The sequence below is a fragment of the Ranitomeya variabilis genome, chromosome 1 (genome assembly GCF_051348905.1).
Source record: "Ranitomeya variabilis isolate aRanVar5 chromosome 1, aRanVar5.hap1, whole genome shotgun sequence".
NCBI classification, from domain to species: domain Eukaryota; kingdom Metazoa; phylum Chordata; class Amphibia; order Anura; family Dendrobatidae; genus Ranitomeya; species Ranitomeya variabilis.
In genome coordinates, this window is record NC_135232.1 from 441,394,919 (window position 1) to 441,539,097 (window position 144,179).

Sequence of the window (144,179 nt, forward strand, 5' to 3'; positions counted from 1 at the left end):
GGAAACATGGGTAAAGCCTGTTCACTTCCCGAAGGAATATAGTATTGGCCATCAGTGGTCATTACTGGGTAACAAGGATTTGGTGATGTGGTGTGTAGCCTTAATCTGAGATGTTCACCACCAGGAGCAGCACATTCGCCATCCATAACATGGCTGCCGTCAGAATTACATTTGCCATCCACAACATGGCCGCCGTTAGCATTAACACCTTTGCCATCAACAAAATGGCCGCCGTCAGGATTATATTTACCACCACAAAATGGCCGCCGTCAGAATTATATTTACCACCAACAATATGGCCGCCGTCAGAATTATATTTACCACCAACAAAATGGCCGCCGTCAGAATTATATTTACCACCAACAAAATGGCCACCATTACATTTAGCACATGGCTCTGGGCCATCATTTTGGCTGCTATTACATTTAACACATTCGCCATCAACAAAATGGCCACCATTACATTTAGCACATGGCTCTGGGCCACCATTTTGGCTGCTATTACATTTAACACATTCGCCATCAACAAAATGGCCGCCATTACATTTAGCACATGGCTCTGGGCCACCATTATACGGTGGTGGCCGCTCACAGGATATATTTTTGTAATACACATAAGTCAAAACTTTACCTCTTTTTTTCCTTTCCTCCTCTACCCAATTTTCTCTATACAGACTTTCAGAGACTCTTTCTCCTGCCCTAGCAATAGACAACAATCCATTATCTTCTAGGATACCTTTTCTTTTTTTTTTTTTTACTAAGACAATCTTCCACTCCAGGGGCTGTAACCATCCCCCCTTCTGGCATTCCACACAATTTCCACTAATGTGCATGAGTCTAACTTGCCATCTGAATTTGGCTTAGTGCCCATACGGCAGAACTGCATTAATTTATTAATTTCTCCATCTTTCTATAGATATACAGTATATCTATCTATCAAGATAACAAACACCAAACAAACAATAAGACGTGGGAGATGACTCAAACCTGAGATTCTAAAGGGAACTGAGTCTGCAGTACTCAGTTCCTATTGCTTCTTGTCACGTGGTCCCTGTCTGACTTCCGTGCTCCGTACTTTACAAACCAATTATTCCCTACTTTGTCAAATTGCTCCCTAACTTACCGGTCCCCGTGCAGAGTCACTCACTCGATGTCACGGGGCAAAAACTATAAGTTTAATTATTTGGCTCAAACTCAGTCAATCACTCCAAGTTTTTAATGAGCCGCTACACAATTTAATATGCCCGAACTGAGTCAATCACTCCAAGCTTTACCGGGCCCCCCTAGGCCGAGTCAATCACTCCAGGTCCTAGTCTCTCTTGTACAGAACTGAAAATCTTATCACAGGCGACAACCGTATACCACAGACAAAAATTATTATTTTTTTTTTTTTTCTACTTGCTTGCTTTCCTTCTCTAAAAACAAACTTGTTTTTCCCGTCCTACCACATGCTTTTCCTTCTGTAAACACTTGCTTCTTCTTTCCTAGAAACCTGCTATTCCTGTTCCAAACACAATGCTTTTCCTAAGTACCAGTCATCTCCTTCTGTAAAAACCTGTTTTTCCTGTTTTATCACTTCTCCCTCTGTAGAAAAAAAAACCTTGCTTCTCTTAACTACTAGTCATCTCCCCTCTTCACAACATGTAACAGGCAGCAGGCAATCTGCACAGGATACCCCGAAGGACACAGGTAAAGACTACAGATTATAAAAATCAGCAGACTTACCGTGTTCTGTTAAGGAGGTGATCAGTCTCCAGGTTCGGGGTACTCAATGCATCCAGCCGTTCCACTCGCCGGTCCTCAGGGTTCAGGGCTCTCCTCTGCTGGCCCCAGGTTGGGCAGCCAAATATTAGGGTTGAACAATTAATATAATGTTCAATTCTCTAGTTGCCTATTCCTGGCCTAATAGATATTGATCATGTGCACTAAAGAAATACACCAGACACAGTCAGCTGTAACTCTCCTTGATCAATGTGTGGCTCAGCTCCAAGAAGGGATTTTATTAGTGAAAACACAATGTTATATATCTCCTGTAAGGGGGCTCGGTTAGCTCTAAAATGGGAGTGATCGGATGTATTTCATTGGTTAGTGGGTTGGGCATGAGCAAGTCCATGGGTGGATCCATGAGGTCATCAGGGTGGGCGTCATCTTGGATACCAGAGCACACAGCATGGTGATACAGGAAATGGCAGCCATCTTTAGTGTCTTCATTGTTCATCTTGGATACCAGAGCACACGGCTCTGCTACAGGAGATGGCAGCCATCTTCAGTGTCTCACTTTGTCTGAGGAAAACTTATGTAAGGTTAAACAATACATGTTATAGGTTGCTTCTCTCAATTACCTTATGTGTTGAGGTTAAACAAGTATTTGATCTTATGGCTCTCCTCAACACACTTATGAGATACACGTCTCCCTACCCGGAGCTTCCTAGAAAAAAAAATGCTAAAAATTAAATTTTCATCAAAACAAGATGGAATGCCAACTCAATTAGGCATCAAATTAGAGTGGCCTATTGAAAGCCAAGTCATATAAAATTACAGGCAATCTTTAAGGACAATGTCTATTCATTTTTTGTCAAAAGGCTTGTCCGTACACTGCTAAAACGGATTGGACTGTGTCATTATTTGTAGGTGCATTCCCCTGTCAACACCCAGTCATTAATTTATTGAAAAAAGTTATAAAAGGAGTAACAGAAGAAAAACACAATGAAGAATTGTAATCGCATATGCTTCAGGATTGTTAGATCGTGAATGTAGGTGGATAATGACAAGAATAGTAATAGGTTCTTTTCACTTACAGTCTTAAGTCTTACACCATAAAAACCCAAAATGTTATACAATGCAAAATGTTACAAAAAGTAATATTTTGGATTAGCTACACAAGAGGAGTAAAATAAAGAGTGATGCTACAATAACCTGTAAATGCAAATGCTTTATTCAAAGATGCTCAGCAGAAGATTAATGGGCTTGTAAAATCTACTCTGATTGGTAGTCATCATGTTTATTCTTTAATTTTGAAGAGATACTGAACTTTTAATACAAACCATTTGACATAAACCAGTTGCAATTTAAAAAAAGAATAAAAATAAAGTATTTTTTTTCTTTCAAAGATTCTCTTATATCTGAGCTAGTGCTGTGGGAAAAGTTTTTGAACAACCTGATCAACTTTAGGCACTAAGGACCTATTGTACCTCAAAATTATGTCATCTTTGATCCAGTCACTCTCTAGAATCGCCTTGTTTTGTTTTTTCTTACAGTGAAATAGAATAGCGAGACGTCTTGAAACGTTTGTAGAATTACCTCTAGTCTTTGCAACGGAGTGGATTAATGTCTGAATTACATTTCGTGGATTAATAATCATTTTCCGTGGCTTGATGGACAGGTTGTCACTAGGTTCTCTATAAGAATGTTGAAGAATATTATCTCCAGGGATATTATTCCAAAGGTTGAATTCAGATGCTTGAACAGTTGATGGAAAAGCATGATTTTCAAAACGAAAGACACTTGTATATGGATACTGCTTTTGGAGATTCCTCATTAAAGTTGACCAGTCCCAATATTTTACTGGAATGATAATCTCATCAATGTCATTTAGAAGAACATATTCACTTTTAAACATATTTCTGTACATGCAGTCATTTAAAGATGCAATTTGTCCATAGTAGCCAATTTCACTGTCGAGTCCTTTAACATATTTCCATGTTGTGGAGGTCTTCAGATATTTGTCTATTGGCCAGGGTACTACCTCTAAGACACCTTCTTGAGTGTAATATCTCAAAACCTTGTCCACATTGTCACCACAGCTCGTGTTATAGATGGTGATTCTAGAAGCTCCAAGTAATTTATACATTTCAATAGTTTGGATCACTTGCAAAACATTATCAAACTTTCCATAAAAGGCAGAGATGCAAACCGTAAAATTGGCAGAAAATGACCCTATTGGATCTTTTGAGATTTCAAACATTGGAATTTGGCTTATGTCTTTTGTGCGGTTTGAATAAACAGAGATGTAGTTATAATCACAATCAGGTGGAATTTTGCAAAGTAGATTTACTGTCTCAAAAGGGAATCCAAAGCCGTCCCGAACAATATCAATTTCTGCCATAACATGTACATAACTAAATTGCTTACAATAAAACACACAGAAGATGTGCTTCACTGTGTAATGGACTATAGCAAGTATTCTTATTAAATTGGAGTCCCTGGGATCATAGTATGGAGCGATGATGAAGGTTTTGTTATCCTGTAATGGTATTAAGGGTCCGATGGCAATGTTGGGAACATAACGCATTTTAGAATCTTTGGGTTGTAGAAGGTAGAAGAGCAAGATGAAAATGAGCACCAATAAATTGCATGCAATGAACTTCTGTTTTAATGAGCAGGACATCTTTTCATCATGAGCAGACTGTAAGAAAACAAATGCAAATACATGAAAAATGCAAAAAGAAAAGAAAAAAGGTATATTGAAATGGACAAGAGCAACAAAAAAAGAAAAACGAAGATCAAGCAAAAGGATATTTCTATTAGCCTCTTTCTGTTCCTTAAGGTTGTTCCCTTTTAGATATTGTTCAGTCCCAGCTGGAATTTTGTTAAAAAGTAAACCACGGCATTCTCACGTTCCTGGGGTCACCGTCAAGTCTCTGCCACTGCTCCTGATGTCTGCAGCTCTGACTTCATATCAACAGCACAGCAAACAATTGCTGAGTTCAAAAACTGTTCCAATGTAAACAGAACGCCCCAGTCATAGATCACGGTTTGGTGCTGTGCTCCTGACGTGATGTCATCGCAATATCCAATGCCAGACGTCAAGATCAGTGGTGGAGACTTGACATTGGACCAGATAAGGTGATTACAAGGCCAATCTACCTGTGAGGTTTCCAACTATCTCTACCCTTCTCAGGCTAGATCAAGCTTTATCAGTTTTCTGAGATGCTAAGTCAAGACTAACAATGACCAAAGGCAAGGCCTGTTTTAAGAACACTGACGTACATGATCCCCTTGAGTTACTAATAAATATATTATATTGCTCTTCTTTCAACCAAAACCAGAGTAAAAACATGGTTCTCTTACCCTATCCTCCACAAAAGGTTAAAAAACTTGCGATTCACTATATTTCAGACAGCATGCTGAAAGAGCTATAGATACAGAGAATTCCATGCCCTCGCTTCGCAGCATGCATACTACCCATTTCCAAGTGGCCATCCGTATTGAAAAGCATGCTGTGAATTGCACCTACCCGGAGAATAAAGTTGTCTAATATCTTATACTATTGTTTACCAAACGATGGCCAAAATAAATAATAGCTCTATCACATCATATACAATATATTACCTTAAGCAAGAAGGTGAATCACAGAGCAAAGTACAATTGAATATAATCACTTTTATTAATAAATAGTACAAAACAAAGGTAGCCATTAAAATACATTAAAAGAAAGATAACAGGGATGGTGACACCTAAGTGCCATGCCCCGCAGGAATATAATACAAATATAAGGGGGTATAAACAGGATAAACCCTCTGGAAAATAAACCCAATACAGGGAGGGATAGTAGGACAAAATTAGTACACTTAAGGGCTAAATGGTGGCTCACATAAGTATGCAAGTGCAGAGACAATATAAATAAATAGTCACAGTATGTTAAATCAGTCAATATAGTAAGATATGTGAAGCCATCAAAAGTATTACCATATTACAAGCGGACAAAGTTATCACTAATGAAAAAAGTCCCTAGATCCATAATAAACATATCAGAGGGTACTGCTTAATAATAGAGATAAAACCAACCTAAGTGCCGAACACGGAAGAAGCCCCGACGCGCGTTTCGCTATCAGTGCTTCCTCGGGGGGCGTGGTGTAAAGAGAGTATTGCAGGTATTTATAGGGCATTCATGAATGGAAGCCGAAATAGCGCGGTCTAATGCGGCGCTTCCTGCTTCATGGCGGCAGACCGGAAACCATGGCCCCGGCGTCTGACGTCGCAGGTCACCGCCCACCGCCGATGCATCAGCAAAAGTGGGCGGGGAGACCGCGACGCCTCGAAGAACACGTTCGTGATATTGAAAATGCTGTTGAATTTCAGGCTGACGAAATTCTCAAACCAATAGCACAACATTTTAAATCGGTACATGATTGTAACAGCCGATTACTTAAGATCTGTCGTATTGACTGCATTGTACCTGATAAATGTGGGGGTGACATCAAGAAAAGACTAGCCCAGCTGGAGGCACGTTGGATATTTAAAATTGATTGCGTTCGCCCTAAAGGCCTGAATGAAATTCTCAGCTTTGCTCCATTTTTATAAAGTTTGTGTTGTGTTTGTTTGTATATTTTTATGTATTTTAACTCTCACCTTTTTATCTTCTGTTTATGCAGGTCTGTTTTGTATTTTGCACTGGTGGTCTCTGCGCGGCGTTTTTTGTTGTTCTATTTTGCAACACAAAGAGAAGAGAAGAAGGAACAGAAGTAATTAATGCTTTACACTTTATTCAAATTGTCTCTTCAGAGAGGAAGAGGACTAGAACTCTATTGCCACCTATTGGAAGTAGCAATTCTAACAGTCAATGTCGACCCTTTAACAAGCCTTGTCACATGACTTAGGATAATAGCCAAACCAGAATCTCAATTTGCAGACACTGTTTCAGGGTACTGCCCCTCCTCAGTGCAAAGTGAAGATCTGGTTTGGCTGATTGAGAGGTGTCTGACCGGGATCCAAGAAGTATCGTTTCTCCTTGTGGAGAGTGACACTGTGTTTTGGTACTCACCTCGAAATGCTTATCATGTCACTCTCCGCAAGGAGAAACGATACTTCTTGGATCCCGGTCAGACGCCTCTCAATCAGCCAAACCAGATCTCCATTTTGCACTGACGAGGGGCAGTACCCCGAAACACAGTGTCTGCAAATTGAGATTCTGGTTTGGCTATTATCCTAAGTCATGTGACAAGGCTCGTTAAAGGGTCGACATTGACTGTTAGGATTGCTACTTCAATAGGTGGCACTAGAGTTCTAGTCTTCTTCCTCTCTGAAGAGACAATTTGCATATTTCCCAGAGGAGCATTGCGGCTTTAAGTCTCCTCACCTCGACATGCTTATCATGTCAGTCTCCGCAAGGAGAAACGATATTTCTTACACTTTATTGTCACTTGATATGTACATGTGTGGTGTTTTTGTCTTTATTATTACCAGCAGACTTTTTGCTACTTTTTATGTTTTTTAACTTGATTGCGGGATTTTGGAGTTATTCTCCACATATATTATAGTATTAATTCATATCTCATTCACATGTATAATTACTCTGTTTGTGTTTCCCACAAATAGATTAATGTTCCATGTTATGTGTTCTTCGCATATTTTATTATGTGTATAGTTACTTTTTATTGGATCAGCCTGTTGGTGATTAATTGTTTCTCTGACACATGGCTTTTGTATTTTCCCTTTATATACTCCTCTCCCTTGAGAATAATCTATTTATGTATATATGTATGGTCCTTTTATGCTTGCACATGTACCAACACGTGAACTGGGCTATTGATTAGTGCTGTTATGATTATTATTTATTTTTCTTACATCTTATTTGGTAGCGGCGTGTGCTTCCTGCTGCTGGCGCCGATCTGTTTCCATGGACAAGCGTCTCAGAGGCGTCGCGGCCCCCCGCCCACTTTTGCTGATGTGTCGGCGGTGGGCGGTGACCTGCGACATCAGACGCCGGGTTCCATGGTTTCCGGTCCGCCGCCATGCTGCAGGAAGCGCCGCATTAGACCGCGCTATTGGGGCTTCCATTCACGAATGCCCTATAAATACCTGAAATACCCTCTTTACACCACGCCCCCCGAGGAAGCATTGATAGACAAAACGCACGTCGGGGCTTCTTCCGTGTCCGGCACTTAGGTTGGTTTTATCTCTATTATTATGCAGTACCCTCTGATATGTTTATTGTGGATCTTGGGACTTTTTTCATTAGTGATAACTTTGTCCGCCTGTAGTATGGTTATACTTTTGATGGCTTCACATATCTTACTATATTGACTGATTTAACATACTGTGACTATTTATTTATATTGTCTCTGCACTTGCATACTTATGTGAGCCACCATTTAGCCCTTAAGTGTACTAATTTTGCCCTACTATCCATCCCTGTATTGTGTGTATTTGCCAGAGGGTTTATCCTGTTTATACCCCCTTACATTTGTATTATATTCCTGCCAGGCATGGCACTTAGGTGTCACCATCACTGTTATCTTTCTATTTATGTATTTTAATGGCAACCTTTGTTTTGTACTATTTATTAATAAAACTGATTATATTCAATTGTACTTTGCTCTGTGATTCACCTTCTTGCTTAGGGCAATATAATATCTTATACTGCATGAGAAACTTGATAAAAGGGAAAAAAAAAATTCTTGACCTATTATTGATTTGTTCATTCTGCCTCCCAAAGATCGCAGTAAGGCTCAGCGCACATTTATCCTGTGCGCTACGCTGAGCGCTTGCATTGGGGTTTCCATGTAAATCTCTGATATACGTGATTCAGACAGAACCCCCAACGGAAGATTCCCTATAAGGAGGCAGACGCGATCACTTTGGACGTTGTCTGGCCTATGATCTGGTGGTGTCCGTGTTTTTAGGAGAGCATAAAAACCCGGTCGTCCATAGTTTTGTGCACTTCTGAAAAGAAGGACTCTGCTCAGTGGTCTGACGGAGTCCAGAGTAACTCTGCTGCCTTATTATAGTGACTGGACCAGTTGGGTATGTCATCTGAATTCCGTCATTCAGAGATTTACATGGAAACCCCGATGTTAGTGTTCAGCATAGAGAACAGGCTAAATTTGATCCCCAAACTTTATTTGAAATAGTCCCGACAAAAGCTTCATCTCAATCCACAAAAAAGCAAGTCCCCACTCAGGTCCATCATCTGTTAATAGAAATATAGGGGGCTTCCATGTTACTGGTAGCAAAAAAAAAAGGGTTCTGGAAAAGCACTGCCCAATGATATAAAATGCTGTGACATACCTGTGGTGTGAATTTGAAAACTGCACCCCTAGATGAATTTAGTGAGAGGTGTAGTTTTTAAAAGGATGTTGTTTATTGGGAGGTGGAGGATTCTCTGCTGTTCTGGCACCTCAAAGTCTTTGCCAATGTGACATGGTACCCTCAAACCATTCCAGCAAAATCTGAACTCCAATATGGCGCTTCATCCCTTCTGAGCTTTGTACTGTGCCTCAAAAGTAGTTTTCAACCACAAACAGTGGGGAAAAAAGTATTTAGTCAGCCACCAATTATGCAAGTTCTCCCACTTAAAAAGATGAGAGAGGCCGGTAACTGGCATCATAGGTAGACCACAACTATGAGAGTCAAAATGAGAAAACAAATCCAGAAAATCACCTTGTCTGATTTGGCAAAATTTATTTAGCAAATTATGGTGGAAAATAAGTATTTGATCATTAACAAAATTTAATCTTAATATTTTGTTATATATCCTTTGTTGGCAATGACAGCGGTCAAATGTTTTCTGTAAGTCTTCACAAGGTTGGCACTCACTGTTGGTGGTATGTTGGCCCATTCCTCCATGCACATCGCCTCTAGAGCAGTGATGTTTTGGGCCTGTCGCTGGGCAACACGGACTTTCAACTCCCTCCACAGGTTTTTTATGCAATTGAGATCTGGAGAAGGCTAGGCCACTCCAGGACCTTCATATGCTTCTTGCGAAACCACTTCTTCGTTGCCCTAGTGGTGTGCTTGGGATCAAAGACCCATCCATTTCATCTTCAATGCCTTTGCTGACGGAAGGAGGTTTGCACTCAAAATCTCACGATACATGCACCATTCATCTTTCATATACATGGATCAGTCGCCCTGTCCCTTTGCAGAGAAACAGCCGCAAAGCATGATGTTGCCACCCCCATGCTTCTCAGTAGGTATGGTGTTCTTTGGATGCAACTCAGCATTCTGTCTCCTCCAAACATGACGAGCTTTGTTTTTATCAAACAGTTCTACTTTGGTTTCATCAGACCATATGACATTCTCCCAATATTCTTCTGGATAATCCAAATGCTCTTTAGCAAACTTCAGATGGGCCCAGACATGTGCTGGCTTAAGCATGGGGACACGCCTGGCACTGCAGGATCTGAATCCCTGGCGGTGCAGTGTGTTACTGATGGTAGCCTTTGTTACGGTGGTCCCAGCTCTATGCAGTTCATTCACTAGGTCCCCCATGTGTTTCTAGGATTTTTGCTCACTGTTATTGTGATCATTTTGACCCCACGAGGTGAGATCTTGTGTGGAGCTCCAGATAGAGGGAGATTATCAGTGGTCTTGCATGTCTTCCATTTTCCTTATTATTGCCCCCACAGTTGATTTCATCATACCAAGCTGCTTGACTGTTGCAGATTCAGTCTTCAAAGCCTGATGCAGGGCTATAAATTTGTTTCTGGTGTCCTTCCACAGCTCTTTGGTCTTCATCATAGTGGAGTTTGGAGTGTGACTGAGGTTGTGAACAGGTGTCTTTTATACTGATAACAAGTTCAAAAAGGTGTCATTACTACAGGTAATGAGTGGAGGACAGAGGAGCCTCTTAATGAAGAAGTTACAGGTCTGTGAGAGCCAGAAATCTTGCATATTTTTAGGTGACCAAATACTTATTTTCCACCATATTTTGCAAAATAAATCTTGACAAATCAGACAAGGTGATTTTCTGCATTTGTTATCTCATTTTGACTCTCATAGTTGTGGTCTACTTATGATGTCAATTACAGGCCTTTTTAAGTGGGAGAACTTGCACAATTGGTGGCTGACTAAGTGGGGAAAACAGTATTGTCAGTGTACTCAAGACTAATTGCACAACAAATTTTGAGTCTATTTTCTTTTGCTATCCTTGTTGAAATGAAAGCAAATTGCTGCTAAAACAACATTTTGTAGGAAAAATTATTTTTGCCATTTAAAGTTCAACGCTGTAAAATTCTATGAAGCAAATGCGACATGACACCCATTCCAAAATGTTACTCCTTCCTTTCCGAGCCTTGTTGTGTGCCCAAACAGTTTTCCCCCACATATGGAGTATTGGCTGGCTCAGGACAAATTGCACAAATTTTGGGGTCCATTTTGTCCTGTTACACTGGTTAAAATGCTTGTCCATCACTAAGACAACCCCTTTTTAAACTAAATGTTCGGCCCAGATAAAAAAAAAAAATCAAGCCTATACTCACCTCCCCTGCTGACGTTGGCACTTGCAATCTGCAGTGCAGTTGATCCATCTCAAATTGTGATTATAACTTTCCCTGTATGAGATTGAAACAATGGGTGACTAAATGTTTCTCAGTCATTGGACATGCAGGTCTTGTATCCATTCAGAGTTTCCTCATACATGTAAGGAGGTGGCGGGGAACCTCAGTTGCCTCCTCTCTCCTTCACATTGGACCCATGCGGCACCTTAATTGTTCCACCAAGTTTTATGTGTAATGTTTCATGTATATTGTTTTATGTGTAATGTGTAATGCACTGTGAATGTTATGTGACTACATGTGTATAAAGCTAGTTCAGGGACAGAAGGAGTTAAAAAGGAGGCCTGTCCACCAGGCTTACAGGAGAAAGATTTCCTGGTCTTAGAGCAGAGCTCGGGCAGGACGTGCTCCACTGCCAGGAGCAGAGAGTACCCCAGTCAAGGGGGACACTACCTATCATGGACTGTCGGGCAGGGTGGACGGGTCCTGGTGTTGAGGACCAACCCCAAAAAGACTTTTATGGTTCCTGGCCTGGATGGGAACAGTGGAGACCATGCAGTCTCACAAAGCTGCAGGGACAGAGGAGGAAGCATTGCATTGTTATAGTAAAGTTTTCCCATTGGAACAGAACTGTGGCCTGTGGTGTTTTCCTGCGAGCTGATCCCTAGCGGCTGTAGTACACGTATGATGGAGGTAACTGGCCATACCACAGGACTAGGACCTCATTTGTCTGTTTGTGTGCAAGGGGCCGGGGTGCTCACTGACTGTGTCTTAGTAAACTCGGCCATGACTGCCACCCCATGCCACCTTGTTATACTTAGCATAGTCGGAAGGATCGAGTCCAGAAGCCCTGCAGTTACAGAACTAGTGGAGAAGAGTTCTGAGACTTGTGGACTGTTGACAGCCGTGAAAGAGTTAAAGATGGTGGCTGATAGTGACTTTAAGATGTCGCCGACCGCTGACAAGGAAACAGCAGTCAGTGGTGCAAAAATGGAGAGTGGCACCACCATTCGTGGAATGACCAGACCGCCACACTAGCCTCTACCCCCTCATCTCCTCCATCCTCACCATCGTGGCTGACTCTCAATGCCTCTTCTGGCGCATGTCTGGAGGAGCCCAGGGGTGCACTCTCTTGAGGAGGCTCGGTGGATTCGGGGAGTCATTCAGGAGAAGAAGCTGTGAGAGCGCCGCATAGTGAAGGAGCCTCAGCACCCCGGCGGGGAGCTATGACTGAACAGGTGACCAGCGGCATTGCCCGGCACTTTGACTCCATGAGGGGTTATGGATTTATCCTGGAGACCAGCACTGGAGAAAAAGTTTACTTGAATGCTGGATCCATTGCTAATAGGGGCCCCCTTCAACTGTGGGACTGCATCACTTTTGTGAAGGACCAAGGACCTCGAGGGCCATATGTGGTGGCTATGAAAATGGCATCCAGTTTGGAGGAAGGATGACCATGGGAGGTCTAGAGTTGTGAGTGGCCATCTGCAACGGTCACAGTTTCTGAAGCTAGACAGAAGGAAGCGGCGCCTGGACAGAGTGTGGTGGCCTCAGGTGCATTACCAGAGCCGGAAGCTTTGGGAGCCATGGTGCCGCTGCTGGAGGGGGCACAGAGTAGGAGAAGCAGTGGAGACTCCTCCTCCAGCGGATCCTCAGCCCATGCATACATTGTTGTGCAAGGTTCAAATGCAGCCCACTATTCTAACCAACGGCCATGTATTGACTAATGCGGCCCCTTTAAGAAAGTTGTGCCGGTTGCACTTTAGAAAGAATGTGAGTGAAGAGACTGTTCCGCGTCTCTCGAGGGCAAAGAGCCCAATATGGCACCTGAACTAGGTGTCAGTGGTGACCATCACGGTCACAGTTGAAAGACTTTGTTTTCCCCCTCCTCCAAGTTTCTTTGCGCACGGTTGCGCATCCCCTGCTGGATTACGGGGCTAGAAACCTACGAGGGTTTGTTGCTATGAACTGTGTGTGTAGCTGCTATAAGGACTGAACTATTATAACCTTGAACTTTACCCATTTTTAACCCTGAACTATCCCCCGTTAAAAGCAGCTCACCAAAGTGTTAATGGGCCAGTAATCTAGAAAAAGGAGGGAGCAGGAGGAGATGAATATGAGGACCCGAGAGGCGAGCCGGGTAAGGACTGTGTGGCCATCGGGCCAGTATGTTTAAATGGGTCCCAGGAGCCAAGAGACCGGGGTCAGTTGGACCCACCTTAAGGAGAAATGGAACTCTTGTTTCTAAAGGTTTTACCTCCTCCGAGGTCATGTTGGACTCATCAGCAGCATCAGACAGAGATTGCATGTGTTTAATAAACTGTGTTAAGTTTACAGGAGCCATTATGGTCAGGGATGACCATATTTTAGGAGAGAGGAGTGTGAGGAGGTGGCGGAGAACCTCAGTTGCCTCCTCTCTCTCTCCTTCACACTGGGCCCATGCGGCACTTCAATGGTTCCCTCAAGTTTTATGTGTAATGTTTCTGCTGCACCCCAGGTGGCAGGTTGCTGCAGTGATGTTGCTTTTCCTTCGGGGAAGGTAATGTCATGTTCAGAGGCAATGGAGTTCTCTTCACCAGGTAAGGCACACACATGCAACACATTCTGAATACAGGCCAGAAGGGGGAGCTCAAGACCCGGATTCAGGGGAGCTTCCCTATGCTTTATGTATCCGGACCTGGAGGAGGAGCTAGCCAGTCTGGGAGAGACAGTGGACAGAGACAGTTAGTCTCCAGGAGGGAGAGAGAGAAGAAGGAAGTCTGGAACTGAGTGCAGACAGAGAGGCCTGGCAGCCACGAGGGAGCTGCAGCCTCTGGAAGGACAGATAACCTAGAATGGTTGTTGTATGTGGAGTAGCCAGAAGGGAAGGAGCACAGGAGAGGAACAGAGCTCAGAGGGGAACTGTGGCAGGGTACCCTCAGAGCTGAAGCACAGTAGCTGGGAACCAGGAGCCCGAGGCTTTTGTGGGACTCTAGTACACAGAGCAGAACCGGAGGGCACGTGTTATGTTGGACTGGTGGTTAGGAACACTAGAAATGACCAGATGAGCAAACTAGCGATACAGGACGAGCTCTGGGAAGTGGAAGCTCTGCTGACCGCAACCCCTATTCCTATCACAACAACTAGAAATAGCCGTGGAGCGTTCCTGACTCTGCCTAGACGCCTCTTCACAGCCTAAGAGCTAACTACCCCTAAAGATAGAAAATACAGCCTACCTTGCCTCAGAGAAATTCCCCAAAGAAATAGGCAGCCCCACATATATTGACTGTGAGTTAAGATGGAAGTTACAAACACAGGAATGAAATAGGTTTCAGCATAGGAGGCCAGACTTGACTAAACAGACTGAGGATATAAAAGGTATCTTTGCGGTCAGCATAAAAAAACTAACAAAAAACCACGCAGAGTGTGCAAAAGAAACCACCGCACCGACTCACGGCGCGGTGGTGCCACTCTGCATCCCAGAGCTTCCAGCTAACAAGATAAATTCATTATAGCAAGCTGGACAAAAACACAGTGGTAACAAATAAGCTAGCAAGGACTTAGCTTTTGCTGAAATAGACAGGTCATCTGAAAGATCCAAGTGAACTGAACCAGTACTAGGACATTGACAGCTGGCATCAAGTAATGATCTGAGTGGAGTTAAATAGAGCAGCCAGCCAAGACCTGAACGAGATCAGCTGGAGAAGGAATCTCAGAACCAGCAGCTCCACTCACAGCCACCAGAGGGAGTCCATGAACAGAACTCGCCGAAGTACCATTCATAACCACAGGAGGGAGCTCGAGAACAGAATTCACAACAGTACCCCCCCCCCTTGAGGAGGGGTCACCGAACCCTCACCAGAGCCCCCAGGCTGCTGCGGGCGAGCCAAATGAAAGGCACGAACAAGATCGGCAGCATGAACATCAGAGGCAACCACCCAGGAATTATCCTCCTGACCATAACCTTTCCACTTGACCAGATACTGAAGTTTCCGTCTCGAAATATGAGAATCCAAAATCTTCTCCACCACATACTCCAACTCCCCCTCAATCAACACCGGGGCAGGAGGATCAACGGAGGGAACCATAGGAGCCACATATCTCCGCAACAACGACCTATGGAACACATTATGGATGGCGAAAGAAGCTGGAAGGTCCAAACGAAATGACACAGGATTAATAATTTCAGAAATCTTATAAGGACAAATGAAACGAGGCTTAAACTTAGGAGACGAAACCTTCATAGGAACAAAACAAGACGACAACCAAACCAAATCTCCAACACGAAGTCGGGGACCAACACAGCGACGGCGGTTAGCGAAACATTGAGCCTTCTCCTGGGACAATGTCAAATTGTCCACTACGTGAGTCCAAATTTGCTGCAACCTGTCCACCACAGAATCCACACCAGGACAGTCCGAAGGCTCAACCTGCCCTGAAGAAAAACGAGGGTGGAAACCAGAATTACAGAAAAAAGGCGAAACCAAAGTAGCCAAGCTGGCCCGATTATTAAGGGCGAACTCAGCCAAAGGCAAGAAGGACACCCAATCATCCTGATCAGCAGAAACAAAGCATCTCAGATATGTTTCCAAAGTCTGATTGGTTCGTTCGGTTTGGCCATTTGTCTGAGGATGGAAAGCTGAAGAAAAAGACAAATCAATGCCCATCTTGGCACAAAAGGACCGCCAAAATCTTGAAACAAAATGGGAACCTCTGTCCGACACGATGTTCTCCGGAATGCCATGTAAACGAACCACATGCTGGAAAAACAATGGAACCAAATCAGAGGAGGAAGGCAATTTAGGTAAAGGTACCAAATGGACCATCTTAGAGAAGCGATCACAAACCACCCAGATAACTAACATCCTCTGAGAGGGAGATCTGAAATAAAATCCATGGAAATATGCGTCCAGGGCCTTTTCGGGACCGGCAAGGGCAAAAGCAACCCACTGGCACGAGAACAGCAGGGCTTAGCCCGAGCACACGTCCCACAGGACTGCACAAAAGAACGCACATCTCGTGACAAGGAAGGCCACCAAAAGGATCTAGCCACCAAATCTCTGGTACCAAAGATTCCAGGATGACCAGCCAACACCGAACAATGAACCTCAGAGATAACTCTACTAGTCCATCTATCAGGGACAAACAGCTTCTCCGCTGGGCAACGGTCAGGTCTATCAGCCTGAAACTCCTGCAGCACCCACCGCAAATCAGGGGAGATGGCAGACAAAATTAGACCCCTCTTTGAGAATACCAGCCGGCTCAGGAACTCCCGGAGAATCAGACACAAAACTCCTAGAAAGGGCATCAGCCTTCACATTCTTAGAACCCGGAAGGTACGAAACCACAAAATTGAAGCGGGAGAAAAACAGCGACCATCGAGCCTGTCTAGGATTCAAATGCTTGGCAGACTCGAGATAAGTCAGATTCTTGTGATCCGTCAAGACCACCACGCGATGTTTGGCTCCTTCAAGCCAATGTCGCCACTCCTCAAACGCCCACTTCATAGCCAACAACTCTCGATTACCCACATCATAATTGCGCTCAGCAGGCGAAAACTTTCTAGAAAAGAAAGCACATGGTTTCATTACAGAGCCATCAGAACCTCTTTGAGACAAAACAGCCCCTGCTCCAATCTCAGAAGCATCCACCTCGACCTGAAACGGGAGTGAAACATCTGGCTGACAACACAGGGGCAGAAGAAAAACGATGCTTCAGCTCCTGAAAAGCCTCAACGGCCGCAGAGGACCAATTGACCACATCAGCACCTTTCTTGGTTAAATCAGTCAATGGTTTAACAACACTAGAAAAATTAGCGATGAAGCGACGGTAAAAATTAGCAAAGCCCAGAAATTTCTGAAGGCTCTTCACAGAAGTAGGCTGAGTCCAATCATAAATTGCCTGAACTTTAACAGGGTCCATCTCGATAGTAGAAGGGGAAAAAATGAAGCCCAAAAATGAAACCTTCTGAACTCCAAAGAGACATTTAGACCCTTTCACAAACAAGGAATGAGCACGAAGGACCTGGAACACCATTCTGACCTGCTTCACATGAGACTCCCAATCATCCGAAAAGACCAAAATATCATCCAAATATACAATCATGAATCTATCCAGGTACTTTCGGAAGATGTCATGCATAAAGGACTGAAACACAGATGGAGCATTAGAAAGCCCGAATGGCAATACCAAGTACTCAAAATGGCCCTCGGGCGTATTAAATGCTGTTTTCCATTCGTCGCCCCGTTTAATACGCACAAGATTATACGCCCCTCGAAGATCTATCTTGGTGAACCAGCTAGCTCCCTTAATCCGAGCAAACAAATCAGACAGTAGCGGCAATGGGTACTGAAATTTGACGGTGATTTTATTAAGAAGGCGGTAATCTATACAAGGTCTCAGAGAACCATCCTTCTTGGCCACAAAAAAGAACCCTGCTCCCAACGGTGACGACGATGGGCGAATATGCCCTTTCTCCAAGGACTCCTTTATATAACTCCGCATTGCAGCGTGTTCCGGCACAGATAAATTGAACAGTCGGCCCTTCGGAAACTTACTACCAGGAATCAAATTAATAGCACAATCGCAATCCCTATGAGGAGGTAGGGCACTGGATTTGGGCTCATCAAATACATCCCGGTAATCTGACAAGAACTCAGGGACTTCAGAAGGATGGGAGGACGAAATAGACAACAATGGGACATCCCCATGTACCCCTTGACAACCCCAACTGGATACAGACATTGATTTCCAATCCAATACAGGATTATGGACCTGTAGCCATGGCAAACCCAAAAAGACCACATCATGCAGATTATGCAACACCAAAAAGCGAATATCCTCCTCATGTGCAGGAGCCATGCACATGGTCAATTGAGTCCAGTACTGAGGCTTATTCTTGGCCAAAGGTGTAGCATCAATTCCTCTCAATGGAATAGGATACTGCAAGGGCTCCAAGAAAAAACCACAGCGCCTGGCAAACTCCAAGTCCATCAAATTCAGGGCAGCGCCTGAATCCACAAATGCCATAACAGAATAGGATGACAAAGAGCAAATCAGAGTAACGGACAAAAGAAATTTTGGCTGTACAGTACCAATGGTGGCAGACCTAGCGAACCGTTTAGTGCGCTTAGGACAATCAGAGATAGCATGAGTAGAGTCACCACAGTAAAAACACAGCCCATTCTGACGTCTGTATTCTTGCCGTTCAGCTCTGGTCAAGGTCCTATCACATTGCATAGGCTCAGGCTTCTGCTCAGGAAACACCGCCAAATGGTGCACATTTTTGCGCTCAGGTAAGCGTCGATCGATCTGAATGGCCAAGGACATAGACTCATTCAGACCAGCAGGCGTGGGGAATCCCACCATAACATCCTTAAGGGCTTCAGAAAGACCCTTTCTGAAAATTGCGGCCAGGGCACACTCATTCCACTGAGTAAGCACAGACCACTTTCTGAACTTCTGACAATATACCTCCGCTTCATCCTGACCCTGACACAAAGCCAGCAAAATTTTCTCTGCCTGATCCACTGAATCTGGTTCATCATAAAGCAATCCAAGCGCCAGAAAAAACGCATCTACATTACGCAATGCAGGATCTTCTGGCGCAAGGGAAAATGCCCAGTCTTGAGGGTCGCCACGTAGCAGAGAAATAATGATTTTTACTTGCTGAATGGGGTCACCAGAGGAGCGGGGTTTCAAAGCAAAAAACAGTCTACAATTATTTTTGAAATTCAGGAACTTAGATCTATCCCCAGAAAACAAATCAGGAATTGGAATTCTGGGTTCTAACATCGGGTTCTGAACTACATAATCTTGAATGCTTTGTACCCTTGCAGTGAGTTGATCCACACAAGAGGACAGACCTTGAATGTCCATATCTACACCTGTGTCCTGAACCACCCAGAGGTTAAGGGGAAAAGAAATACAAAATACACTGCAGAGAAAAAAAAATGGTCTCAGAACTTCTCTTATCCCTCTATTGAGATGCATTAACACTTTGTGGGCCAGCTGTACTGTTATGTTGGACTGGTGGTTAGGAACACTAGAAATGACCAGATGAGCAATCTAGCGATACAGGACGAGCTCTGGGAAGTGGGAGCTCTGCTGACCGCAACCCCTAATCCTATCACAACAACTAGAAATAGCCGTGGAGCGTTCCTGACTCTGCCTAGATGCCTCTTCACAGCCTAAGAGCTAACTACCCCTAAAGATAGAAAATACAGCCTACCTTGCCTCAGAGAAATTCCCCAAAGAAATAGGCAGCCCCCACATATATTGACTGTGAGTTAAGATGGAAGTTACAAACACAGGAATGAAATAGGTTTCAGCATAGGAGGCCAGACTTGACTAAACAGACTGAGGATATAAAAGGTATCTTTGCGGTCAGCATAAAAAACTAACAAAAAACCACGCAGAGTGTGCAAAAGAAACCACCGCACCGACTCACGGCGCGGTGGTGCCACTCTGCATCCCAGAGCTTCCAGCTAACAAGATAAATTCATTATAGCAAGCTGGACAAAAACACAGTGGTAACAAATAAGCTAGCAAGGACTTAGCTTTTGCTGAAATAGACAGGTCATCTGAAAGATCCAAGTGAACTGAACCAGTACTAGGACATTGACAGCTGGCATCAAGTAACGATCTGAGTGGAGTTAAATAGAGCAGCCAGCCAAGACCTGAACGAGATCAGCTGGAGAAGGAATCTCAGAACCAGCAGCTCCACTCACAGCCACCAGAGGGAGTCCATGAACAGAACTCGCCGAAGTACCATTCATAACCACAGGAGGGAGCTCGAGAACAGAATTCACAACAGGCACGACACTGCACGTTACCTGCCCGCACCATGCCTGAGACGCAGCAGCACCTGAGGAGCCCGGGGCATGTTAGAGTCCCTGTAAAAAGGCTCAAGCTGCACGTCGTGCAGGTACCTGTCGCAGGACAGGGGGAAAACTGGAGGACTCTGTAGGAAGCTTCAGGCAGCAGGGACCTCACCTTTAATGGCGCTAGTTGGAAAGGCTCATGGACCTCTACTGGAGAGGGGAACCCTCTATTTCCTCTGAGCCGGCCGGCCCACCATCACCATCTTCTGTGCCTGGTACCCTGGACTGTGGCCAGCAACCTACAGTAAATCAAGTAAAGACTTACAACTTGTCTCCTCCATTTATTCATCGGCACATATCACCACCTTGCCACACGCCATAGGACCCCTGGGGACCCCGCTTCACCTGTGGGAAGTGTAACACCAGTGCTGCCGCAACATCCCCCAGGGGACCCCTTTAACCCCTTCCCGACCTTTGACGCCACGTAGGCGTCATGAAAGTCTGTGCCAATCCGACCTGTGATGCCTATGTGGCGTCATGGAATGATCGCGTCCCTGCAGATTGGGTGAAAGGGTTAACTCCAATTTCACCCGATCTGCAGGGACAGAGGGAGTGGTACTTCAGCCCTGTGGGGGTGGCTTCACCCCCCCACCCCCCGTGGCTGCGATCGCTCTGATTGGCTGTTGAAAGTAAAACAGCCAATCAGAGCGATTTGTAATATTTCACCTATGAAAATGGTGAAATATTACAATCCAGCCATGACCGATGCTGCAATATCATCAGCCATGGCTGGAAAACCTAATCTGCCCCCCCCACCACCGATCGCCTCCCCAGTCCTCCTTTCTCCCCCGTACTGTGGTCCGCTCCCCTCCATCCTCCTGCCCGCTCCCCCGTCCTCCTGTCTGCTCCTCCCGTGCTTCGATCCCCCCCCGTGCTCCGATCTCCCCCCCTCATACTTACCGAGCCTCGTGGTGTCCGTCTGTCTTTTCATGGGCGCTGCCATCTTCCAAAATGGCGGGCGCATGCGCAGTGCGCCCGCCGAATCTGCTGGCTGGCAGATTCGTTCCAGGTACATTTTGATCACTGTGATAAAACCTATCACAGTGATCAAAATAAAAAAAATAGTAAATGGACCCCCCCTTTATCACCCCCATAGGTAGGGACAATAATAAAAATAAAGAAAAAATTTGGGGGGTTAGGGTTTATGCACACATGGTGAGGATTTGGCTGTGGATCCGCAGCGGATTGGCCGCTGCTGATTAGTAGCAGTTTTCCATCAGGTTTACAGTACCATGTAAACCTACTGAAAACCAAATCCGCTGTGCCCATGGTGCGGAAAATACCGCGCGGAAACGCTGTGTTGTATTTTCCGCAGCATGTCAATTCTTTGTGCAGATTCCGTTTTACACCTGCTCCTCAATAGGAATCCGCAGGTGAAATCCACACAAAAAACACTGGAAATCCGCTGTAAATGCGTAGGTAAAACGCAGTGCCTTTTACCTGCGGACTTTTCAAAAATGGTGCGGAAAAATCTCACACGAATCCGCAATGTGGGCACATAGCCTTAGGGTTAGGGATGGAATTAGAGTTAGGGTTGGAATTAGGGCTAGGGTTGGAAATAGGGTTAAGATTAGGCTTGTGGTTAGGGTTAAGAGTGTGTTGGGGTTAGGGTTGTGGTTAGGGTTGGGATTAGGGTTAGGGTTGAGATTAGGGTTAGGGGTGTGTTGGGTTAGGGTGTGTTGGGTTAGGGGTGTGTTGGGTTAGGGTTATATCTAGAGTTGGGATTAGGGTTTGGGGTGTGTTGGGGTTAGTGTTGAAGTTAGAATTGAGGGGGTTCCAGTGTTTAGGCACATCAGGGGTCTCCAAACGCAACATGGCGCCACCATTGATTCCAGCCAATCTTGCGTTCAAAAAGTCAAATGGTGCTCCCTCCCTTCCGAGCCCCGACTTGCGCCCAAACAGTGGTTTACCCCCACATATGGGGTACCAGCATACTCAGGACAAACTGGGCAACAATTATTGGGGTTCAATTTGTCCTGTTACCCTTGCGAAAATAAAAAATTGCTTGCTAAAACATAATTTTAGAGGAATGAAAAATTATTTTTTATTTTCACGGCTCTGCGTTATAAACTTCTGTGAAGCACTTGGGGGTTCAAAGTGCTCACCACACATCTAGATAAGTTCCTTTGGGGGGGTCTAGTTTCCAAAATTGGGTCACTTGTGGGGGGTTTCTACTGTTTAGGTCCATCAGGGGCTCTGCAAATGCAACGTGACACCCGCAGACCATTCCATCAAAATCTGCATTTCAAAACGTCACTGCTTCCATTCTGAGCCCCGACGTGTGCCCAAACAGTGGTTTATCCCCACATATGGGGTATCAGCGTACTCAGGAGAAACTGGACAACAACTTTTGAGGTCCAACTTCTCCTGTTAACCTTGGGAAAATAAAAAATTGTGGGCTAAAAAATCATTTTTTGAGAAAAGAAAAATTATTTTTTATTTTCATGGCTCTGCGTTATAAACTTCTGTGAAGGACTTGGGGGTTCAAAGTGCTCACCACACATCTAGATTAGTTCCTTGGGGCGTCTAGTTTACAAAATGGGGTCACTTGTGGGGGAGCTCCAATGTTTAGGCACACAGGGGCTCTCCAAACGCGACATGGTGTCCGCTAATGATTGGAGCTAATTTTCCATTCAAAAAGGTAAATGGCGTGCCTTCCCTTCCGAGCCCTGTCGTGCACCCAAACAGTGGTTTACCCCCACATATGAGGTATCAGCATACTCAGGACAAACTGGACAACAGAGTTCATGGTCCAGTTTTTCCTTTACCCTTGGGAAAATAAAAAAATTGTTGCTAAAAGATCATTTTTGTGACTAAAAAGTTAAATGTTCATTTTTTCCTTCCATGTTGCTTCTGCTGCTGTGAAACACCTGAAGGGTTAATAAACTTCTTGAATGTGGTTTTGAGCACCTTGAGGGGTGCAGTTTTTAGAATGGTGTCACTTTTGGGTATTTTCAGCCATATAGAACCCTCAAACTGACTTCAAATGTGAGGTGGTCCCTAAAAAAAATGGTTTTGTAAATTTTGTTGTAAAAATGAGAAATCACTGGTCAAATTTTAACCCTTATAACTTCCTAGCAAAAAAAAATTTTGTTTCCAAAATTGTGCTGATGTAAAGTAGACATGTAGGAAATTTTATTTATTAACTATTTTGTGTCACATAACTTTCTGGTTTAACAGAATAAAAATTCAAAATGTGAAAATTGCAAAATTTTGTAAATTTTCGCCAAATTTCCGTTTTTTTCACAAATAAACGCAGAAATTATCGACCTAAATTTACCACTAACATGAAGCACAATATGTCTCGAAAAAACAATCTCAGAACCGCTAGGATCCGTTGAAGCGTTCCTGAGTTATTACCTCATAAAGGGACACTGGTCAGAATTGCAAAAAACGGCCAGGTTATTAAGGTCAAAATAGGCTGGGTCATGAAGGGGTTAATGCAGCGTCGGTCCTGCTACTGACCGAACTCCACAGGTGGCGTCACGACAGACTTTGAACATTTTCCCCTTTAACGTTGAGGCCCAGGGCCACTGACTGGGTCGCAGCCACCGTGACATCCCCCTTGCGACCGGACCCAGTACCGAGTACCCCACTGCCCTGGGGGCGACTCATTTCATGTATAATGTTTTATGGGTAATGTGTAATGTACAGTGAATGTTATGTGACTAAATTTTTATAAAGTTAGTTCAGGGACAGAAGGAGGTAAAAAGGGGTATGTCCACCATTCTTACAGGAGGATTTCCTCTTCTTAGAGCAGAGCTCAGGCAGACTTGCCCGAGGCAGGACGTGCTCCACTGCCAGGAGCACAGTGTACCCTGTTCGAGGGGGACACTGGTGTGGACGGGTCCTGGTGTTGAGGACCGACCCTAGAAGGACTTTTATAGTTCCTGGCCTGGATAGAAATTGTGGAGAACATGCCATCTCACAAAGCTGCAGGGACAGAGCAGGAAGCATTGCATTGGTATAGTAAAGTTTTCCCGCTGGAACAGAACTATGGACTGTGGTGTTTTACTGCGAGCTCATCCCTAGTGGCTGGAGTACACATATGATGGAGGTACCTGACCGTACCACAGAACTAGGACCTCAATTGTCTGTTTGTGTGCAAGGGGCCGGGGTGCTCACTGACTGTCTAAGTAATCCCGGCCATGACTACCACCCCGTGCCAACTTGTTACATCTGCTTCATATATCCTCTCTCATTTGGCCTGCTGTTATAGTAGTATTTAATCAGTTCTAGGTTCTCTTGCCTTGTTCATGTATGGTTTGCTACAGTAGCCCATTTATCATCAGGTTGTCCTGGTTCCTCGGCATCTGATGTGGACATTATTAATCTGGCAGACGTCCAAGCCAACATGACTCTCTTTGTTCGTGACACTCTCATGTTTATTGAGGTAGGCACTATACACTGTGTTCCAAATTATTATGCACAAAGAGTTTAGGAGTGATAAGGTTAGAATTTTTTTGTTTGTCATTTAAACTCATTGATGGTGATGTAGCGCCCCCACTGTCGCAGGGCCGAGGGGTACCCGGTACCGGGCCTCTGAGTCTCTGCAATATACCTCGCTTCTTTTCCTTTCTTAGGGCACCGCCGCTATCTAGTGCAGGCGCGGTCCCGTAACGTTCTCTCTGTTCGCTAGGCCTCTGTCGGGATCCCACCCCTGACAGGGACCCCCCTGAGTCTCTCCCCGCAACACCCTCTGCCACAGGATGTTGCCTGTTCGATTCCCAGTCAGCTTCTCACAATTAACTGTCTAACTACACATAACTTTACATGTAAGCATTATCACTATTTCTCTTAAGGCATCATTATACTTTAAGTGCTCTGGATAAACTTTCCCTTTAAGAGGGGACCAAGTCTCTATGAGGTAGTGCAACTTTCTCAAGCTGCAAGTCAGTGTGCAGCAAGGACTCCGGTACTGCTTCCAGGAACAGTTTCTTCGCAAAGAGTCCTTTCTTTTGTAAAACCAGTAGAGGGCACCTTTAAGAAGGTGCAACCTATTTACAGTGAGTTTGTAATCATGCAGTGTTCATGATCCAGCAGTTCTTTTCAACAGTGATGAACGAGGAACAAAACCAAAAAGGCAATAATAGGGATCCCGGGTAAACGAAGGGATCCCTTTAAGAGTTAACCCGACCTGGGTGTCCCTCGATGAAATTGTAGCGCCCCCACACCGCCGCAGGGCCGAGGGGTACCCGGTACCGGGCCTACGAGTCTCTGCTTCTGGGGGTAGTCACGGCGGCTAGGCCCCGGTCCGTGACCCTGCCGTGGGGCGCACAGTGAATAATAGGTGTGGATGTTGGTGGTGCAGTTGTGAAGTGCCGGTCGCAATAAATAACGAGGACACCAGGTTGCAGTCTCTTTACCTCTTTACTGAAGGTGTTGGAGACCTCAGTCCAGAGCGCTGTTAACTGGGTTGTCAGAGACCGGCCGGTCCAAAGGCACATCAGGAGTTCTCTTTACAGGTGGGAATCAGTGTCTACCTTCTAGCGCTGAGTGTTGTAGTTCTTCCCTGCTGAGCTCCCGGGATAGTCCTCACAACTGTTTCTGTCTGTCTCTGATGTTCGTTTTCTCCGTCCTCCAGATGATATGGTAGGACGCACCCGTATGACGGGGTAGGCCTGGAGTTCTTCCGGGACCCTAGAGTCGCCCCTCTCCCACAGCTGCCTCCGTTGTCTGCTTAGGTGTTCAGTGAGACAGCCAACCTATAATTGGCTGTCCGGCCGTGGTTTGCAGTGTACTTAAAGTCTCTTACTTGCTCGGCGTTCCGGCCACCGACTGTTTGCGCCTCAGAAGGATGTTGCCTCGGTCTAACAGCACGACTCCTTCTGGTATTAATTCCTCTTTGCTGTATTCCCGTTGTTCACTGGTTTGTTCTGCTCTGAGGAGTCTGCCAGGATCCCATCCCTGACAGGTCCTCTCACTAGCTCTTCCCAGCTACTTCTCCCTGTCTTCCTGTCCAACCCCCAGTTTTACCAGAGTTGTGAGGAGTGGCCTACTAAATAGGACCACCCCCCCTGGTGGCCGGAGTGTGAAGTGTGGTGTGAGTGTACCTGGTCAGAGAAACTCCTTAGTGCAATCAGACGTACCATAGCTCCCCATAGTGGCGGAGCCACAGTACTGCAACAACCAGGACTCTGGGGTGCTGCACTCCCCCCCGGTTAAATCCAGTACTCCGGGACTGGGAAAACAAGAACAATAATACATGTTAACAGGAAACACACAAATTTTTTAAATAGCATAACAATTGAACATAACTATGCTTCCCTTTACGGGAGGTGAGGATTCTTGAACGTTGCAAAAGTTAGGTCATGCACAGTTTATGACTCTCAGTTCAGTGGTTGAAACAGCGGGGACCCCGGGTAAACAAAGGGGTCCCCCTTATGAAAGTTTTTTGAGCAATTCACCGTCCATTACTCTAGTGTCCATTTAAAAACCTGTAACAAAAGATATGCATACAAACATTTTCAATTAAATAGCAGCCCTTATCAATACCTCCAAGTTTTGTAGCGGAGGGGAGTTTGATTTTGAGTGCTGCGTGTGGACCTTCGCAGCGCAGGGGTTGCTATTGGCCTAACAGGGCCCGCTATGCTTGCTACCGCTGGTGTAGTGCACTGTCTTCTAACTACACTTCTAGTGAGTCTGGGTAGCACTGGCAGGTTGGGGCTCTCAGAGCTGCGGTTATCAACAGTGGGTACAGCAGATTCACTGATAGCAGAGGGAGGATTTGCCGGCTCAATGGTTGGCATGGCTTCATCAGGTAAGGCTTGTTGAGGTAGCGGGGCCAGATGATCTGGTACCACCATTGGTTCTGGTGGGTCCGGCTGTTGAAACATTAGAACAGGCACCGCGATGGCTTGGTTTATCTGAGTCCAGGATTGGGGAAAGTCACCAAGGACGGTATGGAACATCTTCTCCTTTTCCACCGGCGGGGAGATTTCTGGGGCCGTGCCCCTCTCTTTCAACTTATCGGGGCAGACCTTAAGGTGATCCCTGGATACCGCTGTCGAGGTCTCCCCTCTGTCCTTGCTGATGAGACAGACCTTTGTGTTGTCGAAGTCGGATGGCAGGATGGTATACGGTTCCGCTTCCCATTGGTCATCGAGCTTGTGTAATCTCCTCTTTCGTTTAAGTACTTGCTCACCAGGTGACAGGGGGATCGCAGGAGCATGTTGGTTGTAGTCCCTTTCTTGCTTCTGCCTAGCCTGGGCGAGACTTCTCTCTACACACTCCTGTACTTCGCGGTACCTTCGCTGCCTTTCTGCATCCCAATCTGCATCCGGCGAGGTATCTTCGGGTACTAGGACCCCCATGTCCAGATCAACGGGTAACCGACTAGATCTTCCTCGCATCAGGTACGCTGGAGTACAGTTGGTGGAACTTACTGGGATGTGATTGTACATATCCACCAAGTCAGGCAACTTTGTCGGCCACAGGTTCCGTTCCTCCACGGGTAAGGTCTTCAATAAATCAATTACCACTTGGTTCATCTTCTCGCACATCCCGTTGGTTTGAGGATGGTACGGTGTGGTCCTGATCTTCTTACACCCGTACAGTTGGCAGAATTCTTGGAACACTTCCGCTTCGAATGCAGGTCCCTGATCAGTCAGTACCTTCTCTGGGTAGCCATGGGGCCTACAAAAGTGTTGCTGGAAGGCCCTGGCGGCAGTCCTGGCCGTTAGATCCTTGACAGGCACAACCACCAAAAACCTGGAGTAGTGGTCCACGATGGTAAGGGCGTAGATATAGCCCGACCGGCTAGGTGTCAGCTTCACATGATCCAGCGCGACCAGTTCGAGCGGCCTTTTGGTGATGATAGGCCGCAGGGGAGCCCGCTGACTGTCACGGTCCTTCCTGCGCAGACTACATGGACCACACTCCCGACACCACTTCTCAATGGTTCTCTTCATGCCAATCCAATAGAACCTCCCTCGGAGCAGCTTCCCTAGCTTCCTCCATCCGAAGTGTCCGGCTCCATCATGGTAGGCTCCCAGAACCATGGGCGCATCTCGCCTGGGCACCACTATCTGCCACACCAATTCATGAGTACGTGGGTCAATGCTCCTCCTGCACAGCTTGCCATCATGGATAAACAGCTTGCTTCTCCCCTTCCACAGCTGTTGGGTTTCTTGTGGGTCGTCTGGGCCAGGGTGCAACCCAGCCTGCGTCAAGAGCTCCTTCACCTGACGGACCGCGGGGTCACTATCCTGGGTTTCTGCCCATCCGTGGTGGGGCAGGGGATTCAGCGTGGCATCCGGTTGGTTCTTGTGCCTGTTCTTCACATGGTGAGAGTTCTGAGTGGCTTTGGGGCGATGGAAGGCAGGCAGCTCCACCTCTTCAAGTGCCTCCGGGTATTCTCCCACTTCTGGTAAATTGGGCATTCGGGACAGAGCATCGGCATTGGCATTCTGGTGTCCTGCCCGATATTTGATGGTGAAATCATAGTTGGACAGCCGGGCCATCCACCGCTGTTCCAAAGCCCCGAGTTTGGCAGTACCCAGATGCGTTAGCGGATTGTTGTCCGTGAAGACGGTGAATTTCGCGGAGGCCAGGTAGTGCTTAAACCTCTCTGTCACTGCCCAGACAAGGGCAAGGAATTCCAGTTTGAAGGAACTGTAGTTGTCAGGGTTCCTTTCCGTGGGACGGAGTTTCCTGCTGGCGTAAGCGATCACTCTTTCCCTGCCTTTCTGGACTTGAGACAGCACGGCTCCTAGTCCCACATTACTGGCATCTGTGTACAGCACAAATGGTTGGTCGTATTCGGGGTAAGCCAGTACCTCTTCTCCCGTCAGTGCCGACTTCAAACAGGTGAAGGATTCCTCCAGCTCTTCGTTCCAATCAAAGGGGGTGTTCCTCCCCTTGGTCTTCTTTGGTTTGCCCACCAACAGGTTTTGCAAGGGTGCGGCCTTCTTGGTGAAGTCCTTAATGAACCTCCGGTAATAGCCTACCAGCCCGAGGAACTGCCGGACTTCGTGGAGGTCACTGGGCTTTGGCCAGTCCTTAATCACTGTGACCTTGTCGGGGTCTGGGGCCACTCCTTCAGCGCTCACCACATGGCCCAGGTACTGCACTTTAGGTTTCAGCAGATGACACTTGGACGGTTTCACCTTTAAGCCAAAGTTGGATAGGGCTTCAAACACCTCGGCCAGGTGCTTCAGGTGGTCTTCGTAGGTCTTAGAGAAGACAATGACATCATCCAAATATAGCAGCACGGTTTCAAAGTTCAGGTGTCCCAGGCAGCTCTCCATCATCCTCTGGAACGTTCCGGGAGCATTGCACAATCCGAAGGGCATGTAGTTGAACTCACAGAGACCCATTGGCGTTGTGAAGGCCGTCTTCTCTTTGTCCACCTCCGCTACAGGAACCTGCCAGTACCCACTGGTGAGATCTAAGGTAGAGAGTAGTTAGCAGATTTTAAGGCAGCCAGAGACTCCTCTATCCTAGGCAGTGGGTATGCGTCCTTATGTGTAATGCGATTCAACTGCCTGTAATCAACACACATCCTCATTGTACCATCTTTCTTTTTAACAAGGACTAACGGAGCTGCCCAGGGGCTACAGCTGTCTCTCACCACCCCAGCCTCCTTCATTTCCCGCAACATGTCCTTGGCACACTGGTAATGAGCTGGGGGTACAGGGCGATATCTCTCTTTTATGGGTCGGTGATCTCCCGTGGGGATGTGATGTTTGATCCCTTTCACCTGCCCAAAATCTGAGGGGTGTTTGCTGAATATCTGCTCGTACTCGTGTACCACCCTGTAGGCCCCCTGTTTTTGATGGGATGGGGTAGAGTCAGTGCCCACATGCAATTCCCGACACCAGTCCTTCGAGGGCTCTGCAGAACCTTTGTTCTCCGCCAAGTTTGACGGGACCAAGGGTTCAGGTGTCTGTATCACATTATTATTGACAGTGAACAATTTGGCGAGCGTGGTATACTTGGTGAGGTGAACCTCTTCCTCCCCACAATTGAGGACACGTACGGGCACTCTCCCCTGACGGACGTCGACCACCCCCCGGGCTGTCAGAACAGTAGGCCTATTGTCTGAATATACGGGTTCTACCAAGGCCTGGTAGTCCTTACCCCTGAGGCCTATGGCTGCTCGACACCATATTAACATTTCACTCTTGGGGGGTATCGCGATGGGGTTTGAATCACTCACAGTGACACGACCAATCTCACCACCAGTCAGCTCTACCTGCTGTCTCTGCATCAGAGCTCTGATTTCCTTCTGCAGGGCATGTTGCTTACTGTGGCCAGCGGTTTCTGCCACCTGTTGCAACAAAACAATCACTTCTGCAAGACAATTTTCTATAACATTAGTACCAAGAGTCATCATGGGATTACATTCTCAGCGATCAATATCAACAATCACAATCCCTTGGGCTTTCAATTCCACCCGCCCCACTTTGATGGTGACCTCCTTATACCCCACTTGTGGCAACGGCTGACCATTACTGGCGATTATGGTGAAATCATCGTCAGGGCCACGAGTAATATCAGCGTCCTCCCAATACCGTTTGTAGAGCACGTAAGGTATAGTCGTCACCTGAGAACCGGTGTCCAGCAAAGCATTCAAGGGGATTCCATCAACCACTACAGGGAGAACTGGTCGTCCTCCAATATACTTGGTTCTCCAATGCTGCGGGCCTGACCGTCCTACTCCTGGGGGTTGTCCCTTTGCCCCAGGGGTTGCTCGTTTAAAGGACAGTACCTTGCAAGATGGCCCACCTGGTGACAGCGGCGGCAGATGGGTCGTCCATCCTGGTGGAAGCGATCGTCGGGCCGGCTCCTGATCGGCGGAGTCCTCCTCTGTCGCTTCCAAGGGACATCCTCCGGGCTAGAAGCCAACTGGATCTTCTCTTTGGGGGCCTCCTGTAGGGACTGCACCGCCCGGGCCAGGGCAGCAACGCTCTTGGTTAGCTCTTGCATCTGGAGACGGAGTCCTGCAGGGGAGTCGTCCTCGAAGCTCTGGGCGTCGGCCTCCGCGGCAACTGGGGTATCCGATGCCACCTCCTGGTGGTATGTCAGAGCGGGGCACCTGGGTGGTACTGCGCGGCTGGGCTGTCGCTCCTGCAATGCCTGGATAGCTTTATCTTTAAACTGCGCAAAAGTCAAGTCTGGATTTTGCATGGCCAGGAAGTGCAATTGGCCCCGCTGGTGACTGCACAGGAGCCCCTCAATGAACCGCTCCTTCAGGATTTTATCCTCATCCTGCACGCTGCCGGGGTCACTCTGCTTAATGGCCCGCATCGCTTCCTGGAGATTAAGGGCATAATCCCGTAAGCTATCCTGTGGCCTTTGTTTGCATCCATAAAAAGTCAGTTTAATTTCCGTAGCAGTGCGAGTATCAAAGGTGGCTTTAAGCTTGGCAAAAATCTGTTGTGCAGTTTCTTTATCCTCAGCGGGCCAGGATTTCAATTCTCTCAGAGCCGCCCCAAAGAGTTGGCCGGTTATCATATGGACCTTCTGAGGCTCGGTTAGGGGATAGAACTCGAGCAGGCTGCAGAGCCCCTCTTTAAAGTCAGTGAACGTATGCGACTCCCCAGAGTATCGCGGAAGCCAAGCCGCTCCGGGCAGGTACGGCATAGAGAAGGGCATTATGGCTTTTGTGTTAGCGGCAGCGTCCGGCTGGTTGGGAGGAACAGCGGGTTCTGCGGCTACCGGTGGTGGTATTAGGGCCGCGGCTCCGTCCGCTGCGGGGACCGGAGCTGCCCCTGCGTCCGCGGCTGCGACCGCCACCTCCTCTCCTCCCGACTCAGACATGGCTGTCCCTTCCTCCCACGAACCTGCTGGAGGTCGGAGTTCCTCTTCCGGGATTGGCGCCTTACCGCGCTTTCCGTTCCGCGCTTCTTTTGGCTGATTCCGCCCACGTAGCTAAGGCTCCTCCCTCCGTGCGCGGCAATGGCGAATTTTGGCGGTAAATGGCAACACACAGTCTTTTCAATAAAGTACAATTCAAGCGCAATAAATCACAGTTCCAAGGCACACATGACCTGATTCTTCAGGCTTAAGTAGATCCTGTTCGTGACGCCAAGTTGTAGCGCCCCCACACCGCCGCAGGGCCGAGGGGTACCTGGTACCGGGCCTACGAGTCTCTGCTTCTGGGGGTTGTCACGGCGGCTAGGCCCCGGTCCGTGACCCTGCCGTGGGGCGCACAGTGAATAATAGGTGTGGATGTTGGTGGTGCAGTTGTGAAGTGCCGGTCGCAATAAATAACGAGGACACCAGGTTGCAGTCTCTTTACCTCTTTACTGAAGGTGTTGGAGACCTCAGTCCAGAGCGCTGTTAACTGGGTTGTCAGAGACCGGCCGGTCCAAAGGCACATCAGGAGTTCTCTTTACAGGTGGGAATCAGTGTCTACCTTCTAGCGCTGAGTGTTGTAGTTCTTCCCTGCTGAGCTCCCGGGATAGTCCTCACAACTGTTTCTGTCTGTCTCTGATGTTCGTTTTCTCCGTCCTCCAGATGATATGGTAGGACGCACCCGTATGACGGGGTAGGCCTGGAGTTCTTCCGGGACCCTAGAGTCGCCCCTCTCCCACAGCTGCCTCCGTTGTCTGCTTAGGTGTTCAGTGAGACAGCCAACCTATAATTGGCTGTCCGGCCGTGGTTTGCAGTGTACTTAAAGTCTCTTACTTGCTCGGCGTTCCGGCCACCGACTGTTTGCGCCTCAGAAGGATGTTGCCTCGGTCTAACAGCACGACTCCTTCTGGTATTAATTCCTCTTTGCTGTATTCCCGTTGTTCACTGGTTTGTTCTGCTCTGAGGAGTCTGCCAGGATCCCATCCCTGACAGGTCCTCTCACTAGCTCTTCCCAGCTACTTCTCCCTGTCTTCCTGTCCAACCCCCAGTTTTACCAGAGTTGTGAGGAGTGGCCTACTAAATAGGACCACCCCCCCTGGTGGCCGGAGTGTGAAGTGTGGTGTGAGTGTACCTGGTCAGAGAAACTCCTTAGTGCAATCAGACGTACCATAGCTCCCCATAGTGGCGGAGCCACAGTACTGCAACAACCAGGACTCTGGGGTGCTGCACTATGCGCTTCCACATCCCGCCGGTTGACGAATACTTCTAAGGCGAGACCGGGCTCTTTAATAAAGCCCCAACCCCCTTGCAGGCGGAAATCGCTGATGACCCCACAGCGCTGCGGGCCCCAGTCCTCCTCAGCAGCTTGCCTAACCCGGGCTTTAGCCTGAAGGTCCTTCTCCCGCTCCGCCTGACGCCGGAGCTCTTTCTTGCGGGCCCACTCCTCTTCCTGCTGGTGCAGCTGCTGGCGATATTCCCTCTGGCGGATGACCTCGATACTCTCCCCCTTCTCCTGGACGTCCCCTAGGAACCCAATCAGATCGGTGGTGGCCGCACGGGTCCACTTGAAGGTCACCCATTCTCCCTGAAAATTTACGGGCTGCTTAGTGGGTCGCAGGGGGTTGTCGGCCGTCTGCAGGGTTTCCCAGGGCCTCTCGCATTCAATGCGACTACACACCCGTCCGGGTGGTCGCGGTGGAGGTGAGTCCACATCTACCAGCAAGGACTCTTTGGTCGCCGTGGCAGGGTCGGCGCTGATACCTGCTTCCGGAGCATCTCCGGCGCTGGCCTCCTCTGCTGCCGGTTGCGGCACCAGCGCCTGGTGATGACGCGGTCCCTCACCAGCGATGGCCGCTCGCTGGCACAGACTCCGGAACTGTCAGCACAGCTCTTCCACCTCCGCTCCGAGGATTTCCTGGTCTGCGCAGCCTGGTAGGAGCTGCCTCGGCTCCCATTGGCGGGGACTGGTACGGGTCTTCTCCCCCTCTCCTGGGTCGCTTCCGCTCGCCATGCTGCCAACCAGATTCTGCCTCGTGGCATCCAGTGGTTCTTGCTCCTCCCCGTCCGGAGGGCGGCTTCTCTCTCCTTCACCATCCCACACTAGGAGGCGGACCTTTCTCGTTGATGGACATATCTCCCGGACATAGTAGTATCTGTGAGGGGCTGGTTCCACCTTCGCGCCACTCTTCCAGGCTACACCCACGATGACATGCCCCACTCTTCCTGCACGCCACATGGTACCACAATGGCGGCGGTTTGGGCGGTAATACAGTCTTTGCAATAAGTCACAGTCCAAGTACAATAAATCACAGTCTCAAGGCCCACATGACCTGTTTCTTCAGGCTTAAGTAGATCCTGTTCGTGACGCCAAGTTGTAGCGCCCCCACTGCCGCAGGGCCGAGGGGTACCCGGTACCGGGCCTCTGAGTCTCTGTTCTGGGGTTGTCACGGTGGCTAGACCCGGTCCGTGACCCTGCTGAGGGGCGTACAATGAAGGTGGAGGTATGGTGATGATGTTATGATGTGGTGCAGGCAGCAGTAAATAACGAGGACACCAGGTTGCAGTCTCTTTACCTCTTTACTGAAGGCTTCAGGATCCTCAGTCCGGAATACGGTTAACCAGGCTGCGCAAGTCCGGCCGGTACGATGGCACCTCCAGAGTTCCCTTTGCAGGTGGAAATCTGTGCCTACCTTCTAGCGCTTGTGTGTTGTGGTCCTCCCCTGCTGTGCTTACGGGATAGTCCCCACAACTGTTGTGTCTGTTTCTGAAGTTCCCTCACAACTCGATTATGATGTTCTTCTTCGTCCCCCAGATGATATGGCTAGGACGCACCCGTATGACGGGTAGGCTCGGAGTTCTTCCGGGACCCTAGAGTCGCCCCTCTCCAAATGTTGCCCCCTATGTCTTCTTAGGTGATTAGGGTGAGACAGCCCGCCTATAACTGACTGTCCTACCGTAGGTTTGAAGTTAGGCCTGGAGCTCTATACTTCCTCGGCGTTCCGGCCACCGGCTACGCGCCTCAGTAGGATGTTGCCTCGTCTTACAGCACGACTCCTACTGGTGTTTCTCCTTGTTGCGTTGATCTCGTTTCTCACTCAGCACAATAAACCTTGCTTCTTGTCCTTTCTTGGGGTACCGCCGCGATCAGGTGCAGGTGCGGTCCCGTAACGTTCTCTCTCAGTTCGCTAGGTCTCTGCCAGGATCCCACTCCTGACAAGGACCCCCCTGAGTCTCTCCCCGCAACACCCTCTGCCACAGGATGTTGCCTGTTCGATTCCCAGTCAGCTTCTCTCTAACTTCCTCTCTAACCCCGTTTTACCAGATTGTGAGGAGTGGCCTAATACATAGCACCCTTAGCTCCCCCTGGAGGCCAGACTGTGAAGTGTATTGGTGTCTGTGATACCTGGTCAGGTGAACTCCTTCAGTGCCATCAGACGTACCATAGCCCCCCTTAGCGGCGGAGTATCAGTACTGCAACGACCAGGACTCTGGGGCGCTGCAGATGGACACCCCATGAAAACACGGCTAAGGCGCCAACAAGGAGGAGGTGGAGTAATATTTTGGGCTGGAATCAGGGGGAGAGAGATTGTCGGCCCCTTTATGATCCCTGAAGGGGTAAATATGAACTCCCTAATCTATGTGGAGTTTCTAAAACAACACTTCCTGCCATGGTTCAAGAGGAAGAACCGTGCTTTCCGCAGCAAGATCATTTTCATGCATGATAATGCACCGTCTCATGCTGCAAAAAACACATCTGCATCTCTGGCTGCTATGGGCATAAAAGAGGACAAACTTATGGTGTGGCCACCATCTTCCCCTGACCTAAACCCCATTGAGAACCTCTGGAGCATCATCAAAAGGAGTGTCTATGATGGCGGGAGGCAGTTCACATCTAAGCAACAGCTCTGGGAGGGTATTCTGTCCACATGCAAAACAATTGAAGCAGAAACCATCCAAAAACTGACAAATTCAATGGACGAGAGAGTTCAGAAGCTTCTTTCGAACAAGGGGTCCTATGTGCAAATGTAACATCACCTAGAATAAAGTTTTCACTTGAAAACTGTTTGATTTCATTTTGTAATAAGCTGATAATGCTTATAACTTCACAATTGACCATTTTTTTGTTCAAAATAAAAAAAAAAGTTGAAAACTCTGCTGTGCATAATAATTTGGAACATGCATTTTGAGTGTTTATTTTTTTTTTAAATATACTGTTTTCATAGGCAGTTTGCTCCAAAACATTGCAATTATACTAGAATAGTAGATGACTGGAAAATAACAATGACTGCAATTCAGATAGGTAATTTAGAGAAAATATGAGGAAATATTATTTGCATAATAATGTGGAACAAAGTGTAGTGTTAGTAGTCTTGCCCAAGGGACATTACTGGCATATTATTTCCAACAGGGCACAGCCAGGATTTGAACACTCAGTCTCCCACGTTGGTGGTTGCGCACGTTAACCACTACGCTATAACAGCCTTTGTATATAATTTACTCAATTTATTTTTCCACATGGCAGAGCCATGATTTGAACCCCAGGCTCCCATGTCGTAGGCTGTGCACTTAACCATTGCACAGGTATATTATATTAAATATATACACTCACTGGCCACTTTATTAGGTACACCTGTCCAACTTCTTGTTAACACTTAATTTCTAATCAGCCAATCACATGGCGGCAACTCAGTGCATTTAGGCATGTAGACATGGTCAAGACAATCTCCTGCAGTTCAAACCGAGCATCAGTATGGGGAAGAAAGGTGATTTGAGTGCCTTTGAACGTGGCATGGTTGTTGGTGCCAGAAGGGCTGGTCTGAGTATTTCAGAAACTGCTGATCTACTGGGATTTTCACGCACAACCATCTCTAGGGTTTACAGAGAATGGTCCGAAAAAGAAAAAAAATCCAGTGAGCGGCAGTTCTGTGGGCGGAAATGCCTTGTTGATGCCAGAGGTCAGAGGAGAATGGGCAGACTGGTTCGAGCTGATAGAAAGGCAACAGTGACTCAAATCGACACCCGTTACAACCAAGGTAGGCCTAAGAGCATCTCTGAATGCACAGTGCGTCGAACTTTGAGGCAGATGGGCTACAGCAGCAGAAGACCACACCGGGTACCACTCCTTTCAGCTAAGAACAGGAAACTGAGGCTACAATTTGTACAAGCTCATCGAAATTGGACAGTAGAAGATTGGAAAAACGTTGCTTGGTCTGATGAGTCTCGATTTCTGCTGCGACATTCGGATGGTAGGGTCAGAATTTGGCGTAAACAACATGAAAGCATGGATCCATCCTGCCTTGTATGGAGCATCTTTGGGATGTGCAGCCGACAAATCTGCGGCAACTGTGTGATGCCATCATGTCAATATGGACCAAAATCTCTGAGGAATGCTTCCAGCACCTTGTTGAATCTATGCCACGAAGAATTGAGGCAGTTCTGAAGGCAAAAGGGGGTCCAACCCGTTACTAGCATGGTGTACCTAATAAAGTGGCCGGTGAGTGTACATAAAAAAACCTTCCTTCTCACCCCCAATGGGGTGGTCTTTGCTGTCTTTTCTCATTCTCGGGTCCTCTACCAGAGACCTGGGAGTTTGAGGGTTCTGCACAGGATCTTAGTTGTTCCCAGCATTGCGCTTTTCTGGACGGAGCTCAGATGTTGCTCCTGGGATCTGTTGTAGCCATTCTTCCAGCTTAGGGGGTCAGTGCTCCAAGTGCTCCTATCACAACTGGAATCGCTGTTGCCTTCACCTTCCACATCTTCTCCAGTTCTCCTTTGACGCCCTGATATTTCTCATTTGGTCTGATATATACTGTATATATAGATGAACTCATATGAACTCTGCAGCGTGAGAAAATATTCAGAAACTTTCCTACACTACAGAGTTCCTGCCACCAGGGAGTGCAGCTTCGGTGACGGCACCGCTAGTCACCGAAGCTCCGTTCCCTGGATTTCATTCATTTCCCAGTCTTTTACAGCCAGGAGCAGCAGCATTAGTGGTTGTAAATGTATTTAACCCCTTGAGATGGATTTACAGCGTGGGACTTGACTGTACGGTGGACAGGTATGGGATATTGTTGCTTTTTTATTTTGGAATTTTTTACAGGAGAACGAGGGTCTCAGTTGGATTGAGCATACAATAAAGATAATGAAACATAATGTGTGTTTATTTATTTCATTAAAATACTTTATTCTTAATGTGCGTGCGTGTGCGTGTGCGTGTGTGTGTGTGTTTTTTTTTAACCCTTTCAGACTAGTGGCTTAATAATGGATAGGTGTCTTATTGACACCTCTCCATTATAGACCAGGCTAAATGTCCCCTTACAATAGCAAGGTGACATTAACCCCTTATTACCCCATATGCCAATGCCACAGGGCAGTGGGAAGAGAGAGGCTAAGTGCCGGAATAGGCGCCTTACAGATGTGCCTTTTCTGGGGAGACTGGGGCAGATGTTTTTAGCTGGGTGGGGCAATAACCATGGTCCCTCTCTAGACTATTAATATCTGCCCTCAGTCACTGGCTTTCCCTCTCTGGTGGGGAAAGTTGCGCGGGAGCCCACAACAGTTTTTTCCATGAATTAACCCTTTAATTTAACACCTAGAGCTCCCAAATTTTGCACACACACATTAAAGGGACTCTGTCACCTGAATTTGGAGGGAACAATTTTCAGTCATATGGGCGGGGTTTTCGGGTGTTTGATTCACCCTTTCCTTACCCGCTGGCTGCAATATTGGATTGAAGTTCATTCTCTGTCCTCCGTAGTACATGCCTGCACAAGGCAATCTTGCCTTACGCATTCATGTACTATGGAGGACAGAGAATGAACTTCAATCCAATATTGCAGCCAGCATGCAGCCAGAGGGTAAGGAAAGGGTGAATCAAACACCCGAAAATCCCGGCCATATGACTGAAAATTGTTCCCTCCAAATTCAGGTGACAGAGCCCCTTTAACATTATTAGGGAGGGATATATAAAAATATAATGGATATGCCATGGTTTATTGTATGCAAACCATGTCTCATACCCTGTTGGGTTTGGTAAGGAGTTAGCAAAAGCCGACAATTGAATTACCGGCTTTTCTGCTACCTAGTTTTGTATGAAATATACTGTAAATATATCTAATATATAATTGCCTAGAATACTACTTCCTGCAATTTGTGCCAACTTCCGTGGCTTTGTCCGGAGCTAATGTCCGGAGCTAATGTCCGGAGCTAATGTCCGGAGATAATGTCCGGAGCTAATGTCCGGAGCTAATGTCCGGAGATAAGTGACGTCACCAGTGTCCTACACCCAGGCAGAGCACAGGGGCCCCAGGCAGCATATGGGGCCCCAGGCAGAGCACAGTGGCCCCAGGCAGAGCACAGGGGCCCCAGGCAGCATATGGGGCCCCAGGCAGAGCACAGTGGTCCCAGGCAGAGCACAGGGGCCCCAGGCAGCCTATGGGGCCCCAGGCAGAGCACAGTGGCCCCAGGCAGAGCACAGGGGCCCCAGGCAGCATATGGGGCCCCAGGCAGAGCACAGGAGCCCCAGGCAGCATATGGGGCCCCAGGCAGAGCACAGTGGCCCCAGGCAGAGCACAGGGGCCCCAGGCAGAACATGGGGCCCCAGGCAGAGCACAGGGGCCCCAGGCAGAGCACAGGGGCCCCAGGCAGCATATGGGGCCCCAGGCAGAGCACAGGGGCCCCAGGCAGAGCACAGGGGCCCCAGGCAGCATATGGGGCCCCAGGCAGAGCACAGGGGCCCCAGGCAGCATATGGGGCCCCAGGCAGAGCACAGTGGCCCCAGGCAGAGCACAGGGGCCCCAGGAAGAACATGGGGCCCCAGGCAGAGCACAGGGGCCCCAGGCAGAGCACAGGGGCCCCAGGCAGCATATGGGGCCCCAGGCAGAGCACAGGGGCCCCAGGCAGCATATGGGGCCCCAGGCAGAGCACAGTGGCCCCAGGCATCATATGGGGCCCCAGGCAGAGCACAGTGGCCCCAGGCAGAGCACAGGGGCCCCAGGCAGCATATGGGGCCCCAGGCAGAGCACAGTGGTCCCAGGCAGAGCACAGGGGCCCCAGGCAGCTTATGGGGCCCCAGGCAGAGCACAGTGGCCCCAGGCAGAACATGGGGCCCCAGGCAGAGCACAGTGGCCCCAGGCAGAGCACAGGGGCCCCAGGCAGAACATGGGGCCCCAGGCAGAGCACAGGGGCCCCAGGCAGAGCACAGGGGCCCGAGGCAGCATATGGGGCCCCAGGCAGAGCACAGGGGCCCCAGGCAGCATATGGGGCCCCAGGCAGAGCACAGTGGCCCCAGGCAGAGCACAGGGGCCCCAGGCAGCATATGGGGCCCCAGGCAGAGCACAGTGGTCCCAGGCAGAGCACAGGGGCCCCAGGCAGCCTATGGGGCCCCAGGCAGAGCACAGTGGCCCCAGGCAGAACATGGGGCCCCAGGCAGAGCACAGGGGCCCCAGGCAGAGCACAGGGGCCCCAGGCAGCATATGGGGCCCCAGGCAGAGCACAGTGGTCCCAGGTAGAGCACAGGGGCCCCAGGCAGCCTATGGGGCCCCAGGCAGAGCACAGGGGCCCCAGGCAGCATATGGGGCCCCAGGCAGAGCACAGGGGCCCCAGGCAGCATATGGGGCCCCAGGCAGAGCACAGTGGCCCCAGGCAGAGCACACACCAAATCGGAGGCCGAGGGGCCCCGCCAACCAAATCGGAGGCCGAGGGGCCCCGCCAACCAAATCGGAGGCCGAGGAGCCCCGCCCACCAAATCGAAGGCCGAGCGGCCCCGCCCACCAAATCGAAGGCCGAGCGGCCCCGCCCACCAAAGCGGAGGCCGAGGGTCCCCGCACACCAAATCGGAGGCAGAGGGACCCCGCCCACCAAATCGGAGGCCGAGGGGCCCCGCCCACCAAAGCGGAGGCCGAGGGTCCCCGACCACCAAATCGGAGGCCGAGGGTCCCTGCCCACCAAATCGGAGGCCGAGGGTCCCCGCCCACCAAATCGGAGGCCAAGGGTCCCCGCCCACCAAATCGGAGGCCGAGAGTCCCCGCCCACCAAATCGGAGGCCGAGGGGCCCCGCCAACCAAATCGGAGGCCGAGGGGCTTCGCCAACCAAATCGGAGGCCGAGGAGCCCCGCCCACCAAATCGAAGGCTGAGCGGCCCCGCCCACCAAAGCGGAGGCCGAGAGGCCTGGCCCCGCCCACCAAAGCGGAGGCCGAGGGGCCCCGCCCACCACATCGGAGGCCGAGGGTCCCCGCCCACCAAATCGGAGGCCGAGGGTCCCCGCCCACCAAATCGGAGGCCGAGGGTCCCCGCCCACCAAATCGGAGGCTGAGGGGCCCCACCAACCAAATCGGAGGCCGAGGGGCCCCGCCCACCAAATCGGAGGCCGAGGGGCCCCGCCCACCAAATCGGAGGCCGAGGGGCCCCGCCAACCAAATCGGAGGCCGAGGGGCCCCGCCCACCAAATCGGAGGCCGAGGGTCCCCGCCCACCAAATCAGAGGCCGAGAGTCCCCGCCCACCAAATCGGAGGATAAGGGGCCCCGCCAACCAAATCGGAGGCCGAGGGGCCCCGCCAACCAAATCGGAGGCCGAGGAGCCCCGCCCAACAAATCGAAGGCCGAGCGGCCCCACCCACCAAAGCGGAGGCCGAGGGGCCCGGCCCCGCCCAACAAAGCGGAGGCCGAGGGGCCCCGACCACCACATCGGAGGCCGAGGGGCCCCGCCCACCAAATCGGAGGCCGAGGGGCCCCGCCCACCAAATCGGAGGCCGAGGGTCCCCACCCACCAAATCGGAGGCCGAGGGGTCCCCGCCCACCAAATCGGAGGCCGAGGGTCCCCACCCACCAAATCGGAGGCCGAGGGTCCCCGCCCACCAAATCGGAGGCCGAGGGTCCCCGCCCACCAAATCGGAGGCCGAGGGTCCCCGCCCACCAAATCGGAGGCCGAGGGGCCCCACCAACCAAATCGGAGGCCGAGGGGCCCCACCCACCAAATCGGAGGCCGAGGGTCCCTGCCCATTAAATCGGAGGCCGAGGTGCCCCGCCAACCAAATCGGAGGCCGAGGGTCCCAGCCAACCAAATCGGAGGCCGAGGGTCCCCGCCCACCAAATCGGAGGCCGAGGGTCCCCGCCCCGCCCACCAAAGCGGAGGCCGAGGGGCCCCGACCACCACATCGGAGGCCGAGGGGCCCCGCCCACCAAATTGGAGGCCGAGGGGCCCCGCCCACCAATTCGGAGGCCGAGGGTCCCCGCCCACCAAATCGGAGGCCGAGGGGCCCCGCCCACCAAATCGGAGGCCGGGGGTCCCCACCCACCAAATCGGAGGCCGAGGGGCCCCGCCCACCACATCGGAGACCGATGGGCCCCGCCCACCAAATCGGAGGCCGAGGGTCCCCGCCCACCAAATCAGAGGCCGAGGGTCCCCACCCACCAAATCGGAGGCCGAGGGTCCCCGCCCACCAAATCGGAGGCCGAGGGTCCACACCAACCAAATTGGAGGCCGAGGGGCCCCGCCCACCAAATCGAAGGCCGAGGGGCCCCGCCCACCAAAGCGGAGGCCGAGGGTCCCCGCACACCAAATCGGAGGCAGAGGGACCCCGCCCACCAAATCGGAGTCCGAGGGGCCCCGCCCACCAAAGCGGAGGCCGAGGGTCCCCGACCACCAAATCGGATGCCGAGGGGCCCCGCCCACCAAAGTGGAGGCCGAGGGTCCCCGACCACCAAATCGGAGGCCCAAGGTCCCTGCCCACCAAATCGGAGGCCGAGGGTCCCCGCCCACCAAATCGGAGGCCGAGGGTCCCCGCCCACCAAATCGGAGGCCGAGAGTCCCCGCCCACCAAATCGGAGGCCGAGGGGCCCCGCCAACCAAATCGGAGGCCGAGGGGCCCCGCCAACCAAATCGAAGGCCGAGGAGCCCCGCCCACCAAATCGAAGGCCGAGCGGCCCCGCCCACCAAAGCGGAGGCCGAGGGGCCCGGCCCCGCCCACCAAAGCAGAGGCCGAGGGGCCCCGCCCACCACATCGGAGGCCGAGGGGCCCCGCCCACCAAATCGGAAGCCGAGGGTCCCCACCCACCAAATCGGAGGCCGAGGGTCCCCGCCCACCAAATCGGAGGCCGAGGGTCCCCGTCACCAAATTGGAGGCCGAGGGTCCCCGCCCACCAAATCAGAGGCCGAGGGTCCCCGCCCACCAAATCGGAGGCCGAAGGGCCCCACCAACCAAATGGGAGGCCGAGGGTCCCCACCCACCAAATCGGAGGCCGAGGGTCCCCGCCCACCAAATCGGAGGATAAGGGGCCCCGCCCACCAAATCGGAGGCCGAGGGGCCCCACCAACCAAATCGGAGGCCAAGGAGCCCCGCCCACCAAATCGAAGGCCGAGCGGCCCCGCCCATTAAAGCGGAGGCAGAGGAACCCCGCCCACCAAATCGGAGGCCGTGGGGCCCCGCCAACCAAAGCGGAGGCCGAGGGTCCCCGCCCACCAAATCGGAGGCAGAGGGACCCCGCCCACCAAATCGGAGGCCGAGGGGCCCCGCCCACCAAAGCGGAGGCCGAGGGTCCCCGCCCACCAAATCGAAGGCCGAGCGGCCCCGCCCATTAAAGCGGAGGCAGAGGAACCCCGCCCACCAAATCGGAGGCCGTGGGGCCCCGCCAACCAAAGCGGAGGCCGAGGGTCCCCGCCCACCAAATCGGAGGCAGAGGGACCCCGCCCACCAAATCGGAGGCCGAGGGGCCCCGCCCACCAAAGCGGAGGCCGAGGGTCCCCGCCCACCAAATCGGAGGTCGAGGGTCCCCGCCCACCAAATCGGAGGCCGAGGGTCCCCACCCACCAAATCGGAGGACGAGGGGCCCCACCAACCAAATCGGAGGCCGAGGAGCCCCGCCCCCCAAAAGTAAGTGCGCCCCCGGGTGCAAAAGTAAGTGCGCCCCCGGGTGCAAAAGTAAGTGCGCCCCCGGGTGCAAAAGTAAGTGCGCCCCCGGGTGCAAAAGTAAGTGCGCCCCCGGGTGCAAAAGTAAGTGCGCCCCCGGGTGCAAAAGTAAGTGCGCCCCCGGGTGTAAAAGTAAGTGCGCCTCCGGGTGCAAAAGTAAGTGCGCCCCTGGGTGCAAAAGTAAGCGCGCCCCCGGCCCCGGGTGCAAAAGTAAGCGCGCCCCCCAGTCCCGTGTGTGAAAAGTGGTGCTGTAAAGCTGGTAGCGCTGTTCAAGCACCATGTATTTCCTTCAGGAAATGCCCATCTAATATATAATTGCCTAGAACACTACTTCCTGCAATTTGTGCCAACTTCCGTGGCTTTGTCCGGAGGTAATGTCCAGAGATAATGTCCGGAGCTAATGTCCGGAGATAATGTCCGGAGCTAATGTCCGGAGCTAATGTCCGGAGATAAGTGACGTCACCAGTGTCCTACACCCAGGCAGAGCACAGGGGCCCCAGGCAGCATATGGGGCCCCAGGCAGAGCACAGTGGCCCCAGGCAGAGCACAGGGGCCCGAGGCAGCATATGGGGCCCCAGGCAGAGCACAGGGGCCCCAGGCAGCATATGGGGCCCCAGGCAGAGCACAGTGGCCCCAGGCAGAGCACAGGGGCCCCAGGCAGCATATGGGGCCCCAGGCAGAGCACAGTGGTCCCAGGCAGAGCACAGGGGCCCCAGGCAGCCTATGGGGCCCCAGGCAGAGCACAGTGGCCCAAGGCAGAGCACAGGGGCCCCAGGCAGCATATGGGCCCCAGGCAGAGCACAGGGGCCCCAGGCAGCATATGGGGCCCCAGGCAGAGCACAGTGGCCCCAGGCAGAGCACAGGGGCCCCAGGCAGAACATGGGGCCCCAGGCAGAGGACAGGGGCCCCAGGCAGAGCACAGGGGCCCCAGGCAGCATATGGGGCCCCAGGCAGAGCACAGGGGCCCCAGGCAGCATATGGGGCCCCAGGCAGAGCACAGGGGCCCCAGGCAGCATATGGGGCCCCAGGCAGAGCACAGTGGCCCCAGGCAGAGCAAAGGGGCCCCAGGCAGCATATGGGGCCCCAGGCAGAGCACAGTGGTCCCAGGCAGAGCACAGGGGCCCCAGGCAGCTTATGGGGCCCCAGGCAGAGCACAGTGGCCCCAGGCAGAATATGGGGCCCCAGGCAGAGCACAGTGGCCCCAGGCAGAGCACAGGGGCCCCAGGCAGAACATGGGGCCCCAGGCAGAGCACAGGGGCCCCAGGCAGAGCACAGGGGCCCCAGGCAGCATATGGGGCCCCAGGCAGAGCACAGGGGCCCCAGGCAGCATATGGGGCCCCAGGCAGAGCACAGTGGCCCCAGGCAGAGCACAGGGGCCCCAGGCAGCATATGGGGCCCCAGGCAGAGCACAGTGGTCCAAGGCAGAGCACAGGGGCCCCAGGCAGCCTATGGGGCCCCAGGCAGAGCACAGTGGCCCCAGGCAGAACATGGGGCCCCAGGCAGAGCACAGGGGCCCCAGGCAGAGCACAGGGGCCCCAGGCAGCATATGGGGCCCCAGGCAGAGCACAGTGAGTGCAGCCATTTTTTGTTCTTTCTTACTATTATTTATTAACTAGATGGCAGCCCGATTCTAAAGAATAGGGAGTCTAGAATCCATATATACTTTATTTATTCAAATGTAAGAATAATACAATTAATAAATAATAGTAAGAAAGAACAAAAAATGGCTGCACTCACCAGCTCTTGACAATTCTTGACAGTACGGCACATTTCTGATTGGTCGCTCGCGGCAGGCGGCAACCAATCAGAAAAGTGCCGCGCACCACGAAGGCATATATCTTTGTCCACCCTGAGCGGGTGTAGGACGCTGGTGACGTCACTTATCTCCGGACATTATCTCCGGACAAAGCCACGGAAGTTGGCACAAATTGCCGGAAGTAGTATTCTAGGCAATTATATATTAGATTTTAATGTTATCAGTGTTTACCTTTGAACGTTTATATTGTATTGTCCTGTCACCAGCCATGTGTACGATTATCGGCCGAAAGCCTCTCTGGAACCAATAATCACCCCATGTAAAGGTATCTTTATAAGTTAAAGATTCAGAATACTATGACTTTTATCATATCCTGAACAGTCAAGTTTTTTATGAACCGTTAAGGTTTTCTGGTTGAAGTAAAAAAAACTCTGAGTGTTTACAGTTTGAAACCATAAAATGTTGAAAAATTATGTCATTCTTGAGTATATCACTCAATGGTGCTCATAAACGTGTCAAATTTGATCTATAATATACTTTAATATACGTTACTTTAATCTTTAATATAACAGGGCCCCAGACATCACACAGGGGGTCTGAAACACCGCACAGTGGTCCAAAATATCGCTGTGCTCTGCCTGGGGCCCCATATGCTGCCTGGGGCCCCTGTGCTCTGCCTGGGGCCCCTGTGCTCTGCCTGGGGCCCCATGTTCTGCCTGGGGCCCCTGTGCTCTGCCTGGGGCCACTGTGCTCTGCCTGGGGCCCCATATGCTGCCTGGGGCCCCTGTGCTCTGCCTGGGGCCCCATATGCTGCCTGGGGCCCCTGTGCTCTGCCTGGGGCCCCATAGACTGCCTGGGGCCCCTGTGCTCTACCTGGGACCACTGTGCTCTGCCTGGGGCCCCATATGCTGCCTGGGGCCCCTGTGCTCTGCCTGGGGCCCCTGTGCTCTGCCTGGGGCCCCATGTTCTGCCTGGGGCCACTGTGCTCTGCCTGGGGCCCCATAGGCTGCCTGGGGCCCCTGTGCTCTGCCTGGGACCACTGTGCTCTGCCTGGGGCCCCATATGCTGCCTGGGGCCCCTGTGCTCTGCCTGGGGCCACGGTGCTCTGCCTGGGGCCCCATATGCTGCCTGGGGCCCCTGTGCTCTGCCTGGGGCCCCATATGCTGCCTGGGGCCACTGTGCTCTGCCTGGGGCCCCATAGGCTGCCTGGGGCCCCTGTGCTCTGCCTGGGACCACTGTGCTCTGCCTGGGGCCCCATATGCTGCCTGGGGCCCCTGTGCTCTGCCTGGGACCACTGTGCTCTGCCTGGGGCCCCATATGCTGCCTGGGGCCCCTGTGCTCTGCCTGGGGCCACTGTGCTCTGCCTGGGCCCCATATGCTGCCTGGGGCCACTGTGCTCTGCCTGGGGCCCCATATGCTGCCTGGGGCCCCTGTGCTCTGCCTAGGGCCCCATATGCTGCCTGGGGCCCCTGTGCTCTGCCTGGGGCCCCTGTGCTCTGCCTGGGGCCCCATGTTCTTCCTGGGGCCCCTGTGCTCTGCCTGGGGCCACTGTGCTCTGCCTGGGGCCCCATATGCTGCCTGGGGCCCCTGTGCTCTGCCTGGGGCCCCATATGCTGCCTGGGGCCCCTGTGCTCTGCCTGGGGCCCCTGTGCTCTGCCTGGGGCCCCATATGCTGCCTGGGGCCCCTGTGCTCTGCCTGGGGCCCCATGTTCTGCCTGGGGCCCCTGTGCTCTGCCTGGGGCCACTGTGCTCTGCCTGGGGCCCCATATGCTGCCTGGGGCCCCTGTGCTCTGCCTGGGGCCCCATATGCTGCCTGGGGCCCCTGTGCTCTGCCTGGGGCCACTGTGCTCTGCCTGGGGCCCCATAGTCTGCCTGGGGCCCCTGTGCTCTGCCTGGGACCACTGTGCTCTGCCTGGGGCCCCATATGCTGCCTGGGGCCCCTGTGCTCTGCCTGGGGCCACTGTGCTCTGCCTGGGGCCACTGTGTTCTGCCTGGGGCCCCATATGCTGCCTGGGGCCCCTGTGCTCTGCCTGGGTGTAGGACACTGGTGACGTCACTTATCTCCGGACATTAGCTCCGGACATTAGCTCCGGACATTAGCTCCGGACATTATCTCCGGACATTAGCTCCGGACAAAGCCACGGAAGTTGGCACAAATTGCAGGAAGTAGTATTCTAGGCAATTATATATTAGATTATTTATTCAAATGTAAGAATAATACAAAGTATATATGGATTCTAGACTCCCGATTCTTTAGAATCGGGCTGCCATCTAGTATATATATATATATATATATATATATATATATATATATATATATATATATATATATATATATATATACACACACACACACATATACATATAGACTATATATATGTTTTCATGAATATTTGAGCCCATGGATCCATTATATGTCCATTTTGCAAGCCGGCAAGAAAATCTCGCCGTACGGATGCCATACGGATGACACACGGATATTTTTGGAGAAAAATCGCATCCTCACATTGCACATGGATCACTGTTCATGATACATTTGTGCGATTCTTGTCCGTGGAAAACAGACCGATTTTTTTATACGTTGTGTGTGACTCCAGCCTTAGTGACACCTTTTTCAGTTATATAAAGTTTTTTGATCTCTTTCAAACCAGCAATTCAGGGTTTGATTTTTTTTGTTTTATGCCATTCCGCATGTCATAAAATTGATAAAAACGGATTTATTCTTCATGTCACTATAATTACAGCAATACCACATTGGTATCATTTGTGTTTGTTTGGGCTCTCTTACACAAAAACTATTTTATAGAAAAAAATATTTTTGCATTGCTTTATCCCACAAGCTATAACTTTTGTATTTTTCTGCGGATTAAACTGTTTGGTGGCTCGTTTTTTGCGATACCATTTTTATTTAGATTTGTCTTTTTGATCTTGTTTTATTCTATTTTTTGTTCGGCGGTATGATAAAAAAGCATAGTTTTTAAATTTTTTATTTTTTTTACAATTTTCACTGAAGGGATTAACTAGTGTAACAATTTTAGAGGTCAGGTCTTCATGAACAGGAGATATCAAACGTGTACTTTTTTTTTTACATAAAAATACTTATTTATTGATGCAATATTTCTTTATTATTGTGATTTTTAAAACAAATGTTTTTACAATTTTGTTTAACTTTTTTTTTTTAAACTTCTTCCCTTTATGAGCCTTTCACTTTCAACAGTCTGATCGCTGGTATAAAGCATTACAATGCTTTATACATGTCAGTTTTTGCACGGGCAAGCTTGCTAGACCATGCATTGGTGACCTGGATGTCGTCATGATGGGTCACCATGGCAATGATCAGACCCTCAGAATAACGTTGCAGGGGCACCGATCGGAGGGGAGAAGGAGCCCCCCTCCCTCTCACTGTGTCCTAAATGCTGTGATCGATATTGATCTCAGCATTTAGGGGTTTAAACTGCCAGGCCCCTCTTGCGACAGTGAGAGCTGGGTTTCAGCTATGTTGTTCACCTCAGCTTAACACCTGGAGACAATCTTCCGTGCACAGCTGCTATGTGTGGGCGATCGCAAATGTCGGGAACGGGTTAACTTGAGTTACTAAAACATGCTTCACTCCTCCGATAAAACAATGAAGAGTAGGGTTGAGCGACTTTCATTTTTTTAAGATCGAGTCTGGTTTTGTGAAACCCGATTTAGTCCAGAGTCGAGTCGAGTGAAGTCGGCCGATTATCGCTAAAAGTCGGGGATCGACCGAAACACGAAACCCAATGCAAGTCAATGGGGAAGCATAGCCGGCAGTGAGTGGAGGCCAGGAAAACACCTACAGTGCACATTTTACTGCCAAAAACATCCATTCTTGTTTTCTGAAGCTTGTCAATCTTAATTAACTTTATAATAATAGTTGGGCACTGGAAATTGGGGGTCATTTGGCAAAAGTTGTGGGGGTAGGGCTGGTTCAAGGTTTTAGTGGGCCCAGGAAACATGGACTACGTCATGGCGGTGGAGCAGGGAGAGGTAAGTATTTCAACGTTGCAAGTGCTGTGATCCTGAGCAAGCAGGGGGGGCCCACTCGTTCGCATTGGCACTGGCACAGGGCCCCTCAAAGTACGGCGGTGTGTTTGCATGGCGGGGGCGCCTCCCACCAGCAGCGACACTTTTGTGTACTCTGAGTGGCCCTGTGCCAGTGACGTCGCCAACGAGTATGCCCCCCCACCTGATGAAGGAACCTGCACTTTCATCTGCACCTTCCTCTTTGTCCCTGTGTAAGGTGGTATAATATGCGGGAAGGGGAACCTTACTTTCAGCAGGGTCAGATTCTGGCTGTGTAGAGTACAAGGGGAATGTAGTGGTCTAGGTCAATGTACCAGCAGACTCATCTAGCAGTGGCTGGGCAATGGGCAGGATGATGAGGAAACAGATATAGGGCCAAAGAATAAAGTAGGCTAAATGCAGATCAAAATTGGTAACAGGACTAAACAGGCGGCATTGCTTTGTTCAGTGGAGTAGCAAACCCAAGAGCAGCAGACACTGTTTCAAGGGCCTAACCACACTAGTAGGCCAAATGCAGTTTAATATCTGATAGTATAGGCCGAAAGCCAGAATGTGGAAGCTCAGCTTTGTTCAGTTGAGGACAACACCAGGGAGGGGCAGACACCGTTAGTAGGCCCTAACCACCATTTTGTTTTTTAAAAAACACTTAATGAGAGCCAGAAGGTTGAAGCTCAGCTTTATTCAGTTGAGGGCAACACCAGGGAGGGGCAGACACCGTTAGTAGGCCCTAAACACCATTTTGTTTTTTAAAAAACACTTAATGAGAGCCAGAAGGTTGAAGCTCAGCTTTATTCAGTTGAGGGCAACACCAGGCAGGGGCAGACACCGTTAGTAGGCCGGAACCACCATTTTGTTTTTTAAAAAACACTTAATGAGAGCCAGAAGGTTGAAGCTCAGCTTTATTCAGTTGAGGGCAACACCAGGGAGGGGCAGAAGCCGTTAGTAGGCCGGAACCAGCAATGTGTTTAAAAACAGCAGTTAATCAGAGCCGGAAGGTAGAAGCTCAGCTTTATTCAGTTGAGGGCAACACCAGGGAGGGGCAGAAGCCGTTAGTAGGCCGGAACCAGCAATGTGTTTAAAAACAGCAGTTAATCAGAGCCGGAAGGTAGAAGCTCAGCTTTATTCAGTTGAGGGCAACACCAGGGAGGGGCAGAAGCCGTTAGTAGGCCCTAACCACCATTTTGTTTTTTAAAAAACACTTAATGAGAGCCAGAAGGTTGAAGCTCAGCTTTATTCAGTTGAGGGCAACACCAGGGAGGGGCAGAAGCCGTTAGTAGGCCGGAACCAGCAATGTGTTTAAAAACAGCAGTTAATCAGAGCCGGAAGGTAGAAGCTCAGCTTTATTCAGTTGAGGGCAACACCAGGGAGGGGCAGAAGCCGTTAGTAGGCCGGAACCAGCAATGTGTTTAAAAACAGCAGTTAATCAGAGCCGGAAGGTAGAAGCTCAGCTTTATTCAGTTGAGGGCAACACCAGGGAGGGGCAGAAGCCGTTAGTAGGCCGGAACCACCATTTTGTTTTTTAAAAAACACTTAATGAGAGCCAGAAGGTTGAAGCTCAGCTTTATTCAGTTGAGGGCAACACCAGGCAGGGGCAGACACCGTTAGTAGGCCGGAACCACCATTTTGTTTTTTAAAAAACACTTAATGAGAGCCAGAAGGTAGAAGCTCAGCTTTATTCAGTTGAGGACAACTTGAATTAGGGACTGCATACAGACTTAGCAGGCTGTCCCCTGTGTGGACCATGCATCCAATACATTAACCCATTGAGCCACAAAGGACACGTAACCTTCCGTGGCCATGCCTACAGGTCCATGTGTCTGTTGTCAGGTGTACCTTTGTCAGTGTAGGCCTATTGGAAGGAGGGACCGCAGACAGGCTTCGAAGGCCTAACACAATAAAATGGGCTGGCTGTAGGCACTTTAAAATTGGTTCCAGGGGTACACGGGCAGCAGTGGTCTGGTCAGTGGAGGCCTAGTGGAAGGAGGGACCGCAGACAGGCTTCGAAGGCCTAACACAATAAAATGGGCTGGCTGTAGGCACTTTAAAATTGGTTCCAGGGGTACACGGGCAGCAGTGGTCTGGTCAGTGGAGGCCTAGTGGAAGGAGGGACCGCAGACAGGCTTCGAAGGCCTAAAATAACAAACAATAGGCTCATGGCAGTTTTACAGCGGTTACATGGATACACGGGCAGGCAGCTTGGTGGTGAGTGGAGGAGTATTTAAAGTAGGGACCGCAGACAGGCTATCAAAGGCCTAAAATAACAAACAATAGGCTCATGGCAGTTTTACAGCGGTTACATGGATACACAGGCAGCTTGGTGGTGAGTGGAGGAGTATTTAAAGTAGGGACCGCAGACAGGCTATCAAAGGCCTAAAATAACAAACAATAGGCTCATGGCAGTTTTACAGCGGTTACATGGATACACGGGCAGGCAGCTGGTGATGAGTGGAGGAGTATTTAAAGTAGGGACCGCAGACAGGCTATCAAAGGCCTAAAATAACAAACAATAGGCTCATGGCAGTTTTGCAGCGGTTACATGGATACACGGGCAGGCAGCTGGTGATGAGTGGAGGAGTATTTAAAGTAGGGACCGCAGACAGGCTATCAAAGGCCTAAAATAACAAACAATAGGCTCATGGCAGTTTTACAGCGGTTACATGGATACACGGGCAGGCAGCTGGTGATGAGTGGAGGAGTATTTAAAGTAGGGACCGCAGACAGGCTATCAAAGGCCTAAAATAACAAACAATAGGCTCATGGCAGTTTTACAGCGGTTACATGGATACACGGGCAGGCAGCTGGTGATGAGTGGAGGAGTATTTAAAGTAGGGACCGCAGACAGGCTATCAAAGGCCTAAAATAACAAACAATAGGCTCATGGCAGTTTTACAGCGGTTACATGGATACACAGGCAGCTTGGTGGTGAGTGGAGGAGTAGTGCAAGAAGTGTCTGTCCCAGTACTCCCAAAATATAAATAGATGTTAATGTCTCGCAAAACAACCAAAACAAAAAAAAAGGTGGCATACTTAGGTACAGGGGTGGGCTCATCTACTGAGTTTCTGACATAGTAATTTGGCAGTAACTATTTAATGGTGCCAATATAGGACACAGACACAGACTACTTTAAGTTGCATCATAGATGTCTACAAATTTGTATTGTCAGTGCCAGACATTGAATGATGTCAGCGAATAGACTAAAGATTGGTGGAGCTGTGCGACATAATTTTGCACGTGGTAGAGCACATTTTGAGCTGGGGTAGGGGGGAACTCTCTTGAGGCCGGCGGGACCGCCCCAGGGCCCCTCATGTTACAACGGTGTGTCTGACGTTGGGTGCGCACCGCCACCGCCAGAGACACTACATTGTACTATGAGGGACCCAGTAGCAATGCCGTCAACCAAAAGCGAGCACACCCACCTCTTCAGACAAACAGCAGTCTCACGGGTGCTTGCGCCAAGTCGCGATACCACGGCCCCGTGTGGGGAGTTTTGCCATTTAGGGAGGTGTAAACATGTCGTATGCTGTACAATCAGCTGCAGCAAATTAGACATTAGAAAAGTAATTCACAGGCAAGAGCTTTTCATAGGAAAGCTAGGTGTCGGCCGGGCAAGGTGGGGCAAAAGATTTCGAAATCCAGTTGTGGTTCATTTTAATGAATGTTAGATCGTCAACATTTTGGGTAGCCAGACGAGTCCTTTTTTCGGTTAATATTGAACCTGCAGCACTGAATACTCTTTCTGATAGGACACTTGCTGCCGGGCAAGCAAGCTCCTGCAATGCATATTCTGCCAATTCTGGCCAGGTGTCTAATTTGGAGGCCCAGTAATCAAATGGGAATGACGGTTGAGGGAGAACATCGATAAGGGATGAAAAATAGTTAGTAACCATACTGGACAAATGTTGTCTCCTGTCACTTTCAATTGATGCAGCAGTACCTGTCCTGTCTGCGGTCATAGCAAAATCACTCCACAACCTGGTCAGAAAACCCCTCTGTCCAACGCCACTTCTGATGTGTGCACCCCTAACACTCCTAGTCTGCTGCCCCCTGGAGCTCGTGTGAGAACGATCACGTGCGCTGTGTGCTGGGAATGCCTGAAGCAAACGGTCAACAAGAGTTGATTGTTTGGTTGCTAATATTAGTTCCAAGTTCTCATGTGGCATAATATTTTGCAATTTGCCTTTATAGCGTGGATCAAGGAGGCAGGCCAACCAGTAATCGTCATCGTTCATCATTTTCGTAATGCGTGTGTCCCTTTTTAGGATACGTAAGGCATAATCCGCCATGTGGGCCAAAGTTCCAGTTGTCAAATCTCCGGTTGTGATTGGTTGAGGGGCAGTTGCAGGCAAATCTACGTCACTTGTGTCCCTCAAAAAACCAGAACCCGGCCGTGACACGCAACCAATTTCCTGTGCCCCCGGGAAAGGTTCGGCATTAAAAATATACTCATCCCCATCATCCTCCTCGTCCTCCACCTCCTCTTCGCCCGCTACCTCGTCCTGTACACTGCCCTGACCAGACAATGGCTGACTGTCATCAAGGCTTTCCTCTTCCTCTGGTGCAGACGCCTGCTCCTTTATGTGCGTCAAACTTTGCATCAGCAGACGCATTAGGGGGATGCTCATGCTTATTACGGCGTTGTCTGCACTAACCAGCCGTGTGCATTCCTCAAAACACTGAAGGACTTGACACATGTCTTGTATCTTAGACCACTGCACACCTGACAACTCCATGTCTGCCATCCTACTGCCTGCCCGTGTATCCTCCCACAAATAAATAACAGCACGCCTCTGTTCGCACAGTCTCTGAAGCATGTGCAGTGTTGAGTTCCACCTTGTTGCAACGTCTATGATGAGGCGATGCTGGGGAAGGTTCAAAGACCGCTGATAGGTCTGCATACGGCTGGCGTGTACAGGCGAACGTCGGATATGTGAGCAAAGTGCACGCACTTTGAGGAGCAGGTCGGAGAACCCAGGATAAGTTTTCAATAAGCACTGCACCACCAGGTTTAAGGTGTGAGCCAGGCAAGGAATGTGTTTCAGTTGGGAAAGGGAGATGGCAGCCATGAAATTCCTTCCGTTATCACTCACTACCTTGCCTGCCTCAAGATCTACTGTGCCCAGCCACGACTGCGTTTCTTGTTGCAAGAACTCGGACAGAACTTCCGCGGTGTGTCTGTTGTCGCCCAAACACTTCATAGCCAATACAGCCTGCTGACGCTTGGCAGTAGCTGGCCCATAATGGGACAACTGGTGTGCAACAGTGTCATCTGCCGATGGAGTGGTTGGCAGACTGCGTTCTGTGGAAGAGCTGTAGCTTCTGCAGGAGGACGAGGAGGAGGGGGTGCGAACGCCTACAGCCAACTGTTTCCTAGACCGTGGGCTAGGCACAACTGTCCCTAAATTGATGTCGCCTGTGGACCCTGCATCCACCACATTCACCCAGTGTGCCGTGATGGACACATAACGTCCCTGGCCATGCCTACTGGTCCATGCATCTGTAGTCAGGTGCACCTTTGTACTCACAGTTTGCCTGAGTGCATGGACGATGCGCTGTTTAACATGCTGGTGCAGGGCTGGGATGGCTTTTCTGGAAAAAAAGTGTCGACTGGGTAGCTCGTATCGTGGTTCAGCGTACTCCATCAGGGCTTTGAAAGCTTCGCTTTCAACTAACCGGTAGGGTATCATCTCTAACGAGATTAGTCTAGCTATGTGGGCGTTAAAACCCTGTGTACGCGGATGCGAGGATAAGTACTTCCTTTTTCTAACCAGAGTCTCATGTAGGGTGAGCTGGACTGGAGAGCTGGAGATCGTGGAACTTTCGGGTGTGCCGGTGTACATGGCAGACTGAGAGACGGTTGGAGACGGTATTGTTTCTGCCGGTGCCCTAGATGCAATATTTCCTCCTACAAAACTGGTGGTTCCCTGACCCTGACTGCTTTTGGCTGGCAAAGAAACCTGCACAGATACTGCCGGTGGTGCGGAAAATGGTGGCCTTACAGTGACGGAAGGGATGTTGCGTTGCTGACTAGCTTCATTGGCCGAGGGTGCTACAACCTTAAGGGACGTTTGGTAGTTAGTCCAGGCTTGAAAATGCATGGTGGTTAAGTGTCTATGCATGCAACTAGTATTTAGACTTTTCAGATTCTGACCTCTGCTTAAGCTAGTTGAACATTTTTGACAGATGACTTTGCGCTGATCAGTTGGATGTTGTTTAAAAAAATGCCAGACTGCACTCTTCCTAGACTCGGATCCCTTTTCAGGGATTGCAGACTGAGCTTTAACCGGATGGCCACGCTGTCCTCCAACAGGTTTTGGCTTTGACACGCGTTTTGGGCCAGATACGGGCCCGGCAGATGGAACCTGTTGCGATGTTGATGCCTGCTGCGGCCCCTCCTCCGCTTCTGAACTACTGCCGCCTGCACCCTGTTCCCCCAATGGCTGCCAATCGGGGTCAATAACTGGGTCATCTATTACCTCCTCTTCGAGCTCGTGTGCAACTTCGTCTGTGTCACTGTGTCGGTCGGTGGTATAGCGTTCGTGGCGGGGCAACATAGTCTCATCAGGGTCTGATTGTGGATCTGTACCCTGAGAGGGCAATGTGGTGGTCTGAGTCAAAGGAGCAGCATAGTACTCTGGCTGTGGCTGTGCATCAGTGCACTCCATGTCAGAATCTACTTGTAATGGGCATGGCCTGTTAAATGTTTCACTTTCTAAGCCAGGGACGGTATGTGTAAAGAGCTCCATGGAGTGACCCGTTGTGTCGCCTGCTGCATCCTTCTCTCTTGTTGTAGTTTTTGCTGAGGAGGACAAGGAAGCGACTTGTCCCTTACCGTGAACATCCACAAGCGACGCGCTGCTTTTACATTTACCAGTTTCGGAAGAGGAGGCAAAAGAGCTAGAGGCTGAGTCTGCAATGTAAGCCAAAACTTGCTGTTGCTGCTCCGCCTTTAAAAGCGGTTTTCCTACTCCCAGAAAAGAGAGCGTTCGAGGCCTTGTGTAGCCTGACGACGAAACTGGCTCCACAGCTCCAGACTTAGGTGGAATATTTTTATCCCCACGACCACCTGATGCTCCACTACCACTACCATCATTACCAGCTGACAATGAACGCCCACGACGACCTCTTGCACCAGACTTCCTCATTGTTTTAAAATCTTAGCCAAAGTAACTTTATTTGTTGCTGTCAAACAACTTACACGGTGAGCTATAACTTCAGTATGATTTCAATATCCCTTAACAGGTTGGTGAGACCACAAGGAAAATCAGGCACAATGTTACACACTCTGTTTTCTGTGGCACAAAATCACAGAGATGACACACACGCAGGACTGTCACTCAAGCACTAATGTCAATATTAATCTCCCACCTAATTTATTTTATTTTTTTTCTCAGGGAGACTTTAGAAACCAAATAATATTAAAAAAAAAACAAAAAAAAAAAGGCTTTCTATGGCCCACTGAATGAGAGAGAGAGGTGGCACACCCAGGAGTCAAGACTGGCACACAAGCTGAAAGGGCAATATTACTCTCCCACTGTTTTTTTATGTATTTTTTGTTTTTTAAGGGAGACTTTAGAAACCAAATAATATTAAAAAAAAAAAAAAAAAAAAAAAAAAAAGGCTTTCTATGGCCCACAATTAGAGAGAGAGAGGTGGCACACCCAGGAGTCAAGACTGGCGCACAAGCTGAAAGGGCAATATTACTCTCCCACTGTTTTTTTAAGTTTTTTTTTTTTTTCAGGGAGACTTTAGAAACCAAATAATATTAAAAAAACCAAAAAAATAAATAGCCTTTCTATGGCCCACTGAATGAGAGAGAGAGAGGTGGCACACCCAGGAGTCAAGACTGGCACACAAGCTGAAAGGGCAATATTACTCTCCCACTGTTTTTTTATGTATTTTTTGTTTTTTAAGGGAGACTTTAGAAACCCAATAATATTAAAAAAAAAAAAAAAAAAAAAAAAAGGCTTTCTATGGCCCACAATTAGAGAGAGAGAGGTGGCACACCCAGGAGTCAAGACTGGCGCACAAGCTGAAAGGGCAATATTACTCTCCCACTGTTTTTTTAAGTTTTTTTTTTATTTTCAGGGAGACTTTAGAAACCAAATAATATTAAAAAAACCAAAAAAATAAATAGCCTTTCTATGGCCCACTGAATGAGAGAGAGAGGTGGCACACCCAGGAGTCAAGACTGGCACACAAGCTGAAAGGGCAATATTACTCTCCCACTGTTTTTTTATGTATTTTTTGTTTTTTAAGGGAGACTTTAGAAACCCAATAATAAGAAAAAAAATAAATAAATAAATAGGCTTTCTATAGCCCACTGAATAAGAGATAGCACACACAGCAGTGGCACACAAGCCCTGACTGAGGCCAATATTTTTCTACCACTGATTGATGTAGTGTTTTTGTGTTGAGGTAGAATTTAGAACACAAATCACGGAAAAAATAAATAGGCTTTCTATGGCCCACTCAGTGAGAGATGGCACACACAGGGATGGCACTGTAGCAGAAATGCCAATCTTAATCTCCCACAAAAAAAACAAAAAAAAAACAGGGACTGTCCTACAATTACTATCTCCCTGCAGTAATCTAAGCCAGGTATGGCAGGCAGCAATAGGAGTGGACTGATGCACAAATTAAATAAAAAGTGTGGACAAACAAAAAAGATAGCTGTGCAGAAAGGAACAAGAGGATATGTGCTTTGAAAAAAGCAGTTGGTTTCCACAGTGGCGTACACACAGCAATACAGCTATCACGGAGCCTTCTAGGGCAGCCCAATGAGCTACAGCGCTGAGGAAAAAAAAAAATAAATAGCTTCCACTGTTCCTGCACACCGAAGGTGGTGTTGGACAGTGGAAATCGCTACAGCACAAGCGGTTTGGTGGTTAGTGGACCCTGCCTAACGCTCTCCCTGCTTCTGACGAAGCGGCAGCAACCTCTCCCTAAGCTCAGATCAGCAGCAGTAAGATGGCGGTCGGCGGGAACGCCCCTTTATAGCCCCTGTGACGCCGCAGACAGCAAGCCAATCACTGCAATGCCCTTCTCTAAGATGGTGGGGACCAGGATCTATGTCATCACGCTGCCCACACTCTGCGTTCACCTTCATTGGCTGAGAAATGGCGCTTTTCGCGTCATTGAAACGCGACTTTGGCGCGAAAGTCGCGTACCGCATGGCCGACAAGCACAGGGGTCGGATCGGGTTTCATGAGACGCCGACTTAGCCAAAAGTCGGCGACTATTGAAAATGATCGACCCATTTCGCTCAACCCTAATGAAGAGAATCTTATTTATTTTATTTATGTATGGCCACCTTTCCACATCATCAACTCCTTTCTGGAGTGTTAGGGCTCATACTCATCTCCGATGAGAAATCGGACTAGTGCAATCCAATAAAATAAAATAAAAAAAAAAGGCACATGGACCATCTGTATGCTGTCCGATTTTTTACAGATAATTACCCATTCTGTAGAATAGAACACTGTAAATGCTCCTGTACATGATTGTTGAATAATAGTTGTAGGAAAAAAAAGGCATTGCCTACACATAGCAGCCATATGACATGCGAGAAAGATCGAATCGTACTCGCATGACACTCGTCCTACTTTTCTGGATCAACATTAAGCCCTTACACAGAGGTTAGGAGACTCCTATTCTGTTAATATTTGGGTGGTTCAGAGAGGGGTACAGAGTCAACTATAGGTAATTATCTACCTTTGCTTTATAAACCATACCGCTTCTCTCTGGCAAGGAATATACATGTCAAAAGCCAGCAGAGACAGACAATGTTTATGACCAAATTGTTGGGGCCACAAAGAATATCAAGGGCTGCATGTAATCCTGGAATGCACGTTGCGCAACACTGCGTTAGGCCGGTTTCACACGTCAGTGGCTCCGGTACGTGAGGTGACAGTTTCCTCACGTACCGGAGACACTGACACACGTAGACCCATAAAAATCAATGCATCTGTTCAGATGTCATTGATTTTTTGCGGACCGTGTCTCCGTGTGCCAAACACGGAGACATGTCAGTGTTCGTGGGAGCGCACGTTTTACACGGACCCAATAGAGTCAATGGGTCCGCGTAAAACACGGACCTCACACGGACATTCTCCGTCTGGGGTCCGTGTGCGTGCAGGAGACAGCGCTACAGTAAGCGCTGTCCCCCCCACATGGTGCTGAAGCCGGTATTCATATCTTCCCTGTAGCAGCGTTTGCTATAGAGAAAATATGAAGAATAGTGTTAAAAATAAAGATCCATGTGTCCGCCACCCCCCCACCCCCTGTGCGCCCCCCCGCTGGTCAGAAAATACTTACCCGCTCCCTCGCTCCTTCCTGGTCTGGCCGCGCCTCCTACTGTATGCGGTCACGTGGGGCCGATCATTTACAATCATGAATAGTCGGCTCCGCCCCTATGGGAGGTGGAGCCACATATTCATGACTGTAAATGATCGGCCCCACGTGACCGCATGCAGGAGAAGCCGCGGCCAGACCAGGAAGCAGCGAGGGAGCGGGTAAGTATTTTCTGACCAGCGGGGGGGCGCACAGGGGGTGGGGGGGCGGCGGACACATAGATCTTTATTTTAAACACTATTCTTCATATTTTCTCTACAGCAAACGTTGCTGCAGGGAAGATATGAATCGCAGCTTCAGCACCATGCAGAGTGGGTACCACACGCTCCGTGTGGTACCCACTCGCCATACGGGCGGCACACGTGTGCCGCACGTATGGCCTCCGTGAGTTCCCAGGCACACGGACACGGATAACTCCGGTACCGATTTATTCCGGTACCGGAATTATCTGGACGTGTGGGACAGCCCTTAACCAGATAATGAATTGCGGTTTTTATTAATCAAGCCTCAGAAAGCAAAACAAAAACAACATTAAAAGTAGCTATGATTATCCAATTATAGATTGAATTAAGTGCTAAGACACATAGTGCTGTCAACGCACTAATTAAAAAGTTATGGCTCTCATAATAGAGTAACAAAAATGGTATCACCGCAATTATAACAACCTGGAAAATAAAGTTGACATATCAACTATATCACACTGCAAATGATGCAAGAAAAAAACCCCTAGAATAGCTGTTCTAGCTAAAAATTCATCAATAACCTGTATGTACCCCAAGATGGTGTCTAAGTAAATGTATATTAATGTAAAGAGGTGGATTATAGTGTGAACGCACAGTGATAAAAGAAAAAAACACATTAGAAATACTCACCGGACTCTAAAGTGTGATTCTTCTGGTTGTTTTGCCACTCCGTGACTTAGTATTTACAAAGTCATATTAGAATTAGTAGTAGAAAGGCAATCTTGAAAAGTTATTTGTAAAATATTAAAATCTTCCCAGAACAAGAAAAGCTAAATAGCAAGTAAAAGTGCAAAAATATCCAAGTCTTATATCCATGGAATGTAAAAAATATAAAAAAAAGGTCCACCAGTTCATGTTCACAATCTAGAAGGGTTGAGGAAAAACAAGAGGCATCATTTTTCTCAGTTTTTAACTCGTTTCTGAATTGTCTTAGTGTGAACTGAATAAGTAAGGAGTGGGCTGCTGAATATTACCCCAGTGTAATCATTGACATTTATAGCAGGCTGTAAAAATTGCACTTCACTCAAACCTATTTTCACTTGTGCTGAATGATCCTCACTCCTTTAACTACACATTAGGTGAATGCATAATAGTCAGAGAATGCATTTTTAATGTTGCTTTTCATAAGCTATATTTTTTCATTGAAGAATTTGTATGTTGGCTTGTTTTTTTTTCTGGTGAGTTGCATTTCAGCCAAAATGGCACCATTTTGGAGCATATATGTCTTATATAGGTAAGAATATAAACAATAAAATTCTAATAATTCTGCCTTTTTTTTTAACAATGAGAAAAAAAATGTCCCTGGACCATAATCATAGCATTACAAAATTATGATGTCATGACCTCCAAATAAAAATGTTATTGCAAAAATATATATAAGATTAGAAAAGAACAACCAGTGTAATTAATGTATAGACACAATAAAAAAAATAAGCAAGGTTCACAATGAAAGCTCAAAAGGATGAATACACCAACTGGACAAGAAAATAAGTATACGGTATATGCATAGGTAGTAAAAGGAAAATCATTAACAAATATTTTTCTGAAAAAAAAAATATATATTAAACACACATAGCTTTGTACTCACGCAATAATTTTCAGTAATGTTCTTTTCCCTTTTTAATTCCCTTTTCTCCTTCCCTTCCCATTTTGGCCCTGGGTGGCCATTATGATTATTGGGCCACCCCTTTTCTTTTATCACCGAGTACGGTTTTATATTTCTTACAGGTATATTTAAATACCTGATTTTTAATCCAATTAGTCTTTTAACAATACCCCTTTTTAATTTGATTTAATAAAAGTTACCTTTTAATGTAATAATTTTTTTTTCCATTTTTAAATGGCACATTGGGAGATAATTATGCTCATATCTGATTCAAATGAGTACTTTTGTCCTATTATGAGACTAGGCAACCTATTTTTTAATAATTTTTTAATTATTTTTAATGGTTATTCATAACCAGCTTTTAAGCAGTTCCCTAGTCCTTCTTCTTGGGGGTTCTCTGCAGCTCACACATTTATTTACATATATTTTTTCTATTAGAGGTGGGCGGGGTTTCTTCTTTATATACAGAGCAGCAGACGTCCGGGACCTTTAGGGCTTGTGCACACGCTGCGGATTCCATTGCGGAATTTTCCGCAGCGGATTTAATAAATCCGCAGTGCAAGACCACTGCGGTTTTTACTGCGGATTTATTGCGGTTTCCTCTCCGGGTTTTCACCTGCAGATTTCTATTGGAGCAGGCGTAAACCCACAGCGGAATCCGCACAAAGAATTGACATGCTGCGGAATATAAACCGCTGCATTTCCGCGCGTTTTTTTCCGCAGCATGTGTACTGCGGATTTCGTTTCCCATACGTTTACATTGTACTGTAAACTCATGGGAAACCGCTGCGGACCCGCAGCTACGGAAACGCTGTGGTTCTGCAGCAAAATCTGCAACATGTGCACATACCCTTAGCCCTGACGAAGAAGGTCCGGTGACCTTCAAATCGCGTAGGTGCAGCGCCCCAGAGTCCTGGTCGTTGCAGTACTGATGCTCCGCCGCTAAGGGGAGTGATGGTACGTCTGATGGCACTCAAGGAGTTCACCTGACCAGGTATCACAGACACCAATACACTTCATAGTCTGGCCTCCAGGGGGAGCAAAGGGCACTATGTATTAGGCCACTCACAATTTGGTAAAACTGGGGGTTGGATAGAAAGTTAGACAGAAGCTGACTGGGTCGAACCAGGCAAAATCCTGTGGCAGAGGGTGTTGCAGGGGAAGATTCAGGGGGGTCCCTGTCAGGGGTGGGATCCTGACAGAGGCCTAGCGAACAAGACAGAACGTTAAGGAACCGCGCCTGCACTACATCGCGGCGGTATCTCAAGAAAGGACAAGAAGCGAGGTTTATTGTGAAGAGTGAGAAACGAGATCATAGCAAAAAGGAGAAAACACCAGTAGGAGTCGTGCCGTAAGATCGAGGCAACATCCTACTGAGGCACGTAGCCGGTGGCCGGAATGCCGAGGAAGTATTGGGCTCCAAGCATTACTTCAAACCAACGGCAGGACAGTTAATTATAGGTTGGCTGTCTCACCTAAATCACCTAAGCAGACATAGTGGGCAACTGTGGGAGAGGGGCGTCACTAGGGTCCCGGAAGAACTCCAGGCCTACCCGTCATACGGGTGCGTCCTAGCCATATCATCTGGGGGACAGAGAAGAACATCAGAACAGACATAAGTTGTGGGAAAGAACATCAGAAACAGACACAACAGTTGTGAGGACTATCCCGTGGTGCTCAGCAGGGAAGTACTACAACACACAGGCGCTAGAAGGTAGGCACAGATTTCCACCTGCAAAGGGAACTCTGCAGGTGCCATCGGACTGGCCGGTCTCAGCCAGCTCTGTTAACCGTACTCTGGATTGAGGATCTTGAAGCCTTCAGTAAAGAGGTAAAGAGACTGCAACCCTGTGTCCTCGTTATTCACCGCGACCTGCCCCACGCACCACCACCTACACCTTTCATTGTACGCACCTTAGCAGGGTCATGGACCGGCTCTAGCCACCGTGACAACCCCAGAACTGAGACAGAGAGGCCCGGTACCGAGTACCCCACGGCCCTGCGTCTGGGGGCGCACCATAGGCAATTAGGCCCTGCACGGCACCTGTCTCCTGCTCTCTCCCTGCAGCTCTAGGTGACATCACCCAGACCACACCCCCTTACACTCCGCTGCAGTGTAGCGGCGCCTTTGGCCGAGTGTCATGATCTCTGCAGGCAGAGATCATAGCAAGCCTATAGAGGGACAAGCTCTCGGAAGATGGAACTATACTGACCATGAACTAAGCCTGCCGCGCAACTAGAAATAGCCAGGTAGCATTACCTATTTATCGCTAGATGCCCAGCTCTGGCCTAAGACCTAAATAGCTAGCAGAGGGAAATATAAGACCTGGCTCACCTCTAGAGAAATATTCCAAAGAAGACAGTAGCCCCCCACATATAATGACGGTGAGTTCAGATGAAACAACAAACGCAGCAGGAAAATAGTCTTAGCAAATTTGAGGTCCGCTTACTAGATAGCAGAAGACAGATAGTATACTTTCATGGTCAGCAGAAAAACACTAACAAAACACCATCCAGAGATTACCTTAAACTCTGGCATTAACTCATAACGCCAGAGTAGCAATCCCTGATCAACGAGAGCTTTCCAGACACAGTAACAAAACTTCAGCTGTGAACTGGAACAAATAGGCAAAACAAAACATGGACAAAAGTCCAACTTATCTAGTAGTTGTCTAGAAGCAGGAACAAGCACTGAGAGGCATCAGATAACATTGTTGACCGGCAAGAAACCACCAGAGAAATGAGCTTAAATAGCGACACCCACTACTGATGGAATCAGGTGAAACAGGAAAGAGGATGACAAGTCCAATTCCACAAGCGGCCACCGGGGGAGCCCAGAATCCAAATTCACAACAGTACCCCCCCCTCAAGGAGGGGGCACCGAACCCTCACCAGATCCACCAGGGCGACCAGGATGAGCCCTATGGAAGGCACGAACAAGATCAGAAGCATGAACATCAGATGCATTGACCCAAGAATTATCCTCCTGGCCGTAACCCTTCCAGTTGACCAGATACTGGAGTTTCCGTCTGGAAACACGAGAGTCCAAAATTTTCTCCACAACGTACTCCAACTCACCCTCAACCAACACCGGAGCAGGAGGCTCAACTGAAGGTACAACAGGTACCTCATACCTGCGCAATAACGACCGATGAAAAACGTTATGAATGGAAAAGGACGCAGGGAGGTCCAAACGGAAAGAAACAGGATTAAGAATCTCCAATATTCTATAAGGGCCGATGAACCGAGGTTTAAACTTAGGAGAAGAGACCCTCATAGGGACAAAACGAGAAGACAACCACACTAAATCTCCAACACAAAGCCGAGAACCAACAAGACGATGACGGTTGGCAAAACGCTGAGTCTTCTCCTGGGACAACTTCAAATTGTCCATAACCTGCCCCCAGATGTGATGCAATCTCTCCACCACCGCATCCACTCCAGGACAATCCGAGGATTCCACCTGACCGGAGGAAAATCGAGGGTGAAACCCCGAATTACAGAAAAACGGGGACACCAAGGTGGAAGAACTGGCCCGATTATTGAGGGCGAACTCTGCCAATGGCAAAAAAGCAACCCAATCATCCTGGTCAGCAGAGACAAAACACCTCAGATATGTCTCAAGGGTCTGATTAGTCCGCTCGGTCTGGCCATTAGTCTGAGGGTGAAAAGCAGATGAAAAAGACAAATCTATGCCCATCCTAGCACAGAATGCCCGCCAAAATCTAGACACAAATTGGGTACCTCTGTCAGAAACAATATTCTCAGGAATACCGTGCAATCGGACAACATTCTGAAAAAACAGAGGAACCAACTCAGAAGAAGAAGGCAACTTGGGCAGAGGAACCAAATGGACCATTTTAGAGAAACGGTCACAGACCACCCAGATGACAGACATCTTCTGGGAAACAGGCAGATCTGAAATAAAATCCATCGAAATGTGTGTCCAAGGCCTCTTAGGAATAGGCAAGGGCAACAGCAGTCCGCTAGCCCGAGAACTACAAGACTTGGCCCGAGCACAAACGTCACATGACTGCACAAAGACTCGCACATCTCGTGACAGAGAAGGCCACCAGAAGGATCTTGCCACCAAATCCCTGGTACCAAAAATTCCGGGATGACCTGCCAATGCAGAAGAATGTACCTCAGAGATGACTCTGCTGGTCCAATCATCCGGAACAAACAGTCTATCAGGCGGACAACGATCCGGTCTATCCGCCTGAAACTCTTGCAAGGACCGCCGCAGATCAGGAGAAACGGCCGACAAAATTACTCCCTCCCTAAGGATACCTGTGGGTTCAGAATTACCAGGAGAGTCCGGGTCAAAACTCCTAGAAAGGGCATCTGCCTTAACATTCTTAGAACCCGGTAGGTATGACACCACAAAATTAAAGCGAGAAAAAAATAAAGACCAGCGCGCCTGTCTAGGATTCAGGCGTCTGGCAGTCTCAAGATAAATCAAATTTTTGTGGTCAGTCAATACCACCACCTGATGCCTAGCCCCCTCGAGCCAATGGCGCCACTCCTCAAACGCCCACTTCATGGCCAAAAGCTCCCGATTCCCAACATCATAATTCCGCTCTGCGGGCGAAAATTTGCGAGAAAAGAAGGCACAAGGCCTAATGACGGAGCAGTCGGAACCTTTCTGCGACAACACTGCCCCAGCTCCGATCTCCGAAGCGTCAACCTCAACCTGAAAAGGCAGATTCACATCAGGCTGACGCAACACAGGGGCAGAGGCAAAACGGCGCTTAAGCTCCTGAAAGGCCTCTACAGCATGAGGGGACCAATTAGCAACATCAGCGCCTTGTCTGGTCAAATCAGTCAGTGGTTTAACGACATCCGAAAAACCAGCAATAAATCGGCGGTAAAAGTTGGCAAAGCCCAAAAATCTCTGAAGACCCTTAAGAGAGGAGGGCTGAGTCCAGTCACAAATAGCTTGCACCTTGACGGGATCCATCTCAATGGAAGAGGGAGAAAAAATATACCCCAAAAAGGAAATTTTCTGGACCCCAAAAACGCACTTAGACCCCTTCACACATAAAGAATTAGACCGCAGAACCTGAAAAACTCTCCTGACCTGCTGGACATGAGAGTCCCAGTCATCAGAAAAAATCAGAATATCATCCAGATATATTATCATAAATTTATCCAGAAAATCGCGGAAAATATCATGCATAAAAGACTGGAAAACTGAAGGGGCATTAGAAAGACCAAAAGGCATGACCAAATACTCAAAGTGGCCCTCGGGCGTATTAAATGCGGTCTTCCACTCATCCCCCTGCCTGATCCGCACCAAATTATACGCCCCACGAAGATCAATTTTAGAGAACCACTTAGCACCCTCTATACGAGCAAACAAATCAGTAAGCAATGGCAATGGGTATTGATACTTAACAGTGATCTTATTCAGAAGCCGATAATCAATACATGGTCTCAAAGAGCCGTCTTTTTTTGAGACAAAGAAAAACCCAGCTCCCAAGGGAGAAGAAGATGGACGAATATGTCCCTTTTCCAAAGACTCCTTTATATATTCCCGCATAGCAGCATGTTCCGGCACAGACAAATTAAACAAACGACCCTTTGGATATTTACAACCCGGTATCAAATCTATGGCGCAATCGCACTCACGGTGCGGAGGTAACGACCCAAGCTTGGGTTCGTCAAAGACGTCTTGATAATCAGAGAGGAACTCAGGGACTTCAGAGGGAATGGACGACGAAATAGAAACCAAAGGTACGTCCCCATGAATACCCTTACATCCCCAGCTCAACACAGACATTGCTCTCCAGTCCAAGACTGGGTTGTGAGACTGCAACCATGGCAATCCCAGTACCAAATCGTCATGTAAATTATACAGCACCAGGAAACGAATAATCTCCTGGTGATCCGGATTGATACGCATGGTTACTTGTGTCCAGTATTGTGGTTTATTATTAGCCAATGGGGTGGAGTCAATCCCCTTCAGAGGAATAAGAGTCTCCAAAGGCTCTAAATCAAAACCACAACGATTGGCAAAGGACCAATCCATAAGACTCAGAGCGGCGCCAGAGTCAACATAGGCGTCCGTGGCAATGGATGACAAAGAGCAAATCAGGGTTACAGACAAAATAAACTTAGACTGAATGGTGCCAATGGAAACAGACTTATCTAGCTTCTTTGTACGCCTAGAGCATGCCGATATAACATGAGTAGAATCCCCACAATAGAAACACAATCCATTCTTCCGTCTAAAATTCTGTCGCTCGCTCCTGGACAGAATTCTATCACACTGCATACTTTCTGGCGTCTTTTCCATAGACACCGCCAGATGGTGCATCGGTTTGCGCTCCCGCAGACGCCTATCAATCTGAATAGCCATTGTCATGGACTCATTCAGACCTGCAGGCAAAGGGAACCCCACCATAACATCCTTAACGGCATCAGAGAGACCTTCTCTGAAAGTTGCCGCCAAGGCGCACTCATTCCACTGAGTAAGCACAGACCATTTACGGAATTTTTGGCAGAAAACTTCAGCTTCGTCTTGCCCCTGAGATAGTGCCATCAAAGTTTTTTCTGCCTGAAGTTCCAAATGAGGTTCCTCATAAAGCAAGCCCAAGGCCAGAAAAAACGCATCCACATCGCGTAACGCAGGATCCCCTGCTGGCAATGAGAAGGCCCAATCTTGAGGGTCACCCCTGAGCAAGGAAATCACAATCCTAACCTGCTGAGCAGGGTCTCCAGCTGAACGAGACTTCAGGGACAAATAAAGCTTACAATTATTTCGGAAATTCTGGAAGCTAGCTCTATTCCCTGTGAAGAACTCCGGCAAAGGAATTCTCGGCTCAGATACCGGAGCATGTACCACAAAATCTTGTAAATTTTGTACTTTCGTGATGAGATTATTCAAACCCGCAGTTACACTCTGGAGATCCATTATTGTCAGGTGCACACAGAGCATACAGAGATTAGGAGGAGAGAGAGAAAAAAGACTGCAGCAACGCAGACTGGAGGAAAAAAAAAAAAAAAATTCCAGCAGACTACTTATAACTCTCCTTTCTCAACCTGGGTCTTTAACACTTTACTGGCCGGTCAAACTGTCATGATCTCTGCAGGCAGAGATCATAGCAAGCCTATAGAGGGACAAGCTCTCGGAAGATGGAACTATACTGACCATGAACTAAGCCTGCCGCGCAACTAGAAATAGCCAGGTAGCATTACCTATTTATCGCTAGATGCCCAGCTCTGGCCTAAGACCTAAATAGCTAGCAGAGGGAAATATAAGACCTGGCTCACCTCTAGAGAAATATTCCAAAGAAGACAGTAGCCCCCCACATATAATGACGGTGAGTTCAGATGAAACAACAAACGCAGCAGGAAAATAGTCTTAGCAAATTTGAGGTCCGCTTACTAGATAGCAGAAGACAGATAGTATACTTTCATGGTCAGCAGAAAAACACTAACAAAACACCATCCAGAGATTACCTTAAACTCTGGCATTAACTCATAACGCCAGAGTAGCAATCCCTGATCAACGAGAGCTTTCCAGACACAGTAACAAAACTTCAGCTGTGAACTGGAACAAATAGGCAAAACAAAACATGGACAAAAGTCCAACTTATCTAGTAGTTGTCTAGAAGCAGGAACAAGCACTGAGAGGCATCAGATAACATTGTTGACCGGCAAGAAACCACCAGAGAAATGAGCTTAAATAGCGACACCCACTACTGATGGAATCAGGTGAAACAGGAAAGAGGATGACAAGTCCAATTCCACAAGCGGCCACCGGGGGAGCCCAGAATCCAAATTCACAACAGCCGAGACACCGCTTGCTAATCTCTCTGGTGCGCGCCAACAGGGGAGGACGCTCCCCGCAGCTCTGCCACCCCATGCCGCCGACCTGACCACCAGCTCTGGATGTACGGAGGACAAGTCGTCTCCTTTTTCTCCCAGCACACCATCACGCCCTAACAGACACAGTACCGGCACTACAGCGATGCAATAACAGTAAGTGTTTATCCTACTTTACTCCTGCAGCGCCCCAGAGTCCTGCTCATTGCAGTACTGATGCTCCGCCGCTAAGGGGGGCTATGGTACGTCTGATGGCACTGAAGGAGTTCACCTGACCAGGTATCACAGACACCAATACACTTCACAGTCTGGCCTCCAGGGGGAGCTAAGGGTGCTATGTATTAGGCCAATCCTCACAATCTGGTAAAACTGGGGGTTAGATAGGAAGTTAGTCAGAAGCTGACTGGGTTGGAACCAGGCAACATCCTGTGGCAGAGGGTGTTGCAGGGGAAGATTCAGGGGGGTCCCTGTCAGGGGTGGGATCCTGACAGAGGCCTAGCGAACAGGAAAGAACGTTACGGGACCGCGCCTGCACTTCATCGCGGCGGTACCCCAAGAAAGGACAAGAAGCGAGGTTTATTGTGCTGAGTGAGAAACGAGATCAATGCAACAAGGAGAAAACACCAGTAGGAGTCGTGCTGTAAGACGAGGCAACATCCTACTGAGGCGCGTAGCCGGTGGCCGGAAATGCCAAGGAAGTATTGAGCTCCAGGCCTTACTTCAAACCTACGGCAGGACAGTCAGTTATAGGCGGGCTGTCTCACTCAAATCACCTAAGAAGACATAGGGGGCAACAGTTGGAGAGGGGCGACACTAGGGTCCCGGAAGAGCTCCGAGCCTACCCGTCATACGGGTGCGTCCTAGCCATATCATCTGGGGGGACGAAGAAGAACATCAAAATCGAGTTGTGAGGGAACTTCAGAAACAGACTCAACAGTTGTGGGGACTATCCCGTAAACACAGCAGGGGAGGACCACAACACACAAGCGCTAGAAGGTAGGCACAGATTTCCACCTGCAAAGGGAACTCTGGAGGTGCCATCGGACCGGCCGGACTCACGCAGCCCGGTTAACAGTATTCCGGACTGAGGATCCTGAAGCCTTCAGTAAAGAGGTAAAGAGACTGCAACCTGGTGGTGTCCTCGTTATTTACTGCGACCGGCACCGCACCACAACCTCATCACATTCTCAACTTTCACTGGACGCCCCTCAGCAGGGTCACGGACCAGGCCCAGGCACCGTGACAACCCCAGAACCGAGACACAGAGGCCCGGTACCGGGTGCCCCTCGGCCCTGCGACAGTGGGGGCGCTCCAACTTGGCGTCACGAACAGGATCTACTTAAGCCTGAAGAATCAGGTCATGTGTGCCTTGGAACTGTGATTTATTGTGCTTGGACTGTGACTTATTGCAAAGACTGTGCATTGCCACTTGCCGCCAAAAACCGCCGCCATTACAGCGCTGAGGAGAGCGCAGGAGGAGAAGAAGGGCGTGGAAGTGGGCGTAGACAAGCTGAAGAGCGCAAAAGACAATGGCCGCCCAGTCTAAACATTTTTGCATCCTGAGGACGTGTCCGTCAGCAGCCGAGGTCCGCCTTCTCATCCTCTTTGGAGGGTGGAGACCATGGAGACGGGGCCGCCCCCGAAAGAGACCGCGGGAAGAAGACACTGGAGAGGAAGCAAAGATGGCGACGCCGGGAGCACCGCGTGGGGACGACCCGACCCAGCATGAGGCTGCACCACCCGACACAGCCCCAGACGCGCCATCGTTGCAGGGACTGGCCCTTACGGAGCTACCGACGGGCAGACCCAACTGGCATCTGTCTGAGGAGTGTGTGGCCACAGCCGAGGCCCGGCAGATAGCATGCCGCCGGGAGGCCGATGCTTGTGTGACCGCTCGGCTGGGCCTGCCTACGAAGGTCCGCCTAAATCCGGTGTCCCCTGCTTCCTCCATCCCGGCCGCGGCAGAGTGCGAGCTGCAGGCGCAGGGCCTGAGGATCCTGCCGGAGGCAGAACATCTGCGGCGCCTGATGACGGCGTGGAGGAATAGACCCCAACCTGCGGCCCAGATCGACCTGATGGAAGTCGAGGAGGTTCCCCCGTCACATTGGGGTGTGGTGGTGTTCTTGAACTCCCGGGAAGGACGGGGAGTTATACAAGAAATTGGAGAGCCACTGCAGGTCCGTGTGGATCGGGAAGAGGTGGAACCCTGCGGGGGAAGGTACGGTCACGACCTGGAGCCCACGGACGCAGTGACTTAGACCCGGTGGAGGAGGGAGGTTGGCTGGATAGCTCGGGGCATCCAGCGGTGCGTCGCACTCCAGGCCATTGCCGGAACGTCGGAAGACGAGCCTCCTGCAGGGAAGGTGCCGGAACCTGCCCTCACGGAACCCCAGGGAATTCAGACCCACCGTGTCATTACGGGTCGTGTTCACCCACGAGCGAGGAGGGTGTCCCAACGAGGGATCCTATCGTTACTGGGATCGGTCTTTGCTACACCATCACGACCCGTTTGTCCAGTGAGGCCCGGGAGGAGGCCGCCTCCTGCTTAGCCAGAAACTGAGTAAGCAAGAATGCTTCATCATTTGTATATAGTTAACTGTTCGTCCTTCTGTGTTTTGCTCTGCTGCTACAACCCGACTAGGGGTTAGTCGGTGAGTCCTCCTAGGAGCCATACAGAGATGGCTCAGTGATCTTGAACTGAGAGAAGGTTGATAAGTTCTATACTGTGTATAGTAGCAGAAAGGCAGTAGGCCCGGGCGGAAAGGGGCAGTCCTGCAACAGAACGAGAGGCAGTAGGCCTGGGGCAGATAGACAGGCGGTCCTGCAGATGTAAAGGTGGAAAATGAAGAAAAGTTGATTAGCCTTATAGTGTTTTATAAGAAGGTCTTTAGTGGATTCAGTGTGTATGTCCTTAAAGGGAACCTATCACCCCGTTTTTTCGGTATGAGATAAAAATACTGTTAAATAGGGCCTGAGCTGAGCATTACAATAGTGTAGTTTGTGGACCCCGATTCCCCACCTATGCTGCCGAAATACGTTACCAAAGTAGTCGTTTTCGCCTGTCAATCAGGCTGGTCTGGTCAAAAGGGCGTGTTGTCTTCCCCCAGATTTTGCGTAGTTTTCCGTTGGTGGCGTAGTGGTGTGCGCATGCCCAAGGTCCAGAATCCTCTGCCAGGGGATTTAAAAGAGCGCGCTGTTCGTTATTTCATTGGTGATCGGTGGGCGCGGCCATCTTCCTTTGGCCGCGCGTGCGCAGAAGCGGCGCTCTGCTGGTCGCGGCTTCAGGAAAATGGCCGCCGCGATATCCATCTGCGCACGCGCGGCATCCCGCGACCATTTTCCTGAAGCCGCGGCCAGCAGAGCGCCGCTTCTGCGCACGCGCGGCCAAAGGAAGATGGCCGCGCCCACCGATCACCAATGAAATAACGAACAGCGCGCTCTTTTAAATCCCCTGGCAGAGGATTCTGGACCTTGGGCATGCGCACACCACTACGCCACCAACGGAAAACTACGCAAAATCTGGGGGAAGACAACACGCCCTTTTGACCAGACCAGCCTGATTGACAGGCGAAAACGACTACTTTGGTAACGTATTTCGGCAGCATAGGTGGGGAATCGGGGTCCACAAACTACACTATTGTAATGCTCAGCTCAGGCCCTATTTAACAATATTTTTATCTCATACCGAAAAAACGGGGTGACAGGTTCCCTTTAAAGGCAATGTTAAATTATTGTTCAGAAATTGCACTAAGTAGAATACCCGGTTGGGTAAGAGAAGTTATTTATAGTGTGTTATTTAAAATATTTAACCATGTTTGTAATGTTCAAGTGTCCTCATCTCCCATAAAGGGAAGCTCTGTTCAAGTTTACTTGTTATTGCATTTCAAAATTGTATGTCTTTTTGCTGACATGTATTGCTGTTTCCTTCCCATTCCAGGAGTACTGGGTTTAACCGGGGGGGGAGTGCAGTGCCCCAGAGTCCTGGTCGTTGCAGTACTGATGCTCCGCCGCTAAGGGGGGCTATGGTACATCTGATGGCACTGAAGGAGTTCACCTGACCAGGTATCACAGACACCAATACACTTCACAGTCTGGCCTCCAGGGGGAGCTAAGGGTGCTATGTATTAGGCCACTCCTCACAATCTGGTAAAACTGGGGGTTAGATAGGAAGTTAGTCAGAAGCTGACTGGGTTGGAACCAGGCAACATCCTGTGGCAGAGGGTGTTGCAGGGGAAGATTCAGGGGGTCCCTGTCAGGGGTGGGATCCTGACAGAGGCCTACCTAACAGGAAAGAATGTTACGGGACCGCGCCTGCACTTCATCGCGGCGGTACCCCAAGAAAGGACAAGAAGCGAGGTTTATTGTGCTGAGTGAGAAATGAGATCAACGCAACAAGGAGAAACACCAGTAGGAGTCGTGCTGTGAGACGAGGCAACATCCTACTGAGGTGCGTAGCCGGTGGCCAGAAACGCCGAGGAAGTATTGAGCTCCAGGCCTTACTTCAAACCTACGGCAGGACAGTCAGTTATAGGCGGGCTGTCTCACTCAAATCACCTAAGAAGACATAGGGGGCAACAGTTGGAGAGGGGCAACACTAGGGTCCCGGAAGAGCTCCGAGCCTACCCATCATACGGGTGCGTCCTAGCCATATCATCTGGGGGGACGAAGAAGAACATCAAAATCGAGTTGTGAGGGAACTTCAGAAACAGACACAACAGTTGTGGGGACTATCCCGTAAACACAGCAGGGGAGGACCACAACACACAAGCGCTAGAAGGTAGGCACAGATTTCCACCTGCAAAGGGAACTCTGGAGGTGCCATCGGACCAGCCGGACTCACGCAGCCCGGTTAACCGTATTCCGGACTGAGGATCCTGAAGCCTTCAGTAAAGAGGTAAAGAGACTGCAACCTGGTGTCCTCGTTATTTACTGTGACCGGCACCGCACCACAACCTCATCACATTCTCAACTTTCACTGGACGCCCCTCAGCAGGGTCACGGACCGGGCCCAGCCACCGTGACAACCCCAGAACCGAGACACAGAGGCCCGGTACCGGGTGCCCCTCGGCCCTGCGACAGTGGGGGCGCTCCCCTCCAATTGGAACCATCTTGTGGATATTGTTTGAACTGGCCTAGTCTATTGTCCTTGATTAGGGTAGCGCGGTGACCTAAATTCTATAGCAAATATTTTTCTATCTTCATTGTATATCAGCTAGTCTCAAAGTATGAGAATAATAAGTATCACTGTGCAGTACAAGGTACAGTAGAGGGCACAAAAAGAACACCCACAATATAGTATAATACACCATAATAATGTTGTATTCCTCACAACCTCAGCATGCTTTTTGGGTGGGGTTGTGAGGCATACACCATTATTATTTATAACAAACTCCTAGCCATTTTGCACTGCTCATAGCCATGTTCCTTGTATACAGGAGGTGCTTAACACACGTGCTCTACTTTGTATACTATCCTATATGTTGATTGATTTTTGTGCCCTCTATCTTTCTCATGCAGCGAGTGCTGGCATCAGTAAGTTTACAGCAGTTCATAGCCGATGAACTCCAGTCACCTAACTGGCATGTTGAGCAGTTGCATTACTCAGGTCACCAGTCAACACACTAGCTGGATGTAGCAGAGTTGGAGATCATCGTGGGACGTGGGATGGATTTACGGCCGACCCCTTTGGAATTTTTGATTTGTTAAAAGGTAATAAATGGGTAAAGGAGGGTCAAGGATAGCTTTGTAGAAATAAAAGGACTTTTCTTTGTGTGTGCTTTAAATTTATGGGGGTGCCTTATAGACACTTCTCCATTACTAACCCCTGGGCTTGATGTCAGCTGACATCATCCCGAAAACCATTATCCCACTTGCCAACTCACCAGGGCAAGCAGTAAGAGCCAAGGATAGCACCAGTATTGGTGAATCTAATGGATTTACGATTTCTAGGGAGCCTAATGGCTGGTATATCCATATCCATGACCCCTTCCCAGGCTATTAATATCAGCCCGCAGCTGTCTGCTTAGCCTTTGCTGGATATTTAAAATAAGGGGTACCCCATGTCATTTTTGGGGCAGTTCCCCATTTTTAATAACCAGTAAAAGCCAAGTAGACAGCTGTGAGCTCATATTAATAGCATGGGAAGCTCCGTGTTTTTTTCCCTCTTCCCAGACTATTGAGACCAGCTCTAAGCTGTCTGTTTTCACTCAGCTGGTTAATAAAAATGAGGGGGACCCCTCACCATTTTCTTTCATATATTTATTTATTAACTAAATACATGTACAGAAAGCTACATGCACTGCATTAATTATATATGGCACTGACATCTATCTGTATATCTATGCTGTCTAATTTATTCTGACAGTTCACACTGTGAATTTGCTGTACTTGGCTGATGAAATGTCGGGTTTCCTATGAGATGTGTGAGTAAAATAAATTTTTCTCTCACCGATTGACTTGCATTGGTGAGTCTCTGCCATTTTACAAGGCTTGCTGTGATTTTTTTTCCTCACCCCAATTCCAGGTGAGGAAAAATTCACAGATGAACAATGCCTAGTGGTCCGTGGAATAACATTGTTGCAAGTGCAATGCAATTTTTTTTCTCACATTGCACTCGCACCCTGATCGTAAGCCAAAACCAGAGTGGAATAAATACTAATGTATAATACTGACCAAATACTGAAAGTGTGAACGTGGCCTAACAGCCACAAATGGAGTGGAGCCCCAGCCATAGCTGTTAACCCGTTAAATTCAACTATCAATCTCTGACATTGGCATTTACAGCATACCAGAATGAGGACATTTAATTCTATGTGCTCATCGGCATCCTTGTCACGCAAACGCTGGGTGCTGATCAGTTGCCATGATGGCCAGGGGTCCAATGAAGATCCCGATATTTGTGATGACAATTCTCCTGATAATATATTCATATGTGACTGTGATTTGTGCTATACACTGCAGTATTGCTGTGTATAGTACAAGCAATCAGAAGATCCCAGGTTCAAGTTCCCTAAGGGGACTAAAATGCAGTGTAAAAACTGAAAAATAAGTTTAAATATATAAGCGAAAAATATGAAAGTTGAAATCATCACCCTCCCCAATATTAAAAATCAATTTTTTAAAAATGACACGTGGTATCGCTACATCTGTATACGTCTGATCAAAATAGGAAATAGATTATCCCGATTGGTAAACATTAATGAAAAATAAATAAAAGTGTAGGAATTGAATAAATGAATGATGTCAATCAAAAGTACAACTCATCTCACACAAAACAAGCCCTCATATGGCTGTCAACGGAAAAATTAAGAATGGCTTTTGAAAGACTGTCAATCCCAAAGGTGCGAGTAGCTTTGTCAAGGGATAAAAATTCTAAATGACCGCAACAAATTTAGTGCTGTAATGCCAAATATATGCATAATTGTGATTAATGCAAAAAGATGATTTTTCATAAAAACTTAACTGTGGGTTTTTTGTAAAACAAATATCCATATCTGTAACCCGATCATTGTCTTGTTTTCTTTTCAACCTTTCAATGAGCATGCATAAGGATCAGATCAACTGATTGACAAGGGCTAAAGTGGAACAGACAGACGACCAGGCCAAAGCAGCAGGTCTTGTGTCGGCCAAAGGCCAACCTTTATTAACTGTTGCCACAAAAAGGCTGCTGTAGCGCAAATTGCTAAAAACTTTAAAGTTGGCTATGATAGTTGTTAGGAATGGCAGTGCTTTTGGTGTATGGGACTGTTCTCTTGTATCCACTACCAAAAGTGCCTATAAGGAACATGTGAACGTCAAACTTGGACCATGAAGCAATGGAAGAATAAGGTGCAGTCTGATGAAAGACTTTTGCCTTAGAGCATGTAGAATGCAAGGTGTTTCTTACTTGTGTTGGACATGGCTTCAGACTGCACTATGGGAAAAAGGCAAGTCAGGGAAATAATACAATGCAATGTACCTACCGAGACATTGCTGCAGATGAGGTACACCGCTTTATAGCAACACTGCAGAAACTGTTCAGAAATTATTTAACCCATCACCCCATGACAGATAATGCCATCATTGATTGTGTCAATGTTTGGGGAGTGGGCTAAGCGCTCTGCACATGTGACAGATACCAACGTAAATTAAATAGCCAGCATCTGTGTCCAACAGCCACAGCCAGAGTTTAGCTCCACCCGCTGCTGTTAACCATTTACATGCCACTGCCAATCTCTGACAGCTGCATTTGAGGCCTCTTTCACACTTGCGTCGGTACGGGTCCGTCGCCATGCGTCGGGCTGACGTATCGACGCACGTTGTGAAATTTGTGCAAGACGTGGGCAGCGGATGCAGTTTTTCAATGCATCCGCTGCCCATTCTGAAGTCTGGGGAGGAGGGGGCGGAGTTTCGGCCGCACATGCGCGGTCGAAAATGGCGGACGCGACAGACAAAGAAAGTTCACTTGAACGTTTTTTCGTGCCGACGGTCCGCCAAAACACGGCTGATCCAGTGCACGACGGACGCAACGTATGGCCATATGTCGCGATCCGTCGGCACTAAAAGTCAATGGGCAAAAAATGCATCCTGCGAGCACATTTGCAGGATCCGTTTTTTGCCCCAAACGACGGATTGCTACGGATTACAAAATAGGCTCGAGTGAAAGTAGCCTTAATGGTGCTGTTGTTAGTGCTTGTGTGCATCTGCTTCCATTGACTCCCCATGAAGTGATTGGGGCCTTGCTGAAGGCCCGAATTGCTGCCATTTTGATACAAATATGAAGCTTGGCTTATAGGTTTGTTCACAGAACTGTATTTTCAGTCTGAGTGCAGTCATTGAACAAAATGAACTGCAGTTGGCCCAATATTATCCAATGGGGGCAGACAGATGAGTGTTTTTATTCCCTGACTGACTCTGCTTGAGAAAAAAAAAATCGCAGCATGTACTAGTTTTTTCCATAAATCACATGAGACTCAAGAAATTGGATGCAATATGGAGCAACTGCATAGTATCCACTTTTTACAGATACATTGCAATTCTGTAACACATGAAAATGTAAAAGGTCTTGTAAATTATGAATAGCTGTTGCAGTAAAAAAACAAAAAACGACTGCATACAGATGACAAGTGAGAAAAACAAAATCGATTGAGTTCTCTGGATGAAACGCCGAGTAATTTTTTATAACTCATGTGAACCTACCCTAAGGCCGGCGTCACACTAGGCGTATGAAAATACGGTCCGTTTTTTATGGCCGTAATATGCAGAAATTGTCCCAAAACACTGTTCCGTATTCAATGCGAGGATGCGATTTTTACACACAAATTTATCCGTGTATCATCCATATGGCATCCGTATGGCTTCCGTACGGCAATTCTTTTCACGCAGGCTTGCAAAATGGACATATCATGGATCCATCGGCTCAAATATTCTTAAAAACATATATACAGTCTCTCTCTCTCTATATATATATATATATATATATGTGTCAGTGAGACACATATTTATATTTAATTCAGCGCTAGATAGCAGAAAAGCCGGTAATTCAATTGCCGGCTTTTCCTATCTCCTTCACAAACCCGACAGGATATGAAACATGGTTTACATACAGTAAACCATCTCATATCCCTTCTTTTATTACATATTCCTCTTTACTAATGTAACAAGTGTCTCTGTGTAAAATTTGGGGTCTCTAGCTTTTAAATTAAAGGGTTAAATCCCGGAAAAAATTGGCGTGGGCTCCAGCGCAATTTTCTCCGCCAGAGTGGGAAAGCCAGTGACTGAGGGCAGATATTAATAGTCTAGGGAGGTACCATGGTTATAGGATCCCCCTGGCTAAAAACATCTGCCCCCAGCCACCCCAGAAAAGGCACACTGGAAGATGTGCCTATTCTGTCACTTAGACTCTCTCTTCCCACTCCCGTGTAGCGGTGGGATATGGGGTAATAAAGGGTTAATGTCACCTTGCTATTGTAAGGTGACATTAAGGCAGGTTAATAATGGAGAGGCATCAATTATGACACCTATCCATTATTAATCCAATAGTACAAAATGGTTAATAAAACACACACATTATTAAAAAGTATTTTAATTAAATAAAGACACAGGGTGTTTTAATTTTTTATTATACTCTTAATCCACCTGAAGACCCTTGTCACCTGAAATAAAGTTAAAAAAACAAACAACAATATTCCATACCTTCCGTCGTTCAGTCTGTGTCCCACGCTGTAAATCCATCTGAAGGGGTTAAATCATTTTACACCCAGGAGCTCTGCTAATGCAGCTGTGCTCCTGTCTGTAAAACTTTGTGAATGAATGGAATGCAGGGGAATGTCCTGTAGTTACCTGGAGTCGCGGTGATGCACCCCCTGCTGGATGAACTCATATGAACTCGAGCCTGGGAACTTTTCACAATAAAATGATTTTTATGGTTTTTATGGCATCACACTTCCCAAAAAATACAATAAGAAGCTATCATAAAGTTGTATTTGTCCCAAAATGGTACCATTAAGAAATTCAGCTCATCACATAAACAACAAATCCTTAAACAGCACCATCAACAAAAACAAAAAATTGTTACAGACCTTGGAAATGACAAAAACAATTTTTATTTTGTTTACAAACTTCTGAATTTTCTTTTTGCCATTTAAAATAAAAAAAATAAATAAAAATCTATAGAAGTTTGACAATGAAGCAGTAGCGTAGCTCCCGGGGGGCAGAGGGTGCGGGCAGAGGGGGCCCACCTGGAGCTACGCTGCTGTAACTGTATCAGCACGCACAGGGAGAATCGATCTCCCTGCTCTGCCACTATGGGGGCCCTGAGCAGGCGGGGGGCCTGGTGCCAGCAGTGGGCCCCCCCGCCATCATCGGAAGATCAGCTGTACCGGCATTTAGCTGATACAGCTGATCGCAATGAAGGCAGAATGAGCGCTATTCTCCTTCCCCCATCATCCCCCTGTCAGTGTCGGTGTCTGACGTCGCCGACACTGACAACGGGCGCGATGATGCGGTCAGGAGATCAGGAGCAGCGCAGGAACCATGAAGAAGAGAGGTGGGTATTTATTTTTTTATGGGTGCTGCTGCCTTTTTACAGGGTCTGACTATGGGGGCTGCCTTATTACAGGGTCTGACTATGGGGGTGCTGCCTTATTACAGGGTCTGCCTATGGAGGGCTTCCTTATTACAGGGTCTGCCTATGGGGGTGCTGCCTCATTACAGGATCTGACTATGGGGGCTGCCTTATTACAGGGTCTGACTAAGGGGGTTGCCTTATTACAGGGTCTGCCTATGGGGGGCTTCCTTATTACAGGGTCTGCCTATGGGGGTGCTGCCTCATTACAGGGTCTGCCTATGGGGGCTGCCTTATTACAGGGTCTGCCTATAGGGGTGATGCCTTATTACAGGGTCTGACTATGGGGGTGTTGCCTTATTACAGAGTCTGCCTTTGGGGGTGCTGCCTTATTACAGGGTCTGACTAAGGGGGCTGCCTTATTACAGAGTCAGACTATGGGAGTGCTGCCTTATTACAGGGTCTGCCGCCTTATCAGGGTCTGCCTATAGGGGTGCTGTCTTATTACAGGGTCTGACTATGGGGGCTGCCTTATTACAGAGTCAGGCTATGGGGGTGCTGCCTTATTACAGGGTCTGACTATGGGGGCTGCCTTATTACAGAGTCAGACTATGGGAGTGCTGCCTTATTACAGGGTCTGCCGCCTTATTACAGGATCTGCCTATGGGGATGATGCTTTATTCTACAGAGTCTGCCTATGGGGGTACTGCCTATATGGGGTTGCTGCCTTATTACAGGGTCTGTCTATGGGGGCTGCCATATGCTATAGAGTCTGCCTATGGGGAGTGCATTATACTATATTGTGGACTATTTGGTGCATTATGCTACTGCATATGGAGGCTATCTAGGGGGCCATCATACAGAATGGAGATTACAGTGTGGGGGTCATTAACTCATTATACATTGTTAGAGCCATCAAATAGTTTGGGGGCTACAAAGGAGTTAGGGTACTGTCACACAGTACCATTTTGATCGCTACGACGGTACGATTCGTGACGTTCTAGCGATATCGTTACGATATCGCAGTGTCTGACACGCAGCAGCGATCAGGGATCCTGCTGAGAATCGTACGTCGTAGCAGATCGTGTGGAACTTTCTTTCGTCGCTTGATCACCCGCTGACATCGCTGGATCGTTGTGTGTGACAGCGATCCAGCGATGTGTTCGCTTGTAACCAGGGTAAACATCGGGTAACTAAGCGCAGGGCCGCGCTTAGTAACCCGATGTTTACCGTGGTTACCAGCGTAAACGTAAAAAAACAAACAGTACATACTTACATTCCGGTGTCTGTCCTCCAGCGTCTCAGCTTCTCTCCACTGTGTGAGCGTCTGCCAGCCGGAAAGCGAGCACAGCGGTGACGTCTGACGTCACCGCTGTGCTTGCCGGCTATGGCGCTTACACAGTGGAGAGAAGCAGAACGCCGGGGACAGACACCGGAATGTAAGTATGTACTGTTTGTTTTTTTATTACTTTTACGCTGGTAACCACTGTAAACATCGGGTTACTAAGCGCGGCCCTGCGCTTAGTTACCCGATGTTTACCCTGGTTACCGGGGACTTCGGCATCGCTCCAGCGCCGTGATTGCAACGTGTGACCGCAGTCTACGACGCTGGAGCGATATTCATACGATCGCTGCGACGTCACGGATCGTGCCGTCGTAGCGATCAAAATGGTACTGTGTGACAGTACCCTTAGTATACTGTGTGGGTGCATTATACTGTGTATAAGAGAGCATCATGCTGTGTATAGGGGAGCTGTGCAGGGGGAGACTCGGGACTTTATTCATTGTAATGTGGGCACTTATTGTTATAAGGGAACTCAGGTTACTGTGGCTATCAAAGGGGCACACAGGGCATTATTACTTTCTAGGGTAAAATATGGGCACTGTTTTCTAGGGCACTTGCACCCGGCATTACTATATTATAGAGGGGTGCTTTAGAATTTAGAGGGCACAGAGAACCACACAGCAGGTGCAGTAATAGGGACACATACGGCAGCAGCGGCTCAGTGTTGGGGTATCAGGTGCAGTAATAGGGACACATACGGCAGCAGCGGCTCAGTGTTGGGGTAGCAGGTGCAGTAATAGGGACACATACGGCAGCAGCGGCTCAGTATTGGGGGATATAGAAAAACACGCCTGAGCACTCACCAGTCCTGGAGTCAAAGATTCTTTTATTAAATGTCCATATAAATCTTCACGGCATGGGGGAACAAGGCAGTGTAAGGAGTGTGCAGGAGGAGACGACGGCCGTTTCACGCTTCACACAGCGCTTCTACGGGTCTATGTCAGTATTGGAGTATCAGCAGGATGATGAGTTTGCGCAGGTTGGTATTAGATGGTGATGGGGCTGGAATATGAGAAGTGAAATGTGTCTTTTTTGTATTCTCTGCAGGTGAGTCGTTGCTGGAAGAAGTTGTCATGTCTGTCTGGGCCAGATGGAAGAGATGGGAAAAATGAACGATTCCTTCAGAAAGGACGTCAGCGGTAAGACATTATCTGTAACTGTGCAGTGATCTGTTATATGTTCTGTAGGGCTGGTATTTACCACTGACCATATGGCGGTAATATCCATGTTGGTCTTTATATAGAGATTATCTTCAGTAACAGTGCGGTCATCTGCTGAGGTTCTCCTCCACTATTAGGGTGCGTCACCCATTTGTAATCAAGGTTACCTGGTTAGGCTACTTTCACACTTCCGTCTTTTGCCCTCCGTCACAATCCGTCATTAGGGGCAAAAAATGGATCCTGCAAATGTGCCCGCAGGATGGGTTTTTTGCCCATAGAGTTGTATTAGCGACGGATCGCGACGGATGGGCACACGTCGCATCCATCGTGCAACGGATCCGTCGTGTTTTGGCGGACGCGACTCACAAAAAACGTTCAATGTAAATTTTTTTGTGCGACATGTCCGCCATTTCCGACCGCGCATGCGTGGCCAGACCTCCGCCCCCTCCTCCCCGCTCATCACAATGGGCAGCGGATGCGTTGTAAAACTGCATCCGCTGCCCACGTTGTGCTAAATTTAGCACAACATCCGTCGCTACGTCGGGCCGACGGTTTGCGACAGCCCCGTACTGACGGATGTGTGAGGGTATGTGCCCACGTTGCGGATTCTGCTGCAGATTTTTCCGCAGCGGATTTGGAAAATCCGCAGTGCAAAACCACTGCGGTTTTCACTGCAGATTTTCTCGCGGTTTCTTCTGCGGATTCCTCTGCGGGTTTTCAACTGCACTTTCCTATTGGTGCTGGTTGAAAACCGCTGTGGAATCCGCACAAAGAATTGACATGCTGCGGAAAATAATCCGCTGCGTTTCCGCACGGATTTTTCCGCAGCATGTGCACAGCGGTTTTTTTTTTCCATAGGTTTACATGGTACTGTAAACTTTGGGAAAACTGCTGCGGATCCACAGCGTCAAATCTGCTGCGGATCCGCAGCAAAATCCGCAGCGTGTGCACATACCCTGAAAGTAGCCTTAGGGCCCCTTTACACTTGTGAGGAAAACGGACGAGTGCAATCCGATAAAAAATCGGATTGCACTCGGACCAATGTTATTTAATAGGTGTCTTTCCATTTGCGATTTTTTTCTCAGCCGAAATCGGACTGAGAAAAATCTGGGTCGGCTGAGAAAAAAATGGGTGCGAGAAAAAAACGCACAGCACTCGCACCATGCGTATGACATCCGTTTTTAACGGATTGAAGTGAGAGAATTTAGCACAAAAGAGTGAAATGCTCCCATGACAGGAAGTGACCTACAGGGAAGTGTTGGCAGGCTCCCCTACACCACATGTCAGGAATCCCTGTTTGTGTCACACCTCCACGGAGTGTAAATTTGTCCTCAGTTTGCCATGTCTTATGCAATTAATGTGGAGACGCTCTTGGTGTTAGTCCAGGTGCGCCCCGAACTTTGGGATCCTCAAGATTCCAATTATCACAACCGCCTTGTCAAGGACGCCTCCTGGACTTATATTTGCCAGCAATTATTTCCCAATTATGCAGAGAGCACCCCAGATGTCCAGATGAGGCTGAGTAAGTAAAATGTTAATATCTCTGTCTCTATATATATATATTATATATATATATATATATATATATATATATATATATATATGTGTGTGTGTGTGAATTATTTAACTATAATTTCTTTATATATATGTATATATATATATATATACATATCTATATATATATATATATATATATACTGTATATATACACTCACCGGCCACTTTATTAGGTACACCATGCTAGTAACGGGTTGGACCCCCTTTTGCCTTCAGAACTGCCTCAATTCTTCGTGGCATAGATTCAACAAGGTGCTGGAAGCATTCCTCAGAGATTTTGGTCCATATTGACATGATGGCATCACACAGTTGCCGCAGATTTGTCGGCTGCACATCCCAAAGATGCTCCATACAAGGCAGGATGGATCCATGCTTTCATGTTGTTTACGCCAAATTCTGACCCTACCATCCGAATGTCGCAGCAGAAATCGAGACTCATCAGACCAAGCAACGTTTTTCCAATCTTCTACTGTCCAATTTCGATGAGCTTGTACAAATTGTAGCCTCAGTTTCCTGTTCTTAGCTGAAAGGAGTGGTACCCGGTGTGGTCTTCTGCTGCTGTAGCCCATCTGCCTCAAAGTTCGACGCACTGTGCATTCAGAGATGCTCTTAGGCCTACCTTGGTTGTAACGGGTGTCGATTTGAGTCACTGTTGCCTTTCTATCAGCTCGAACCAGTCTGCCCATTCTCCTCTGACCTCTGGCATCAACAAGGCATTTCCGCCCACAGAACCGCCGCTCACTGGATTTTTTTTCTTTTTCGGACCATTCTCTGTAAACCCTAGAGATGGTTGTGCGTGAAAATCCCAGTAGATCAGCAGTTTCTGAAATACTCAGACCAGCCCTTCTGGCACCAACAACCATGCCACGTTCAAAGGCACTCAAATCACCTTTCTTCCCCATACTGATGCTCGGTTTGAACTGCAGGAGATTGTCTTGACCATGTCTACATGCCTAAATGCACTGAGTTGCCGCCATGTGATTGGCTGATTAGAAATTAAGTGTTAACAAGAAGTTGGACAGGTGTACCTAATAAAGTGGCCAGTGAGTGTATATAGATGTAGATATATCTGTATATATATATTTTTTTTTTCTTTCTTAAAATTTTTTTTCCGAAAATAAATATATATACATATATATATATATATAGAGAGAGAGAGAGAGAGAGAGATATGTGTGTATATATATATATATAATAGATGTTTGGCCAATTCTAACGCATAAGGTATTCTAGAATGTGTAGGTAGTATATAGCACAGGTCACGTACTAGATTGCATAGCCACGTAGTATATAGTATATAACAGAGCCCACGTATTATATAGCCCATCCACGTATTATTTTGCAATGTTGCCACATTATTGTTGACAAACGAATTTTTTGCCAAAATCATTATATACTCACCCTCTGGCGTCCTGTGGATCCAAGGCAGGTGTTTACCGTTGTACGTTGCGAGGCGGTGGTCTGAAGAATGCACTGTCGTCTCGAGAGATGATGACGTGCGTCCTCGCAATACCGCTACGTCATAATCTTGCAAGCTCGCAATGCATGGTCCTGAGCCTCCCCAACAGCGCTAACGTTGTTGGAGGGTGAGTATATAATGATTCTTTATGTTTGTTCTTATTTTTCTCATTATCTCTTTAAAATATTGATGCTGCCTAGGCATCATCAATCTTTTAAATTTGTTCACACAGGGTTAATGTCACCGTTAACGGAGTGTGTTACCCGAGGCCTAACGCGGTCCGGTACCGCCGGCATTAACCCCGTGTGAGCGCTGACTGAAGGTGTGTATGCGGGCGCCGGGCATTGAGTGCGGTGAGTAAGGAGCGGACATTTTCGTCCGAACTGTGCACGTCGCTAATTGGACACGGCAGCCATGACAGGCAGCTGCCGAGACCAATCAGCGATCGAATAACCGCCACAGACAGACAGAAAGACGGAAGTACCCTTATACAATTATATAGTAGATATATTTTGTTGCCTTCACATGACTAATATTTGTATGTGTAATTTTTTTGGAAAAATTTATCTTTGCAGTGAATGATGTAACCCGGAGGTGGCGGAGCTGCCGGGATCAATACAGGAGAGAGCGCCAACAACGTCAGCAAAGTGGTTCTGGGGCTTTAAAAAAAGGACATACCTTTATATGAGTCGCTTAAACTTTTTAGCACACATCACTGACCTAAGACCGTAAGTACCCTATACACTCGAGTAGAAGCTGGGTATGCGTTGTCCCACTCATCCCTGTCCTGCTATGCTGTTGTGATTTTGCTTTTTGTTCCCTCTAGTGGTCATTAGTGATTTGACTCTGGAGCGTCTGTCTTTTCCTATATCCTCACCTGGGCCGTTAGTTCAGGGGCGTTGCTATATAAGCTCCCTGGACCTTCAGTTCTATGCCTGGCATCGTTGAAATCAGAGCTAATCTGTTGTGCTCTTGTCCTCTGATCCTGGTTCCTGTTTTTCAAGCTAAGTCTGCTTCTTTGCTTTTTGCTTTTGTTTTGTTTGGTATTTTTGTCCAGCTTGTTCCTATCTGTATCCTGACCTTTGCTGGAAGCTCTAGGGGGCTGGTGTTCTCCCCCCGGACCGTTAGACGGTTCGGGGGTTCTTGAATCTCCAGCGTGGATTTTTATAGGGTTTTTGTTGACCATATAAGTTACCTTTCTTTATTCTGCTATCAGTAAGCGGGCCTCTCTTTGCTGAACCTGGTTCATTTCTGTGTTTGTCATTTCCTCTTACCTCACCGTTATTATTTGTGGGGGGCTTGTATCTTGCTTTGGGGTCCCTTTCTCTGGAGGCTAGAGAGGTCTTTGTTTTCTTCTCCTAGGGGTAGTTAGATTCTCCGGCTGGCGCGAGTCATCTAGCGATCACCGTAGGCATGATCCCCGGCTACTTCTAGTGTTGGCGTTAGGAGTAGCTATTTGGTCAACCCAGTTACCACAGCCCTATGAGCTGGATTTTTGTATCTTGCAGACTTACACGTTCCTCTGAGACCCTGTCCACTGGGGTCATAACAGTATGCCAGGCCAGTATTAAATGTTTAATGCATTGCAGAAGTGGGATTATAAGAAAGAAAATTTTGAGTTTTTTTTTTCCCTCTCTCATTTTTTTTTTTCTTTTCCCCTTTACCTCAGAGTGGCTTAAGCTTGCTGCAGACATGAATGTCCAGACCTTGATTACAAGTGTGGACCAGCTTGCCGCTCGTGTGCAGGGTATACAAGATTATGTTACCAGAAATCCTAGGTCTGAACCCAAGATTCCGATTCCTGAACTGTTTTCAGGAGACCGATTTAAATTTAGGAATTTCAGGAATAATTGTAAATTATTTTTGTCCCTGAAACCTTGTTCGTCTGGAGACTCTGCTCAACAAGTAAAAATTGTTATTTCATTCTTACGGGGTGATCCTCAGGATTGGGCTTTTTCGTTGGCGCCAGGAGATCCGGCATTGGCTGATATTGATGCGTTTTTTCTGGCGCTCGGTTTACTTTATGAGGAACCCAATCTTGAGATTCAGGCAGAGAAAGCCTTGCTGGCTATGTCTCAGGGCCAGGACGAGGCTGAGGTGTATTGCCAAAAATTTCGGAAATGGTCCGTGCTGACACATTGGAACGAGTGTGCACTGGCCGCTAATTTTAGAAATGGCCTTTCTGAGGCCATTAAGAATGTTATGGTGGGTTTTCCCATTCCCACAGGTCTGAATGATACCATGTCCCTGGCTATTCAAATTGACCGGCGGTTGCGGGAGCGCAAAACCGCAAATTCCCTCATGTTGTTGTCTGAACAGACACCTGATGTGATGCAATGTGATAGAAAAACCGCAAATTCCCTCATGGTGTTGTCTGAACGGACACCTGATTTGATGCAATGTGATAGAATCCTGACTAGAAATGAGAGGAAAATTCATAGACGCCGGAATGGCTTGTGCTACTACTGTGGTGATTCTACACATGTTATCTCAGCATGCTCTAAACGTATATCTAAGGTTGTTAGTCCTGTCACCGTTGGTAATTTGCATCCTAAGTTTATTCTGTCTGTAACTTTGATTTGCTCACTGTCATCTTATCCTGTCATGGCGTTTGTAGATTCGGGTGCTGCCCTGAGTCTTATGGATCTCTCATTTGCTAAGCGCTGTGGTTTTATTCTTGAACCATTAGAAAATCCTATCCCTCTTAGGGGTATTGATGCTATGCCATTGGCAGAAAATAAGCCGCAGTATTGGACACAGGTTACCATGTGCATGACTCCTGAACACCGCGAGGTGATACGTTTTCTCGTTCTACATAAAATGCATGATTTGGTTGTTTTGGGGCTGCCATGGTTACAGACCCATAATCCAGTCCTTGACTGGAAGGCTATGTCAGTGTCTAGTTGGGGCTGTCGTGGTATTCATGAGGATTCCCTGCCTGTGTCTATTGCTTCTTCTACGCCTTCGGAAGTTCCGGAGTACTTGTCTGATTATCAGGATGTCTTTAGCGAGTCCAGGTCCAGTGCATTGCCTCCTCATAGGGAATGTGATTGTGCAATAGATTTGATTCCAGGCAGTAAATTTCCTAAGGGAAGACTGTTTAATCTGTCGATACCTGAACATACTGCTATGCGTTCATATATCAAGGAGTCTCTGGAGAAAGGACACATCCGTCCGTCTTCTTCCCCTCTTGGTGCGGGATTCTTTTTTGTGGCTAAAAAGGACGGATCTTTGAGGCCTTGTATTGACTATCGGCTTTTAAATAAGATCACTGTCAAATTTCAGTATCCTTTGCCGCTGTTGTCTGACTTGTTTGCCCGGATTAAAGGTGCCAAGTGGTTTACCAAGATAGACCTTCGTGATGCGTACAACCTTGTGCGCATTAAGCAAGGGGATGAATGGAAAACCGCATTCAATACGCCCGAAGGTCATTTTGAGTACTTGGTGATGCCTTTTGGGCTCTCTAATGCCCCTTCAGTTTTTCAGTCCTTTATGCATGACATTTTCCGGAACTATCTGGATAAATTTCTGATCGTTTATCTGGATGATATTCTGTTTTTTTCTGATAATTGGGACTCGCATGTGGAGCAGGACAGGATGGTCTTTAAAATTTTGCGTGAAAATTCTTTGTTTGTCAAGGGCTCAAAGTGTCTTTTTGGTGTACAGAAGGTTCCCTTTTTGGGGTTCATTTTTTCCCCTTCTGCTGTGGAGATGGACCCAGTCAAGGTCCGAGCTATTCTTGATTGGACTCAGCCCTCGTCAGTTAAGAGTCTTCAGAAGTTCTTGGGTTTCGCTAACTTCTACCGTCGTTTTATCGCTAACTTTTCTAGCATTGTGAAACCTTTGACGGATATGACCAAGAAGGGCTCCGATGTGGTTAATTGGGCTCCTGCTGCCGTGGAGGCTTTCCAAGAGTTGAAACGTCGGTTTACTTCGGCGCCTGTTTTGTGCCAGCCTGATGTCTCGCTTCCCTTTCAAGTTGAGGTGGATGCTTCAGAGATTGGAGCAGGGGCCGTTTTGTCGCAGAGAGGCCCTGGTTGCTCTGTTATGAGACCTTGCGCCTTTTTCTCTAGGAAGTTTTCGCCTGCGGAGCGAAATTATGATGTGGGCAATCGGGAGTTGTTGGCCATGAAATGGGCATTTGAGGAGTGGCGTCATTGGCTCGAGGGTGCTAAGCATCGTGTGGTGGTCTTGAGTCAAGATATACATCAGATTTTTGTGATCAGTCAAGACTCTTGACTGATCACAAAAATCTGATGTATCTCGAGTCTGCTAAACGCCTGAATCCTAGACAGGCCCGCTGGTCATTGTTTTTCTCCCGATTTGACTTTGTTGTCTCGTATTTACCAGGTTCAAAGAATGTGAAGGCCGATGCTCTTTCCAGGAGCTTTGTGCCTGATGCTCCTGGAGTCGCTGAACCTGTTGGTATTCTTAAGGATGGTATTATCTTGTCAGCTATTTCTCCAGATCTGCGACGTGTGTTGCAGAGATTTCAGGCTGATAGGCCTGATTCTTGTCCACCTGACAGACTGTTTGTGCCTGATAAGTGGACCAGCAGAGTCATTTCCGAGGTTCATTCCTCGGTGTTGGCAGGTCACCCAGGAATTTTTGGCACCAGAGATCTGGTGGCCAGATCCTTTTGGTGGCCTTCCTTGTCTAGGGATGTGCGGTCATTTGTACAGTCCTGTGGGACTTGTGCTCGAGCTAAGCCTTGCTGTTCTCGTGCCAGCGGGTTGCTCTTGCCCTTGCCTGTCCCTAAGAGACCTTGGACACATATCTCCATGGATTTCATTTCTGATCTTCCGGTGTCTCAGGGCATGTCTGTTATCTGGGTGATATGTGATCGCTTCTCCAAGATGGTCCATTTGGTTCCTTTGCCTAAACTGCCTTCCTCTTCCGATCTGGTTCCTGTGTTTTTCCAGAACGTGGTTCGTTTGCACGGCATCCCTGAGAATATTGTGTCAGACAGAGGATCCCAGTTCGTTTCCAGATTCTGGCGATCCTTTTGTAGTAGGATGGGCATTGACTTGTCGTTTTCGTCTGCTTTCCATCCTCAGACTAATGGACAGACGGAGCGAACTAATCAGACTTTGGAGGCTTATTTGAGGTGTTTTGTCTCTGCTGATCAGGACGATTGGGTGACCTTCTTGCCGTTAGCTGAGTTTGCCCTTAATAATCGGGCTAGTTCCGCCACCTTGGTTTCGCCGTTTTTCTGCAACTCTGGTTTCCACCCTCGTTTTTCTTCGGGTCATGTGGAACCTTCTGACTGCCCTGGGGTGGATTCTGTGGTGGATAGGTTGCAGCGGATCTGGAATCTTGTGGTGGACAACTTGAAGTTGTCACAGGAGAGGGCTCAGCGCTTTGCCAACCGCCGCCGCGGTGTGGGTCCCCGACTACGTGTTGGGGATTTGGTGTGGCTTTCTTCCCGCTTTGTTCCTATGAAGGTTTCCTCTCCCAAATTTAAACCTCGTTTTATTGGTCCTTACAAGATATTGGAAATTCTTAATCCTGTATCCTTTCGCCTGGATCTACCTGTGTCGTTTGCTATCCACAACGTGTTTCATAGGTCCTTGTTGCGGCGGTACGTTGTGCCTGTGGTTCCTTCTGCTGAGCCTCCTGCTCCGGTGTTGGTTGAGGGCGAGTTGGAGTACGTGGTGGAGAAGATCTTGGATTCTCGTCTCTCTAGGCGGAGGCTTCAGTACCTGGTCAAGTGGAAGGGCTATGGTCAGGAAGATAATTCCTGGGTGGTCGCCTCTGATGTTCATGCGGCCGATTTAGTTCGTGCCTTTCACGCCGCTCATCCTGATCGCCCTGGTGGTCGTGGTGAGGGTTCGGTGACCCCTCACTAAGGGGGGGGTACTGTTGTGATTTTGCTTTTTGCTCCCTCTAGTGGTCATTAGTGATTTGACTCTGGAGCGTCTGTCTTTTCCTATATCCTCACCTGGGCCATTAGTTCAGGGGCGTTGCTATATAAGCTCCCTGGACCTTCAGTTCTATGCCTGGCATCGTTGAAATCAGAGCTAATCTGTTGTGCTCTTGTCCTCTGATCCTGGTTCCTGTTTTTCAAGCTAAGTCTGCTTCTTTGCTTTTTGCTTTTGTTTTGTTTGGTATTTTTGTCCAGCTTGTTCCTATCTGTATCCTGACCTTTGCTGGAAGCTCTAGGGGGCTGGTGTTCTCCCCCCGGACTGTTAGACGGTTCGGGAGTTCTTGAATCTCCAGCGTGGATTTTTATAGGGTTTTTGTTGACCAGATAAGTTATCTTGCTATATTCTGCTATTAGTAAGCTGGCCTCTCTTTGCTGAACCTGGTTCATTTCTGTGGTTGTCATTTCCTCTTACCTCACCGTTATTATTTGTGGGGGGCTTGTATCTTGCTTTGGGGTCCCTTTCTCTGGAGGCTAGAGAGGTCTTTGTTTTCTTCTCCTAGGGGTAGTTAGATTCTCCGGCTGGCGTGAGTCATCTAGCGATCACCGTAGGCATGATCCCCGGCTACTTCTAGTGTTGGCGTTAGGAGTAGCTATTTGGTCAACCCAGTTACCATAGCCCTATGAGCTGGATTTTTGTATCTTGCAGACTTACACGTTCCTCTGAGACCCTGTCCACTGGGGTCATAACACTATGCGTGACTAACCCCGTTCTGTTGTGGTATGTGGCTTGCCTTGTCCTGTCCTGGTATGTGTGGCTCATCCTGCTGTATGCATAACTCTCCTGGGCCCGCATTGCTTAGCTCCCCACTCTTAACCCTGGTTGTAGGCATGGCTGACATTTCCCCCCTTCCCATCATAATCACCCTCTGTCGCTGCATCTCCGTCCCTGCATCCCTGTTTTTCAGTGGCATTACTAATTGTAGGACATTAATTCCTAGTTGTCTTACAAAAATGTCTTAATTGTAAAAAATTTTAATATCCAGAACCGAATCCAACATACGAGAAACAGACACAGGCTCAGAGGCAGAGGCAGGGCCATCACAACATGAGCAACAACGCCAAAGTGATGAAAATGTCCCTGGACCATCAGAGGAGGAAGGTCGAGAAGCACAAAACCCTCCAGAGGATGATGCACAGCAGGAAGACCGGCCCAGGAGCAGCAGCCCAACATTGCCCCTATCTAGCTCACCACTGGCATCAATACCACAGCGAATGCACAGAAGGAGAGAAGCCCAAAATCTCGTGACAAGGAGGGAGATTGATAGACGTGTCATGGATTACATTGGTCGCACCATTTCAGATGATGGAGAGGAGGCATTTTGTTGCAGCTTGGCCCAACATCTTCACCGAATACCAATGGGTTTAAGGCTAAATACCAAAACATCGATAATGCACCTCATACATGCTGCAACCCCCCCCCCCCAAAATCCTCGTGAGCTTTTTGAAATAATTGAGAAAAACCACCAACAGCTGTCTGCCTGCCCCGATGCATCCAGCTCTGGCGCTGCTCATGTCCCTGCAACTAGGAAGTCACAACAAACAGCTATAAGTAGTCAAAATAGTGACTCTGGGCGGCCATCTTCGTCTGTAATTTCCACACAATCATTGCCACGTCATATTATTGGGGAAGGGCAATTAGGACAGGAGCATGGCAACATAGGCCAACCGCCTAGTTTGGTGGTTATTCAAACACCATCAGCAATATTCCCCCCACACAGACTCAGCACGCATGGCTCCATACCAAAGACATTATGGTCAGCAAGGCCAATATGGTCCACAGTATAGGGCAGCAAATGTAGTTGGGCAGGGTGAAGGCTGGCTTCCTCGGGCTCAACACCAAAATTATAATTTTGCCCAAACCTGCAATATACACTCACCGGCCACTTTATTAGGTACACCTGTCCAACTTCTTGTTAACACTTAATTTCTAATCAGCCAATCACATGGCGGCAACTCAGTGCATTTAGGCATGTAGACATGGTCAAGACAAACTCCTGCAGTTCAAACCAAGCATCAGTATGGGGAAGAAAGGTGATTTGAGTGCCTTTGAACGTGGCATGGTTGTTGGTGCCAGAAGGGCTGGTCTGAGTATTTCAGAAACTGCTGATCTACTGGGATTTTCACGCACAACCATCTCTAGGGTTTACAGAGAATGGTCCGAAAAAGAAAAAAAATCCAGTGAGCGGCAGTTCTGTGGGCGGAAATGCATTGTTGATGCCAGAGGTCAGAGGAGAATGGGCAGACTGGTTCGAGCTGATAGAAAGGCAACAGTGACTCAAATCGCCACCCGTTACAACCAAGGTAGGCCTAAGAGCATCTCTGAACGCACAGTGCGTCGAACTTTGAGGCAGATGGGCTACAGCAGCAGAAGACCACACCGGGTACCACTCCTTTCAGCTAAGAACAGGAAACTGAGGCTACAATTTGTACAAGCTCATCGAAATTGGACAGTAGAAGATTGGAAAAACATTGCTTGGTCTGATGAGTCTCGATTTCTGCTGCGACATTCGGATGGTAGGGTCAGAATTTGGCGTAAACAACATGAAAGCATGGATCCATCCTGCCTTGTATGGAGCATCTTTGGGATGTGCAGCCGACAAATCTGCGGCAACTGTGTGATGCCATCATGTCAATATGGACCAAAATCTCTGAGGAATGCTTCCAGCACCTTGTTGAATCTATGCCACGAAGAATTGAGGCAGTTCTGAAGGCAAAAGGGGGTCCAACCCGTTACTAGCATGGTGTACCTAATAAAGTGGCCGGTGAGTGTATTTCCCCAGCAACATACACAACAAGCAACTTTCTATTCTCATGGACAAGTTGATTATGTGCCCAGTCAGCAACAACCAATGCGAACACAGGCCAACCCCCCAGCAGCAATCAATCAAAATGCTCCACGTGAGCAAAGCACTCTTCCAGAAGCCCGCAATATTCACATTTCAACCTCTTCACCAACCACATCAAATCATTCTTTTATTGATTTGTAATGTTTGAAACTGTTTCAATGGTTAATTATTTGCCAACATTGTCTAGTTGAAACTTTAGGCAAAAGGAAGCCTTGTTAGTTTTGGTTGTTCTCCTATTTCCAAGGCAAAATGTAGTTACGAAAAATATATGTGTATATTTTTACATTACAACATGTAGCCAATGTAATGATTCCAAATAATTGCCCAAGATACTCGAGTATAAGCCAAGAGGGGCAATTTGTGGCCTTGATAAATGCCCATTAAATATCGGCTTATACTAAAGTATATTTGTTGTTACAAATTATTTCGTAATTCAAATTCCTCATACGATGGTCCAGACCCCGCCGAGTATAAGCCCTCATAACATAGGCCATTATTTTTAAATAGCCTCTTCATGCCACCGTGCCTCCATCATCTGATTGCTCACATTTATGGAGTGCGAGGTACCACCATGGGCCAAAAAATGGTTTTTGTAATGCTTATGGCCATGGTCAATTTGGCCAACAACAACCACAACACCAAGGCCTTTTTGGGCAACGCAAACCAAGACTATCCTGCCATTCGGAAAAACATACTGGTTGCAGTTATGTATGACCTGATGCGTATATCCCCAGTCAGTTAGCCATAACATAACATCATAGACCCACCCATTCACACAATGTTTGTTTGCCTACAAACAATAAACATCACTAGTAATTGCAAACATCACAAAGAGCAACCTCACCCTCAATGGCCAATCATTGTTTGTTTGACTTGTAATGTTTGTTATTTGTGAAATTAGCAAGGCATTGCCAAGTATGGCACTTTTTGGGTTTATCAAAATGAAGGCTGATTCTTGTTTTTATGTTTGTTAAATTAAACAACACGTTTGTTCTGGCTTTTATTTGTTACATTATTTGAAAAATATAAACATTGTTGGGATACAGATAGAAACTCAATTTTTGAACAATTAGAAGAAACATAACGAATACACCACAATTTTAAACAATCATATTACAACATTTTCTTGGCAGGGTATTGCTCCCTCCTGCGAAACAAAATAATTTGCGAAAAAGTTACGGACTCTGAGGCCTGGCAGCTGGGTGCGTATGGGCAAATCCTGTGCAATGTGTGGAGGATTGATTGTTGAGCCTAAAACGCCATCCAGAGACACAGAGACATCATGTTGACGGGTAAAGTTGTGTAGTATGACGCAGGCCTTTATTACTATGTCCACATTGTTTGGGCTTAACTGGATGGAACTATGCAAGACCCTCCATTTAGCTGTCAAGATACCAAATGCACATTCCACCAGACGACGTGCACGAGTTAATCTGTAGTTAAAAATGCGCCCACGTCTGTCCAGACCCTGTCGCGGATAAGGCCTCATCACATTCCGTGTTAGCTGAAATGCCTCATCACCAACTACGACATATGGCATTGGTTGAACACCAGAAGAAGGAAGACTCCTTGGGGGTGGCACACCCAATTCATTGGCCTTCAGCCGCCGACCCATAATGGAAGAACTAAAGATTCGAGAATCTCCAGTTCTTCCATAGGCCCCTATATCTACAATTATAAAATTGTACTTGCTGTCAACTAAGGCCAACAAGACAACAGAAAAATAACCCTTATAATTGTAGTATAGGGACCCAGAGTTCGGCGGCTTCTTGACCCGGATGTGCTTCCCATCTAGGGCACCTAGACAATTCGGAAAGTGGCACGTGTCGTAGATGCCATTAGCAATACGTTCCCAATCTTCTGTTGTGGGCTGAGGCATCACTTTCTTCTTTAGGGCAATCCATATCTGGGAGCATGTGTGCTTCACTATATTTGATATAGTCGGTACGCCCAGAAGAAACTCTAGATGGAGTGAAGCATAGGATTATCCCGTTGACAAAAACCTAGAAATGTAAAGAGCAAAACAAAAACAGCCAAAATTATAAATGATGTATATCAGACCATGTTTAAATAAATAAAAAATATTCGGATACTAAAAAAAGGAAATCGAATAAAAATACAAACCGTAACCCTACCCCTAAGTATAGGTAGGGGTAGGGTTATGGTTATGGATAGTGGTACGGCCAAACAGTGGGTTAAGCACACATATGGGTTATCTGCGTACTCAGGCCAAATAGGCCAACTTTGTGAGTAACATTTTTCATGTTACCCTTGCTGAAAGGAAATAAATAGTATCGGAACAAAATGTTTGTATTAAAAAAATGTTATGTTAATTTTGTTTTCATATCTTAAAGTACAATATGTAGCGATCAAACAATATCAGAATCATCAGGATACATACCTGAGTTTAAATCATAAAGGGAGAGTGATGTTAATTGTATTAGTTTGGCCATTCATTAACAAAAATGTAAGCAAACATGTCAATTTGCTTTGTGAAATATCTACATTCATATATGTTTACAATATGTGCTTTTCATTTATAAATATACCTTAAGGTTAACAGGAGACGTTCTTCTGCAGAAATGCAGCGACGAAAACCTGTATTTTGAAACGTAATGGCTGGACGAAGCTCTGCAAGGAGAAAGTCAAAGGCCTCAACTGACATCCTTGTGTAGGCAAAAAATGTATCCCTATGCATCCGCAGATGTTGATATAGGCGCACAAAATGTCCTTTTCTCAGACGATGGGTGAGGAGCGGATGCACCCAAAATTGACGCCGCCTCCTGGGAGCATCAACAAGGGGATATCCCACTCCATATTCCCGTGATAACATCCAGTTAAAGAGGAGCTCCTCAGTAGGGTCCAGACTAAGATTTCTTGCAGCCATGCTTGCTTGGTGTTTATCCAAAAATGCCCCAAACCAACATCACAACAAGCAATCACACATGTTGCTAAATGCCTTTATATAGGGATAGCACACATGAATTCTGATTGCTTGCGTTTTTGCTGTACGTAAAAAACGGAATGCATACGGATGTCATACAGATGGTGCGATTAAAAAATCGCATGGCACTCACATAAAACTCGCATGACAATCGCATGACAATCACATACGCTACATCCGTTTTTTCCGTCCAGATTACGGACCGTTTTTTCTCTCGCAAGTGGAAAGGGACCCTTAGGGGCCCACTCAGACACTTCGCCCTCCCTGGACCAAAACCCTAGCTACACCTCTGCAATGAAGTAATTGAACTGACCTGGAGCATCCTGTTTCCATGTCATTTTTACCACACAATGAACACAGTAAAAACAAAACACTTTGATAGAATTGCATCTTTTTTACCATTTCATATCACTTTGAATTTTCTCACTACATTGTATGGTAAATTGTATGGTGTCATTCAAACTACAACTTTTCCCATAAAAAAACAAACCATAAGGCTATGTTCAAATTGCGTTAAGTGCAGTCCTTTCAACGCATACGTTAAACGGACTGCGCCACACAAGTGCCTTTTAAAGATCGTGTTATTCGATCGCGCTAGCGCAGATGCTCCATCTATGCTAGCGGTGACGGACCCCGAAGCGCTGCAGACAGCGTCCGAGGGTCCGTCACAGAATGACGGCACATCACTTACGCTTGCCGATTATGACATGCGTTAGCGTTGCGCTACATAATGGCAGTCAATGGGTGCGCTAACGCATCCGTTACATAGCGTTAGTGCCGATTTTGATTAGCTTCAACTTGGGAGACTCCTCACATCTGCTAGGCCCAGTAATCAGTGTAATTTCAAGTAGACTTGTCTGCCTATGACTTTTTTCCATAGGGTGGATTTCATGCTTGACTTGCGCATATAGCAAGTACACTAACTAACCCATCATTCAATACAAACTTCCCCAGACAGACAAAGGCTTTGGCCACACTGTATCTGTCAAGAACGCAGCAATTTAAAGGCCCCATCCTTTTACAACAACGAACATATTCCAGTCTGGAGGGAGCATAAGCCAACATAGTGGCACTGCTAAATAGCATCAAAGACACTCTGGGGAACTCCAGACTAGCGAGCAGATCTAATTTGATGCAGGTGTTATTTTTGGGTCTGAAAATTTACAGGGTGATTCCATAATTTTTTCCTCAGGATTGAGTGATACCATAATTTTTCCCCTATGCTTGGTTAACCCCTTAAGCCCCGAGGGTGGTTTGCACGTTAATGACCGGGCAGATTTTTACAATTCTGACCACTGTCCCTTTATGAGGTTATAACTCTGGAACGCTTCAACAGATCTTAGCAATTCTGACACTGTTTTCTCATATTGTACTTCATGATAGTGGTAAAATTTCTTCAATATAACTTGCGTTTATTTGTGAAAAAAACGGAAATTTGGCAAAAATTTAGAAAATTTTGCAATTTTCCAACTTTGAATTTTTATGCCCTTAAATCACAGAGATATGTCACGTAAAATACTTAAAAAGTAACATATCCCACGTCTACTTTGCATCAGCACAATTTTGGAACCAAATTTTTTTTTTGTTAGGGAGTTATAAGGGTTAAAAGTTGACCAGAAATTTCTCATTTTTACAACACCATTTTTTTTAGGGACCACATCTCATTTGAAGTCATTTTGAGGGGTCTATATGATAGAAAATACCCAAGTGTGACACCATTCTAAAAGCTGCACCCCTGAAGGTGCTCAAAACCACATTCAAGAAGTTTATCAACCCTTCAGGTGTTTCACAGAAATTTTTGGAATGTTTAAATAAAAATGAACATTTAACTTTTTTTCACACAAAATTTATTTCAGCTCCAATTTGTTTTATTTTACCAAGGGTAACAGGAGAAAATGGACCCCAAAAGTTGTTGTACAATTTGTCCTGAGTACGCTGATACCCCATATGTGGGGGTAAACCACTATTTGGGCGCATGGCCGAGCTCGGAAGGAAAGGAGCGCCATTTTACTTTTCAATGCAAAATTGACTGGAATTGAGATGGGACGCCATGTTGCGTTTGGAGAGCCTCTGATGTGCGTAAACATTGAAACCCCCCACAAGTGACACCATTTTGGAAAGTAGACCCCTTAAGGAACTTACCTAGATGTGTGGTGAGCACTTTTACCCAACAAGTGCTTCACAGAAGTTTATAATGCAGAGCCGTAAAAATAAAAAATCATATTTTTTCACAAAAATGATCTTTTCGTCCCCAATTTTTTATTTTCTTAAGGGTAAGAGAAGAAATTGGACCCCAAAAATTGTTGTGCAATTTGTCCTGAGTACGCTGATACCCCATATGTTGGGGTAAACGACTGTTTGGGCGCATGGCAGAGCTCGGAAGGGAAGGAGTGCCGATTGACTTTTCAATGTAAAATTGACTGGAATTGAGATGAGACACCATATCGCGTTTGGAGAGCCCCTGATGTGCCTAAACATTAAAACCCCCCATAAGTGGCACTATTTTGGAAAGTAGACCCCCTAAGGAACTTATCTAGATGTGTTTTGAGAGCTTTAAACCCCCAAGTGTTTCACTACAGTCAGGGCCGGTTTTAGGCAAAGTGGGGCCCTAGGCAAAAGTTTAAAATGGGGCCCCAAATACTAACATATTGCACATCACACAGAAATAGTAAAAAGATCTAATGTTAAAAATAATTAAAAAAACAAAAAACCTGCTATTCTCACCTTCCGTCATCCGCCAGTGCGCGCGGCTGCCGCCAGCTTCCGTTCCCAGAGATGCATTGCGAAAGTACCCAGAAGACTTAGCGGTCTCGCAAGACCGCTAAGTCATCTGGGTAATTTCGCAATGCATCTCTGGGAACGGAAGCTGGCGGCAGCAGCGCGTGCATCGGGACAGCTTCGCTGGACGCCGGAGGTGAGTATATAACTATTTTTTATTTTAATTATTTTTTTTAACATGGATATGGTGCCCACACTGCTATATACTACGTGGGCTATGTTTTATACTGCGTCGCTGCTATATACTACGTGGCCAGTGTTATATACTGCGTGGGCTGTTATATACTACGTGGGCTGTGCTATATACTACGTGGGCTGTTATATACTGCGTGGCTGCTATATACTACGAGGGCAGTGTTATATACTATGTGGGCTGTGTTATACACTGCGTGGCCACTGTTATATACTGCGTGGCCTGTATTATATACTGCGTGGGCTGTGTCATATACTGCGTGGACTGTGTTATATACTGCGTGTCTGCTACAGTATATACTATGTGGCTGCTATATACACACATACATACATATTCTAGAATACCCGATGCGTTCGAATCGGGCCACCATCTAGTAGATTACATAACCACGATATGTCTGGTATCTGCTCTACATATACCATACATACATACAGATACACATATAAATACAGTATATGCAAACACATACATATACCATACATACACACAGATACACATACATATACTGTCATACATACACATAGCGTACATACACATGCATATACCGTACATTCACACACATACCGTACATACATATACCGTACATACATATACATGCATATACCGTACATACCTACACACATACCGTACATACATATACACGTACTGTACATACACACATACAGTTATGTACACATATTGTATACACATACCGTACATACATATACCATACATACACACATATACACATAAATACAGTATACCGTACATACATACACATACCGTACAGAGATACACCGTGCATACACAGATGCACACATATACCGTACATACAGATACACATACATGTACCGTACATACACACAGTATATACACATATAGTATAAACATACCGCACACATATACATACTGTATGTACATGCACATAAACATAGATATACCATATATACATACAAATTTATTGCACATACACAGATACACATACATATACTGTGCATACATACACATACTGTACATGCATACACAGCCATACAAATATACCATACATACACACATATACCGTACATATATACACAGATACACACAGATAGAAACATACACATAGATACACACACATACAAGCATATACATACACACATACCAATGTGTGATATCAGCTCACAGGTGATCAGAGGAGCCCTGGATGAGGTCACATAGTTCAGCAGGAGAGGGCTGCAGAACCCACTACTGTGGGGGATGGGGCACAGAGCAGGCAGGACTGATATCAGCCCCCTGGTGCTGCCGTGTTGTGTGTTGTCCCGTGCACTGAGCCTCCTCCCCCATCTCTTCTCTGTGAGGTGCAGCCTGCTCTGATTAGAACAGTGGAGGGAGCAGAAGGCACACACTAAGTCCTGCTCTTCCTCCATGATGGCTCTATGTGCTGTGCTGTGGGGCCCCTGACTGTAGGTGAGCACTCACCATTAGGACACACCATGCAGGAGGACAGACGGCAGCCAGTGAGCGCTCTCCTCAGTCTGGTCACTGTGAGGTAAGGAAAGCGTTCATTGGCCAGCGTCTCTCCCTGCATGACACGCCCCCTTTTTGATCTCCTGCACTTCGCGCCCGCTCTCTCCCCGGCGTTCCATGATTACAGGAGGGAGTGAGAGGGGCCCGATCCTGCATGATACCGGGCCTGCCTCCAGGGCCCCCCCTCCACCTCTGGGCCCCGGAGCAGTGCCATCAACAGTATGTCCAACCCTGGCTGGGGGCCCATAGGCAGCTGCCTAGTCTGCCTGCCCCTAACGCTGGCCCTGACTACAGTTTATAACGCAGAGCCGTGAAAATATATATATTTTTTTTCACAAAAATTATTTTTTAGCCCCCGGTTTTGTATTTTCACAAGGGTAACAGGATAAATTGGACCCTAATAGTTGTTGTCCAATTTGTCCTGAGTATGCTGATACCCCATATGTTGGGGGGAACCACTGTTTGGGCGCATGGCAGAGCTCAGAATGGAAGGAGCGCCATTTGGAATGCAGACTTAGATGGATTGGTCTGCAGGCGTCACGTTGCATTTGCAGAGCCCCTGATGTACCCAAACAGTACAAACCCCCAACAAGTGACCCCATATTGGAAACTAGACCTCCTGAGGAACTTATCAAGATGTGTTGTGAGAACTTTGAACCCCCAAGTGTTTCACTACAGTTTATAACGCAGAGCCGTGAAAATAAAAATTCCTTTTTTTTCACAAAAATGATTTTTTAGCCCCCAGTTTTGTATTTTCACAAGGGTAACAGGATAAATTGGACCCCAAAAGTTGCTGTACAATTTGTCCTGAGTACGCTGATACCCCATATGTGGGGGGGAACCACTGTTTGGGCGCATGGCAGAGCTCGGAAGGGAAGGAGCGCCATTTGGAATGCAGACTTAGATGGATTGGTCTGCAGGCGTCATGTTGCATTTGCAGAGCCCCTGATGTACCCAAACAGTAGAAACCCCCCACAAGTGACCCCATATTGGAAACTAGACCTCCCAAGGAACTTATCTAGATGTGTTGTGAGAACTTTAAACCCCCAAGTGTTTCACTACCGTTTACAACGCAGAGCCGTGAAAATAAAAAATCTTTTTTTTTCCCCACAAAAATGATTTTTAGCCCCCCAAATTTTTATTTTCCCAAGGATAACAAGAGAACTTGGACCCCAATAGTTGTTGTCCAATTTGTCCCGAGTACGCTGATACCCCATATGTTGGGGTAAACCCCTGTTTGGGTGCACAGGAGAGCTGGGAAGGGAAGGAGCACTGTTTTACTTTTTCAACGCAATATTGGCTGGAATTGAGATCGGACGCCATGTCGCGTTTGGAGAGCCCCTGATGAACCTGAACAGTGGAAACTCCCCAATTCTACCTGAAACCCTAATCCAAACACACCCATAACCCTAACCCTAGCCCTAACCCTAGCCTTAACCCTAACCCTAGCCCTAACCCTAACCCTAATGGGAAAATGGAAATTAATACATTTTTTTAATTTTTTAATTTTTCCCTAACTAAGGGGATGATGAAGGGGGGTTTGGTTTACTTTTATAGCGGGTTTTTTAGCGGATTTTTATGATTGGCAGCTGTCACACACTGAAAGACGCTTTTTATTGCAAAAAATATTTTTTGCGTTACCACATTTTGAGAGCTATAATTTTTCCATATTTTGGTCCACAGAGTCATGTGAGGTCTTGTTTTTTGCGGGACGAATTGACGTTTTTATTTGTAACATTTTTGGGCACGTGACATTTTTTGATCGCTTTTTATTCTGATTTTTGGGAGGCAGAATGACCAAAAAACAGCTATTCATGAATTTCTTTTGGGGGAGGCGTTTATACCGTTCTACGTTTGGTAAAATGGATAAAACAGTTTTATTCTTCGGGTCAGTACGATTACAGCGATATCTCATTTATATCATTTTTTTATGTTTTGGTGCTTTTATACGATAAAAACTATTTTATAGAAAAAATAATTATTTTTGCATCGCTTTATTCTGAGGACTATAACTTTTACTTTTGTATTTTTTCTTTGATGACGCTGTATGTTGGCTCGTTTTTTGCAGGACAAGATGACGTTTTCAGCGGTACCATGGTTATTTATATCCGTCTTTTTGATCGCGTGTTATTCCACTTTTTATTTGGCAGTATAATAATAATAAAGCGTTGTTTTTTGCCTCGGTTTTTTTTTTTTTTACGGTGTTCACTGAGGGGGTTAATTAGTGGGACAGTTTTATAGGTCGGGTCGCTACGGATGCGGAGATACTAAATATGTGTACTTTTATTGTTTTTTTTATTATTTAGATAAAGAAATGTATTTATAGGAACAATATATATATATATTTTTTTGCATTTTTTTGGGAATTTTTTTTTTTTTTTACACATGTGAATTTTTTTTTTTATACACTATAACATTGCCCCAGGGGGGGCATGATGTTATAGTGTAAGATCGCCGATCTGACACTTTGCTGTGCACTGTGTCAGATCAGCGATCTGACGTGCACAGCTCCTGGAGGCTTCACGGCGCCTGCTCTGAGCAGGCGCAGTGAAGCCACCTCCCTGCAGGACCCGGATGCCGCGGCCATCTTGGATCTGGGCCTGCTGCAGGGAGGAGGAGGTAAGAGACCCTCGGAGCAACGCGATTACATCGAGTTGCTCCAGGGGTCTCAGGGAAGCACGCAGGGAGCCCCCTCCCTGCACGATGCTTCCCTATACCGCCGGAACACTGTGATCATGTTTGATCGCAGTGTGCCGGGGGTTAATGTGCCGGGGGCGATCCTGGCACATAGTGCCGGATGTCAGCTGCGATAGTCAGCTGACACCCAGCCGCGATCGGCCGCGCTCCCCCCTTGAGTGCGGCCGATCGCATATGACGTACTATCCCGTCACTGGGAATTAAGTCCCAGGTCACCTTGACGGGATAGTGCATCATATGGGATTAAGGGGTTAAAAAAGTAACCATTACTGACTACCACATTTTTTGTTCTTGATTTCTTTTAGTGTTTCTTAAAGCCAGAAAGTTGCCATTTGAAATGATATTAGTTTTGTGCCATGTCTGTGATCTGCTTTTTTTCTACAAAATTAAACAACTGAATGAACATCCTCCAAGGCCGGTGATTCCATAATTTTTGCCAGGGGTTGTAGATGGCAGGCTGCATGATGCGTTCATGCAGCCTTTCATCCAGCAGCGGATCCCCCATTCACTTGAATGGGGGGTTCGACATTAGTGTTTGACACGCTGTCATATGCATGACAGCTCGGCAAACACCGCTTCTGATCAGCGGGGAAATCCTCCCCACCGGTCAGAGAGCTGCGGCTCCCCGCAGTCAGAAGACAGCGGGAGTGCTCAGCTGTGATCGGAGGTGTAAACTTCACCTCCGATCACTGGTGTCAGCTGATGGGACAACTGCTCCCATCATCTGACAACTACAGCCAGTAATTATAGTGCAAGCAGGAGCGGCGGATGGGAGATTTCATCTGCCCGTCCTGCGCTATAAATAAATAATTTAAAAAAAATTCATGTGTTCCCCCCTAATTTTGATAACCAGCCAGACAAAACTCACAGCTGGGGGATCCAACCCTCAGCTGTCGGCTTCAGCAAAGCTGGTTATCAAGAATAAAGGAGTCCTCACGCTTTTTTAAAAAATTATTTAAATAAATAATTTAAAAAAACGGCGTGGGGTCCCATCCATTTTTGACAACCATCCTTGCTAAAGCTCACAGCTGGGGGCTGGTATTCTCAGGCTGGTAAGGGGCTATTGATATAGGCCCCCCCAGCCTAAAACTAGCAGCCCGCTACTGCCTAGAAAAGGTGCATCTATTACTGGCGCTTTGCCCAGCTCTTCCCACTTGCCTGTAGCGGTGGCAAATGGGGTAATAAGGGGTTAATGTCTCCTTGCTATTGTAAGGTGACATTAAGCTGGCTCAGTAATGGAGTGACGTCAATAAGACACCTATCCATTACTAATCCTATATTAATTAAAGGGTTAAATAAAAACACACACATGCAAAAAAAGTCTTTTAATGAAATAAAACACCACACAGTTTTGACCATATTTTTATTATTCTGCCATTGCAAAGCGAAGCCCTCGATCTTCTGTAATAAAAATAAAATAAAATAGCAAAAGTATACTCCTTGATCCGTCGTAGTCCAATATATCGAGTGTCCCACGCAGTATCTGGGGCAGATAAAGCTTACAACCGGGAGCGATGCTTATTCATCCGCCCCCGGCTGTAAGCTACTGGGGAATGAATTGGACAGAGCGGGCGCAGGCTCAGTAACGAGCCGTGACGTCACTGAGCCTGCGCTCCCTCACAGCCTGACCTGAAGTTACCTCTGGACCATGGGAAAATGACGGGGAAGAGGATACCGCAGGTAATGTATCTATTCTATTCTATCTATTCTATCTATTCTATTCTATCAATCTATCTATTCTATCAATCTATCTATTCATTCTATCTATTCATTCTATCTATTCTATCAATCTATCTATTCTATCTATTCATTCTAACTACAGGAAGTTGTTTTTTTTTTCTCTGTTTGCACTCAACTTTATTGGCATGCACAGAGAGAAAAATGCACCAAAAACGCTGCAAAAAATGCACCTAAACCTGTGTTTTTGGCACAGCGTCTTTCCTTCCAAGATGATCAGGCTTTGCTGCAGAAAAAAAACGCAGCAAAAACGCTCTGTGTGAACTTACCCTAATTCTTTTGTAGGAGCTTATTTATGGTCCAGTGCTTAGGGAACAACTTTCATTGGACTAGCAGGAATAACTTAGTTATTAGTATGCCCTGCATATATTTAATCTAAGACCAGGTGTCCTGAAATTATGAATATGCCATGTTTTCAGTATATACCTAAAGGCTCCATGGCTTTCCGACCCCCCTTTTCTCACTCTGCCTGCGTGTGTAATCCTATACTTCTTCCCCCCCCCCCTCTTTCAGAAATTTATATGAGTTGGTGCTGCCCGACTCCTTAGGCTATGTGCGCACGCTGCGGAATAGTGTGTGGTTCGGCACTGTTTTTGGTAAATCCGCAGGTAAACCGCACTGCGGATTTACCACGGAATTACGGCGGATTTACCGCTGTTTTTCCATTGTTTTTGTGCGGATTCCACCTGCAGTTTTACACCTGCAGATTCCTAATGTGGAGCAGGTGTAAACCGCTGCGGAATCGGCACAAAGAAAATAAACCGCTACGTTTCCGCGTGTTTTTTCTGCAGTATGTGCACTGCGGATTTTGTTTTCCATAGGTTTACATGGTACTGTACACCTCATGGAAACCTGCTGCGGATCTGCAGCATCAAATGCGCTGCGGATCCGCAGCAAAATCCACAGCGTGTGCACATAGCCTTAGACTCCTCATCCCCCCCTCCCGCCTAATACCAGCCAAAACAGTAACCAAAAGTGCATGGGACTCTATTGATCTTTTAAGGTTATGTATATTGGCACCGATCAGGGATAGAGATATAAGGATTATATATTCTGGATTTCCATCGGGAGCTCTATAGCTCACGGAAATCGCTTGGAGCTAAACCCAACGAGTGCAAGGAGCGGGTTTCTCCGTAAGCGGGTCATGTAACTACACTGTGTTTACACTTAAAAGAATCCTCCCACCGTGGTGCACATCCTGATCATTGTTTCGCTCGTATATGAGGTTCCTACAGCGAGCTATGAATAATAATGATTTGTCACAGCTCTAAGAAAGGGGAGGATTCAGCCCCTGAATGAGGTCACCACAGGGGGAGTGCCTTGGTTTTGAGCTGGGAGATAACTGAGTGGGACATCCGTCTTCACGTGTCTTTTGTCCGGGGTCTAGCTGCTATACAGATGTGTGATATGCATCTTGATGTGTCCCCCTGAGCACATGGTCAGCCAGGAGATGAAATGATCTGAACGAAATGTAAGTGTTTTTTCAACTTTAAACCCAATTTATTTGTAATTGCACTGTACATATGATGCTTGTCTTTTTTATAATATCTTTTTATACTTCTGTAAACACTGCCTACCTTTTTCGGAGTAAAATATAAAATTACTAGCTTTGTTTCTCCTTGCTCTATAACGTACGATCACATCCTCTGAAGTGAATTACGCTACTAATCTGGGTTTGCTCTGGACCCGTTAATAATTAAGAAATCGGAGCTGGTGGCAGCGGAATTTGTCCTGTGCGATTGGGAGGCTTTGTAGCGATGGCGGCATTAATTATTGTCCAGGCCTGAGTGGGAGTAGTTATATTGCCCTCGTTGCAGTGTGCTCATTAGCCAGTACAAAGTAAGGCAGCCTTTCTGGCGACTAATTATCCTAGATGCAGTACCCTGTCCGACCTGAGGGTAAGGGGGGCTCCAGAGAGCTGCAAGTTCCAAACCGGAACTGGGAAGTGAGATATAGATAAGTCCCCTTCAGTAACAACCAGGGATAACCAAACAACCCCGGTTCATGACAAATTGGTGTGAGTGGTGGGGATGATAGAGGTATCCTCCCCGTGAACCGTGACACCAGGAGAGCCATGCCACAGAAAGTTAAAAATGAAGGCAGAGGAGCAATACTACTCTATCCCCTCTGCAGAAGCAAGTGCTGATTGATAGAGTAGTGTGGACTTCTGAAGCTATGTGCACACGTTGCGGATTTTGCTGCGGATCCGCAGCAGATTTGACGCTGCGAATCTGCAGCTGTTTTCCATACGTTGTACAGTACCATGCAAACGTACAGAAAACTAAATCCGCAGTGCACATGCTGCAGAAAAAAATGCACGGAAATGCAACTGTGTTTTTTCTGCAGCATGTCAATTCTTTGTGCGGATTCCGCAGCGGTTTACACCTGCTCCTCAATAGGAATCCGCATGTGTAAAACCGCAGGTGGTATCTGCACAAAAACCACGGTAAATCCGCGGGTAATCCGCAGTGCGGAAAAATCCACACACCAATCAGCAACGTGTGCACATAGTCTCATTGCTGCCCCACTGTGACACAGTGCACACAGACACAGCTGCATTGCTGAGGGCGCGCGGTAATCAGTGTGAGGCCGGCGTCACACTAGCGAATTTTACGGACGTATGAGAGGTGCAGAAAATACGGATTGCATACGGTACAATGATTCTCTATGGCCCTGCTCCTATCTGTCGTATTTTACTGATCCGTATTATACGGTCTTGTACGGCCGTAGAAATCGCAGCATGCTGCGTTTGGCACCGTATTGCGCAAAAAAATCGCCAATGAAAGTCTATGGGGGGGAGAAAAATACGGATTACACACGGACCAGCAGTGTGACTTGCGAGAAATACGCAGCGGTGTTCTATAGAAAAGCCGGTAATTCAATTGCCGGCTTTTTCTCTCTCCTTCACAAACCCGACATGATATGAGACATGGTTTACATACAGTAAACCATCTCATATCCCCTTTTTTTGCATATTCCACACTACTAATGTTAGTAGTGTGTAAGTGCAAAATGTGGGTGCTGTAGCTTGTAAAATAAAGGGTTAAATCACGGAAAAAATTGGCGTGGGCTTCCGCGCAATTTTCTCCGCCAGAGTGGTAAAGCCAGTTACTGAGGGCAGATATTAATAGCCTAGAGAGGGTCCATGGTTATTGGCCCCCCCTTAGCTAAAAACATCTGCCCCCAGCCACCTCAGAAAAGGCACATCTGTAAGATGCGCCTATTCTGGCACTTGGCCTCTCTCTTCCCACTCCCGTGTAAAAAGTTCCCACGCTCGAGTTCATATGAGGACATCCAGCAGAGGGCGCATCACCGCGACTCAAGGTAACTACAGGACAATCCCCTGCAGTACATTCATTCACAACATTTTACAGACAGGAGCGACTGCATTAGCACAGCTCCTGGCTGTAAAATGATTTAACCCCTTCAGATGGATTTACTTCGTGGGATTGAATGAACAACGGAAGGTATGGAATATTGATGATTTTTTATTTTACCTTTTTTACAGGACGAGGGTCTTCAGGTGGATTACCAGTATAATAAAATATTAAAACACCCTGTGTCTTTATTTCATTAAAATACTTTTAAATAATGTGTGTGTGTTTTAATAACCATTTCGTACTGTTGGATTAATAATGGATAGGTGATGCGAACTCTGCTTCAGAAAAATGGCCGCCGCGATCGCCATCTGCGCACGCGCGGCATCCCGCGGCCATTTTCCTGAAGCCGCGGCCAGCAGAGCGCCGCTTCTGCGCACGCACGGCCAAAGGAAGATGGCCGCCCCCACCGATCACCAATGAAATAGTGCACATCGCGCTCTTTTAACTCCCCTGTGCAGTGGATTCGGGACCTTGGGCATGCGCAAACCACTACGCCACCAACGGAAAACTAAGCAAGATCTGGGGGAAGACACCACGCCCTTTTGACCAGACCAGCCTGATTGACAGGCGAAAACGGCTACTTTGGTAACGTATTTTGGCAGCATAGGTGGGGAATCGGGGTCCACAAAATACACTGTTGTAATGCACAGCTCAGGCCCTATTTAACAGTATTTTTATCTCATACTGAAAAAACGGGGTGACAGGTGCCCTTTAAATGTGGATTCCGATACCGATTTCCGATATCGCAAACATATCGGAACTCGGTATCGGAATTCCGATACCAGATTCAGAAGATCGCCGACCTCATGGCCGACCCCACACAGGGGTCGGGTCGGGTTTCATGAAACCCAACTTTGCCAAAAGTCGGCGACTTCTGAAAATGGCCGACCCGTTTCGCTCAACCCTAATGACAACACATTGCTCCGTGTGAATAGCCAATGTACTACCAATAATATGGCACTTTATGGAGACATAAACAGGAAAACAGGTCGGTAAATGAGTGAAGATGGACTTTTTATATAGTCAATCGGTGCTCGCTAAGGTGCATTGCTGGGCAGAAAATCAACTTTTGTTGTGGGACCTACTGACCACCTGATGTGTATGTGGGCCTCTCAGGGGATAAACATCAAGCATTGAAATTTCAATACCTTATACTTTATTTTCAGGGACGATAAGCTGCTGTCAGAGGTCCCCGGCAATGATTTTCTTCTTTCTGCCCATTGAGAACGCATGAACTCTCATCTGAGCCAAGCATTCGTGTGTATTGGGGAGTCAGGAGAATTATACATTTTGGCCAATGGCTATCTTATCTGTAAGATAACTTACAGGTTAAACTTCCTGACATATCGCAGCAATTAATAGATTGTATACAGCAATGTACTTTGACTCTACCTCTTAACCTATCTCCTTTTAGTGCGTTGTTCATGCTTTTCAACTTCGGCCTCCTAAGCTCATAATTTGTAGTTATTGCATATATTTTTACTTCAGTTAACCAGTTCATTCTTTTCATACTGAATTTTTTTTTACATAAAATTATTCTTATTTGCTAGACTAATATACAGGTGCTTCTCCCAAAATTAGAATATCAACACTTGAAATAGATCACTCTGTAATGACTCTATAAATATAATATGCAAGTCTCACTTTTTGCATTGAAGAACTGAAATAAATTTTAAAACTTTTTGATGATATTCTAATTTTATGAGATGCACCTGTATGTACAGTATATGTACTGCAACAACTTTAACCTCTGCACTTTCTTTTCTAAGAACCTGACTGCTATTTTGGAGGAAAATGGGGGGTGCATCTTGTAGTGCAAAACCAGGCTTACCGGGGAGTTGGGGCAGAGGTGTGCCGATGCTGCGGCGGTGAGAAGTGCACATGAGCAGGATCCCTTCTTCAGGATGCTGGCAGCAGAAATGTGGCGGTGCCGCTGCCTGGCATGAAAATGGCTGCCGGAGGCCACATGTGCGCAGATAGAAATCTTGGCGGCACTCATCTTCAGGAATCTCAATCTATCAATCTGTGCCTCCAGCGGCCATTTTCCTGAAGCCTCCGGTGGCTCACGGCTTCAGGAAGATGGTCGCAGGGAAACCGGTGATACAGTCTGCTCACCTTGGACACCGTGCAGCGGCACCACCACATTTCTTCCTCAGGCATCCTGAAGAAGAAGGGACCCTTCTCAGGTGCACTCTGCACTGCCCACCGCTGCAGCATCGCCACAACTCTGCCACTGCCGGCATCCTGAGGATGGGACCCTGCTTCAGCTTTGCCTCACCGCCAACACCGAACCCGCAGCATTGCACCCCGGGACTGCAGCATTACCCCACTTCTGCCACCGCCATCTTCCTGAGGAAGGGACCCTGCCTTCTGTGACCCTGCTGCCTTAAATTCGGACAATAAGATGGACCCCCATCTTCTAAAAATCTTTTTTCTGCTATTTTCCACTCCAAAATTTGGGGTGCGTATTATAGTCCGAAAAATGCAGACAAACTAAATTGTAGGTGGAAAACCAGTGACAGACACAGTTTTCTCACAATGAGTAATGATGAAGATCAGGACTGCCACCTGGAATTTCGAGGTCCCCTACTGGCAAAATTTTGGGGCCCCCTTGAGACTCCTTCCTGGCTCTACCACTGCTCCAGCTCCAACCCTTGAGCCTTCCACAATCTCACTGCCCACTCATAGAAAAGCTCCACATCTGCACTACATCACCAATCACACATTATCAGCTCCCAATTAACACCATATCACATACAGTGGGGCAAAAAAGTATTTAGTCAGTCAGCAATAGTGCAAGTTCCACCACTTAAAAAGATGAGAGGCGTCTGTAATTTACATCATAGGTAGACCTCAACTATGGGAGACAAACTGAGAAAAAAAAATCCAGAAAATCACATTGTCTATTTTTTTATCATTTTATTTGCATATTATGGTGGAAAATAAGTATTTGGTCAGAAACAAACAATCAAGATTTCTGGCTCTCACAGACCTGTAACTTCTTCTTTAAGAGTCTCCTCTTTCCTCCACTCATTACCTGTAGTAATGGCACCTGTTTAAACTTGTTATCAGTAGAAAAAGACACCTGTGCACACCCTCAAACAGTCTGACTCCAAACTCCACTATGGTGAAGACCAAAGAGCTGTCAAAGGACACCAGAAACAAAATTGTAGCCCTGCACCAGGCTGGGAAGACTGAATCTGCAATAGCCAACCAGCTTGGAGTGAAGAAATCAACAGTGGGAGCAATAATTAGAAAATGGAAGACATTCAAGACCACTGATAATCTCCCTCAATCTGGGGCTCCACGCAAAATGACACCCCGTGGGGTCAGAATGATCACAAGAACGGTGAGCAAAAATCCCAGAACCACACGGGGGGACCTAGTGAATGAACTGCAGAGAGCTAGGACCAATGTAACAAGGCCTACCATAAGTAACACACTACGCCACCATGGACTCAGATCCTGCAGTGCCAGACGTGTCCCACTGCTTAAGCCAGTACATGTCCGGGCCCGTCTGAAGTTTGCTAGAGAGCATTTGGATGATCCAGAGGAGTTTTGCGAGAATGTCCTATGGTCTGATGAAACCAAACTGGAACTGTTTGGTAGAAACACAACTTGTCGTGTTTGGAGGAAAAAGAATACTGAGTTGCATCCATCAAACACCATACCTACTGTAAAGCATGGTGGTGGAAACATCATGCTTTGGGGCTGTTTCTCTGCAAAGGGGCCAGGACGACTGATCCGGGTACATGAAAGAATGAATGGGGCCATGTATCGTGAGATTTTGAGTGCAAACCTCCTTCCATCAGCAAGGGCATTGAAGATGAAACGTGGCTGAGTCTTTCAACATGACAATGATCCAAAGCACACCGCCAGGGCAACGAAGGAGTGGCTTCGTAAGAAGCATTTCAAGGTCCTGGAGTGGCCTAGCCAGTCTCCAGATCTCAACCCTATAGAAAACCTTTGGAGGGAGTTGAAAGTCCGTGTTGCCAAGCGCAAAGCCAAAAACATCACTGCTCTAGAGGAGATCTGCATGGAGGAATGGGCCAACATATCAACAACAGTGTGTGGCAACCTTGTGAAGACTTACAGAAAACGTTTGACCTCTGTCATTGCCAACAAAGGATATATTACAAAGTATTGAGATGAAATTTTGTTTCTGACCAAATACTTATTTTCCACCATAATATGCAAATAAAATGATAAAAAAACAGACAATGTGATTGTCTGGATTTTTTTTTCTCAGTTTGTCTCCCATAGTTGAGGTCTACCTATGATGTAAATTACAGACGCCTCTCATCTTTTTAAGTGGTGGAACTTGCACTATTGCTGACTGACTAAATACTTTTTTGCCCCACTGTACATAGCCAGCAGCTTTTGTTTTGGCTAAAATATTTTTTTCAAACAGCTATCATGACAAGGTAGACTCTTTTGGCCATGCGCTGCTCTACTGTAACTTATTAAATATTTGTTAAAATGTCCTATACTCTTTTTAGGTATATTTTTATTTATGCTTCTTTAAGGGAATGTGTCACATCCATTTTTTTAAATGAAAAAAATACCACATACAAGGGACAAATACCACCACACCATGGCCGAACCACATATTACCTGTCACAGCACAGCAGTCTGGTGACCTGCCTTATCTCCTGAGTTAGCCCTTCGTCTGTTCTTTTTTCCCACCCAGGGAAGAGGGGGTGCTACTGTGCACTGCAGTACACCAACCAGACAAACAAGGCAACACAAACAAGTGTTAACAGAAAACTCCAGGCATACAAAATATTCACTCACATATAACAGAGGTGTTAGCAACAGGTTAATCAGCATGATGTCCACAACGAGCAACAGAGAATGTTCATTTATTAAGAATTAAGAACATCCCGCTTACAACATGAGAACAGGATCAATCTGGTTTCTGAGAGAGAGAGAGAGATCTGCTGTGACCTTCAGCTTCAGCTGCACACACTAGAATGTGCTCACAGGGAAGGGGAAGAGGAACATCCTGTCTGTAAATGAGGACTCCTTTTTTTTTTAAACTTTGTTGACATGTGAACAATATGCATGCAGATATATAAATCACATCATATTAAACAAACAATAGTTGTTGCAATACATACAGATCAATATGCATTAGGTCAACACCCCCCGCTCAACAACTACTTATTCTGTCAGTCCCATAGTGGTTCTCAATTCTTGGAACCTAGGTCGTGGCAATGGCTTGGTAAAAATATCAGCTAACATTTTATCAGTTTCACAATAAACAAACTGAATTACGCCACGATCTATTAAATCACGTAGATGATGACATCTGACGTCAATGTGCTTAGTTCTAGCACTGATATTTTCACTGCATGCAAGTTTAATGCATCCTTGGTTGTCCTCATATATCACCGTTGGCTGAGTTTACGGTTTACCAAGATCATCCATCAGTTGTCTTAGCCAAATGATCTCCTGACTTGCATAGGCTGTGGATACATACTCAGCTTCTGTAGATGACAAAGCAACAGATACTTGTTTTCTACTAGACCAGGAGATTGAACTTTCTCCAAGTTTAAATACGTATCCGCTTGTGGATTTACGATCTTGCGAATCACCAGCCCAATCTGAGTCAACATAGCCGGTGAGTTTTAGATTTCCTGCTGCAGATATTTTTAAATTTACACCTTGTGTCCCTTTTAAATATTGGAGAACTCTTTTAACGGCATTCCAGTCCTTTTGGCGCAGTTTCTCCACATATCTGCACAATATTCCAACTGCTGTTGTAATATCCGGTCGAGTCATAGTTGATACATATACAAGTGCCCCCACTGCCTGTCGATATTTCTCATTGTTAGGCAACAGGTCATCTTCTTCCAGTATCAGGTAGGATGATTCCATTAGCGTTGACACACCTTTGGCCTCCGTCATTCCGAACTGATCCAAAATTGAATTAACATTTGCACTTTGATTTAAAAGAAAACTTCCATCTTCCTCTCTCTGGATGTGGATTCCTAGATAATATGTCACATTTCCTAGGTCTTTCGTTTCAAAATGCTGGTTCAAAATTTTAGTAATTTTCCCAATTTCAGCTTCTTCTTGATGAACTACAATTACATCGTCCACATATAAGAGAATATACATCCATTTTCCACCTGTATATCTCGTGTACAGGCATGGATCCGCTTGACCTCTTTTAAATCCTTCTTCTAACAAGACTTTGTTCATTTTAGTGTTCCATGCTCTCGCCGATTGCTTAAGACCATAAAGAGATTTTTGTAGTTTGCAAACAAGATTCTGTTCACCTTCCTTTACATAACCTTCAGGTTGAGTCATGTATAAGTCCTCCTCAATGTCACCATTTAAAAATGCAGTTTTCATATCCAAATGTCTGACAAACATCCTTTGTACTGCAGCTACCGCCAACAATGCTCTAAATGTTGTCTGCTTAACGACCGGGGAAAAATTAGCATCATAGTCTTCGCCATATTTTTGAGAATATCCTTTTGCGACCAACCTTGCTTTAAATCTGTGGACTTTACCTTCAGAATCATATTTGGTTTTAAATACCCATTTGCACTTAATTGCCTTTTTATCCTGTGGTAACTCAGTGAGTTTCCAAGTTTGAAGTTGATGAAGCGAGTTCGTTTCTTCATTCGCGGCATTGATCCACTTTGTTCTTTCATGGGCGGGTAGTTTCTGCATTTCATCCCATGACTGTGGTTCTAACTCAGGCAGTGTCTTCACAACGTAGGATAAACGTTTAGCTGGTATTCCTTTGTTTGATCTTGACGACCATCTAATTTCAGGTTCACTTAGGCCTTTTGTTGTTCCTTCAGTGGTTGAAGAGTCCAGCCAGACTTCTACATTCTTTTCTTCATTGTCTTGTAATTGTGATTGAGATTGTTGTTGTTGCTTCATCTGGACTACTGGCATAATGTCATAAAACTTGGGTGACACGAAGTTTTCATCAAACACTACATCTTTACTTATTGTGACCTTGTTTGTCTCTGGGTGTAAAATTCTATAACCTTTCTGGGTTTCACTGTAGCCTACCAGGATGCCTTCCTTGGCATGAGATTCCCACTTAGTTCGTTTTTCTTTGGGAACATGTGCAAATGCTTTACTTCCGAAAATCCTTATGTGTTGTAGTTTTGGTTTTGTACCATTCCATTGCTCAAATGGAGTTTTCTCTGTCGCTTTACTTGGTAGTCTGTTCTGAAGATAACAAGCCGTCATAATAGCTTCGCCCCAATATACTGTAGGCAAATTTGCATCAAATAACATACTCCTTGCGCTTTCACAGAGTGTCCGGTTCCTTCTTTCTGCTACACCATTTTGCTCAGGGTTGCATGGTACAGTAGTTTGAAATATGATTCCATTTTTCTTTAAAATGCTCTGTGTTTTATTACTTGTATACTCAGTTCCATTATCTGCACGTAAAGTCTTTGGCATTCTTCCAAACTTGTTATGTACTTCAGCTAGATATATTCCAAGTTTCTCTGGAACTTCATTTTTGCTGTGAAGTAAATAGACAACTGTATATCTTGAATTGTCATCAATAAATGTAAGAAAATATCTCTTCTTTCCAGGGGTCTGAGTACGCATTGGACCACAGATATCCGTGTGTACTAAATCTTGTGGTTGTTCTGTTCTTGTAGTACTTTTCTTAGGAAAGGCCTTTCTGGACATTTTCCCTTTGATACAGCTGGAACACCTCATTGTCTGATTACATGAATCAATTGTAATATTGTCAGCTAATTGTTCTTAAAATAACTTTCTTATTGCTTCTGGGTCTCTATGTGCAAGCCGCCTGTGCCTTACATGAATACAGTTCTTGTGCAGTTCTTGCTTAGCTGTGCATACACACTCTTTACATTTCAACTGATACAGTTCATCTCTGATTTTTTCTTTTGCTAATGTGTGACCCTTTTTTGAGATGATGCAGCTATCTTCCTTAAATGTAACTTAATTACCTTGTTTTGTGAGCTTTTTCACAGATAATAGATTACTTTCAAGACTAGGCACATATAGTACATCTTTTACATGGATCCTTCTACTTTGTATTGCAGAGATGTTACAATCAATATAACCGTCTCCTATGCCTTCTGAGTTCATGCACTGACCGTTCGCCATTATCACTTTCTCTGACTTATTTTGGTTAAGCTTAGTAAAGAAGTCTTTGCCATTGGTCATGTGACTGGTTGCACCAGAATATATACACCACGCATGCTTTGATTTAAATGCATTGACTGATGTGAATGCAGCTTCAGTATTTGCCAAATCATTGTTTCCAGATACAGCACTCTTAACTCTCTGTTGACTGTTTTGCTTTTTCAGCTGATTCATTTTAGCTTTCCAGACTCTGCATTCAGCTTTTAAATGACCTGGCTTCTTGCATACAAAACATTCACGTGTCTCTTTAGGATGGTTTCTGCTGGTGGGCACATCATGTGTTTGTAAAGCAGTTTAATTGTTACATATCTTGCTGCTCACATTTTCTGCCTTTCTCTTATATTCATCTACAAGCTTTCCTCTGACGTACTCCAATGTCAGCTCATCATCTGGGCGTGCATCTAGTGCAGTTACAAGCGTGTCATAGCTTTCTGGGAGACCACTAAGTAATAGTGCTGCTACATGGAAGTCATATAGAAATACATAATGAGCGGGCACCACTATTGTATAATCACAAGTATAGGATCGGTGCTACCAATACGCCAAAAGCAGGCCTATATAGTAAGAAGAAGAAAGCGGTGCAAGAAAGTGCACACGACCCTTATAATATAAATAAGAAATGTTTTATTGAGACTCACAAGTAGTGGAACTACAAAATATAAAAACATTTAAAACGCATGTGAGAAGAACATCAATACATGCATGATCAATGTCCACTTTATATGAAGACATAGAGAAAGCAGGCTCAAAACAGCAGGGGTGCAATAATCCCACAGACGATTCTAGTGAGTTTAATAATAAAACTTGTGTAATAATATCCTCGTGCAACTGCTTGCATGACTCAGATGTGGCTTACCCAGCCTACTAATAGTTATTGAGTTGTTATATAGCTACATGGAAGTCCTTCATATCTTCCCCAATGCCCCGCAGGCGCTCTACGGTCTCCAGAGTATTTCTAATGTAGTCCTGCATGTCCTGGTCATTGTGTAGCTTAGACTGATACAGCTTTCTCATTAGATAGAGTTTATTACTTAAATTTATTCTCTCATGTACTTTCTGCAACTGCTCCCACATTTCCTTTGCAGATTCACACTTACACACATGCACAATCTGATCATCCTCTATACTGAGTGATATGGTGCTCTGTGCTTTCTGATCCATTTCTAGCCATTCCTGTGGTACTGGGTCAGGCTTAGGGTCCTGAGTGTATTTCCACGTACCTTCTCTTATCAGCAGCATCTTCACCTTGAATTTCCAGGATTGGTAGTTCTGGTTATTCATGCTTGGCACTGTAAACTTTGTTGAGTTGCTGCTGGTGGCCATTTTACTTCTTCTCAGTTTGCTGTTGTCTTTCTATCTCTGTGCTCTGGAGGTTTGGGATTGCTTTGACTCCTGGGCCCATAACCTGTTAGCAGCGGGTTAATCAGCGTGATGTCCACAACGAGCAACAGAGAATGTTCATTTATTAAGAATTAAGAACATCCAGCTTACAACATGAGAACAGGATCAATCTGGTTTCTGAGAGAGAGAGAGAGAGAGATCTGCTGTGACCTTCAGCTTCAGCTGCACACACTAGAATGTGCTCACAGGGAAGGGGAGGAGGAACATCCTGTCTGTAAATGAGGACTCCTTTTTTTTTTTTTTTAACTTCGTTGACATATGAACAATATGCATGCAGATATATAAATCACATCATATTAAACAAACAATAGTTGTTGCAATACATACAGATCAATATGCATTAGGCCAACAAGAGGAATGTACTGAGGTGTGAAGGTAGGGGAATAAACCAAAACAGAGAAGGATAAGGAATTACCACAGATAAAAACCAAGCAACGGTCACTAATAACTCCTTCAACTCTCCTTCTCATACAAACTCCTCTCCCTCCGTTAGCCATGCAGCAATAAAGCTAGCTCTGACAAGGACTAGTATCAGAGCCCAGATTATAAAGGTAAAAGGAGTGGATAAGTGAGCTCAGCTGTGAGTACAGGGATTTTCCAACATGGTCGATTAACCCCTGTTCTGCCAGAAAGAATATACTCATTTAAAATTAAGAAGTGCTTTTTCGCCGGAGTAAGAGCAATCAAATGCTGCAGTCTTCTGGCTCCACACTATCACAGTAACTCCATGACATTACCACCACATAGTGACCTAAAATACCAGATACAAGGGACAAATACCACCACACCATGGCCAGTCCACTTATTACCACCACATAGTTACCGAACAACACCACATATGAGGGACAAACATGGCCACACCATGACCAGACCACATATTACAACCACATAGTGACTGAATACTACAATACTGATCATTTACCCCTTTCTGGCATTGAACGTATTATTCTGTCCATGTGACCTGGGACTTACTTCCCATGGACGGAATAGTACATCATAGCGATTGGCCGCACACGGGGAGGGGTGTGCGGCCGATCGTGGCCGGGTGTCAGCGGATTCTCACAGCTGACACCCGGCACTAGGTGCCAGGAGGGGTCACAGACCGCTCCCAGCACTTTAACCCCCAAAATACTGCGATTGAGCACGATCGCAGCATTTTGGAAGTCGGCGCAGGGGCTGGCAGCCCTCTGCCTTTGGATTGGGGTCCTGATCACTGCCATGATAACTCGATGTCGTCATGATGACATCTGGGTTACCAGAGCTAAGAAACTTCCTGGTCATGCGCATTGCATGATCAGGAAGTCTCTCAGTGTCAGTGCAGCGCTGACAGCTTCTATAGCATATAGATGCTGCTTCATCTGCATGCTATAGAAGCGATCAGTCTGCAAATAATGAGTGTCCCATAGTGGGACAAAGTGTAAGACTTAGAATGAATTAAAAAAAAATTTTAAATAATTGTAAAAATATTTTTTAAAATAATAAAAAATAATTATAAAAAAATCAATATTTATACTATCAATAAATAAATATTTGAATGAAAAAATCTAAACAATAAAATTACACATATTTGGTATCCCTGCGTCTGTAATGACCTGCCCTATAAAACTTTCCCATTAGTTAACCCCTTTAGTGAACACCATAAAAAAAGGCAAAAAACAATGCTTTATCATCATACCACCGAACAAAAAGTGGAATAACACGCAATCAAAAAGACAGATATAAATAAACATGGTACCGCTGAAAATGACATCTTGTTCCACAAAAAACAAGCTGCCATACAGCTCCATTACCGGAAAAATAAAAGAGTTATAGCTCTCAGAATAAAGCGATGAAAAAATAATTATTTTTTTTAGAAAAAAAGATATAAATGAATGAGGTATTGCTGTAATCATACAGACTCGAAGAATAAAGATGCCTTATCAAGTTTACCACACACGGAAAGGTATAAACGCCCCCCAAAAGAAGTTCATGAATTGCTGTTTTTTATTCATTCTGCCTCCCAAAAATCGGAATAAAAAGCAATCAAAAAATGTCATATGCCCGAAAATGGTACCAATAAAAAATAAACTCGTCCCACAAAAAACGAGGCCTCACATGACTTTGTCGGCTGAAATATGAAAAAATTATAGCTCTCAAAATATGGTGATGCAAAAACATTTTTTTGCAATAAAAAGCATCTTTTAGTGTGTGACCGCAGCCAAATATAAAAACCCACTATAACGCCTCTTTCACACATCCTGATATTTCTGGTACCGGAGATGTCCTTGTTTGTCATACTTACGGCACACGTGTTGCATGCATGTGCCGCATCAGTACCACACGGACGGGCGCCAGGGATGAAGCATTACAGTAAGCGCTGTTCACTGGCGCCGGGTGCTGAACATGGCTCTCATCATTCTCCCCTGCTCTGCCGGCGATCGACGCGAGCAGAGGAGAATGATGAGAGTTACATTTAAGTAATAAAAGAGACAGCAGGTAGCAGCTGATGGAACTATACTGCCATCAGCCTACCCCTGCTGCCGTTAATAACAGTGACAGCAGGAGCGGCGGATGGGAATATTCATCTGCCACTCCTGCGCTGTAAAAAAGTTTGGTAATTCAAAAAAAAAATCAGCGTGCGTTCCCCCTTATTTTTGATAACCAGCCAGACAAAACTACTCACAGCTGGAGGCTGCAACCCTCAGCTGTCAGTTTCAGCAAGGTTGGATATCAAAAATAAAGAGGTCCCCACGTAATTTTTTTAATTATTTAAATAAATAATTTAAAAAAAAAGGAGTGGGGTCCCCCCATTTTTGACAACCAGCCTTGCTAAAGCTCACAGCTGGATGCTGGTATTCTTAGGCTGGTAAGGGGCCATGGATATTGGTAATGGAGAAGCGTCTATAAGATGCCTATCCATTACTAATCCTATAGTTGTAATTTTAAATAAAGACACAGCCAGAATAAAGTTTTTTAATGAAATAAAACTCCATACGGTTTTACCAATTTATTGTTACGCCTAATCCAAGTGAAGCTCTCGATCTCCTGTAATAAAAATTAAATAGTAAACCAACAATATACCCATACCTGTCCGTAGTTGTGTCCCATGCTGTAATCCATATTTGGGGGATATACAGTTTTCAACCTGGACGGTGCACAGATGCGACCGTCCCGGCTGAAAACCACTGGTGAATGAGGAGATACTGGGAGCGGAGTTTCAGTGACCGGGGGTGATGTCATAAAGGTTACTCTCGGCCACTGAGCTTTGTTCCCAGCCGGGCTGAACTGCGATCAGATCCCCGGTAGCACAGTGAGTGCTCAGAGCTCATGGTGCTAGCAGTGATCTCACAGAAGTCACCGCAGCTCAGCCCGGCTGGGAACGGAGCTCTGTGACTGGGAGTAACCTTTATGACATCACCCTCGGTCACTGATGCCACGTTCCCAGCAGCTCACTCACCAGTGGTTTTCAGCCGGGACGGTCACATCTGTGCACCGTCCAGGTTGAAATCTGTATATCCCCCAGATATGGATTACTGCTTGGGACACAACTACGAACAGGTATGGTATATTGTTGTTTTTTTAATTTACTTTTATTACAGGAGATCGAGGGCGTGGCATGGATTAGGAGTAGCAATAAAATGGTAAAACTGTGTGGTGTTTTATTTCATTAAAATACTTTATTCTGGCTGTGTCTTTATTTAATATTACAACTATAGGAATAGTAATGGATAGGCGTCTTATAGACGCTTCTCCATTACTAAGCCGTGGGCTTGATGTCACCGGGGACGTCAACCCCACAGCTATTAGCCCACTTGCCACTGCTAGAAAGCAAGTGGGAAGATCCGGGCAAAGTGCCAGAATTGGCACATCTAATAGATGTGCCTTCTCTGGGAAGCTGTGGACTGCTATTTTTAGGCTGGGGGGTTAATATCCATGGCCTCTTACCAGCCTGAAAATACCAACCCCCAGCTGTGAGCTTTAGCAAGGCTGGTTGACAAAAATGGGTGGTACCCCACGCCGTTTTTTAATTATTTATCTAAATAATTTTAAAAAATGGCATGGGGATGCCTCTATTCTTGATATCCAACCTTGCTGAAGCTGACAGCTGAGGGTTGCAGCCCCCAGCTGTAAGTTTTGTCTGGCTGGTTATCAAAAATAGGGAGGAACCCATGCTGTTTTTCTTTTTTTTAAATTATCATATTTATTTACTGCGCAGGAGCGGCAGATGAATACTCCCATCCGCTGCTACTGCTCTCACTGTTATTAGCAGCAGGAGAGGTAGGTTGATGGGAGTAATAGTCCCATCAGCCGCTGCCTGCTGTCTCTTTTATTATTTAAATATGTATCTCTCATCATTCTCCCATGCTCTTGCTTACTGTAACGCTTCTTCCCTAGCGCTGATGCATGTCACATGGATGACATCTGGAGCGCCCCCACGTCAGGGCAATGGGATACTCGGTACCGGGTCCTTCAGTTCAGGGGATGTCACGGTGGCCTGACCCGGTCCGTGGCCCTTTGAGCGGGAAGTCCAATAAATAGAAAGTTCAGTTTGTATAAGGTTCGTGACGCCACCTGTGGTATTCGGTCAGGGTGACTGACACTGCTTAGGGGTCCACTGAGGTGATATTATGGCAACAAGATGGTATACCTTCCCACATGTGAAGTGTATCCCCAGGGCTTCCCAGAAGTGTAGATGGTGATGGTGGATGTTGTGAGGCGCAGAAAAAAACGAAGACACAAGGTTGCAGTCTCTTTACCTTTTACTGAAGGCTTTAATGTCCACAGTCCAAGGTACCGGATCACAGGGTAGGCAGAGTCCGGCTGGTCTGAAGGCAAATCCAGAGTCTCCTTATTCAGGTGGAATGCAATAGCCTTCCTATGTGCACAGTAACTCAGTAGGTCCTCACTTGCTCTAATGAAGTCCTCACTGCTGTTACTCTTCTCTCTGTTCCCTGTGGTCAGATAGAACAAAACCCGTATGACTGATGGCCTGAGGCTTGTTTATAGGGACCCTAGAGAGGCCCCGACCCCCACAATTTGCCACCGTGTCTTCTTAGGTATTTTAGGTCGGGCAGCCAACTTGGAATTGACTGTCGTTCCAGTCTCTGAAGTAATGGCGTAGAGCACTTTACTCCCTCGGTATCCTGGCTACCGGAACGCGAACCAGAAGGATGCAGCTCCTCACATCTACTATCCTCTCTGGTATCCACTTGTTGCTATGCCTTCGTTTCTCACTCACTACAACACGCTTCCTATCAATGTCTCTTTCTTGGATGCTGCCGCACGTGGGGCAGGCACAGCTCCGTGGACCCTCGTCCTTCTCAGACCGTAGTCTGGATCTGGCTGGGCCTTGCTCCAGCCAGCTCGGTCTGGAGACCTCTCTCTCTGGGTCTCCAGCCAGAAACTCAATCTGATGCTCACTGGATCGAATCCAGCTCACTTCTCCCTACTTCCTAACCAACCCACCAGTTTTACCTAACTGTGAGGAGTGGCTTAATAGATAGAACCCTTTGTTCCCCCTAGTGGACTGGAGTGTGAAGTGTGTGGTGTGGCTGTGATACCTGAACAGGAGATCTCCTTTATTACCTTCAGACATAATATCACTCCCCCTCGTGGAAGAATGACATTACTGCAATGACCATGACTCTGGGGCGCTGCACATCCATGTGTGTTATTTGCATACACGTGTGCAGGACGCTTTATGGCCCATGCTGACATTAAAAACGGACATGTCAGCGTGTTTTGCCCCCAGACACATGGTCCGTGGAAACACACTGACATGTACACAGACCTATTCACTTGAATAGGCAAATAGTTCTCCGTTCCGCCCGAGTATCTCCGCATGGCTAAGTAGCATTGTACAGCCACATATGGTTTATTGCCACCTTCAGTAGAAATTGTAGGACAAATTTTGTTGCCAGTTTAACCCTTTTCTTGTGTGAAAATCTAAAATATTTGGCTAAAGCAAAATTTTAGTGGTAAAAATGTAGTTATTATGTCCTCACTGCCCAATGGTAGAAAATTCTGTGACACACCCATGGTGTCAATATGATCACTGCACCCCTAGATGAATTCAATGAGAGGTGTAGTTTGTAAAATGGGGTCACTTATGGGGGTTCTGCTGTTTTGGCACCTAGTGGGCTCTCCCAGTGGGTCATGGCACTTGCAAACCATAACAGTAAAATCTGGCGCTCCTTCTCTTCAGAGCTCTGCCATGTGCCCAAACAATGGTTTATCCCCACATATGGGGTATCAGTGTACTCAGGACAAATTGCACAATAACTTTTGGGGTCCAATTTCTTCTGTTACCCTTGGGAAAATAAAAAATTGGGGGCAAAATATCATTTTTGTGAAAAAATATGATTTTTTTTTATTTTTACGGCTCTACGTTATAAACTTCTGTGAAGCACTTGGTGGTTCAAAGTTCTCACCACACATGTAGAAAAGTTCCTTAGGGGGTCTAGTTTCAAAAATGGTGTCAATTGTGGGGGGTTTCCACTGTTTAGGTACATCAGAGGCTCTCCAAATGCAACATGGCATCTGATCTCAATTCCAGCCAATTTTGCATTGAAAAGTCAAACAGCGCTCCTTCCCTTCCGAGCTCTGCCATGCGCCCAAACAGTGGTTTACCTGCACATATTGGCTATCAGCGTACTCAGGTCAAATTGCACAATAACTTTTGTAGTCCAATTTCTCCTTTTACCCTTGGTAAAATAAAAAAAATTTGGTCTGAATTAAATTTTTTGTGAAAAAAACTTAAATGCTCATTTTTTTTTAAAAACAATACTTAGAATTGAGAGTCCTCAGTGGTTGATACCTTTTAATGGCTATCTGAAAAGATAGTAACAAATTGCAAGCTTTCAAGACTACACAGGTCTCTTCATCAGGCAAAGACTAAAAGAAATTCTGAAGAATCACATATTTATGCACAACATAGCACAGAACAAAAAGGAAAAAAACATGGATAAGATAGGTGACATGAAGCAGAATTAACATGAATGATAAACAGTTATGTCCATAAATATTGGGCTAGTTCTTAGATAAGGAATGTTTTATTGTCCCCTGATTGGAGTTGTTTCTGTTGTGATGACCCCACATGGTATGAGGGGCAAGTTCCTTAGTTGATGTAAAAAGACATAAATCCATGCGACACATTCATTCCTGCAGTGAGACTGTCAAAGTTCATCATCAGTTTATATTCCCAGACTGTTCTGTATCTCTTAGATTGGAAGCTACCTTTTAACACAAGTAATTTCATGTCCATAATGTTATGATTGGGGACGGAGACAAAAATGTATTGCCAAAGGTAGATTCATTCTTTTTCTCTTATTGTGTGGCGGTGAGAATTCATTCTTGGTTCTAAGCTTTTGCCCTGTCTCCCCCACAGCTGTTGGAGAGGACAGGGAGCCGTCCAACATACCTTAAATGGGACAGTTTCCATCCAAAACACATAAAAAACTCCATTGTCTACAGCCAAGCCATCAGATACAATCGTATATGTTCCAACCCAATGGACATGGATGAACACTTTGGTCGCCTCAGAAAGACCTTTTTGAATCAGGGCTACCATCCAAGAACAATTGATAAACAGATTACAAGAGCCACCAGAATATCAAGGAATCACCTGCTACATTACAAAGCTAAAGAAGAAAATAACTGGGTACCTCTAGTAGTTACCTACAATCCAAATCTGGAGGTGCTAAGGGGAGCTGCACGGAAATTACAACCATCCATTTTTCCAGACCCCCCCACTACTGTGTTTTAGGCAGCCCCCAAATCTAAGAAGCATCATTATCAAGAGCTCCCTGTCCTCTCCAACAGCTGCAGGTACCCTTCCTTGCAATCAGAAAAAATGTAAAACCTGTCAATTTATAATGACCACGGACAAGATAAAGATCCCCAATTCACATCAGGACTACAAGATACCAGGTACTTTCAGCTGCGACACTTCTAATGTGGTGTACTTAATTATTTGTAATAAATGTCCAACTGGGGGTCTGTATCTGGGGGAGAGAGGGCAAAAGCTTAGAACTGTTTATCACTCATGGTAATTCTGCTTCATGTCACCTATCTTATCCATGTTTATTCCTTTTTGTTCTGTGCTATGTTGTGCATAAATGTGATTCTTCAGAATTTCTTTTAGTCTTTGCCTGATGAAGGGGCCTGAGTAGTCTCGAAAGCTTGCAATTTGTTACCATCTTTTCAGTTAGCCATTAAAAGATATCGACCACTGAGGACTCTCAATTCTAAATATTTTTCTATCTACAGTACTGGCTAACACGGTACCAAGATATACATTTTTTTTTTATCATTGAAAAAATTCCTGTGACGCACCTGAAGGGTTAATAAACATTTTGAATGTGGTTTTGAGCACCTTGAGGGGTGCAGATTTTAGAATGGTGTCACTTTTGGGTATTTTCTATCATTTAGACCCCTCAAAGTGACTTTAAATGTGAAGTGGTCCGTAAAAAAAATGGTGTTGTAAAAATGAAAAATCGCTGTTTCATTTTAACCCCTATAACTCCCTAACAAAAAAAAATCTGTTTCCAAAATTGTGCTGATGTAAAGTAGACATGTGGGAAATGTTATTTATGAACTATTTTGTGTGAAATATTTCTGTTTTAAGGGCATAAAAATTCAAAGTTTGAAAATTGCTAAATTTTCCAAATTTTCGCCAAATTTCCATCTTTTACACAAATAAGGCTAGTTTCACATTTGCGTCTATGTGCGCAGCGTATCAACTGCAACTGCAAGCGCATGCAAAAACGCAGGCTAACGCAGTGTTTTTTATCCTCATCAGCTTATGCATGATGGCAAAAAAAACACTGCGTGTGCATGCGTTTGTATACGCTTTTTGCCTGTGTTTGCGTTTTTTATGTGCATGCTTTTGATATTTCCAGGAGGGCGTGTCTCAATGGGTGTGTCACAATCGGTTCCTGGGCATGCGCAGTCCGAAGTATGCAAGCGCATAAAATGCATACGTACACAAGGACATGCATACGCACGTGTTCCCATAGACAGTAATGCTTTTTTTAACGCACTCATCCACATGTGCATGCCTGCACATATTTGACAAATTTTTGATAATTACAAAAATGCAACATGTTATGCTCGCTGGACCCCGCCGCACACCGAGAAACGATGCATGCGTTACCAGAATGGAGACAGATGGGGCAGGAATATGGGGCAGGTTGGAGACACATGGTGCAGGAGCATGGGGCACAATGGAGACAGATGGCGCAGGATGGAAAAAGATGGGAGACAGATGAGGCAGGATCATGGGACAGATGGGGCAGGAATATGGGGCAGGATGGAGACTGTTGTGAATTCTGCTCTTGGGCTCTTGGGTTGTAAGTGGTAGCGCTGCTGTCTCTGAATCGCAGCATTTATCAGGTGTGTTCACTTTCTGCAAATCTGACTGGGCTATTTAGTCTTGCTTCACCCTTTAGTCAGTGCCAGTTGTCCATTGTTCCTGGAGGATTCACATCTCTGCCTGGTCTCTCCTGCTTTGCAGTTCTTTTCATCAAAGATAAGTTCTGGCTTTGATTTTTTGCTGTCCACATCCTGTGGCCTTGTTGTTCAGTTTTTTCCCATGTTTTTTGTCTTGTCCAGCTTGGTCTGTATAAGGATTTGTTTAGCCAAGCTGGTATCTCTGGAGATGCAGATATACCCTCCATATCTTTAGTTAGCTGTGGAGTTTTTGTATTTTCTTTGGTGGATATTTTCTAGTATTTTAATACTGACCGCATAGTACTCTGTCCTATCCTTTCTATTTAGTTAGAAGTGGCCTCCTTTGCTAAATTCTGATTTCAGTCTGTGTATGTTTTTTCCCTCTCCTCTCACAGTCAATATTTGTGGGGGGCTTCCTATCCTTTGGGAATTTTCTCTGAGGCAAGATAGTTTTCCCTTTTCTATCTCTAGGGGTAATTAGTCCTCCGGCTGTGTCGAGATGTCCAGGGAGTGCTAGGTACATTCCACGGCTACTTCTAGTTGCGGTGTTAAGTTCAGGGTCTGCGGTCAGTACAGGTACCACCTTCTCCAGAGTACGTCTCATGCTGCTCTTAGGCCACCAGATCATAACAGGAACAAATGGGGCAGGATGGAGACAGATAGAGCAGGAACATGGTGCAGGATGGAGGTAGATGGGGCAGGATCGGGACACATGGTGCAGGGACATGAGGCAGGATGGAGACACATGGTGGATGCAGGATCATGGGGCAGGATGGATTCACATGGTGCAGGATCATGGGGCAGGATGGAGACAGATGTGGCAGTATGGAGATAGATGGGGAAGGAACATAGGGCAGGATGGAGACAGATGATACAGGATGGAGACAGATGGGGCAGCAAAATGGGGCTGGATTGAGACAGATGGGGCAGGGACATGGAGCACCATGGAGACAGATAGGGCCAGAACTTGGGGCAGGATACAGATAGATGGGGCAGAATCATGGGGCAGGATGGATATAATGGAGACATATGGGGCAGGATCATGGGACAGACGGGGCAAGATCATGGGGCAGGATAATGGGACAGATGAGGCAGGATCATGGGACAGATTAGGCAGGATCATGGGACAGATGGGGCAGGATCTTGGGACAGATGGTGCAGGATGGAGAAAGATGGGGTGGAATGGAGACAGATAATAATAATAATCTTTATATAGCGCTAACATATTTAGTAGCGCTTTACAATTTGGCACACATTATCATCGCTGTCCCCGATGGGGCTCACAATCTAACTTCCCTATCAGTATGTCTTTGGAATGTGGGAGGAAACCAGAGTACCCGGAGGAAACCCACGCAAACACGGGGAGAACACACAAACTCCTTGTAGATGTTGTCTTTAGTGGGATTTGAACCCAGGACTGCAGCAGTGCAAGGCTGCAGCGCTATCCATTAAGCCACTGAGATGAGGTAGGATCATGGGACAGATGGGGCAGAATGGAGACAGATGGGGCAGGATGGGGTCATCATTTGGGGTAGGATGGGACTTCACATTGGGCAGAATGGAAACTTATGAGGGCAGGATGGGAGAAGATATGGGGCCAAGATGGGAGAACAAATGGCTGGAGCCAGGAATGAGACACAATTTAGGGATGTTACTACACTGTGTTCCAAACTATTATGTACAAAGAGTTTATGAGTGATAAGGTTAGAATTTTTTTGTTTGTCATTTAAACTCATTGATGGTGATGTGTGTCAGGGCTCTTTATATCACTGAAAGCAATTGCAGATACCTGTGCAAATTAGTTTGGCAGGTGTGTCCAAATAAAGGCAAAACTACTTAAGAAGGCTGTTCCACATTATTAAGCAGCCTACATTTTTTGCCAAAATGGGAAAGAAAAAGGATGTGTCGGCTGCTGAGAAGCAACAAATTGTGGAGTATTTAGGTCAAGGCATGACTACAATCAACATTGCCAAGACACTTCATCGTGATCATGGCACAATCAAGAAGTACGTAGCTGATTCCCAGCACACACGTGTGCGTGCTGATAAGGAAAAATTGAGGACTCTTTCCAACAGGCAATTGCGTAAGGTTAAAAGAGCAGCTGCAAAAATGCCTTGTTATAGCAGCAGACAAGTTTTTGAAGCTGCTGGTGCCTCCAACATCCCCAGAACAACAAGATGCAGGGTCCTTCAGAGGCTTACAACTGTGCGTAAGCCATCCTGTCGACCACTCTATCCACTGCACACAAGCAGAAACGGCTCCAGTGGGCCAAACGATACATGAAGACGGACTTCCAAACTGTTTTGTTCACCGATGAGTGCCGTGCAACGCTCGATGGTCCAGATGGATGGAGTGGAGGATGGCTGGTTGATGGACACCCCATGAAAACATGGCTAAGGCACCAACAAGGAGGAGGTAGAGTAATGTTTTGGGCTGGAATCATGGGGAGAGAGATTGTTGGCCCCTTTATGATCCCGGAAGGGGTGAAGATGAACTCCATAATCTATGTGGAGTTTCTAAAACACTTGCTGCCATGGTTCAAGAGGAAGAACCGTGCTTTCCGCAGCAAGATCATTTTCATGCATGATAATGCACCGTCTCATGCTGCAAAAAACACATCTGCATCTCTGGCTGCTATGGGCATAAAAGAGGACAAACTTATGGTGTGGCCACCATCTTCCCCTGACCTCAACCCCATTGAGAACCTCTGGAGCATCATCAAAAGGAGTGTCTATGATGACGGGAGGCAGTTCACATCTAAGCAACAGCTCTGGGAGGGTATTCTGTCCACATGCAAAACAATTGAAGCAGAAACCATCAAAAAACTGACAAATTCAATGGATGAGAGAGTTCAGAAGCTTCTTTTGAACAAGGGGTCCTATGTGCAAATGTAACATCACCTAGAATAAAGTTTTCACTTGAAAACTGTTTGATTTCATTTTGTAATAAGCTGATAATGCTTATAACTTCACAATTAACCATTTTTTTGTTCAAAATAAAAAAAAAAGGTTGAAAACTCTGCTGTGCATAATAATTTGGAACATGCATTTTGAGTGTTTATTTTTTTTAAAAAGATACTGTTTTCATAGGCAGTTTGTTCCAAAACATTGCAATTATACTAGAATAGTAGATGACTGGAAAATAACAATGACTGCAATTCAGAACGGTAATTTAGACAAAATATGAGGAAATATTATTTGCATAATAATTTGGAACACAGTGTACTGCAGTGATGTATTTTATTTTTTTAGGATACTGTTTTCAATGGGAGTTTCCTGTTACTGTGCAGAGTGAAAAACACCATAAGAGGAAAAAACCTCCACTAACTTCTAGAAAAAAAAAACCAGAACACAGGTAAAGGTCCTTACCTGTCGCGGCCTCCAAACAAATGCACTATCAAGGTGCAGCGGACCCAAGTTAAGATGGCAACTACACAGGTGCAATAATACCGACGAGGCAGCCAGCCTACAATCAGGGATTGGCCGCTTGGCACACCAGTGCAGGCAAATAAACTGTATGTGGCATGTTCACACAGAAATGCAAAGCAAAGACTCAAAGCCTATTAGTGACGCCATATGGCGGGCTTAATCAGTGCTGACTAATGCATCCTGTGTGAACAGCGGCCACAGTATACAGAGCGAACTAGGGTCCAACTGCTCCCCGAAAGATATAAAGTGCACAAAAACATAATAATGTATGCAAGGTATTGGTTTATATTATGGCCACAATACTTAAGCCGGCAACCCGCATCAAGGGTCCTTGTATCTTGCCGGTCCTACTCTAAATAAAAAAACACCATAAGAGGAAAAAACCTCCACTAACTTCTATAAAAAAAAACAGTACACAGGTAAAGGTGCTTACCTGTCACGGCCTGCAAACAAATGCACTGTGCAGAGCGACACTATGTCACTTTTTTTCTTCATCTGGTGTAGTGTAGAAGTTGGTAAAAAATTAAGTTCTGTGCTCTGTAAGCAGTGCTCTAGATAAGGCTACGTTCACATTTGCGTTGCGTCGGGTGCAGTCGCGGCAACGCATGCTTCATGCGCCCCTATATTTAACATGGGGGGCGCATGGACATGCGTTGTGTTGCGTTTTGTGACGCATGCGTTTTTTTGGCGCAAGCGTCAGGGCGCAGAGGACGCAGCATGTTGCATTTTTTTGCGCTAAAAAAATGAACGCATGCGTCACAAAACGCTGCATTTTGCTGCGTTTTGCATGCGTTTTGCGTGCGTTGTGCGTTGCGTCGCTGACGCAGCACACAACAACGCAAATGTGAACGTAGCCCAACTGTGTTATTTCCCGCAGAGACGAGTCCTGGCTGGAAGAAGTGATGGTGGTCTGTGCTGGATGAAGATGAAAAGTGAATATGAAGGACTTCACCTAGACACGTCACTGGTGAGTCAGTGTATTACATGTACATACAAGCTATACACTGTATATTATATACAGAGCTCCTGTGTATAATATCACTTGTGATCACTGTATTACCTGTACACTGATACTATATACAGAACTCCTGTGTATAATATCAATGGTGATCACTGTATTACCTGTACACTGACACTATATACAGAGCTCCTGTACACAATGTCACCAGTGATCACTGTATTACCTGTACACTGACACTATATACAGAGCTCCTGTATACAATGTCACCAGTGATCACTGAATTACTTGTGCAATGACACTATATTCTATATACAGAGCTCCTGTGTATAATGTCACCAGTGATGACTGTATTACCTGCACATAGGCACGGTATACTAAGTACAGATCTCCAATAAATAAGGATCTTATCATAATAGTATTGTGGTTTTTTTTATTAATGGTCAGTTTTGTAGTATTCGGTTACTATGTGGTGGTAATACGTGATCTGGTCATGGTGTGGTGGTATTTGTTCCTTGTATGTGCTATCATTCGGTCACTGTGGTGATAATTTGTGGTCTGGTCATGGTGCGGTGGTATTTGTTCCTTGTATGTGATATTATTGGTCAGTTTAAAAATTGAAAAAGAAATACAAATTGACCAAAATTGTATTGGATATTTTAACAAATGTTTAATAAGTTACAGTAGAATAAAACCTGGCCAAAAGAGTCTGCCTTGTCGTGGTGGTGGATTAAAAAAATCTTTTGGCCAAAACAATGCAAAACGTGAAACATATATTATATAGAGTCGTTACAAACAGAGTGATTCATTTCAAGTGTTTATTTCTGTTAATGTTGATGATGGCTTACAGCCAATGAAAATTCAAAAGTCATTATCTCAGTAAATTAGAATACTTTATAACACCAGCTTGAAAAATGATTTTAAAATCCGAAATGTTGGCCTACTGAAATGTATGTTCAGTAAAGGCACTCAATACTTTTGTATCAATTAGTGCATCAATGCGACGTGGCATGGAGGCGATCAGCCTGTGGCACTGCTTTCAGCTCATCTGCATTGATGGGTCTGTTGTCTCTCATCTTTCTCTTGACAATACCCCATAGATGATACATCGCCTGACTTCAATCTATGGGGTAAAGTCAGGCAAGTTTGCTGGCAAACCAAGCACAGTGATACTGTTGTTTTTAAACCATGCATTGGTAATATTGGCAGTGTGGACAGGTGCCAAGTCCTGCTGGAGAATTAAATTTCCATCTCCAAAAAGCTTGTCAGCAGAGGGAAGCATGAAGTGCTCTAAAATTTCCTGGTAAACGGCTGCGCTGACTTTGGTTGTCATAAAACACAGTGGACCTACATAAGCAGATGGTTCCCCAAACCATCCCTGATTGTGGAAAAGTCATGCTAGAGCTCAAGCAACTTGGATTGTGTGCCTCTCCACACTTTCCCCAGACTTTGGGATGTTGATTTCCAAATAAAATGCAAACTTTACTTACATTTGAAAGCTACACCTTGGACCACTGAGCAACAGTCCAGTTCTTTTTCTCCTTGGCCCAGGTAAGATGTTTCTGACATTGTCTATTGGTCATGAGTGGCTTAACACAAGGAGTGCGACACTTGTAGCTCATGTCCTGTAAACATCTGTGTGTGGTGGCTCTTGAACCAATGACTCCAGCAGCAGCCCACTCCTTGTGAATTTCCTCCAAATTCTTGAATGGCCTTTTTTAATAATCCTTTCAAGGCTGCGGCTATCCCAGTTGCTTGTGCTCCTTTTTCTACCACACTTTTTCCGTCCACTCGACTTTACATTAATATGCTTGGATACAGCACTCTGTGAACAGTCAGCTTCTTTAGCAATTACCTTTTGTGGCTTACCCTCCTTGTGGAGTGTGTCTATGACTGCCTTTTGGACATCTGTCAAGTCAGTAGTCTTCCCCATGATTGTGGAGCCTACTGAAACAAACTAACAGACCTTTTTAAACGCTTAGGAAGCCTTTTCAGGGGATTTTGTTAATTATTCTAATTAACTGAGATAATGACTTTTGGGTTTTCATTGGCTGTAATAATAATAATGAATATAAACATAAATAAACACTTGAAATAGATCACTCTGTTTGTAATTACGCAACATAATATATGAGTTAACCCCTTCATGACCCAGCCTATTCTGGCCTTACTGACCTTGCCGTTTTTTGCAATTCTGACCAGTGTCCCTTTATGAGGTAATAACTCAGGAACGCCTCAACGGATCCTAGCGATTCTGAGGTTGTTTTTTTCGTGACATATTGGGCTTCATGTTAGTGGTAAATTTAGGTCGATAATTTCTGAGTTTATTTGTGAAAAAAACGGAAATTTGGCAAAAATTTTGAAAATTTCGCAATTTTCACATTTTTAATTTTTATTCTGTTAAACCAGAGAGTTATGTGACACAAAATAGTTAATAAATAACATTTCCCACATGTCTACTTTACATCAGCACAATTTTGGAAACAAATTTTTTTTTTGCTAGGAAGGTATAAGGGTTAAAATTTGACCAGTGATTTCTCATTTTTACAACAAAATTTACAAAACCATTTTTTTTAGGGACCACCTCACATTTGAAGTCAGTTTCAGGGTTCTATATGGCTGAAAATACCCAAAAGTGACACCATTCTAAAAACTGCACCCCTCAAGGTGCTCAAAACCACATTCAAGAAGTTTATTAACCCTTCAGGTGTTTCACAGCAGCAGAAGCAACATGGAAGTAAAAAATGAACATTTAACTTTTTAGTCACAAAAATGATCTTTTAGCAACAATTTTTTTATTTTCCCAAGGGTAAAAGGAGAAACTGGACCACGAACGTTGTTGTCCAATTTGTTCTGAGTACGCTGATACCTCATATGTGGGGGTAAACCACTGTTTGGGCGCACGGCAGGGCTCGGAAGGGAAGGAGAGCCATTTGACTTTTTCAATGAAAAATTGGCTCCAATCTTTAGCGGACACCATGTCGCGTTTGGAAAGCCCCCGTGTGCCTAAACATTGGAGCTCCCCCACAAGTGACCCCATTTTGGAAACTAGACCCCCCAAGGAACTTATCTAGAAGCATAGTGAGCACTTTAAACCCCCAGGTGCTTCACAAATTGATCCGTAAAAATGAAACAGTACTTTTTTTTCACAAAAAAATTATTTTAGCCTCAATTTTTTCATTTTCACATGGGCAACAGGATAAAAGGGATCCTAAAATTTGTTGGACAATTTCTCCTGAGTACACCGATACCTCACATGTGGGGGTAAACCACTGTTTGGGCACATGGTAAGGCTCGGAAGGGAAGGAGCGCCATTTGGCTTTTTGAATGGAAAATTAGCTCCAATCATTAGCGGACACCATGTCGCGTTTGGAGAGCCCCTGTGTGCCTAAACATTGGAGCTCCCCCACAAGTGACCCCATTTTGGAAACTAGACCTCCCAAGGAACTAATCTAGATGTGTAGTGAGCACTTTGAACCCCCAAGTGCTTCACAGAAGTTTATAACGCAGAGCCATGAAAATAAAAAATAATTTTTCTTTTCTCAAAAATGATTTTTTAGCCCACAATTTTTTATTTTCCCAAGGGTAACAGGAGAAATTGGACCCCAACAGTTGTTGCCCAGTTTGTCCTGAGTATGCTGGTACCCCAAATGTGGGGGTAAACCACTGTTTGGGCGCACGTCGGGGCTTGGAAGGGAGGGAGCACCATTTGACTTTTTGAACGCAAGATTGGCTGGAATCAATGGTGGCGCCATGTTGCGTTTGGAGACCCCTGATGTGCCTAAACAGTGGAAACCCCTCAATTCTAACTTCAACACTAACCCCAACACACCCCTAATACTAATCCCAACTGTAGCCATAACCCTAATCACAACCCTAACCCCAACACACCCCTAACCACAACCCTAACCCCAACACACCTGTAACCCTAATTCCAACCCTAACCCTAATCCTAACCCTAATCCCAACCCTAACCCTAATCCCAACCCTAACCACAACTGTAACCCCAACACACCCGTAACCCTATCCGTAACCCTAACCACAAGCCTAATCTTAACCCTATTTCCAACCCTAGCCCTAATTGCAAACCTAACTCTAAGGCTATGTGCCCACGTTGCAGATTCGTGTGAGATTTTTCCGCACGATTTTTGAAAAATCTGCAGGTAAAAGGCGCTGCGTTTTACCTGCAGATTTACAGCAGATTTCCAGTGTTTTTTTGTGCGGATTTCACCTGCGGATTCCTATTGAGGAACAGGTGTAAAACGCTGTGGAATTCGCACAAAAAATTGACATGCTGCGGAAAATACAACGCAGCGTTTCTGCATGGAATTTTCCGCACCATGGGCACAGCGGATTTGGTTTTCTATAGGTGTACATGGTACTGTAAACCTGATGGAAAACTGCTACGAATTCGCAGCGGCCAATCCGCTGCGGATCCGCGGCCAATCCGCTGCGGATCCGCAGCCAAATCCGCACTGAGTGCACAAGCCATAAGCCTAACCCTACCCCTAACCCTACCCCTACCCCTAACCCTAACCCTAACCCTACCCCTAACCCTACCCCTAGTTCTAACCCTAGTTCTAACCCTAACCCTAGTGGAAAAAGAAAAAAAAATATTTTCTTTGTTTTATTATTGTCCCTACCTATGGGGGTGATAAAGGGGGGGTTTATTTATTATTTTTTTTATTTTGATCGCTGTGATAGAACCTACCACAGCGATCAAAATGTACTTGTAACGAATCTGCCGGCCGGCAGATTCGGCGGGCGCACTGAGCATGCGCCCGCCATTTTGGAAGATGGCGGCGCCCATGGAGAAGACGGATCGACACCGGGAGCCTCGGTAAGTATAAGGGGGGGGAGATCGGGGCACAGGAGGGGCGTCGGAGCACAGGGGGGTGGCATAAGAGCAGGAGGGGAGCGGACAGGAGGACGTGGGAGCAGAGCACAGGACGGAGGGGACTACGGGACAGATCGGTGGCTTGGGGGGGCGATCAGTGGGGTGGGGGGGCTCACATCAGTGTTTCCAGCCATGGCCGATGATATTGCAGCATCGGCCATGGCTGGATTGTAATATTTCACCAGTTTTTTAGGTGAAATATTACAAATCGCTCTGATTGGCTGTTTCACTTTCAACAGCCAATCAGAGCGATCGTAGCCACGGGGGGGTGAAGCCACCCCCCCTGGGCTGAAGTACCACTCCCCCTGTCCCTGCAGATCGGGTGAAATTGGAGTTAACCCTTTCACCCGATCTGCAGGGACGCGATCATTCCATGACGCCACATAGGCGTCATGGGTCGGATTGGCACGGGTTTTCATGACGCCTACGTGGCGTCAAAGGTCGGGAAGGGGTTAAGTTTTTTGTATTGAAGAACTGAAATAAATAAACTTTTTTTTTTTTCAATGCTTTATTTATTATTTTAACATAAGAAACATACAACACTCATCACAATATGACTTGTAAGGAGCAAATGTTCGTAGTACAAATGAGGTTATGCATTTGTATAATCAAGTATCAGTAGAACCAAACAAAACGAAACGACCGAAAAGGTGTCACTTATGATCCAGCGGAGGTGTAAGACCAACAAAAACTTTTTGATGATATTCTAATTTAGTGAGAAGAACCTGTATGTGATCTGGTGATGGGAACTGTTAATGTGATTGGTGAGGATGTGGTGCAGAAGTAGAGTTTTTCAAAGAAAGAGTGGTGGGACTGTGGAGGGTTCGAGGGGTGGAGCCTGGTGGCAGCCCTGCATATGTACTCCATTTCTGGCCCCACGTGTTCTCCCATTCTGCCCCCATGTCTCTCAATACTTCCTCCCGGTCTCTCCATACTGCCCCCAGGTCTCTCCGCACTGCCCCAGGTCTCTCCACACCGCCCCCATGTCTCTCCACACTGCCCCCTGATCTCTCCACACTACCCCCAGTTCTCTCCACACTGCATCCATGTCTCTTCACACTGTCATGTCTCTCCATCCTGCCCCCATGTCTCTCCATCCTGCCCCCAGGTCTCTCCATCCTGCGCCCAGGTCTCTCCATCCTGCCCCCATGTCTCTCCATACTGCCCCCATACTTCGGATATAAAAAAAAAACCTCCTTATCTGACCTAGGTCCAGCGGTGTCCTCACCTGGATTTATCTGAGGAGTGGACGCGCCGGCGTATGGCAGTGAAGTCATATGCCGGCGACGTGCTGATGTCACTGCTGGCCTGTGATTGGCTGGTGACTGCTAACTGTTGCCGTGCGAGAAACCAACTCGTACGACAATATAGATTTTACCTGAACTGGCAGAATCCTGCTGCTAGGGCCAGGTGAGCAGAAGAGAGGGGGCTGTTCCAGGCCGTTCCAGTACACTGGGCCCAATACGCCAGAAATGTTGACCTCAGTGTATGAATAAGGGTCCTTTTGTCTGCCCTTATTCACACATTGAGGTCAACTCTGACACATGGTAAGGTTTTTAATATTAGACAGTGTAGGACTGTCCCGATCAGGGTCACTTTGTCGACGGTGGGATGGCTTTTATGCTATTTTTTTTAATCAAAAACAGTATTACTAAGAACCCGTGTTATTCAAATGCACTTTTGCTTTTTACTTATTTAGTTACAGCAGAGTTTTTGCTCATTTTGCTTTTTCCAGATTTTGCATGCTTATGGCCAAAGTGAACATGCATTTATGTGCTGCATGTATACTAACTTAAACCAAGCTCAATTTTTGTGTTTTTTTAGGTATCGGAAAATGGTCCACATTTTTTTTTTTTTTTTACAACGTTTGGAATTTTTTTCACCACTTAGATAAAAAAGAACCTAGACATGTTTGGTGTCTATGAACTCGTAATGACCTGGATAACCATAATGGCTTAGCATTTAGTGAACTTAGTGAAAAAACAACTGTGGGATTTGCACTTTTTTGCAATTTCACCACACTTGTAATTTTTTTTCCCATTTTCCAGTACAAGATATGTTAAAAGCAATGGTGCCTTTCAAAAGTACAACCTGTCCCACAAAAACAAGCCCTCCCATGGCCGTATTGACGGAAAAATAAATAAGTTATGGCTCTGGGAAGAAGGATAGCAAAAAACGAAAACGCAAAACCACCTACCTTCTAGTTTCCTTTTACTGTTTTGTTTTATAACTAAAGTTTAAAGAACTGATCATAATAACCGAAGGTTGTGAGGTGAATACGAGTGAGGGCATACAGTAGCCTTGTAGTGTAGTCTACCTCATATCTTGTATCATTCGTGGAACTGTTTTTAACACTTCAGATAGTCAAGAGCTGTGCAGACTTCTCCGTAAGTGCTGTGTTCATGAACACTGGAGATGTTTTTGTAACCAACTTGAACTTATTGTTTTACCCCCCTTCCTTTTCCCTCCACACAGCTCCTTGAGCCTTGCTCTTCTCTTTCCTTTTGCAAAGGACCCCGTGTGTAGATTTATGAAGTATAAATTTGCATAATCTGATTAACCACAGTGTTCAACATTGGAAAGAAAAGGTTGGTGGAAACAAAGTGTCCCACACAAGGGGAAAGATACTAATGCAAAGAAAGAAGGGAATTGGATGGATTGGCCAGCTATATTGTATTGAAAGACTGCAGCTGCGAAATCGTAAAGTCCTCTCCGAGGGACTCGTAGCTGCTACTGTTACAACCTCAATCTACAGAAAAATGTAAAGGGTGGCTGCATAAACATAATGAAAATGAAGGAAAAATGAAAACAGCTCTGCATCACATTAATTGATTTATCTGGCTGGAGATTGAGCGGTTTATTCACAATGTGCTAAATAAAAGCCCCACATCTTTTGATTTGTACTCAGCTTGGAGAGCAGATCAGGCAAGTAATCTGCTCTTTGCTGATAAGAGAGTCAGAGAATCTGCAGACCACTGATAAAGCACAAATTCATTCTTGGCAAATCATGGGTTCAATCCTGGTGCCTTCTTCCATGGCTCTAAAAATTGGTGTAGGAAACACAATTTAGAAATCATCAATAATGATACCGTAATGACTTGTTTACATGTAATTTACTGCTACAACTGAATTGGGGGAGATTTTCACAATAATAGTCACTATATTATTTGCTCAATATAAACATTGCTGCCAAAGGGAAGGATTGCACAAGGAAAAAAAGAAGAAAATATATATATATATATGTAAACTGAATTGTGCTATATCCATTGAATTTCAAAATAATAAACAATATTTTGCTGAATTGAATTTTTGCTAGATTACATTTTTTCTTGTAATGCCTTCAACCATTCATCAACACGTTAGCGTGCATGAAAATCAGAATCCATTGTGAATATCTAAATGCATTTGCTTGATAGAAAAATTCATAATGGGAAAAAACTAATTCAAAAATATTTCATATTTCAGCAGACCTGTCACCGTATTTCATAGCAGAAATTAAATACATTACTAAATAGATCTGTGAGACCAGAGAAATTTGTATTTCAAAATACAAATTGCATACATAATTACATCATTATCTGAGACCAGATGAAGATGGTGTATTTTCCTTTCCTATATCAAAGTTTTCCTGCAAAATGTTAAAATGAGCATTTTAGGAGCTCAGTTCTAGCTGGTCTCAGAAAATTGATGATTTTAATTTTAGGATATTACAGCCATTGTGACATAGATTTTCAAAAACTTACACCACCCTCGTCAGGTCTGAGCAATCTACCATATTTATTAAAGTAAGTTTTTGTATTGTGAAATTTAGAGACTGGTCCACTTTAAAGAATTTATTGAATTTATTTTCAATCTAGAAGTAGATTACTCCCCGAGCAATATCAATCCATGTGTAGCCTTTTTGCCTGGGCCATTCTTTAGCCCAGTTACCTATTGTTGGGTCACATTTCCTTGGGAATGTAGATCTGATGTTTTTTTCTGTTTGTCATGAAGTTCCATCTGAGATCTCATTTACTTTACATTGAACCATTTCATGGGATCAAAATCTAATTCTATACTATAATTCCTGTCTTGAAACCTTAAATCTTCCATGTAATTGCATATATAACTGGTCAATGAAGGTTGAACTTGGTGGATTTATGTCATTTTTTCAACCTGTAGAAAATAACCTTTTCAATTTTGATCTTGTGCTGGTGTGATACAGTGACACAGACGCGCAGAGCAAAGGTTAAACAATTATTCACTTTATCTAAACAGGAATAACCTCCTCGCAGGGAGAAAACAAGGGAAATACAGTTAAAGAAAGGGCTGAGGGTTAAACAGGGTAACAGTTATTCAGAGTAGCAGTTTATGGTGACTCGGTCTGTTCCTCTCTCAGAGTCTGATGGCTGTTTGGCTGCTGGCTGAGGCTGGGCTGAATCTTCAGGCTTTCCCGTCTAACAAATGGTCCTACTTCTGGTGACAGCGGGCAGTCTCCGGTTTTGCCCGCTGAGCCCCTAGTCGATTAAACTGCAGAGCCGAAGTGTGAAGCTCTGTGCAAGTCTCTACTCGGCACGTGTCTCTCTGAGCAGCCGCTGTCACTTCAATGGCTGCTCTGCAATGCTCTGCCCGGCATTTGCTTCTCCGTGTGTCAGCCGATACCTGAACATCCGTACTGCGATGCTCTGCCCGGCAAACATCTCCCTGCGTGATAAGGATGAGTCTCTCATGCAGCCGCCCTGTCTCTGCGCTCTGCGGCAGGGAGCCTTTCCCAACAAACTCCCGCTCGGCGTGCTCTGACCTGCATGCTCGGTGAGGCTTCCCGGTCCTTACTCCGCCTGAGCCTTATCACTGCCGCGTGGCCTATCGCTGCTTGTGGCGCGGCACAGGTCCTCTCTCACTCAGCCCTCCAGCAGGAAGCCTCTCTCTGCTCCCACACAAACCTCCTTATACTAGCCTGACTCACCATGTCCCCTCTCTGCAGGTCATGGGTCTCCTCCGTCCACAATTTCCTTCCTCTCTGCAACAGGAGGCACGGACTTGGCAGTTCCAGACCCACGGCTTCAGCAGCACTTGCAGTCTGATTCTCCCGTCTACACTGGATGAAATCACACAGAAGATGTATTCTCCTGTCATAATTTAACATTTTGGTAATAATGTGACTAGTGTTGAGCATTCCGATACCGCAAGTATCGGGTATCGGCCGATACTTGCGGGTATCGGAATTCCGATACCGAGATCCGATACTTTTGTGGTATCGGGTATCGGTATCGAAACAACATTAATGTAAAAATGTGTAAAAGAGAGAATTAAAATAAAAAATATTACTATACTCACCTCTCCGACGCAGCCTGCACCTTACCGAGGGAAGCGGCAGCGTTCTTTGTTTAAAATTCGCGCGTTTACTCCTTACGTGAAGTCCCGGCTTGTGATTGGTCGCGTGCCGCCCATGTGGCGGCGACGCAACCAATCACAGCAAGCCGTGACGTAATTTCAGGTCATTCAGTATTTTAAAATTACGTTCCGGCTTTGTGATTGGCCGCGTCGCTGTCACATGGGCTACGCGACCAATCACAAGCCGTGACGTCACGGGAGGCTGGACACGCGCGCATTTTAAAATGCGCGCGTGTCCAGCCTCCCGTGACGTCCCGGCTTGTGATTGGTTGCGTTGCCCATGTGGCGGCGACGCAACCAATCACAGCAAGCCGTGACGTAATTTCAGGTCATTCAGTATTTTAAAATTACGTTCCGGCTTTGTGATTGGC

General features: G+C 46.6%; 1 protein-coding gene across 3 annotated transcripts; it reads right to left on the reverse strand.

Moving 5' to 3' along the window:
• Positions 1-2,913: 2,913 nt before the first annotated feature.
• Positions 2,914-77,728, reverse strand: LOC143764084 (uncharacterized). 3 transcript variants are annotated; one of them, XM_077249332.1, is made up of 4 exons: positions 77,579-77,719; positions 60,812-61,045; positions 20,189-20,315; positions 2,914-4,404 (listed from the first exon to the last, which is right to left on the reverse strand). In XM_077249332.1, exon 4 carries the CDS (start codon positions 4,384-4,386, stop codon positions 3,127-3,129), a length of 1,260 nt encoding a protein of 419 aa, XP_077105447.1. In that variant the 5' UTR covers positions 4,387-4,404; positions 20,189-20,315; positions 60,812-61,045; positions 77,579-77,719; the 3' UTR covers positions 2,914-3,126. The 3 variants fall into 3 exon arrangements, with proteins under 3 accessions (XP_077105447.1, XP_077105446.1, XP_077105445.1); XM_077249331.1 differs by lacking the exon at positions 20,189-20,315 and adding an exon at positions 6,351-6,424 and having other exon boundaries at positions 77,579-77,717; XM_077249330.1 differs by lacking the exon at positions 20,189-20,315 and having other exon boundaries at positions 77,579-77,728.
• Between the last annotated feature and the right edge of the window lie 66,451 nt (positions 77,729-144,179).

Bases quoted from the DNA above. Each gene is read 5' to 3' on its own strand.
- LOC143764084 (XM_077249330.1), bottom strand. From the start codon at position 4,386: ATGTCCTGCTCATTAAAACAGAAGTTCATTGCATGCAATTTATTGGTG.